Source organism: Chenopodium quinoa, unplaced genomic scaffold, assembly GCF_001683475.1.
Source record: "Chenopodium quinoa cultivar QQ74 unplaced genomic scaffold, ASM168347v1, whole genome shotgun sequence".
Taxonomy (NCBI): Eukaryota; Viridiplantae; Streptophyta; class Magnoliopsida; order Caryophyllales; family Amaranthaceae; genus Chenopodium; species Chenopodium quinoa.
Genome location: NW_018742684.1, coordinates 3472505 through 3616683, shown reverse-complemented (window position 1 = coordinate 3616683; position 144179 = coordinate 3472505). Strand labels below are relative to the sequence as shown.

At 37.9% G+C, this 144179-nt stretch overlaps 11 protein-coding genes across 14 annotated transcripts; 4 read left to right on the top strand and 7 right to left on the bottom strand.

Moving 5' to 3' along the window:
- Window positions 1-20019: 20019 nt before the first annotated feature.
- On the top strand, window positions 20020-21499 carry LOC110722859 (triphosphate tunel metalloenzyme 3-like). Its single transcript, XM_021902162.1, has one exon. It carries the CDS (start codon window positions 20673-20675, stop codon window positions 21291-21293), a length of 621 nt encoding a protein of 206 aa, XP_021757854.1. The 5' UTR covers window positions 20020-20672; the 3' UTR covers window positions 21294-21499.
- Window positions 21500-37972: 16473 nt separating this feature from the next.
- Window positions 37973-40415, bottom strand: LOC110722858 (glutamic acid-rich protein-like). Its single transcript, XM_021902161.1, has 4 exons — window positions 40272-40415; window positions 40054-40186; window positions 38680-38738; window positions 37973-38595 (listed from the first exon to the last, which is right to left on the bottom strand). Exons 1-4 carry the CDS (start codon window positions 40394-40396, stop codon window positions 38250-38252), a joined length of 663 nt encoding a protein of 220 aa, XP_021757853.1. The 5' UTR covers window positions 40397-40415; the 3' UTR covers window positions 37973-38249.
- An 8330-nt stretch (window positions 40416-48745) lies between these two features.
- Window positions 48746-54187, bottom strand: LOC110722857 (protein OS-9 homolog). Its single transcript, XM_021902160.1, has 8 exons — window positions 53910-54187; window positions 52649-52725; window positions 51213-51416; window positions 50437-50508; window positions 49671-49786; window positions 49513-49579; window positions 49322-49428; window positions 48746-49069 (listed from the first exon to the last, which is right to left on the bottom strand). Exons 1-8 carry the CDS (start codon window positions 53998-54000, stop codon window positions 48901-48903), a joined length of 903 nt encoding a protein of 300 aa, XP_021757852.1. The 5' UTR covers window positions 54001-54187; the 3' UTR covers window positions 48746-48900.
- Window positions 54188-89386: 35199 nt separating this feature from the next.
- On the bottom strand, window positions 89387-92434 carry LOC110722855. Its single transcript, XM_021902157.1, has 4 exons — window positions 91188-92434; window positions 90954-91097; window positions 89901-90782; window positions 89387-89809 (listed from the first exon to the last, which is right to left on the bottom strand). The coding sequence occupies exons 1-4, from the start codon at window positions 91884-91886 to the stop codon at window positions 89582-89584; spliced, it is 1953 nt and encodes a 650-aa protein (XP_021757849.1). The 5' UTR covers window positions 91887-92434; the 3' UTR covers window positions 89387-89581.
- On the bottom strand, window positions 92434-93532 carry LOC110722856. The gene is made up of 2 exons (XM_021902158.1): window positions 93481-93532; window positions 92434-93139 (listed from the first exon to the last, which is right to left on the bottom strand). The coding sequence occupies exon 2, from the start codon at window positions 93129-93131 to the stop codon at window positions 92439-92441; it is 693 nt and encodes a 230-aa protein (XP_021757850.1). The 5' UTR covers window positions 93132-93139; window positions 93481-93532; the 3' UTR covers window positions 92434-92438.
- Window positions 93533-95619: 2087 nt separating this feature from the next.
- Window positions 95620-97637, top strand: LOC110722554. The gene is made up of 6 exons (XM_021901819.1): window positions 95620-95724; window positions 95802-95867; window positions 96440-96715; window positions 96840-97025; window positions 97160-97285; window positions 97583-97637. The coding sequence occupies exons 1-6, from the start codon at window positions 95654-95656 to the stop codon at window positions 97635-97637; spliced, it is 780 nt and encodes a 259-aa protein (XP_021757511.1). The 5' UTR covers window positions 95620-95653.
- Window positions 97402-100845, top strand: LOC110722583. Of its 3 annotated transcripts, none has more exons than XM_021901847.1 (4): window positions 97402-98244; window positions 98412-98477; window positions 99494-99970; window positions 100064-100845. In XM_021901847.1, the coding sequence occupies exons 3-4, from the start codon at window positions 99835-99837 to the stop codon at window positions 100450-100452; spliced, it is 525 nt and encodes a 174-aa protein (XP_021757539.1). In that variant the 5' UTR covers window positions 97402-98244; window positions 98412-98477; window positions 99494-99834; the 3' UTR covers window positions 100453-100845. The 3 variants fall into 2 exon arrangements, with proteins under 3 accessions (XP_021757539.1, XP_021757541.1, XP_021757540.1); XM_021901848.1 differs by having other exon boundaries at window positions 97402-98477.
- A 3346-nt stretch (window positions 100846-104191) lies between these two features.
- Window positions 104192-109477, top strand: LOC110722852 (protein PHOX1-like). Of its 2 annotated transcripts, none has more exons than XM_021902154.1 (4): window positions 104192-104914; window positions 105379-107471; window positions 107555-107807; window positions 108810-109477. In XM_021902154.1, the coding sequence occupies exons 2-3, from the start codon at window positions 105386-105388 to the stop codon at window positions 107701-107703; spliced, it is 2235 nt and encodes a 744-aa protein (XP_021757846.1). In that variant the 5' UTR covers window positions 104192-104914; window positions 105379-105385; the 3' UTR covers window positions 107704-107807; window positions 108810-109477. The 2 variants fall into 2 exon arrangements, with proteins under 2 accessions (XP_021757846.1, XP_021757847.1); XM_021902155.1 differs by having other exon boundaries at window positions 104192-104930.
- An 876-nt stretch (window positions 109478-110353) lies between these two features.
- On the bottom strand, window positions 110354-120894 carry LOC110722854 (F-box/LRR-repeat protein 14-like). Its single transcript, XM_021902156.1, has 16 exons — window positions 120745-120894; window positions 119007-119301; window positions 118786-118914; window positions 118496-118703; window positions 117350-117496; window positions 116112-116186; window positions 115726-115797; window positions 115512-115583; window positions 114642-114713; window positions 114456-114527; window positions 113797-113868; window positions 112791-112862; window positions 112546-112689; window positions 112274-112345; window positions 111345-111491; window positions 110354-110823 (listed from the first exon to the last, which is right to left on the bottom strand). The coding sequence occupies exons 2-16, from the start codon at window positions 119205-119207 to the stop codon at window positions 110639-110641; spliced, it is 1740 nt and encodes a 579-aa protein (XP_021757848.1). The 5' UTR covers window positions 119208-119301; window positions 120745-120894; the 3' UTR covers window positions 110354-110638.
- A 2556-nt stretch (window positions 120895-123450) lies between these two features.
- On the bottom strand, window positions 123451-133983 carry LOC110722850 (protein S-acyltransferase 24-like). The gene is made up of 13 exons (XM_021902152.1): window positions 133319-133983; window positions 130285-130425; window positions 128734-128846; window positions 127864-127943; window positions 127582-127745; window positions 126558-126696; window positions 126377-126476; window positions 126154-126211; window positions 126011-126088; window positions 125824-125922; window positions 125395-125473; window positions 125145-125293; window positions 123451-124017 (listed from the first exon to the last, which is right to left on the bottom strand). The coding sequence occupies exons 1-13, from the start codon at window positions 133601-133603 to the stop codon at window positions 123601-123603; spliced, it is 1902 nt and encodes a 633-aa protein (XP_021757844.1). The 5' UTR covers window positions 133604-133983; the 3' UTR covers window positions 123451-123600.
- A 725-nt stretch (window positions 133984-134708) lies between these two features.
- LOC110722851 (NEDD8 ultimate buster 1-like) lies at window positions 134709-140116 on the bottom strand. The gene is made up of 11 exons (XM_021902153.1): window positions 139710-140116; window positions 138782-138904; window positions 138556-138652; window positions 138390-138425; window positions 138044-138231; window positions 137855-137957; window positions 137043-137224; window positions 136894-136971; window positions 136304-136406; window positions 136102-136195; window positions 134709-135484 (listed from the first exon to the last, which is right to left on the bottom strand). Exons 1-11 carry the CDS (start codon window positions 140021-140023, stop codon window positions 135132-135134), a joined length of 1671 nt encoding a protein of 556 aa, XP_021757845.1. The 5' UTR covers window positions 140024-140116; the 3' UTR covers window positions 134709-135131.
- Window positions 140117-144179: the final 4063 nt, after the last annotated feature.

Sequence of the window (144179 nt, the reverse complement as noted above, 5' to 3'; positions counted from 1 at the left end):
AAGCTCCATCGGCTAGTGCCAAATATTCAAAGAGGGCACGAAAATCACGGTTCTGGGTGGTACCGGATTGAGTCGCGGCCCCAGTACCTAACCATGTGGCCGAACGACTCTTCAGACAAGGACTGGAGAGGTCAATGGATTTGGGTTAGGGCGCCCACGGACCCGGACCACCCTTGCGTCTTCAGCGCTCCCGGGTATCTTGCTGAGCCTGATCCCGACATGGGAAGCTTAGGTCCCCCCGAAGATAACGGCCCAGATCCGAACCTTAATCAACAGAACATCTTCGGCAAGCTGCCGAACCGGGGGGGCAGCGGTCGAATGCAACATATCCCGGAGACTTGGCTCCCCGATACGCATTATGTCTTCCAAGAGAACATGCTAGCAGCTGTCGGCCTCAGCCGAAAGTTTAGGGATGGTAAGCTTCTTCGGCTGGGGTCGAGGCCTTTTAATTATCTCTTTTTCTCCGCTTTCACTTCGCACTTCTTTGCTGTGCCAACCCAGCTGAACTGATCTTTTTCCTCTTCTTTTTCAGAGCGGGACGAGACCAATGTCGGCATTAACTACGCTCGTCTCGGCGTCAACCGAGAACGAGTTGTAACTGATCGGGCCCCTTCTATCACTGAATCGAAGCATAGGGAAGTTCATCTAGACTCTTCCCATTTCCAAATTGAGGCTGTTGCTCTATATCAGAGGCAGAAGCCTTGGTGGAAGAAGAGGGATCCCTGGTTTCAGCTGTTAGACGAAGAAGCTGAAGCTGCCCGTACAGCCGAAGAGGTTGCACGGGTTATTGAAGCCTGTGAAGGAGGAGAAGGGTCCTCCAGGGCTGCTGAAGAAGAAGCTGCAGCTAAGGCAGCTGAAGAAGACGAGGCTTTGCTGAAGACCTCGGTGAGCTTTTTAGACTTAGCTTTTCAGCTTTGTTGTTGTTGTTTTTTTTTTTTTTTTTTTTTTAACTCACATTCTTCATCCCCCCCTGTCTTTTACAGTCCGAAGAGAATAATAGACAGAGGGAAGGGAAAGCCCCTGCTCGTCCCGAAGATCAGGTACAAGAAGATTCTGAAGACTCAGACATGGATGAGCAACCGCTTCAAAAAAGGCGACGAAGGATGGCCATCATCGGCCCGCATGACTTTCAGAGGAGGTCGATGACCATCGGCATCGAGATAAGAGAACCCGAGGAGGGCGGTGGATCGCCGAGGGTTCCCCGGCCGCCACCTCAATCACCTCCGGAGACCCCTCTACCACCTCCCGAGATGGAGGTGGATCAGAAAACTCCCGATCCTAAGGGAGGGGTCCAAGAGGAAGTTCAAGAGAGTGCTGTTGAGCACAAAGATGAGGATGCTGTGATGCCCAATGCTGAGGGTTTCACAGCTGACATTGCAAGAGAGGTTGAGGCTTTCGTCCTCACACCTGGAGAAGAAGCAGAGGTCATAATAATTGACTCTGCTGAGAAGAAGGAGGATGCCGAGCCATCCAAGACTCAAGAAGCTCCATCGTCATCCTTCCCTTCCTTCCAGACGCTGCAGTCTGGAGAAATGGGTTTCTCGGCCCCCCGAATGCCAATCCCAGATCACATCTGGGACCTCAAATGGGGTCAGAACCGAGAAGGTGCTGCAGCCTACTTCGGCAATTTTGCTGGCATGTCCGAAGTAGATAGGGCAAGGATCTGGTCGCTGAAGGCCACTGCTGGGATGGGCGAATCTAGCAGATCAGTTCCAGACCCAGCCAAGTCTAACCAACTGCTGATGATGCAGGTGATTCTCCTTCCTTGCCTTTATCTCTTTTTCAATTCAGCTCTTCAGTTCAGTTTTTTTTTTTTTTTTGGCTGACTTGTGCTCCTGTTTCCAGTTCGTGCACAATCAAACTCTTACTGTAGAGCTGATAGATACCCTACAAGATAGGGTAAACGTTGTTGAGTATGACAAGAAGGTAGCTGAGGAGGAGCTAAAGCTTGCTAAGCTGAAGCAAGCAGCGACTGAAGAGAAGCAGCAGAAGGGTGAAGAGTATGAAAAGAAAGCTGTTGAAGCCCTTCAGACCTTCTGCGATGCTATGGAGAAGGAAGTTTTTCCCCCACTGATGGAAGGGGAAAAATTCCTTCAGGAGCACATAGGAGTGAACATCTCCAAGTTCAAGGCTGCCATTGGGAGCCGAATCCAAGAAGGAGCTGCTGCACAAGCTGAAGTGCAGCAAAAGCTGGAAGCTCTTGAAGCCAGCAGAATGGCTGCTGAAGAGGTGCTCCAGGCTCGGAATGTCCAACTCTCAGAGCCTGCTACTGCCGCTAAAGCTCAACTAGCTAAGCTCCAAGAGGATGAGGATCAGCTGAAGGCCAAAGAAGATAAGCTGACCCAAACTCAGACCGAGGCTTCCCAAGTTCAGCAAGAGCTGAACGAGCAGAAAGAGTCTTCCTCCAAGCTCGCTGATGAGCTAAAGAAATCCAAGGAAGACTTGGAGGAGACGAAGAAGAAACTGGCTGACGCCGAGGCTCTACTCAAGGTTCGCATCTACACCCAAGAAGAGTATGAAATGGGTTTCAGAAACGGGTTTAGAGTGTGTCGGAGAGTCTGTCTACATGCTGAGCCGAAGCTCGACTGGTCCAAATGTGCTGAATGGGTCCAGGATCCTGAAGACCCTCACATGAAGTATGCAACTCTAATCGAAGCTGAAATCCTTGAGGCTGAGGAAGCCGAAGAGGAAGCTGAGAGAAAGGAGTTGGAGGCTGAACAGAGGGAAAGGGAGGCTCAGCAGAGTGCAAAGCCTGCTTCTTCTACTGTTGGGGCTGAGGCCACCATGGGGCCCAATAATGCTGATCAGTCTGATCCTCGGGCTGAAGCATAGGAACTCGGGCAGTCGTCTTCAGAATCTTGCGGTTCATCGTGCGCTCAACTTTAGACTTGCCGCTTTCTGAATTTTTTGCCTTGTTTTTTGCTTCAGCTTGCCTTGTCGTACAAACAGTTTATTTTTGTTTCTGTACGTATTTCGGCAGCTGTTATTTTCCGCTTGTGGGCGGCTGCCGATATAATCTTTTAGTTTATTTGAACTTGTAGCTCACTTTCTGAGCATGAATCATTAATCTGATGTTCCTTTCTTCAACTGCTTTGTCTTATTTTGAATGCTTTACTGTTTCTGAGCTTGAGAAATTCTCGCAAAAATTTGCTAAGTACGAAGCTTTCCGCTTGAAGAATTCTGCTGAACATAAACTTGCACTGGTAGTGCCTTTTGCCCCCGCAGAAATCTGAAGATTCAAGTCTTTGGATTACTGAGCTGGGTTTTGTTTCTCTATCTTTTAAAAATGGATATCCGAAACACAGGGCCAACTGAAGGCAATGCTTCGGATAATGGCTTTCTGGGATACAAGGCTCAGTTAAGGCAATATCTTAGACTCGCCCATGGACTCATGTCTTTGGAGAACAAGTCTTACTGAAGTCTGACTTCAGCTGAAAAACCAGTGTTCTTTAAAAAGACGAGTTTGTCAGCAATCTGAAACCCAGTTACCCGGAGGCGAAGGTTTCAGACGAGGCTGAATAAAAAATTTCTAACAGTTGCTGTTATCGTTGATTTTCTGTCTATCTTTTAAAAATGGATATCCGAAACACAGGGCCAACTGAAGGCAATGCTTCGGATAATGGCTCTCTGGTAGGGGTGGGACTTTTCAAACCGAACCGTGAAACCGCCCGTTACCGAACCGAACCATCACGGACCGATCCGTTTATAAACCGATAAATGTAAACCGAAAACCGAACTGAACCGTTCAATATCAAACCGAAACCGAATTGAACCGCTCAATGTCAACCCGTTACGGACCGTAAACCGATAACAAACCAAACTGCGCAAATCCGAACCGAAACGAAACCGAACCGAATGGTTTATAAACCCGTTAATGACCCGAACCGTTTATAAACCGAAACCGTTTAAACCGAAAAAAAAAACCGTTTAAACCGAACCATTTGTAACCCGCTAACCGTTTAAACCGACCCGTTTATGAACCGAAACCGTTTAAACCGCACGTATAAACCGAACTGTTATAATCCGCTAACCGTCTAAACAGAACTGCCATAACCCGTTAAACCGTTAAAATCGAACTGTTTTCGAATCGCAACCTGTTTAAACTTATCCAATTACAAACTGCTTAATTCAAATTGAATTATTTACAACCTAAATGGCTAAATAGTAAATACAATTAAATAATTAATGTTAATAAATGTAGATCTAATCAAACGGCTTAGGTTTATACAAAGGTTTATATCACCTAGATCTAGGCCAACGACATTATTAATATCGTTTTAGATTACTTATTTATTTTAATTACAAGATATATCATTTGTATCTTTTCATTCCAGTAATAAAGTCCACCCAAATTATCTTCATTGTTCCTTGATATTCATGATCATCCAATAAGATAACATAAGATTGGAGATAAATAACATTAAAATTAGAGTAATATCAACAAGCAATTAAAAAAAGTCACCATTTTCATTGATTAAAATTCACAATACATATACCAATACATAATGAAACTACTATCACTACTACCCAGATTAGATTTCAGATTTATCAACTGAAACATCATCAAGTTTAGGGTTGCAAAAAATGATACATGATAAGATGAAGGGAGGAGTGAGAATGTGAGTGATTTGGGAGCAGAATCTTGAAGCAGAATCTTGAAGCAGCAGCCCAGCACCCAAGAGCAGAGGAAATAGCAGCAACAAGCAGGAACCAGCACACGCAATAACAGATCAGCAACTTATCCGAAGCAAGGAATAATATAAGCAGAAGGGACTCAACAGGAACTTATTTTTGTTTTTCAAAATTGCTCTCAGATTTACGTTTATCGTATCATCACTGAGCAATGGCTGTTTTAACTTAAAACTTGAAAAATGCTGCCAGCAAGTACATATACATTGAAGTCTCAACATAAATGACAAGGGCAACGATGATTCAAGAAAAATTAAAACAGCAAGCATAAGAAACAGCAGCAACAAAACAGCAGCAAGCATAAGAAACAGCAGCAACAAAATAGCAGCAGCAACAACTCAGCAGAGACATCAACCAAAAGGCAAAAGCACTACCAGCAGGCAGCAGCTCATAACAAGTTCAAGCAACTTCAAAATTATAGCTTTTGTTTTTTAAAATTGCTCTCAGAGAGCAATGGTTGTTTTAACAAAAACTTGAGAAATGCTGCCAGCAAGTACCAAAATACATTTAACTATTTAAGTCTCAACATAAATGACAAGGGCAACGATTTTAAAATTCGTGAAAAATGCTGCCAGCAAGTCTGAAAATAAATGACAAGGGCAACGATTTTAAAAGTCTTGAAAAATGCTGCCAGCAAGTCTGAAAATAAAAGACAAGGGCAACGATTTTTCAAGATAAAATAAACCACAATGAGACACAAATACCAGTTATGCAGATGAAGCACTTTCGGCTTCAATCTCTTTACCAATAAGGAGGACGTCTTCCTCAACATCCGCTTGATAACCACGACACCAATTTTGGGTGGTAACCAATGCCTCAACATTCTTTGGCAAAAGTTTACCCCTATATTTGTTCAAAATACGACCACCCAAACTAAAAGAAGATTCAGAGGCCACCGATGTAATAGGAATGGCCAAAACATCCCTTGCCATATTAGCTAAAATAGGAAGAGAAGAAGCTTGAGATTCCCAATACTTGAGAACATCAAAATGTTCCCCTTGAATTAATCGCGAACGAGGTCCATTCAAATATGCCTCAAGATCAGCCAGAGGGCATGTAGTTGAATCATCACATTCGTCATCAACCTCACGCAACTGCAACAGATTTTTTATTATAAAAGTTAAATTATGACATTACAAATAAAAATAGAAGACTACCATTAATATTGAATATATTGTATAACATAAATACCGTGAAAATATTTTGAGATCTCAACGTACGATTAGAATTTTCAGATTCAGCTGTGTTTGAAGAGGCAGGATTTCTGCAGCTTGTATTAGATGCAGTAGAATAAAATTTATAGAGGTCATAAAAAGCTTCCTTAATCATCATAATCTTTTCGTCGCATGCCTCATCATTATACAACGAGTTCAACATATGTCTCACTCGAAACAACTTATAACGAGGATCAAGAGCAATAGCAACTGAAAGTATCAAACTATAATCCTCCCAATAACTCTCAAACTTCTCAAGCATAACTGCTGCCATGGGTGCAAGTTTAGGGTCTTTAAAGGCTTGAGTAATAGCGTACTCAATTTTTAAAACACTAACAAAATACAAATTAGAAGTGGGATATTCGGTACCAGAAAATAACACAGTTATATCATTAAATGGCTGAAGGAAATCACAAATTTTTTGAATGGTATCCCATTCATCAGCACCAAGTCTATAAGAAATACCCAAAAACCTACTAGTATATAGAATCAAGGCATCCTTAGCTTCTAAGGCTTTTCGGAGCATTGTATAAGTGGCATTCCAACGAGTCACAACATCAAGACATAACTTACCATTAAAAGCAGAATCTAACTCAGACAAAGCATTCTCAAATTGAGTTAATCTAGAATCAGAAGCATCAATATATTTAACAACCTCACGCAATTTTTCAACACTTTCATGAACTTCTTTTAAACCTCTTTGAACAATAAGATTTAAAACATGAGCTGAACATCGAACATGAAAGAATTTCCCATTACAAGGAAGAGGAGAGCATTGCATTAATTCTTTTTTCAAATATTCAACCATAACATCCATAGAACGAGCATTATCAACAGTCATTGAAAAAGCCTTACCTTGAAGGTTCCACTCTTTAATCAGTTTAAACACAAACTTTCCAACCTCAACACCAGTATGGGGAGGGCCACAATATCTAAAATTTAAAATTTTAGACCTAAGAGACCAACTGTTATCAACATAATGAGCAGTCAAAGTGAGATAGCCTCGGTTAGTACATGCAGTCCACAAGTCACATGTAAAGCTAACTCTACCAGAAACATTAGCCAAAGACTCAAGCAACAAGGATTTATATTTATCATGCTCAGCAATAACATACTTTAACATAGTTTTTCTACAAACATGCTGCACCTTAGGATTCAAATATGCATGAAGTTCCCTAAGATATTCATGCTCTACAATATTTAAAGGATATGCATGGCAGATTATAGCTTTAGAAAACTTTTGTAAATAAGTTTTTTGATCAAATTGTGATTCGTTACCGGACTGGAGACCATGCTTTTCCAAACATGCATTAATATGAGCTCTACAAGTTGAAGTACCCGCTTTACCAGGTGCTTTATATTCTTTGCCACACAAATTACAACGAGCATAATCTACATTTTCATTACCTATCGTCTTTACAAAAAAAGTGTAATGCTTCCATATACCTGCGGTTCTTTGACGTTTATTAACAGAAGGATTGATAGTGCCGGTATTACTAGCATCATCAACCGAGACAGAGGCAGCTTGAGAGCTAACAGTATCAAAATTTGATTGCCTCTCATAGTCAAATTCATCATACTCGCGAGACATGACTGAAACAAAAAAAAACAGCATTTATAACTTATAAGTACCAAATTAAGTGACAGATTCTACTAATAGTGAGCAATTAAGCATGCATTGTCTCATGTGACTGACACTGAAGTCACGACAGTGAATCCTATTCACTCAATACCAAAATTCAACTAAATAGATAGTTCATATTTCAGAATTTTATTTGCACTAGTCAATGTTTCAAAATTCAGAATTATACAACAAACGTGATTACAACATATATCCTAACAGAATATAGAAAGTTATATACGATACAGTCACATATGTGTACATTTTAAGTACTAACTTTAAGCCAATCATATACAATGCTTGTATTCCAACAATATGGGTTAAAAATATAAAGCTAAAATCCCAATAAATAAACAATGCATGTATTCCAACAATAATAATCACATAATCTGAACAACCCATCATCATTACTTTTAAATCGAGCATAATAAACAACAAAACAGCACAAATCTACCATTTTCCCGTAAAAAACAAAAATACAATCAACAACAGATTTTACTCATTTTAGGCATATTTCGACTATATTCAAGCAAGAACAACAACAATAATCAAATACAAAAACAGAAAAACTGTATTAAAAAAAAAACAAAAAGGAAAAAGTAATTACCTTTGACGGCTTGAAGGAGATTTGAAGATGGAGAACTACCTGAACTGGAGATCAAAAGAAAAAATCAAGAATGTAGATTATCAGAACTTGAAATAAAAAAAAAAACGAAACGAAAACGAAAAAAATCGAATAAATTAACAAAAAAATTACCTTAGGGTTTGACGGCTTGAAGGAGAGGAAGATTTGAAATCAGAAATCAGAAATCAGAACTTAGATCCAAAACAAAAATGAAACGAAAACAAAAACCCTAAATAAACAAACCGAAACAAAAACGAGAAAAATCAAAACGAAAACAACAAAAATTAACAAAAAAACGAGAATGTAAAGCGAGAAATCAGAAATGTAGATCCAAAACACAAATGAAACGAAAACAAAAACCCTAAATAAACAAACCGGAACAAAAACGAAAAAAATCAAAACGAAAACAACAAAAATTAACAAAAAAACGAGAATGTAAAGCTAGAAATCAGAAATGTAGATCCAAAACACAAATGAAACGAAATTGAGCTTGAGATTCTTGAGAATTTCAGAACGAAAGAGTGAGAAACTGAGAAGTTAGAGAGAGAAACTATGACAGATTGTGAGATTGAGAGAGAAACGGCTGAATGAGTGAATGAGAATGACTGAGAGAGTGAGAGTGGGTTTTTTTTCTAGGTTTAGGTTTTACTTCAGTTGATCTAACCGTCCATATTCAATCTCAACATCTAAGTTAGATCTAACCGTTCATTTTTTTTTTTGTAGATTCTAGAATATTCATCTAGATCTAACGGTCTAGATTTTCTTTGTGCTTTTCTAGGTCTTTTTGACCGTTTTTTTAATTATTTATTATTATTATTATTATTATTATTATTATTATTATTGTTAGTATAATTATTTGTTAATATTATTATAATATTATTATAATAATTATTATTATTATTACTATTATTATTATTATTATTATTATTATTAGTTTATTACTTATAAGTTATAAATTGTAAGAAACGCAAATGTTTCAAAATTGAAATTGATTCAATACGACATAGTTAATGACTTAATGAGTTAATGGCTTAATGCTCATCAATATGACAATATCTGACATCTGTGAGTCTGTGATTGTATATCAGTATATATAATAAACTATAAACCTAATAATAACTTAATAAGTAATAATACTAATAACTAATAAAGTAATGAAAATCTAACCATTGTTTTTCATGGGCATTCAATCTAACCGTTGTATATTTGACTATTCGTACATTAGTATTGCATAATGCTTTCATCACCACTTTAATTAGTGATTTCGTGATTTCGTCCATTTAACTTATTAAGTTGTTTGAGTTAGTAATCTAAATAAAGTAACAAACTAAATAACGAATCCATTTAATCTCGTGTAAGTTATAATTTATAAGAAATGCAATGTTTGGAAATGGAAATTGATTCAATACGATATTGTTAATGTATATGTAATTATAGATTAATTATTATGTATATCATATCGTACGAATGTATGGTTGGTATCATTATCATACTATCATAAGTATCATTGCCTCATTGAATTATTGGTATGTACTACAAATCTACAATCGATAAACATATTTACATATCTGATTATTAAAACTTAAAAGTTTAAAACACTTGTTGATCAATCTAATTGAATATTTGTACATTCTTAATTATCGATTTATCGTATTATAAGTATCAACTCATTAAATCATGGTCATGACGCGATCTTTAAAACAATCATGAATTCAATTCATGACCCAAACCGCTTATAAACCGAACCGACATGATCCAAACCGTTCATAAACCGAACCAATTGAACTGTGTAAACCCTCTACTAAACCGGCCCATTTCAAACTGAACCGACATGATTCGCACCGTTTATAAACCGAACCGATATTGACCCGGGTAAATCCGCCCCTAAACCGACCCATTTCAAACCAAACCGGCTTGATCCAAACTGTTTGTAAACCGAACTGACATTGACCCGGGTAAACCCGCCCCTTAAACCGACCCGTATCAAACCGAACCGACATAATCCGAATCGTTTATAAACCGACCCGCTTATGACCCAAACCGAATTTAAACCGCAAAGAAATAAACCGAAACCAAACCGAGCCGTGACTAACCCAAACCGAACCAAACCGACCCGCCAGCTAAACTAAACCGTTTCAATCCGAACCGCTCCAAACCGAAACCGACTCAAACCGAGGTCAAACCGAACTGCCAGACCGAAGTCCCACCCCTACTCTCTGGGATACAAGGCTCAGTTAAGGCAATATCCCAGACTTGTCCATGGACTCATGTCTTTGGAGAACAAGTCTTACTGAAGTTTGACTTCAGCTGAAAGACCAGTGTTCTTTAAAAAGACGAGTTTGTCAGCAATCTGAAACCCAGTTACCCGGAGGCGAAGGTTTCAGACGAGGCTGAATAAAAACCCTTCAAGAGTATATAGAATAAAGAAAACTTTGAAAGAATAAAAAGTTGCAAATATTTATATAAATGGTGGCTCCAAGGCCTTTCATTAATTCAAAATGTACTTACAAAGATTGTTCTTCCCCGAAGGGTTTACACATGATATTTCTTCAGTACATCAGCGTTCCAGTGATTTTTCAACTCAGTTCCATCCAACTACCGAAGTCGGTATGTCCCTGGCTGAAGCTCATCACAGATTTCGTAGGGCCCCTCCCATGCAGCTGAGAATTTCCCATGGATTCGACCCTTCTGAACCGCAACAGCATTCCGAAGGACAAGGTCTCCAATTTTGAGAGGCCTTGCATGGACCCTTCGGTTGTAAAATTTGCTGATTCTCTGCTTATAAGCAGCCATTCTGTCTCGGGCTGAGTCTCTTACTTCGTCGAGGAAATAGAGAGATTCCTTCATCAGTTGCTCATTCTCAGCCGAGAAGTGGTGTACTCGCAGACTCTCAAAGCCGATTTCCACTGGAAGAACGGCTTCGGCACCATACACCAGCTCAAAAGGTGAATAGCCCGTTGCCTCTTTTTCAGTTGTCCGAAGGGACCAAAGGGTTCCTGGGAGCACCTCCAGCCACTTGGACTTTTGATCTTCCACCCTCTTTTTGAGGGCGTTCAGGATCTGTTTATTTGCAGCTTCGGCTTGTCCGTTACTTTGCGGGTGGCATACCGCTGAATATGCCAGTTTGATACCGAACTGATCGGTATACCGCTTCAGCGGCAAGTTATCGAACTGCCTCCCATGATCGAAGACAAATACTTTCGGGATGCCGAAACGAGTGATGATATTCTGCCAGATAAACTTTCTGACAGTTGGCTCTGTAATGTTTGTGGCTGCTTCGGCCTCGATCCATTTACTGAAATAGTCGACACCGACTATCAGCCATTTTTTCTGGTATGTAGCATCTGGAAATGGTCCCAATATATCCAGTCCCCATTGGGCAAACGGGAGTGGATTGAGGATCGACTGAAGATCCCTAGCTGGCTGATGGATAACTGGTGCGAATTTTTGACATTTTTCGCATTTCCGAACCAGCTCCTTAGCATCTGAGATCATGGTGGGCCAGTAGTATCCGGCCCTCAATGCCTTGTGGGCTAAGGTCCTTCCCCCGATGTGGTTCCCGCAGATTCCGAGGTGAATCTCCCGAAGGATATAATCTGCATCTGTTGGTCCCACGCATTTCAGCAATGGGGCTGAGAAGGACTTTTTCAGAAGCTCCCCTCTGAAGACAATGAACCTTGAGCTGGTTCTCTTCAGCTTGGAGGCCAAAATTCTATCTTCGGGAATTTCTCCCCGAAGCTTGAAAGCTAGGATGGGGTCCATCCAGCTGGGCTCTAGGTCAGCGCAGCACACTTCAGGTGCTTCGTCGACACTTCTTTCTCGACGCACTTCCACATATACAGATCTGTTCAACTCAGTGAGAGTTGAACTGGCAAGTTTGGAAAGTGCATCGGCTTGAGTATTCTGACCCCTTGGGATCAGCTGAACCTCAAAAGTTCTCAGCTTTGCAATGACTGATTTGATCTTGGCAAGATAGGCTATCATGGAGGGTTTTTTGGCCTCGTAGCTACCACTGATCTGATATGCAACTAGCTGAGAGTCTACTTTCAGGCAGACATGCTCGGCTTCCAGAGAGATGCACAATTCTAGTCCAGCGATTGCTGCCTCATATTCAGCTTCTTTGTTCGAAGCCTTAAAAGCAAATTTTAGTGCATACTCAAAGGATTTGCCTTCGGGAGAGGTTATCACTACCCCTGCCCCCGAACCATTTATGGTGGAGGATCCATCCATAAACACGGTCCAGACTTTCCTTTCATTGTCTAGCGTCTCTTGGTACGAGCATTCGACCAAGAAATTCGCTAGAGCTTGGGCCTTGATGGCAGCCCTCAGCTGGTAGCTGATGCTGAATTTGTTGAGCTCAAAAGCCCACTTGGCCAGCCTACCAGATTTTTCAACTTTGCCGAGAGCTTTTTCCAGCGGTTGATCGGTTAAGACCACTATCTGATGGCAATCAAAATAGGGCCTCAGCTTCCGAGCAGCTACCACTACCGCAAAAGCAACTTTCTCGAGTAGAGGGTAGCGAGTCTCGGCATCCGTCAGCGTGTGGCTGACGAAGTAGATCGGTTGCTGAATTTTGTTTTCTTCCCTCAGCAGCACTGCACTGATGGTGGCTGGGCTGACAGCCACGTACAGATACAAAGTTTCTCCCTCTGCTGGGCTAGCCAGCGTTGGGAGTTGAGCCAGATGCTCCCGAAGCTGCTTGAAGGCCTCGTTTTGCTCTTCCTCCCAAACGAGCTCTTTTGTTTTCGGGAGTTTCAGGGCTTTGAAGAAAGGTAACCCCTTATCCGAAGCTCTGGAAATGAACCTCGAGAGGGCTTCCATTCTTCCGGTGAGCCGCTGAACATCCCGCTTTGTTTTCGGCTCAGGAAGGTCGAGCGCTGCTTTGACTTTGGAGGGATTGGCATCAATCCCCCTCTTGCTGACCATGAACCCAAGGAATTTCCCTGACTTCACGCCGAAGACACACTTCTTCGGATTCAACTTCATTTGGTGCTTTCTTAAGGTGGCGAAGGTTTCAGCCAGGTCCTTAACATGGTCCTCAGATTTTTTGCTTTTGACGATTGAATCGTCAACATAGACTTCCATGTTTCGGCCCTTTTGATCGGCGAAAACTTGATCCACCAGCCTTTGATAGGTTGCCCCCGCATTTTTCAATCCGAAAGGCATCATTTTATAATTGTACACCCCGGCGTTCGTGACGAATGCCGTCTTTGCTCGATCGTCGGGGTGCATGAAGATCTGATGATACCCCGAGAATGCGTCCATGAAACTAAGCAAGGCATGGCCACTTGTCAAATCGACTAGCTGATCGATCCTCGGTAAGGGATAGAAATCCTTCGGACAAGCCTTATTTAGGTCCGTGAAGTCAACGCACATCCTCCAGGTACCATTGGCCTTCTGAACCATCACCACATTTGCCAGCCATTCTGGATATTGACAAGGCTCGATGAAGCCTGCCTCCAGCAACTTTTTGACCTCGGCTGCGATGTCTCGGTTCTTATTAGCGGAGTAATTCCGCTTCTTTTTCTTAATTGGTCGACACGTTGGGTCAACATTAAGCTTATGGGAGATGAGGTCTGGACTTATCCCGGGCATATCAGTTGCCGAGAAGCAAACACATCTCTGTTGTCCCGAAGGAGCTGAATAAGTTCACAACGGGTGTTCGGATCAAGGTCCATCCCGATTGTTACACATTTCTCAGCGTCTCCTTCGGCCAACTCGACCGTTTCAGTCTGCTGGTCCATGTCCATTGCTGATGGACTGGACTCTTCACAATCTGGCCTGCTGTCTATGTCAGCAGGTGTCCCAAACATTTTGTTCTTCGGCTGGCTCTCTGAGTCTTTCGGCTCAGATGAAGAGCTAGCCTTTTCCCTTTCTAGCCCTTTCTCTCTGGGCACAGAACCTTGGGCCGAAGCACTTAGGCCTTTCGGCTTTTTTGTGCTTGGCTCTCTTTCTTTCTCCTTCTCATCCTTGTCGTCGTCGTCTGGGCGACTAGTGGATGGTTTGAGGTAGTTACACCTTCGGGCGTCCTTTTGGTTGCCCTGGATCCTTTCGAGGAAGCCGGCGTCTGAGACGTAAATCATCAGCTGATGATAGGTTGAGACGACCCCTTGGATCTCGTGAATTATGGGTCTCCCCAAAATCACGTTGTACACTGAAGGAGTGTCAATGACCAAAAATTCAGTCATGACATTCCTGGCTGTCTCATCGCAGCCGATGGTGACAGGAAGTGTCACCTTCCCATCTGGGTAAGTTGAAGCCCCGTTGAATCCGGATACCGGGTAGGGTACCGGCGTAAGGTGCTTGGGCTTCAGCTTGATTTGATTGTAGGCCTTTCGGAACAGAATGCTCCGCTGCCGCCGTCAACAAGAACTTTGCTGACGTCGTGGTTGGCCACCGTGGCGATGATCACCAACGGCTCCTCGTGAGGGAACGTTACCCCCCGGCAGTCGGCGGCTGTGAACGTCATGTTCGGCACCGGCAACTGGGGAGGCTGAATGTCAGTGTTGTTCACCTGGTGGGTCAGAGCCCTAAGGTGCCGCTTGTGTTCCCTCCGAGAACATATTCCTCCCGAGATGACATTGATTGGAGAGAATTTTCCCTCCGCACTTTTGCTGTTCTTCCGGGGGAAGTCGAGGTCCTGCCGAGAGTCCTTTACTGACTTCTCGGCCTCCTTTTTCTCACGGTGATCCGCGATGTATTTTTTCAAGTATCCCTTCCGGACCATGTCCTCGATCTGGTCCTTCAGCTGGATACACTCCTCAGTGTTATGTCCCGGAGATTCGTGGAACTCGCACCACTGATTTTTATTTTTTCGCTGATACCACTCTGGGAGTGGTCTCGGCTTTCGGTAACTCTGTTCTTCCTTCGTCACGCTGTAAATTTTGGCGCGTGGAAGAGAGAGCGGAGTGTAGGACTCGTATCTACCTGTGTATGAGGCAGATTTTTCCTTCTTCGGCTCGTTGGCCGAAGATTGTTCCGAGGCCTTGGCCTTTCCCTTTGTCCTCTAGCCTTGGCCTTCAGACAAGGGTGTTTGTTTTTGCTTCCTTCCCTCAGATTGAGGTTGGGTTTTTGTTTTGTTCCACTCTTCAGCTCGGATGAACTTATCCGAAGCATTCAACGCCTCCTCCAAGGTCTTGGGTGAATTCATGACCATGAAGTCGAAGAACTACCCTGCTCTGAGGCCGTGCTGAAGGGCGAAAACTGCTAGCCCTTGGTCCAGCTGAGAAATGCTGGATGACTCGTTGCTGAAACGGGTCAGATAATCTCGGAGGCTTTCAGCCTCCCCTTGCTGCAGACCCATGAGTTCTGCAGTGGTCTTCTCTCGGCGATTTGCCGTGGAGAACTTGCTCCTAAATTTGGAGAACAGATCGTCCCACCCTGTTATAGAGCCTTGCTTCACTCCCTTGGAGATCCACGCTTGCGCGACCCCCTTGAGAGTGGTTGGAAAATATTTGCACCAAGTCGCTTCGGACCTGGGGCAAAGATGCATATGAGCCTCATACGAGGCAATGTGATCCTTCGGATCCGAAGTCCCATCATATGTGATGTGCGACGGTATTTTATGGGAACGTGCTCTTCCAGTATCCATTGCTCGAATGGGGAACTGGTGGGTAGCATAACGGCCTTGCCTTTGTTCCTGGCCGAAGGGACCGCGCTCCGCCCTCTTAGAGAGGTAGGAGTGGTTTTCGTCCCTGGCTGGGAAGTCTGGGCCTCGGCTACAGGGAACGAGAGGCGGCTGTGCACGCTCGGCTCCCTGCCGCCGAGTCGGTCGAGTACGCTTCGGCGAACAGTCTCAGGTTGCTCTCGGCGAGCAGATTCTGGCCGAGAAGCTGAGCTGCTGCTCTTATGCGTTTTTGGTTGAGAGGTTGAGGATCCTCTGAAAAATTGAGGGTTCTTTTTCCTCTCTCTTTCAGTTCTCCAGGTATCCTCTTCCCACTTTTCCAGTTCCCGGAAGGAGGGAGGTTTCCCACCATCATGGTCTAGCTTCCTCCGCTGATGCCGGGTATGCGGAGGAGTTCGATCGCGAGGTGGAGATATATTTTGTGCCCTCATTGCCTCCATGAGCACTGCCAGCGCTCTCGCCACCTCCTCCGAGCTGGGCCTCGTCAAAGGGGTCCTCGGCTGAGTGTGGGAATGAGAGCGGATGGTCGATGGTTGGCTTTGGGGCACTGAATGAGTCCTATGATCGGACTGGCCTCTGTTAGACCGAGAGGGACTCGGCCTATGATGAGAGTTGTGAATTACGGGAGAAAGGGAATCCTCCCTGTATGATCCTCCCCCCGAACTAGCACGCTTGGGAGAGTTCCGGTCCGGTGAGGGTGATGGTGTAGGAGTTTTAGGCCTTTCGCCCGCTCCTTGACGGAGGCTTTTGCTCTTGCGGTTCTTAGCCATTGCTACTAAGATGATTGCAAGATGATTTTGATTAAAGATTTGGCTTAAAGATTTTTGAAAGTCTTCCCCACAGACGGCGCCAAATTGTTTCGGATGAAAACAATGGGACCTTGCCGAAGGTCCGATGAAGTGGTGAAGACTGGATTCGGTCCAAGTGATGTTGGGCCGAAGGTTTCCTGCACAGCAAACACACGTAAACTAGCCTCGGGGGTGTTGCCGAGGAAGGTCCCTCCGATGCTAAAGTCAGTACAGTGTGTAGAGAGAGAAAACTATGCAAGAGAATTAATTGCTTGAGGCTTTGTGTATTCCATGTACAAATGTAATATTGATGGCTTTTATACCTTTGCATATATGGAGAATGTGGGCCTTGGCCCAATTGACTTGCCTTGTGGACTGATCTTGACTTTAGCACAATTGGAGAGTTGAACATTGACCTTGGGCTTTTAATTGGATCATTTAATGACTAGGCCCAATTGGACTAAATTGGACCCAAACAATTATCATCCATTATAGGGTTGGGGATATGGTTGGCTAATTAACAACTTATCTTTTTAACAACGCTAGTTAATTCACCCCATTATTGAGTATTGACCTTGCTTAAACTTGGTAAAAACGATTGAGATTGTTAACATGTAATCAAAACTTTAAGCTAAGCCTTCATCAGATTTTGAATTAAACATAATTAGTCTTTAAAACAACAAGCTTGCTCGAATGCTCGGTTTCACAGTATATCTATAACATTGTAAAGGTCAAAAGTCTATAAACTTTAAATTTGACAATTAATCGAATCATAATATACTCGTTTACATGTAGATTTAAAAAATAGTTATGAATACTAACAATATTGAATGAGTGTAACAATATCTTGTAATTATTGATAGATCTCTTTTCCATAGATTGATAGATATATAGATAATAGATAATTTACAATAATTATCACATAATCTACTTGATATATGATGGAACAATTGAACAAATAACAAGATCATACCACAATCACAAGAAAAACACTAATGTACTGTTTTATAATCCATATATATTAAATTATTTCGTAGTTCATACAATTAAATATCATGATGAATTAATTGGTAGTTAATCTACAATAGTCTATTAGTCTTTATTTGATATTTTACTCACTCCATAGAAAATATTACTCCATACAAATGAAAAATATTTTAGATCATTGGACGATTATTCTTCCTTAGAAGGTGTGGGAGGATTAGCACCTCCTCCGAATCCAGGGTTAGGCAACAAAGGTGGCAATGGAACACCCCCTCCACCACCACCACCAATAGGTGGTAAAGGCAACAAAGGCGGTAGTGTAATACCTCCTCCACCACCACCAATAGGTGGTATTGGCAACAAAGGTGGTAATGGAACACCCCCTCCACCACCTCCAATAGGCGGTATAGGCAACAAAGGCGGTAATGGAACACCACCTTCGTCTTTGCCACCACCTCCAGCAATAGTAGATTCCTTTGGAATGGATCTGCCACCATATCCAATCCCAAATGAGAGTGTCATGCATAGAATTAGGGTTATATATTTGAATCCTAAGATCTTTGAAGAATAACTTTTTGCCATGGTTGGTTTAAGTTGTGTTGTGTTTGTTTTGGTTGATTTGTGTTATATGTTAAAAAGAGTAAAATTGTAAGGCATTATATAGTGGTATGTACGTACTAGTTGTTGGAGGAGGGCGTTATATATGCTTATAACTCCTTAGGAGTAATGTAAGTATATGTTTTGAACGGTGGATACAAAATTTAATAGCACTTAATTTGTTTTTGAAAGTCAATATATAGCTTAATAATGCTAATTAATTTGCCATAAGTTATTTTTATGGTGTAATTTACTCCGTAACATAAAGTGCACCATCAAATCATCAATTTTTATGTTGAATTTGCTTAGCAAGCCATACTCACTCATTATACGACGTTTAATGAAGGAGAATGTTATAAGCAAGAATAATCAAGCTACGCACAAGTAGTAATTCTTAACGGGAAAGATCATAGTTCATACTCCGTACAAACTAATTTAGAGTTACCATTAATATCCCAACTAGCTACTAAAAGAGCTACGGTATTTCTTGCACGTTAAACATGAGATAACATAAAACTATCAAACAAAGGGATCATTCACTAATGTAGTAAAAATTAGACAAATACAAGTAACAATTTATAGATATTATCATTCACTAACATGCCATATTAAAAACCAACTTAGTAACCAACTAACCAAGCACACATACATAAAATAAACTACTACTCCGTCGTAGTTGATCAATTAATTAATCTCACGAATTCTCTGTTATCCTACGCCTCGTAACCTCCTCAATCCACTTCCTCGCGAGTTCCAGTAACCAGGGTGCTACGACCCTCCCAGCAGCTGCAATAGCTGGGCCGACAATCGGTATTTGCTGCACTAACTCTGTTACCAGAGTAAGTCCAGATGATCCGAGTATAAACCACCAGAAACTCATTTTTCGAACTATTTATCAGTATTTTCTACTACTTGAAACTTTTTGGATTATATTTTGGTAAGACGTAGAAAATGCATGCATATATATAGAGTGAAAATGTGCAGGTTTTTATTTTTTTACTTTTTTTATGCATGGTAAACTCTTGAGTTTCTAAAGATAACACAGTACAATTAATAATGGACCAACTACCACTGTTCCTAGGAAGTTGATTTTTTTTTTATTGCTGCTCGACGTTTACTCTAATCTAAACCCGAAAAATAAAATTGGAGCTTTTGAATAATTAATAAAATTAAATTAGTGTAATTCCTAACAAGGTTTGGATTAGTACAATTGTACAAATACAACTAATTATACTATTACCGAGTGTACGAATAATACAAATGGACTTATTGATTAGTTGATTGTGTTTTTGAAAATACAAAGTTTAAGTTTTGAGTAGCTTATTATATGTGCTTAGTTGTTTGGTTATTTAGGATGAAAAATGAAATATTGGTACGAAATGCTTGGGTCATTTGTTGTTTCATTTGTTTGGTTAACTAGAAAATTTTAGAAGGAATAATGATTTGTAGCGTTCCAAGGAAATTGAAATTCTCACATAACAACTTATAAGTGATGTTATTTATCGGACCCTTAATTATTCACCATCTAGATCCAATGAAATGTAAATTCTCTAACATCAACTAGCTAGATACGTAAAACTTTTTTTGTTAAAAATTAAGTATCTAACCAAAAAAAAATGCTTCTTATTGAAATTAAAATTTTAGCTTGTTGAAATATGTACAATTAATTCTCAATGCAACTTAAAAAAGCAATGTCGTGAACTCGTGATGGTCGAAAAAAATCAATAATACTCACTCTATCCAATTTCCACCCACTTCCATTTTTGGAATCCTAAACCGAAACTAGAGTCACAAACTCTAAGGTCCAAATTTGTGCATAATCTGTTTCCAATTACCCTCTCCATTCCTATTTAATTGACACAATTCTATTTTATTGAATACGTACTTAAATTCATACACCATCCGTCTCATATATAACTGACACTAGTTTACTTACAACTATTATGAAGTTACGCAAGATTCTAATCCATAAAATCTTTTTATTATGAAGTTATGAGATATTCTAATCCAATAGAATCTTTCTCCTTTTTAAAAAAAAAAAAATCATACTACGTCATCGTAGCTATTCTAATTTCTAAATCATGACACGGTTTATATATCACGACCCAAAGCCAAAATAATTTATTCCCTCATAAAAATTTCCAAATAACCCAACCCGAATCTAATTAAACACAACCCAACCCAAACCGAACTATATTGTGATCCAACCCGAATTGACGCTTCTTCTTGCGTGCCTTTCGGTTAGATTTGATTTATGCTTTACAAACACAAAATCAAACCCAGAAAACAAAATCATTTTCAGAAGAAAACGAGAGAGAATAATGCTGAGAAGAAAACCAACAAAAATCGAAGTAAAATTAGAAGATAAAGAAGAACTCCAACAACTCCAATCACGCTTCACCACGCCTTCTTCCACCTCCGACACCACCTCCTCCGCCGCCGCAACAACCACCACCACCACCACTCTTCTGCAACACTTCGATCGATCTTCCTCCAAACCACAACGAATCGGCCTCTCTTCCCCTTAACAATGGAGGTCGAAGTCAAGCTCAGACTCCCTCATTCCGCCGCACACCAATCTCTCTCCTCCGTCCTTTCGCCGTTTCTCCGGCGAACCCACTTTCAGCACAACGTCTTCTTCGACGGCGCCAATTCCGAGCTTTCTGCGCTTCGTGCTGTTCTTCGATTGAGGTTTTATGGCGAAGATCCCCAAACAGCAGAACGCTGCGTTTCGAGTCTTAAAGCGAAAGCTATTCTTGTTAATGGGGTTAGTAGAGTTGAGGAAGATGAGGAAGATGTTGATCCGTTTGTGGGTCGGGAGATTTGGGCTAACCCGAATCTAATTGGGTTGTCGGATTCTAGGGTTTTGAAGAGGGTGAAGGAGGAATTTGGGGTTAAGGATGAATCTGGGTATGTTTGTTTAGGAGGATTTAAGAATGTAAGAGGGGTTTATGAATGGAAAGGGTTGACATTAGAGTTGGATGAGACACTGTTTGATTTTGGGACTTTGTATGAGATTGAATGTGAGAGTTCTGAGCCTGATAAAGCTAAGGAGATGATTGAAGAGCTCTTGAAGGATAATGGGATTCCTTATTCTTGCTCTAAGATGTCGAAATTCGCCATCTTTCGATCCGGGGAACTTCCATTGTGAGTGGTGTTGGATTTCATTGCTCTGCTGATACTTTGTTTAATGCTATTTGTATGCTTGGCTTTATGATATGGTCTTTTGTTAAGTGTAATTCTACTTTGATATTGATTATATGATTGAGATATTTCATGAATTGAACTTGAACCGCTTATGTATTGTATTTGCTTTGGTCTAATGGTATGTTAATTACATTGTTTGATGATTGCTCAGCTCTGTTTTCGCAAATGATAATTGATAATTGTTAAGTGCTTGGTAATTTGGTTGATTCTTCTAGTTCTTTACATATGATGAACCTCATCTTATCGGCTGCTAGAGGCTATGCTCTTTATTGCATTTATGCCTTTAGAAATAGTAGTGTCTGAATGATGAAAGACGATATAAAAAATGTACAAATATTTTGTGCTATCACAATTTAGATCTTGGAATGGCAGTTTTAAGTTGAGTGGAATCTTTTTCAATGCTTAATTATTGGGATTGATGGTGTAATATTGTTGCTAGATGCTGTTGAGGCATGATTGTATGCCTTGGATGCACAAGAATGCTATCACGTTCTAACGATTATTATACATATTTTGTGATGTTGTGTGCTTGCTCAGAGATTGTTTTGTCTATTGGTAGATACAATTCTGATTATGTTTTGGTAGCCATAGAGTAAAGTGTTCATATATTAGCCTTTTTTTTTTTCTTCAATCTAGGATTGGAAAGATGAGTTTAGGGAATAGCAAGTTAGCAACAAAGACTAGGTCTTTTTTTGGTAGAAATATTAGTGGCTAATGGGTTAAAGATTGGCCTGAATTGCCTTTACAACTCTTCACGACCAATGGAACATAACTTCGTATATATATGACACACCATAGCTAAAACAAACTCATTCTTAGTCTCTTAGAATTTTATAGATTTATTAATAATTAGTAGACTTAATATAGTTCCAAATAACCGGCCTTACGTGAGTAGTGTGACATCCCTCCTCGTTCACTTTTTAAGTGATCCTTTAAAATTAGGAAAAAATACCTTCATTAATATGAAGTTTATCTCGTCCGTCAAAAATAATCTTTAATTTGAATTATTCTCCATCACTCCCAACTTTAGGGTATTAATTAATAATTGAAAATGAGTACAAATTAATAATTGAAAGATTTCCCTTTAGAATAGGAATAATAGACAAATTATATACTTCCTCCGTTCTTTTTTACTTGATCCGCTTTGACTTTTACACTATTCATCACATCTCCTTTGACTGTTTTTTGTGAATGATATGTAAGAAAAAATATATTCATATGATATCTTTTTTAATTTGTCTCAATAAGTACTATCGTAATATACAACTTTTATAATTTTTACTTATGAAAAATTAAAGTTATTGATCACTAAAGTTTTGCATTGGCAAGCGTGATAAAAGAAACAGGTCAAGTAAAAAAAAACAGAGGAAGTATAGATTTTTTTTTTATTATTTTATTTTATTTTTTATTTTTTGACAACAAACTAAGGAACAACACTAAGTAGTAAAACTAATTAAATCTACCCTACATCTATTAGCAATGTCATTGAAAGGAATGGTGTCCTTCGAACAAGTGTATTATTTTGATAGCGGGTTCAGAATTATTAGAAAGCTAATATATTCAGTAAGGTCAAGTGATCAGAATGTCTGGGTGGAGGCCGCTTCCGATCAGTAATATTAATATAATTAGTATTACAGCTTAATCTTGACTGAACCCTTCGGGTCACACACAAGCAAAATATACGAACCGACTCGACGAATTAATTCGGAAGAAATTAATTCGTCGCCCGAGTGTTAAATATTTAGACGTCGGTAATTCGAGCTTGGAGCGTCGAAACCGAGCGTCGGAAGTCGAGTCAAAAATAATAAAAAGACGAGACGCGCAAAATAATAATAAATCGACCATATTCCCAAAATACCCCTAGCATCGGAGTGCCCCGAGCATCCGAATGCTAGGGGCAAAAATGTCCAAGCATAGGTGGCTAGCAAGCGCTCCAAGCCGAGCCTAGCATGGCTGGCTAGGTGCGTGCTAGCGCACCATGCTAGGAGCCACAAGCTAGCAGCAGCTAGGCATGCTAGCAGCGCATGCTAGCATCGCAAGCCTAGCAGCGCACGCACAAGCAGCAGCCCGCACCAAGCGTGCGAGGTTTGCGCGCACAGCAGCAGCCCGCATCTTGGTGCGGGGCTGGGCCTCGTGGCTGGGCCATAGGGCCGATCATATAGGGGAAGCTTTAGGAATATGGAAGTAAGTGGGTGAGGGACATGTGGCACAAGGAGAGTATTGAGTGGGGAGCAAGTATGGTCCCCTACTCTCCATGTGGTCCTCACCAAACCATTTCACATGGTAATGTCACTTGTAGATTTATTATTAGTTTGCAATTTTAATTTAATTTAGCTTTAAATTAATTTGTGGAATTTCATGATCCCACATTGATGGGATAGAAATTCCCACTCATACTTTCCTCTATAAATACCAACCTTGGGATTTGGAGTAAAGTGCTTGAGTGGGAGTTAGAAAGAGCATTCCTTATTTTGGGAAAAACTCTTAAACTCCATTAACTCCAAGGTAGCGGACCTAAAAAGTCGTGTTCGTCCTTTGTGGGTGGATACCGTTGGAGGCACGGCATTTGCGGTGCTCAAGGCTTTCAAGTAAGAGCCCGTTTTGAGAGGGCGAAGCTCGCTTCAAGGGTATGATTCGTTCTTCCTTTTCTTGTATTTATTTATTTACTTTATGGTTTTATTAATTACGAGTGGTTCCTTGGGTCGGGGTTGTTTCCCCGGTGAGTCGGACTCACCAAACCCCAACAGTCATGTGCTTTAGCAACTTGGTCTCGGCCAACTTTCCACATGATGCATGTGATAAACAACCCTCCTTCTTGTAACAAATCTTGTATTGTCCATAACAACCGTATTTCCCTCCTTTTTGGATGTTGGATTAATTGAACAATGGCAAGTGAGTCAGTGAACAAGACAATTCGTTCGTGACCTTTCAGTTTTGCCCACTTTAGAGCAGCTACACAAGCTAAAAGTTCTGCATGAAGAGAAGAGACTGTTTTTCCATAATTACCACCACCTTCCATATATGTTTGATTGTCCACTGAGTATGCCCATCCCGTGCCTGCATTTCCACTTCTCTTGTTTCAAGAGCCATCCACCATAATGGTCACCTCTAATCTAGCGTCTATTGAATGATTAATATCCTCCCTCTCGCAGCCAATGTTTACTCTCTCAAAATCAAGTGGTGCACCATTTGACATTGTTTCCTTTACCCTAAGAGCATCACTGCCATCCACCCTGTGCTAGACAGATAAGCTTCGCATTGCCATATTGTAATTTCTGAACAGATCCGCAAGGTACCCTCCTTCATTACTAAAGACCCTTCCATTCCTAGTTAGCCAAAGACTCCAAAGAACCCCAATGAACGTCCCTATTCGTTCACTCTTCTTTCCATCCTCGCTATGAAAAAGCAGGATATGATTCTGAATCCAGTGTCTCAAAGGAGTAGATTCATCAATTTCAGAGGAAATACGCAAAGGGCAATTATGCCAAGCATACATCACAAAAGAACACATCCTAAAGATGTTGAAGATCCTCTTGTTCCATACCACAAGAGTCACAGTAATCCTCTATATTTATACCCTATTGGGCTAAGTTTGACTTAACCGCCAAGCCATTCATCACTAGCTTCCACAAGAACAAACTCCATTTTGGCGGTATATTAAGCTTCCACATGAGGCTATAAAAGGTATAGTCGGAACAATCATCCTGCTGCAAGGAAAAATCACTTAGTAGAAAAGCATAACCTGTCTTAACAGTGTACATCCCGGAGGCATGGTGCCTCCAATAAAGCACATCCTTCTCCTCGGTAGAAGGCAGCTCCATCTCCAATATCTTCTGTGTCGTACTCCATTTAAACCTGTCCCTAATAATTGCCACATTCCAAGATCTAGTTTTCTGGGAGATCAAATCTTTCACTCTCCCCGAACCAACCCCCCTAAGAAGTTGGTTAGACTTGAACACCGGAGTCGAACCTTGGACCCATCTCATATTTGCAACCTTCACCCTCTCACCATTCCCTATCTTCCATTGATAACCTTTAACCATTTTATTCGCCACATTAAACAAACCACGCCTGCCCAAGAAGCATTACCACGGAGACTTGTCCTTGCATTCCCCGTACAGAGAGCAAGTGTGAATTGGCTCTAGGGACCTAGCCACTAACAACTAGGGGGTTACAATGCATGCAAGTCACCTGTTTGAACAAAAGAGCATCGTTTAAGCAGATTATGGACCTAATACCTAGGCCTCCCATACCCTTTGGCCTCTGAATAATCTTCCGTTTTACCCAGTGCATACGCTTTTCTCCCCTATTCCCCCACCAAAAACGAGCAATTAGGGAATCAATCCTGTTGGTAATCGATGTCGGCAACTTGAAACATTTCGTCACATGTGAAGAAATACTGATGAGAACAATGTTTATCAAAATTAGTTTTGCCGATTGTGACAAGTTCAGAGCTGCTCAATAAAGGATTCTAGGGCAAATAATATATAGATTTGTAGATAAAATAATGATTTTTCAAAAAAAAAAATGTAGAGTTTGTTAGAAGGGAAAAAAATCTCACTTTAGAATAGAATATAGATAGATCATTGGTATAGATTTGTAGATAATTAATGATTTTCTGAAGAAAAAAAAAATGGCAGACTCATCTTCATTAAACACTGAAATTCCCCCAACATACTAAGAGATATTAAGTTTATGGGTTGTTCATCCATACCCATTTTTTATTTTTGTTTGTAACTGTATGAATGTAATTATTCAAGAACGTGCGCGTACTACTCTTATTGTACATGTATTGAATCTCGTTCCCAAATTGTATGGCATGATAATGGTGTTTTTGAAGAGCGTAAGAATTATACCGTTAATATTGAGTTGTTAATACTTAATTCACTCATGACATTAAATTCTTTGCGGATTTCACAAATGCTAAAACAAAAATGTGCTTCTTGAATACATGTACAAATGCTAAAACAAAAATGTGCTTCTTGAATACATTAAATTCTTTGCGGATTTCACAAATGCTAAACCAAATATTTATTTAATGTCTAGAATATAATTTTTTTTAGTGAAGGATTTTATTTTTATTTTAATGTTATTAATTTTATTTTACTATGCAAATGTGCAACCACTTCATGTATTTAATTGTGAAAAAATCAACTTGAATACGAAGATAACTAATTGGAAAGATAACATTACCCAGAACGTGAAGGTAAATAAATCAGAGTTTTCTTACACCCCACCCTTAAAATTTTTTTTTTAATGAGATGTCTATATATATATTTATATATTTCATGTAATTTATTAATACATAAATAATTTTAATATAATTTATTTCATGTTAATTGAACCTAGTGTCTGAATGATGAAAGAGGATATAAAAAATGAACAAATGTTTCGTGCAATCACATTTAAGAGTGAAGTTACGATTTTCTATATAACAGCATAAAAAATTTGTAGATGTAGCTTCTTGTTTTTAAGGATATCATTCTTTGATAAGAACTACATAATTTTGCTACGCAACCATACAACAATAATGCTAATTTGGGTGTTCTTTAATGATTGTGTAAAGAATTTTGGGGTTGTAAGAAAATGCTATTCATCTTTACTAGTTGTATGAGGTTGGATAAAAGAACTTAAACAAGATTAAAGCTGGAATGATTGTCGAAATTCGCCATCTTTCAATCCGGGAAACTTCCTTTGTGAGTGGTGTTGGATTCCATTGCTTTAATGATACTTGTTTTAATGCTATTTGTATGCTTGGCTTTATAATATGGTCTTTTGTTAAATGTAATGTTACTTTGGCATTGATTATATAATTGAGATATTTCATGAATTTGACTGCTTATGTATTGTATTTGCTCTGGTATAATGGTGTGTTAGATAGATTGTTTGATGATTGCTCAGTTGTATTTTCGCAAATGATAATTGATAATTGTAAAGTGTTTGGTAATCCCGTTGATTCTTCTAGTTATGTACATTTGATGAACCGCATCCCATTTATGGCTTATAATAGTGTCTGAATGATGAAAGTCGATATAAAAATTGTACAAATGTTTCGTGCAATCACAAATAATAGTGTCTGAATGGTGAAAGACGATATAAAAAAATGTACAAATATTTCTTGCAATCACAATTTAGATATTGCAATGGCAGTTTTAAGTTGAGTGGAATCTTTTTCAATGCTTAGTATTGGGATTGATGGTATAACATTGTTGCTAGATGCTGTTGAGGCATGATTGTATGCCTTGGATGCACAAGCAATTAAGCAAATGCTATCACATTCTAACAATTATTATACATTATTGAGATGTTGTGTGCTTGCTAAGAGATAGCTTTGTCCATTGGAAGATAAAATTCTGATTATGTTTTGGTAGCCATAGAGTAAAGTGTTCTGTGATTTTCCTTTTCCAGTAACTATATATCAGCCTTTTTTTTCTTCAATCTAGGATTGGAAAGATGAGTTTAGGGAATAGCAAATTAGCAACACTCCTGTCAAGACATAGAAATATTAGTGGCTAATGGGTTAAAGATTGGCCTGAATTGCCTTTACAGGTAGTCTTATGGTAGAGGTCATAGGGAAGTAACGATATTCTATGTGATAGCATAAAAAATTGTAGATGTAGCTTCTTGTTTTTTAAGGATTTCATTCATTGATGAAGAGCTACATACTTTTGCTACGCAACCATACAACAAAAATGTTAATTTGGGTGGTCTTCAATGATTGTGTAAAGAATTTTGGGGTTTCAAGAAAATGCTATTCAGCTTTACAAGTTGTATGAGATTGGATAAAAGAACTTTGACGAGATTAAAGCTGGAATGATTGTGGAGTTGTACTATAAGATATGATAATGGGAAGTGTTTTATAGTTTATACCAATAGCTTCTTGTTTTTAGCCATGGAATGATTTGTCTCTCTTTCTTATTTTATTCTCGTAAGTTTTGAGAGTGATACCTTAGCTCACTACATTTGGTGATGTGAAGGTGAACTCAGGAACTTGGCGCCACAGATTTTTAGCCTTTTAGGTACGACCTAAGGCAGTCTGAATTTGACAATTAGAACATATATTGATGGGGAATGTCAATCGAATGCCATGCTGAAAGCCATGATGTTTATAGTGTGTATATATTAGTCAAATGATGTACTTTGGGGGGTTTTACATGTTTGTAGATATATATTGAAGAGATGGAACAAACGTGGCCTTGGACATTTAGGGGGATGTACGTTTCATCTTAGATAGCTTATTCCTGGAAATTAAGCTAAAATAAGTTCCAACAAGTTCTCTTAAGTTCGGAAATACTCAAATGAGTCAATTTCAGCTTTTCAGGTGTAAAGTCTACACCCAGACTAGCTTTAACTTATTGGAACTGTACTTTAAGGAATTGGGGGGAAATGCAAGATTAATAACCAACCGTTACCCACTGGCAAAGTAATATGATAAGCTTGAAGACGCAGCCAGCTGGAGAACCGCGACTACAGATGAAAGATGAAGGGGAGTCCCATAACTTGTACAGACTTGACAATTAATGTTCAAATCCATAATAGAGCCTCACGACAGCATTGTGGTAAACTAGTAATGACATCAGGTTAGGGAAGTACCTAGCAAGTAGCAACTGTGTGAAATATTTTAGGACAGCACTCACTGACTAATGCAGACGTGGGCTCAGGCTCGCACACCTCCCCAATCCCCATTGAATTATGTAGTAAAACATTTTTTTTGGCTTTCCAGATTGCACACAATGCAACCCCCACAAGTCGTGATATAGTTTCACAAGATCAATAATATCAGATATCTTTTCCATGAACTCAGCAATCATCATTTGTCATCGTCCTCTCAAAACAAAATGGATAACTCCTTAGGTCATGTTTGGATTGGGGGTAATTAGGGGTGGGACTTTTCAAACCGAACCGTGAAACCGCCCGTTACCGAACCGAACCATCACGGACCGATCCGTTTATAAACCGATAAATATAAACCGAAAACCGAACTGAACCGTTCAATATCAAACCGAAACCGAATTGAACCGCTCAATGTCAACCCGTTACGGACCGTAAACCGATCACAAACCAAACTGCGCAAATCCGAACCGAAACGAAACTGAACCGAATGGTTTATAAACCCGTTAATGACCCGAACCGTTTATAAACCGAAACCGTTTAAACCGAAAAAAACCGTTTAAACCGAACCATTTGTAACCCGCTAACCGTTTAAACCGACCCGTTTATGAACCGAAACCGTTTAAACCGCGCGTATAAACCGAACCGTTATAATCCGCTAACCGTCTAAACTGAACTGGCATAACCCGTTAAACCGTTAAAATCGAACTGTTTTCGAATCGCAACCTGTTTAAACTAATCCGATTACAAACTGCTTAACTCAAATTGAATTATTTACAACCTAAATGGCTAAATAGTAAATACAATTAATGTTAATAAATGTAGATCTAATCAAACGGCTTAGGTTTATACAAAGGTTTATATCACCTAGATCTAGGTCAACGACATTATTAATATCGTTTTAGATTACTTATTTATTTTAATTACAAGATATATCATTTGTATCATTTTCATTCCAGTAATAATGCTAGTCCACCCAAATTATCTTCGTTGTTCCTTGATATTCATGATCATCCAATAACACTCAAAGCCTCAAAGGTAACATAAGATTGGAGATGTATGAGATTGCGTTACACAAGTGGCATAAGCATTAGAATATTACTGTACTAGTCAATAAGGCGTACAATCATTCACATTATCACTTTATAAAACTTTCTTATACAAGTATTTTGTAAAGGGGAGGACTAAAATGTTTATAAAACACATTTTTTTAGCTTTTCTTATATTAAACCAGATATTAAGTAAAAGAATTTTAATAAATACGGAGGCATCCCAAATCTGTAGCCACAATTATTTCATAACATTACCACAAATCCAGCAGATAAATAGCATTGAAATTAGAGTAATATCAACAAGCAATTAAAAAAAGTCACCATTTTCATTGATTAAAATTCACAATACATATACCAATACATAATGAAACTACTATCACTACTACCCAGATTAGATTTCAGATTTATCAACTGAAACATCATCAAGTTTAGGGTTGCAAAAAATGATACATTATAAGATGAAGGGAGGAGTGAGAATGTGAGTGATTTGGGAGCAGAATCTTGAATCAGAATCTTGAAGCAGCAGCACAGCACCCAAGAGCAGAGGAAATAGCAGCAACAAGCAGGAACCAGCACACGGAATAACATATCAGCAACTTATCAGAAGCAAGGAATAATATAAGCAGAAGGGACTCAGCAGGAACTTATTTTTGTTTTTCAAAATTGCTCTCAGATTTACGTTTATCGTATCATCATTGAGCAATGGCTGTTTTAACTTAAAACTTGAAAAATGCTGCCAACAAGTACATATACATTGAAGTCTCAACATAAATGACAAGGGCAACGATGATTCAAGAAAAATTAAAACAGCAAGCATAAGAAACAGCAGCAACAAAACTTATCATAAATTCATAACACAAAAGGCAGCAACACAACACCTCAAGCTGGCAGGAGGCAGGAACCAGCTCATGCAGGCAACAATATAGGCAATAACAACTCAGCAGAGACAACAACCAAAAGGCAAAAGCACTACCAGCAGGCAGCAGCTCATAACAAGTTCAAGCAACTTCAAAATTATAGCTTTTGTTTTTTTAAAATTGCTCTCAGATTTACATCACTGAGCAATGGTTGTTTTAACAAAAACTTAAGAAATGCTGCCAGCAAGTACCAAAATACATTTAACTATTTAAGTCTCAACATAAATGACAAGGGCAACGATTTTAAAAGTCTTGAAAAATGCTGCCAGCAAGTCTGAAAATAAATGACAAGGGCAACGATTTTTCAAGATAAAATAAACCACAATGAGACACAAATACCAGTTATGCAGATGAAGCACTTTCGGCTTCAATCTCTTTACCAATAAGGAGGACGTCTTCCTCAACATCCGCTTGATAACCACGGCACCAATTTTGGGTGGTAACCAATGCCTCAACATTCTTTGGCAAAAGTTTACCCCTATATCCTCAAAAAGAAAAAAGCATACATAAGAAAAGCTTAAACTTTTTCAAAAGTTTCCAATGAAATTATGAACCTATAAATAAACATGAGATGTTTATTTTACTAGCCCTAAACTAGCATTTATTTTATGCACATAACTGTAGAAAGTGACACAATTTGGTCTTTTGTTAGGTAAAAAAGCCAATAACCACATAATCTGAACAACCCATCATCATTACTTTTAAATCGAGCATAATAAACAACAAAACAGCACAAATCTACCATTTTCCCGTAAAAAACAAAAATACAATCAACAACAGATTTTAGGCATATTTCAACTATATTCAAGCAAGAACAACAACAATAATCAAATACAAAAACAGAAAAACTGTATTAAAAAAAAAAACGAAAAGGAAAAAGTAATTACCTTTGACGGCTTGAAGGAGATTTGAAGATGGAGAACTGCCTGAACTGGAGATCAAAAGAAAAAAATCAAGAATGTAGATTATTAGAACTTGAAATAAAAAAAAAACAGAAACGAAAACGAAAAAAATCGAAAAAATTAACAAAAAAATTACCTTGAGGTTTGACGGCTTGAAGGAGAGGAAGATTTGAAAAAAAAAAAAAAACGAGAATGGAAAAGTTAGAAATCAGAACTTTGGATCCAAAACAAAAATGAAACGAAAACAAAAACCCTAAATAAAAAAAGTAAAAAACCAAAACGAAAACGAAAAAAATCAAAACGAAAACAACAAAAATTAACAAATAATTACCTTGAGGTTTGACGGCTTGAAGGAGAGGAAGATTTGGAAAAAAAACGAGAATGGAAAAGTCAGAAATCAGAACTTAGATCCAAAACAAAAATGAAACGAAAACAAAAACCCTAAATAAACAAACCGAAACAAAAACGAAAAAAATCAAAACGAAAACAACAAAAATTAACAAAAAATTACCTTGAGTTTTGAATTTTTGACGGCTTGAAGCCTTCAAATTGAAGGAGAGGAAGATTTGAAAAAACAAAAAAAACGAGAATGTAAAGTGAGAAATCAGAAATGTAGATCCAAAACACAAATGAAACGAAAACAAAAACCCTAATTAGGATTTTTAGAAGTTGAGAAGTTGAGCTTGAGATTCTTGAGAATTTCAGAACGAAAGAGTGAGAAACTGAGAAGTTAGAGAGAGAAACTATGAGTGAGTAAAACGGCTGAATGGCTGATAGAGTGGGTTTTTTTTTTCTAGGTTTAGGTTTTACTTGTTCAGTTGATCTAACCGTCCATATTCAATCTCAACATCTAACCGTTCATTTTTTTTTTTTTTGTAGATTCCAGAATATTCATCTAGATCTAACGGTCTAGATTTTTCTTTGTGCTTTTCTAGGTCTTTTTGACCGTTTTTTTAATTATTTATTATTATTATTATTTTGAGGGATTATTATTATTATTATTATTATTATTATTATTATTATTATTATTGTTAGTATAATTATTTGTTAATATTATTATTATTACTAGTTTACTACTACTATTATTATAATATTATTATAATTATTATTATTATTACTATTATTATTATTATTATTTATTATTATTATTATTATTATTATTATTATTATTACTATTATTATTATTATTAGTTTATTACTTATAAGTTATAAATTGTAAGAAACGCAAATGTTTCAAAATTGAAATTGATTCAATACGACATAGTTAATGACTTAATGAGTTAATGCACATCAATATCTGACATCTCTATATGTATATTATATATATCTGTGAGTCTGTGACTGTATATCAGTATATATATATAATAAACTAATAATAACTTAATAAGTAATACTAATAACTAATAAAGTAATGAAAATCTAACCATTGTTTTTCATGGGCATTCAATCTAACCGTTGTATATTTGACTATTCGTACATTAGTATTGCATAATGATTTCATCACCACTTTAATTAGTGATTTCGTGATTTCGTCCATTTAACTTATTAAGTTGTTTGAGTTAGTAATCTAAATAAAGTAACAAACTAAATAACGAATCCATTTAATCTCGTGTAAGTTATAATTTATAAGAAATGCAATGTTTGGAAATGGAAATTGATTCAATACGATATTGTTAATGTATATGTGATTATAGATTAATTATTATGTATATCATATCGTACGAATGTACGGTTGGTATCATTATCATACTATCATAAGTATCATTGCCTCATTGAATTATTGGTATGTACTACAATCGATAAACATATTTACATATCTGATCATTAAAACTTAAAAGTTTAAAACACTTGTTGATCAATCTAATTGAATACTTGTACATTCTTAATTATCGATTTATCGTATTATAAGTATCAACTCATTAAATCATGGTCATGACGCGATCTTTAAAACAATCATGAATTCATGACCTAAACCGCTTATAAACCGAACCGACATGATCCAGACCGTTCATAAACCGAACCAATTGAACTGTGTAAACCCTCCACTAAACCGGCCCATTTCAAACTGAACCGACATGATTCGCACCGTTTATAAACCGAACCGATATTGACCCGGGTAAACCCGCCCCTAAACCGACCCATTTCAAACCAAACCGGCTTGATCCAAACCGTTTGTAAACCAAACTGACATTGACCCGGGTAAACCCGCCCCCTTAACCGACCCGTATCAAACCGAACCGACATAATCCGAATCGTTTATAAACCGACCCGCTTATGACCCAAACCGAATTTAAACCGCAAAGAAATAAACCGAAACCAAACCGATCCGTGACTAACCCAAACCGAACCAAACCGACCCGCCAGCTAAACTAAACCGTTTCAATCCGAACCGCTTCAAACCGAAACCGACTCAAACCGAGGTCAAACCGAACCGCCAGACCGAAGTCCCACCCCTAGGGGTAATACATTAAGGGGTTATAAAAGTCAAACTTGAAAAAACAAAAGTAATTAGAGGTGTTGTGGTAGAAGACATGGTGTTTACAAATGAAATAAGGTAGTTGTGCCATGAGGAAAAGAGAGAGATGGAGGAATTATTACTTTCATAATGAGGGTAATAGTTACCCATTCTCCCCTTAGTGTAACTATTACTCCCAAAATGAGGGTATTGATTCCTCTTCTTTCACCTCACACCACTATCACTACATAATTTTTTTACAATCACACCATCACTATCTCCTTCTTCCCTATTTTCACATTCATTTTGCTTAGTTTGACTTTTATTATCCCCTTAAAGTATTACCCCCAATCCAAGCATGCCCTTAGTGTACCCTTTTGCTCGTTTATAGTTGCCTAAGGTTGTCCCTAAGGGATAATTCTCCTTGATGTACCCTTTTGCTCCTTGGAGTTATGGAAGATAAATTATTAATTGATGTTTGATAAAGTTGATATTACAAAGGCTTGATAATGTTCATCTTCCATAACTCTAAAATTAGAAGATATGGAAGATGAACATTTTTTTTTTTTGAATAAATGGAAGATAAATGAACATTAAAAGTAAATGATGTAAATAAATAGTTCATTTATAATTGATGTGAGATAATTCTCTTTTCTTCTCCCTTCCTCTCATAATAGTACGAGTACACGTTAGACTTTGAAAGTAAGTGATGTGAATGAATTTTTCTCTTCTTTTCTCACACCGTTATTACTTCTAGCACCAATAGCAGATAAGGATTACAACCATTAGGAAAACTATAGTAATCATAACTCCTTTTCTTGCTTGGACGACTGAAACATTATGGCAATGAAATGGATGGATCTTTTCTTTTGTCTCCGAACGATACGTGCACATAAATTCAGGGCAAGTATGGGCATTGAAAGAGCTTCTTCCCATAGTTGATGGTTTCCAGGACGGGCATTCTGATTGTAGTTGGGCCATTTTCTTCCTTGCCTTTGCTGCTCGAGATTAAGAGCCAATGAGAAGTAATCATTGCTTGATCTGTATAGAAATACATTATGATGATGCTCATTTGCTACATTGTTTAGAGCTTCTCCGCCATTGTTCCCTCGCATTCATGGAGGACATCGCTCCTCTCTTGATCCTCATTTTCTCTCATTCCTGGTTCTCGGAGATGACATTGGCCTCAACTTTGAGGCCGCTATTGATCAATGATGATTGGGGACGGGGTATTGAATAGCATATTCTCTTGACTTCTTTATTAAAAGGTTTAATGTGTCGACTAGTTTTTGACTTTTCATAATCTCATCGTATTGCTAAAAATACAATGAATTGTTCGGGTTGCTTATTGCTTTAGTATGGGTAAAGTCGAATATCGGATCACAAACTTTGTTCAAAAGTCGAAACCAACACTTTTTTTTTAACCAAGTCAGTTTTGACAAGTAAATTACACCGCTATATATCAACAGTGGCGGACCCAGGATTTTCCGACTGGTGAGTCACAATCGATAATCAAATATGTTAAAATCTTACATGAAAACAGTGAACATAGGAAAGAGAGGTGGAAGGAAATACCAAAGTAAGGCACCAAATGTATATATAGAATCTATGTTATTAAGTTGAGAATATAAAAACTTGTTGAGTAATTTGTATACATTCTCTAACCGTAAACAATCAAGCATTAGACATGAAGAGCAAATCAATCCATAGAGTAGCATAGGCCAAGAATAACACCACTTAAGCAATGGTAAAAAGAAAACTTACCAACTTTCTTCTGCGTTTCTTCATTGATTGAATCTAGATGAGCCTGCAAAGACATAATGGTAGAACCGTAAAAACCAATTTGTGACTTGGCCACAAAACATAAAAAAAAAAATTAAAAAAATAAAAAGTCAAATCTTATTTATATAGGTTTCTCAAAACAAGCATATTGGATGTGCAAAATGAAAGAAGTAACATATTCGATCATACACATCATAGAATTTGACATAATTAACAAAAAGCTTCACATCAAAAGCCCCAAATATAACCAAAGAAATGAAAGCCTAGCAAAATTGGTCGTGAAGATCATCCAATTACAGTCCCAACCAAAGGGGTTAGACGAAAACATAAGCATTGATACTCGATATTCAGTATCTGACAATATACTACTCATAAGATTCTCTCCTCAAATTAATCCAAAATTATCGAGCCACAACCATTTCGACATCCATCAACAAAATACACCCAGATGCTCCCCACTAATCATCCAAAATCCAAACTGGAACCTAACACACCATAGATAACAGTTCCATCATCACTAATCAATTAAGTATCAATGAATACTAATCTATAAAACCATATCAACATATCATACATTCATACCATTATTTAAAAATCCTGTTAATCGACAATATCACATTCAAAGAAGCTGCAATTGCAAACAACAATGATACCAATAACCAATTTACTGAGCTGCATACATACCAAAAATATATATTGACCCATTAATCCATTTCGACAGTCAAAACCAAATAACAGGGATTAATAACCCCCCTCAGTCAATAAACAAAAACACAATAAATTACCAAACAATCAACAAAATTAAAGGGCATTGTATTATAAAATGAGCCAATCGACCAAATAAAGTCAAAAAATCGAAAACAAATCGATCAAATAAACCCCAAAATAATCGAAAACCAATCGACCAAATAAAGCCAAAAAATCGAAAACAAATAATGATCAAATAAACCCCAATAAAAACGAAGCGATTTTGCTGAAATACACCCACAAAGATTGAACCAAAAAAATTCGAATACACATTGAACATGTCGAAAACAACAGGAACATATATGCAAAAATCCACGACAATCAAACCCAAAAATTTGAAACTAAATCAAGACAGAGAAACAAGATCGAACCTGATAAATGTGACGATGGGAAAGTCAATTAGTCATCTTCCACAACCTCGGACGCGAAGTCACGAACAGAAGAATGGAGATGAGGCGATTAACAATGGAGGCGATTAGGCGGAGAAGGCGAAGTCACGACTCACGATTCACGAAGAGAAGAATGGAGGCGATTAGGCGGAGAAGGACTGAAGGAGAAGTCACGATTCACGAAGAGAAGAATGGAGGCGATTAGGCGGAGAAGGAGAAGCCAGAGCACGAAGAGGCTAGGGCTTGAAAGCCTTGAACTCTCCGTCTCTCCTGTAACTGATTTTAATTTTTTTTTTTTTTTTTTTTTTTTTTTTTTTTTTTTAAATAACTTAAAAAAAAATTTTGGGCCTGGTGAGTCACTTGACCCACCAGGTCTAAGCCCAAGTCCGCCACTGTATATCAAAATTGGAACTCTTGCTATCTTCACAACCACAGTTCCACCTATTTCCCTCAAAGACTTTTTCTTCATTCACATGAACTGATGAACCTGTATGTCCTGCAAGCTGCAGCTGGTCCATCCCATGACCAAATATCACAAATTTATAGATAGTACAATATAGCTTGCCCAAACTAACATTGCCAAATTGTGGCAGGAAGATGTAACAATATTTTAGTAGACTTCTTTTCCCTTGATATATCGCCATATCACTTGACAATTTGACATACGGAGTAAATGGTTTTAGTATTAAGACGTACCTTAATGGTTCTTGGAATGATCAGAAATTCCCGTGAAGCAAAAACATATGAAAAGAATATTAACAAAAGAAATTGTCTACCACTCTACCCAGCAAAGGACCTGCTTGTACTTCATAATTCGATAAAGGTAACATTCATAGTAGAATAATAGACAATTCTGCAAACTTTTATCACAACAATGAGTGCACAATAGAGCTACGAATGTCAACCAATGTGTAAACCACCATACGAAATAACTAAGCTGATCCAACTAGACATAGTCCTAAAGGCCCTCCACCCTCTAATGAACTCCTGCATAGGAAGCTTAAGTAAAACAAATCTAAAACTCTACTGAACCCTAAACGCATTCTCACTTCCTCTTCTTTGCAGGGGGCTGGTCATCTTCTTCCTCCTCATCTTCCTCTTCCTCCTCACCATCTTCAGCATCGTCATCATCATCATCCCCGTCATCATCGTCGTCGTCATCGTCATCACTTCCTCCTTCCCCATTAGCATTAGCTCCTGGCTCATCATCCTCAGGGTCACCCTCATCATCATCGTCTCCCCCAGCTTCTCCTCCAGAGAAATCCTCATCATCATCATCATCCTGATCCTCTACAGCATCTTCATCTTCTTCATCGTCATCCTCTGTGTCACTACCATCTTTGTTCTCAGGACCAGGTCGTTCAGTTTTTCGGAGTTCCTCTATAGGAAACCTGTACAATCATTGTTGAACAATCAAACGCTAAGGATTTTGCATACCAATTACAATTTTTGTAAACTGAAGCAAGAATATATACCTGTCCTCAATAGCAGTCAAACCAGGCAGCTTGCTAACACCCCCCAAGAGAGCTCCAGTCTGAAACCATTTCATGTAACATCAATTTTAACATAGTATAATCGTATTCTTGCATCATCAAAATTGTTGTTCAGCAAACTTTTCAAGGAGTATGGAATTTAGAGAAAACACAAGTGTCACAGATCATTTATGATGAAACCATTTTCCTATGAAGACAAAAAAAAATGCAAGGCTTCTATCATACACAAACTAACCCCAAAGACCTCCATTACACTCATTAGTCATTAAAATCTTGAGAATCTAAGAAAAAGACAGTGAATTCAGAGCTGAGCACTTGATAGTGTAGCTCTTACAAGTTTTGATACAGTCTGAAAATCGACTTTACAGTACATCACTTCTCAAGATAAAACAGTATCCATCCTATTAGCCTCATGATGGCCAACCGAAGAAAGAATGTGTAGCCGCTTACCAGATAATCTTACTAAGTTTACCCTCCACACCCCAAACAAGACTTACTCTAGAACAGTCAATCATTCTCTAGTCAGGCCATCCACACAAAATCTACAAAGTTCGGTCACTTATCTGATTCCCAAAGTTTAAAGATTAGCAATCAGTTCCATACAGAAATTGTGTCTGTCAAAAGAAGTCCAACCCTGGGAAGGCAATCCCGGAGTTTTGTCAGAAGCTTTTCTCGTGCTTAAAGATAAAGACTAGCAAACAAGAAGCCCTTTTTTTTCCCAAGAAGAAACAACTGGAATAAATATAGAATCTATATCCTATCATCTCAGTCCATAAATTCGAAAGCCTAGTTGATCTACTTCTCTGTCCCAAAATCCGAAAACATTAATTCAAAAGCTAGTTGTAATCTACTTATAAAAGGAAATACTCCATAGCAACCAAATCTAACAAAGGAAGACAACTGCCCATTAAATTGCAGAAGTAAAACAACTCATAGTGAAACAAACCATAGAAATGCAAAACGAACCCGAAAGTTTGCTCATTCGACTAGCAATTTGATTCAAATACAGCTACACAAACAACCACAATTCACAACACATGCTAACTTTTTCAGACCAGTTCATCCCAAAATCTTGCTGAAATGTGACATAATTGAAATCATATTAACCAGAACAAACTGCAATTATTCTTCTTGAACCAAAAAATGGAATGTATGTTCAGTATAATTAAGAGGTAAAGAATACTAAATTACAAGACCTGACAAAATTAAGCTAAATAGTATTCAAATCAAAACAGCCAATTTCAAACATTTATAGAGATTGAGCAAAAATATAGTGCATCAAAATTAGAGAAAAAATTCAGAGAATTAAGACAGGAAAATACACAAATTTAACAAGAATTTTAAGAGAAATTATACCAGAAGAAGAAGGCAAGCAAGAGAATTTCCAGCGAGCAAAAGGGTTTCCAACATGACGAATTCCAAGTTGGAGGAGCCATTAATTTGACCCAATTGAGAGCTGTAAAACCCTAATTCCATGGTTTCCAAAACCCTGCAAATTTCAGGAGAAAATTAAAGGAAGAAATTGAAATTAGAAGATAAAACAAAGAAAAGAAAAAGTAGAAAGTTGGAGATACCGAGAGGAGAGAGAAAGTGGACAGTGGATGAGCAAAGGACCGAAAGAGAGAGAAAGTGTGTGTGTTTGTTTGGGTGTTGGGGATTGGGGGTTTGGCCAACTATGGTCTAGGGTTCGTTTTGTCATAACCAGAATTGGTATTTTATCCCTTCTTTTTTAATTGTAACCTATACGTATAGTCTCATTATTAAGACTAGAATAGACCCGATCTACAAGACTCAACCTTCTAGTGTACCATACGAATGTGATTATATCATATGAAATGTGATTATATTATTACAAAAGTGATTATATCATCTTGAAACTATTATGTAAATGTATCACTCAAAAAGTGAATTTATCATTATAAAAAGTATCAAATAGTAAATTACATCATTCAAAAGATGATTTTTAAATTTTATCAGATAATTATATAATGATAATTATATAATCTCATTAAATGGTTTAATATGAGATCAAAATATGACTCACAAAAAGATAATTATATCATCTAAAAAAGTGATTATATCATCCAGAATGTGATTATATTATTTGAAAGTGTCAAATTTTGGGTCTACAATAATTTATTGTAGACCGGGTCCATACAAGACCAATTATAGTCTCATTTACTCGTGTTTTTGTCCTGAATTTCTAATATACGGAGTATAATTTTTAAGAGTATATTTAATGCTAGGTAGCCTTAAGGATTATGTATAACATTTTACCTTTTTTTTTTTAATAATTACTTTGTACGTTTTAAGGAATAATTATTTCCTATATCTCACATTACATGTTTTAAAGTAAATACGGAGTAACTCCCTTTATCAAAATATTTGCATATTACCAATGCAAATATTTCTATTCATAGTGCGTGTTCGGCAAAATGTAGCTGTAGAGCTAGTTGTTAGCTGTGATAGTGGCTGTTAGTTGTATGTGTAGTTGTTAGCTGTCAACTACGGAGTAGCTGTTAGCTGTGAAAATAAATAATTAAGTATGAGTGTTTGGTAAACTAGTTGTTAGCTGTAAAATTCTAAAAAAAATAGAAGAAAATTTCAACCGCTACTTAGCTTTTCACAAAAGTTAATAATACTCCGAATTAACTTTTCACAAAAACTACTTCAACCACTAAACTTTACCCCCACCGCTCATTCCCAAACACTCATAATTTTTTTTTTTTAAGTAGTGGTTTGAATAAGTCAAACCATTAAAAGCTACCTAAAAGCTACTCAAAAGCTAATGCCAAACACGCCTATAATACTCCGTAATATTTACTTACTTCAAAGGCAATTAAAGTTAATTTAATGTTTTAATATTGAGTATTTGATATATGTAACATCTACTGTAATACGAGTAATTAATTTTCACTAGTATCTTACTCCGTATTTTTAAGGGATTAGTAACAGAAGATGTATAATATTATGGAAATAGTCCAAATTATAAATTTTGTGTAAGAATGAATAATAATTAATTGTATAAATATAATATACTCCCTACTACTCCGTATTTATTACCCATTATAAAAGATTATATCCAAAATAGTAGGATATTATATTATTATGTACTCTTACATAGGATGATAGGAATAGACTCAAGCCAAGATATTGGAAACTCAAGATGATGATAGAGAATCAAGAGAGAGAAAATGAAGAACTCTCCAGAGAAGAGACCGACTTGATAAATAGATCTAATAAAAAATTCAAGCGCAAGGAATTTGAAGGATCAAGAGGATTAGGACCTGAGGCTGCCTATGGCTCAGTAGGATCTCATGTGTCACAGACTGTCTTATCTCAGCAGTATGGACAAGCAAAGACTGGAGGCTCATATAGCCATGCTGCGGATGGTTATGGGGATCAGTTGGTTCGTTCCATGAATCAACAACTGGATTCTAATGGAGAGTTTGAGGAAGCCTCAGATGATGAGTCGGATGAGCAGGAGGATGATGATCCTAACTGTCCTGTGATTAAACTGTCTAAGGAGGAGAAAATTCAATTGAGGCAACCATGGAGAAATGCCTTAATTATAAAGTTATTTGATAGAAGAATGAGGTATGAGGACCTCATTAAGCGTTTGAGATCTAGGTGGAGTTTGAAAGGAGACATCTCCTTGACTGATGTTGGATGCTCATATTATATTGTGAGATTCACTAACTATGAAGACTATTCCTTTGTCATGACTCAAGGACCATGGATGATTGGAGACAGTTATCTAACCATCCGTAAATGGATCCCAAATTTCATACCAGATGAAGAACCAATCAAGGTGCTAACAGCTTGGGTGAGAATACCAAATCTGTCTGTCGAGTATTTTGATATGAGCTTCCTGCAAAGGATAGGAGAGAAAATTGGAAGAGTTATAAAAATTGACAAGCACACCGAAGCAATGAGCCGTGGACAATACATTCGTCTATGTGTTGAAGTGGATATTTCTAAGCCATTACTATCAAAATTCAAGCTCAATGGAAGGGTTTGGTTAATCCAATATGAAGGCCTTAGACAAATATGCTTTAAGTGTGGAACCCTTGGTCATAAGGAAGATGATTGCCCTCTATTTGCATCAAAGCAAAACAGGGGGGAAGGTGAACAGACTATTAGTGACAGAGTCCATAAGAAATCAGAGCCAACTGAACAATACGGAGCCTGGATGCTGGTTCAAAAGCCGAATAGAAAAAACACTAAGAACAAGGAAGCTCCGGCTAGGAAACCACCGTTTAGTGGTGAAGCTAACAGTACAGAGGCTAATAAAGGAAACCAAATTCAAGGAAGGAAGAAACAAATTAGTCAAGGTGTAATTCAGGAAAAATCTAATTTTGGGTCTAGGTTCGATGTATTGCAAAGAGTTTCCCAAGTGGAAAAGAAGATTGATTCTGATGAATATGGTAATTCAGAAAAGATGGATTCTCAAGGCTCTGTTTTGGAAAGAAATTACACGAAAAAAGGAGAAGAAGTTGAGGCTAGCAATTTAAAAGGAAAAGAGGGGTTCTCCAAGGAATTTGCTACGGCTGATTTAGGTAATGAAGATATGGATTTGGAAATAATTAAGGATGGGAATCAAATGATCTTGGGTGAGACTTTATTTAGTCAAGATATTGTTCGATTGGATTCCCAAAGGATACCTTCAATTAAGGTTAGGAAAAATTCAAAAAGTGGGGGACCTCTGAGAAGATCTTCTTCTCTGGACAATTTAGGAAAAAAGAATTTGAGTCCTAGAGAAGTCCCTTTGAAAGATTTTAATAAGCAATTAAAGAAGAAATCCCAGGATTTTAGGAAATTACCTTTCCCTCATGCGAATGCCTTAATTGAAGTGGGAAAAGAGAATTTTCTATCTCCTCAGAGAGAGAATTATGATCCCCTCAATATTGTTCCTCCGGATCGGGTGGTAACTTTAGCGAGCCATGAATCCTCTCCATCCCCCAATTACGCTGGAAGTGAGAATGCCTCCGGACTATACAACATTCCTCGATTATCTTATGGAAGGTCCGACAATGGTGTCAGTTCACCCGTTGATTCACAAGGTGGAACTCAATGTAAGTTCATTCCTGCCTCCGGTTCATGTTCCGAAGGAATTATTGGCAACGATCAAAATTCCTATGGAATTGATTCACCCTCTGAAGGACCTGTCAAGGGATTTCATGAGAATCCTGCCTAGAGTTCCTTTGAACTTATATGACCGTGTTCCTTTATTTCCGATGTTTAATATGTCGCTCAAAATAATGATGTGGAATGTTCAAGGAGCAGGGAAACAAGCCTTCCTTCCTACTCTTAGGGAGATTATTAGAATTAATACTCCTAATGTGCTGGCTCTTGTGGAAACTCATATTAGTGGTGAGAGAGCTCAAAAGATTTGTGACAAAATAGGATTTTCTGGCCAAACTCGTGTTGAAGCTCAGGGCTTTAGCGGAGGGATTTGGTTGTTTTGGAAACAAGATGAAGTGAGTGTTGTTCCTATTGAACACCATGGTCAACATATCACTGTGAAAATTGCAAGGATAGGTGATGATCCTTGGATTTTTTCGGCTATTTATGCCAGTCCAGACTCAACTATTCATAGAGATTTGTGGAATGCAATGGAAAATATTAAGAACAACTTTTCTGGCCCGTGGCTCTTGGCGGGAGATTTTAATGAAACAAGAAGTATGTCTGAAAGACAAGGTGTAGGGGGTTCAGAAATGCAAAGAAGATGTCTGCAATTTAGCAATTGGATGGAGAATAATGATCTCATAGATCTCGGATACTCGGGTCCTGCGCATACCTGGGCTAGGGGAGAGTCTGCCCAGACCTATAAATCTGCAAGATTGGACCGATTTATCTCTAATCAAGACTGGAGGTTAAAGTTCGAAGAGGGTGCGGTTCGACACCTGCCAAAAGCTTGCTCAGATCACTGTCCAATTTTATTGAGTACTTGTGGTTTTGCTCCGATTCCTATGTCTCTTAAGCCTTTCCGGTTCCAAGCGGCTTGGCTAACTTATGAGAAGTTTGAAGAATTTATGGTTCAAAATTGGAATAATGATATCCCACTAATTTCCTTTCTGAATTTTTTCTCGGATAAGCTGAATGATTGGAATAGGGATATCTTTCGCAATATATTTCGTAGGAAATCTCGATTATGGGCACGGTTAGAGGGCATTCAGAAAGTGTTGGCTGAAAAAAGAGTAGACAGGTTGATTGATCTTGAAAAGTCCTTAAAGCTTGAGATGGTGCAAGTTCTACAGCAAAAAGAGCTTCTGTGGTTTCAAAAATCGAGATTAGAAGCTATTAGAGATGGAGACCGAAATACAAAGTTTTTTCATCTTTCCACTGTAATTCGAAGAAGGAGAAATAAGATAGATATGCTGCAAAATTCTAGTGGGGAATGGATTACTGACCCTGCGCAGGTGAAAAATTTGGTGGTTGATTATTGGGAAAGGCTGTTTCAAGAGGAAAATCCCCAGGAAAATGTGCATGATTTTATGCCCAATTGCTTTCCTCCCATTCCTGAGGATGAATGGCAGAACTTAACCAAGCCTTATGCGCCTTGTGAGATTTACAGAGCTCTAATGTCGATGAGACCGTATAAAGCTCCAGGTCCGGATGGATTCCAACCGGTGTTCTATCAACACTTTTGGCAGTTGGTGCAGCCCTCGGTTACTCGAACAGTCATAGATGTTCTAGAGGGGAAATCTTTTCCAGAGGATTTGAATAAAGCATTTTTGGTTCTTATCCCCAAAGACTCGAATCCCCAATTGGTGACACAATTTAGGCCGATAGGACTTTGTAATATTATCTATAAATTGGTCACGAAGGTAGTTGTGAATCGGCTTAAAGGTATGCTCCCATCGGTGATATCTCCTACACAGTGCAGTTTTGTACCTAGGAGACAAATCACAGATAACATAATAATCGTCCAAGAAATGCTTCATACGATGAGGAAAAAACAGGGGAAAGTGGGGTACATGGCTATCAAGATAGATTTTGAGAAGGCTTATGACCGGTTGAGATGGAGCTTTATTAGACAAGCTCTAATGGATATTAGCTTACCTCAAGGTTTGGTTGAGCTAATCATGAACTGCGTAACTTCAACTTCCCTCCAGATTTTGTGGAACGGGGAACCTACTGATAGTTTCAAACCCACGAGAGGGATACGTCAAGGGGACCCTCTTTCGCCTTATCTCTATGTGATTTGTATGGAAAGGCTAGCGCATATCATTGACAGGGCTATTCAATTGGGTGCGTGGAAACCTGTTAAAGCTTGTAGAGCTGGGCCGGAAATATCAAATCTTGCATTTGCTGACGATCTGATTTTATTTTCGGAAGCCACTCCGGATCAAGCCCAAATAGTTGCAGCGTGTTTAGAACAATTTTGTGAGAAGCCAGGAAGCAAAGTGAGCTGCTCCAAGTCTCGTGTTTTCTTCTCCAGAAATACAGATTTGGAAGAAAGGCATACCATTAGTGAGAATTTAAGGATTGAGGAAACAGATGATCTAGGTTCTTACTTGGGAGTTCCTACTATTAATGGTCGAACTTCGAAAAAAGAGTATCAATTTTTGGTTGATCGCATCAATGGAAAGTTGGCAGGGTGGAAATCGAAGCTAATTTCAATGGCTGGAAGGGCAACCCTTGTTCAATCATGTATTAGATCTATGCCGTATTATGCTATGCAAACTACAAAGCTCCCTCGGTCAACTTGTGATGAGATTGATCGTATTTCTAGGAGATTTCTTTGGGGTGGATCGGAGGAAAAAAAGAGGTGTCATCTGGTTGCATGGGAAGTTGTTAATAAACCTAAGAATGCGGGAGGACTTGGAATTAGGTCTATGAGGCAAGCGAATGCAGCCTTCTTGTCTAAACTAGGCTGGAGAGTACTTGCGGAACCGGATGCCTTGTGGTCTAGAGTGCTTAGAAATAAATATTGTGAAGGGAGATGTGATGTTGACATGTTCAAGGTTAAGAATGATGCATCGAATGCTTGGCGAGGTATAGTTGATAATATTGATGTTTTGCGAAAAGGGATTAGTAAGGCAGTAGGTAATGGCTTGAATACTTCCTTTTGGCACCACTCGTGGGCTACCCCTAAGCCACTGATTGAGTATACATCTGTGGAACCTCCTGGTGAGTCAATTAATCTCTTGGTAAAGGATGTTTGGGATCAAAATACTGGCTGGAAGCTGGAATATTTTGCGGATTACCTTCCCCCTGCTATCCTGAGAATTATTGAATCATTCGAATTGCAAGAGGATGATGAGGCTATTGACCAAATATTCTGGAATGGTGAAGCGTCAGGCAAGTTCTCTATAAAATCAGCTTTACAACTGATTCGAGGGGATGAGGTGGATGAACCGTGGGGATTTTGGGATCAACTGTGGAAGCTGAAAATCCCTCAAAGAATCAGATTCTTTTTATGGTTGCTACTTCGAGATCGATTGATGTCTAATGCTAATAGATTTTTGAGGCACTTGTCTGAAAATCCGAGGTGTTTTGTTTGTGGAGCAATAGAGGAGAATGTGGAGCATATATTTCAAAGCTGCCCTGCTGCAATTTTGATTTGGAAGAAATTTCCTTGGTTAGAGGATAATGAGATTTTTGGGAGACCTTTTAATGATTGGGTGGAATATAATCTTCGGCCGAGTAATGTGTCTTGGGTGGAAGATTGGCATATTGTTTTTGCTGTCACTCTTTGGTGGATATGGAGGTGGAGAAATAACAAGTGTTTTGGGAGAGAGGTGGATATGCCGTTTGATCCAGTGAGTTTCATTATGGCAAGGGTAGATTTTATTCAGAGAGTTATGAAACACGATGACCTTATGCTGGGCAAGAGAAAGAGGAGTAGAGAAGTGAGATATATAAGGTGGGAAGCTCCAAGGATGGGGTGGGTGAGACTTAATACGGATGGAGCTTCAAGGGGGAACCCAGGTGCTGCTGGGTGCAGGGGTATAATTAGAGGCCATAGGGGAGAACTCTTTGAAGTTTTCTCTGCTAAGTGTGGGGTATGCTCTTCTACTAAGGCTGAACTTCTAGCTGTTGTTCGTGGTCTCGCAGTGGCTTGGAATGCTGGGCATAAGCAAGTGCAACTCTCCCTGGATTCGGAAATAGTAGTCAACCTATTAACGAAACCATCTGTTCCTAATTCTCCCTACTTCCATCTTATTCGGAGATGTAAATGCATGATTCGAAGAGAAGGTTGGAAGGTGACTATTCAACATTGTTATCGTGAGGCCAACCGGGCTGCGGATTGGCTGGCTAATGCGGGGGTGGAGTTGAACTCCCGGTTCATGCTGTATGAGGCGGTCCCTTTGGACCTTCGTGCTATTTTATTGGAGGATTTGGGAGGTGTGACTATAGCAAGGATGGTTCCGGCTAGAGCGGCTTAGTACTTGTTGTAGTCTTTTTTCTTGTTCTGTTTGTTTCTTGTGCTTTTCTGTTTTCTGTTTTTGCTCTTTTATGTTTCTAGTTTTCTAGCTTTCTCTTTGTCTTTTAGGGGCTTGCCCTTCCTCTTCACCAAAAAAAAAAAAAAAAAAAAAAAAAAAAAAAAAAAAAAAAAACATAGGATGATAGGACAGAGGATATTGTTCTACGGAATATGTACAAGGTAAACTAAGGATATCATATCTTGAAAATTATATCAAGGGATAGTCTTGATATTTATCATACTACCTCATTCACGAAAGTAGTAATTTTTTTTTTTTTTTTTTTTTTTTTTTGGTTTGAGGACATTACCAAAAGGAGGGAGGATTAATTCCTGCCATATGATATGAAATACCCTGGACCTTTGCCACTAGGCCAAATTGTCATTGATTTTATAATTATAATTTACGGAGTATTAATATATTAGCGTATTGAGTTTTACTTATATGTAATTAATGTGTTGAAACCTATGCGATGGAGGAGATGAAAAATGAAAACTCCAAGCAGGAATGGAAGACCTACATCCACGCCCAACCTGCTCCATTGACAGTTTGACACCCCCACGAGGCCACGAGCACGCTCATCTAATAGCAGGGGAGGGATTAAAAATAAAATAAAATAGAAGGCAGAAGCTAAGGAATTTGGAGAAAGGGAGCAATCTACAAAATTACAATAATCTACATTTTAGCATTATCAGTAATAATTTCTTTTACTTCGCTCAATTTTCCTTCCTACACGTTGAACAAAAATAAATACTCCGTATATAAAATTAAATTATGCAGCAGAATCGTCAGCACCATTGCCAAATGGATATTCGACATCCAAAACCAATTTGATTTCATTATCAAGCTTAGTATCTTCTTCTGCTTTCGTATCTTTGGCATCCTTGGAAAGCAAGTTGCAATGGATGAAATGCCAAACTGGCCGCTCTTCTTGGAAAAGACTGCAAAGAGGACATTAGGTTATGTAACAAGCAAGATTTTTTTTCCAATTCAAATGATTTATCACAACGATTCATCCCCTCATCATTAAGAATATAACATTATTTTGCAAAAAGATCTCTCCATCATCATATTATTTAGAAAGGTGAAAACATTGTTAAAATAACTTGAAACAATGTGACATATGATTCCAGACAAACGGGGATGAATAATTAGTAATGAAAACAGAACACGAACAAGAGAGAGACACTCACGGGTGTGAACAAAGCATCGGAGATTGAACTGTAAGTGCATATTTACAGGTGGATAACTCTGTAATAGAGGTAATCATTGCTTTGCCCTCTGAACACACAAATCGTACCTGAGATGAATACAAGGAAGGACTTAATAATGAGCACAGGCAAAGTGTGAGCAGTTTGACAGGTGAAGTGTAAAAGGTTTATACCTCTGTCTCTCGATGCTGATTTGTAAGGTCACATACTGTTCCATTGGTATATTGATGAGCATGATACCTGCATAGCTCACACCATCAATAGCATATGTCAGCAGTAGGAACAACATATATCTGCATCAATCTAGTTATATAATTAAATGTTATCATACCTCTGAGAAGCATCTTTAGAATGTGGATCTTTCAATATAGATATGTCGGAGAGATTCTGGTTAAAAGCAGCTGTAGCTTCAGGATCATATTCTCCTAACACAAACTCCTGAGCTATCTGAATCATCATGGTTTATGTTAGAGCACATAATTTCATGCAAAATTTGAATGCAATATTGAATAACTTTCCAACTGACCGCTAAAAAAAAGGCTCTGTTGTCCCATACTCTCATATAAGGTGTTGGAAGGAAATGGGAAACATCTGATGATGTAAGGCAAACAGCAGATGGTTGATTTGGAAAATTTTACAAGATATAAATTAAAATTTAATTGAAATTTGGCACCGCACAACATCAGTCTAAGGCAGTTAGAAAAGCAGGGGAAAAGGCAAGGCATAAAATACATAAATTAATTCCCCCCCCCCCCTCCCCCTCTCTCCCCACCCACCCACCCACACACACACACACACACAAAGACATCTGCATCAAGAAATAGGATATCAAAAGCATTTGCCACCAATGAATAAATCAGAAAACAAGCCAACTCCGGCTTTATTTCTTCAGTAATGAGAGGTCGTCTATAAGGGAATTGAACTCAGCCTTTTCATTTAAGATTTGATTTGCTATGCAACAAAAACTAAAGCATTAATCATACTAAAAAATGATCAAACTATCACCTTGTAATACACCAGGATTCAATCAGTAACATGGTTGGCATTTTAGCAAGATAAGTAGAAAGGGCAACAGACCAAAAGACTCATGAATTTACCTTATCATCTTCCAAATGGACCTGCCGCAGTTTCTTCTTGTAGCAGAATTCATACGTCCACCAACCCTCTTGCTGCAATAAAAGGGAAAAGAACAAGTTAATATCAATTGCATATAATACAGGAAAATTAAAAATTTGCAGCCTCCCCCTCTCCTCACCCATGAACCTGTTATTCAAGTCATTTTGCAGAAGCAGGAAATTAAGATTCTTTCTGCAAGAACAAAGGCTTGAACTCCCCCCCCCCCCCCCCACACACACACACAATATATATATATATATATATATATATATATATATATATATATATATATATATATATATATTATATATATATATATATATATATATATATATATATATATATATATATATATATATATATATATATATATATATATATATACCACTTTCTCTCTTTCAGCTGTTGAATTGATGCCAATCATGCCATTAAGACCCTACATTTCTACCTGTAACCCAGTTATGACATGCATGATATATATTTTTCTTAATTGTTAACATTTTTTGCAAACACAAATACAAACACAGATATTCAGCTTCAGGTTGATTTGTTTTTTAGTTATTGTTGAAATCCATATAATTCTCACTTCTTATATTAATCTCTACCAATAAATGATTCAATCATTCAAGATTATATAGGCATAAAGGTGAATATCAAGCCTCAGGGATTTCATATGCAAGATGAAGCATAAAGGTATCTAAAACAGAGAGGAGTCAATGTAACAAAAAAATTCACGTAAAAGGGGATTGATACTGACCCTGAGAAGACACTGCTCCTCCAGTACTTCAAGTAGCTCATCTGGTGTCTTGACTTTCATTCGTTTCTCACTTTCCATAATCATGCCACTGGTATTATATTGGCTGACTGGCTTCCCACTCTTAGGTTTCTCAATCTTGGGTAGGAAGCACAAATAATTCTTCCCATCTTCATTTGGCATGAAGACAGATTCCTGGTCATCACCCTGTAGATCAATGTCAAGCAACAATATCACCAATATGTGGATTAAAAGTAAGACAACCACAGAAAATGATATTTAATCAAAACAGAAGAGAAAGTGTATGCCGAAGTGTTTGGCCAACATATAAAGGGGATGCTGCTATTAAATTTATTCCATTTGCCTACCTCAGACAATGTGAATGGATGAAAAACTAGGTTGGCCTAACTGTAAGGCATCAAGACAAGCTTTTGAAGTTTTGAGTGCTACCAAATTAAGGAATCTACCCAATATAGCTGAACCATATCTAACACTCATCTACCAGTCGGATTGGAGTTGTTTGACCCTTTTCTCTTCCAATCCTTCTATTTCTAGATATGGTCTGTGTAGCTACTTAAACAATTTCAATCCTGAGAGGCTTAAAAATGAGAATAACCTATGTCTGAGATCAAGGCATAAGCTGGATCAGATGCATTAAGTTTATTTAAGAGCACTAGATTGCAGAAGAGAGCAAGATAACTTAACTTTAGTCTCAGAAAATTTAACACTTTGTTTGGATAGAAAGAAATGGAAGGAAAAGAAAAGAAGAGAAAGGGAGGGAGGCAAATTCTCTTGTTTGGGTAAAGAATTGGGGGAAGGAGAGGGAGGGATCTATTTTCCCTCTCTTTTTAATAAGCATAATCTCTCCAAAGTCGGAGAGATTTGGAGGGAAAATGGAGCTCACCGCCCCCTCCCTTTCTCTTCCCTTCCCTTACTCCTTTTTCCCTCCCCTTCCTTTCCTTCCTTCTTTGCTATCCAAACAAAGCATAAAAAGCTAATTTCAAGACAAAAGGTAACAAACTATCTATGAATAACAGAATAAGAAGAGAACTTTACAGATCCAACGACTGAGTTGTGGAAAACTATAGGTTAAGTCTAAATAGCTACATACCTAGCACTCCCGTACCAACAACCACCTCAGCTTCTCACAAGTTAGAGAACAAGCCAAGGAGATATTATGTCCTCAACATTAATAATGGAACACATGCTAGGTGGAATAAAATCAATTCCTAGCTTTAATTTCAGAGTAAAAGTTCTTGCAAACAATCTCAATGTAGAATATATTGAAACTTAATTGATCCATTAGTCAAGAAAGATAAAGAATGAACCAAACCAAAATGATAGCTAAAAGCTCAGCAGTATCATAAGCAACCCAAAGATGATATAAGGTTCGTGATAGATACAAAGAAAAAAATACACACTTATATCAGCTAGCTTACAGGAATATATGGCACGTCTTCGGAGTGGAATTCAATCTTGTATTTTGGTTCACGTGACCTGTCAGAATTTGTGCCACCTGCATTTTGAGCAATAAGCACGAGTAAGTTTCCATTTCCAAATAAATGGCCAGGAATGTCACTGCAATAAAACTAATAAATTAACAGGAAATAGCAAAATGTTTAAATTTGCAGCTAATAACATTAGAATGCAGATGAAGCAGGTCATAGGTCTTCAAAGTTTGCAGATCATCGAGTAAACAAACCAGGCTATCCCTTATAAACTCCAAGAAGATATGGTAAGGATGTGAAACTATATCATTTTAGGTGTCTACATCAAAATCAATATCATATGATTCATAACTTTTGAACTAAAGCAGTTTCCAGTCTGTCCACTAATTTGCTAATGCTCGTATGAACCAGAATCCATAAATACAGCATAGGTTGTGTAATATGGTACATGGTGCAATGGATTTCTGAGCAAGAACAACAGTATGAAGCAAATTACATACCCGTTCCACATAACAAAACATACTACATTACCGGTAGCACAGGTCTAAAAGGAAGCTCTTAAGTCAAGAGGGACTAGATGTGAGGATATCATGCAAGTAACCTTAACCTATTGATAACATGGAGATCACCCTTGATCCGCCTATTCGATTAAGCTTTGGCATGCAACAATACCCATTCTCTGGATACCATCTTTAATCAGATTATGTTCGACACTACCACGAATCAATCAAATTGGTCACAATCATTCAACCAAGAGATTAACAGCTTAAAAACCACTAAACAAGTCACCATCACATAGAAATAACTTGCTCAAGCGAATCGATTTTTCCATAACAATCTCAACCAACAAAAAGCAAATTACTCTTCGATTAACATCAAGTTATCAGCCATTATTAACTCAAAATCAAAATATAGTCCAGATTTCCTCTCATGGAAATTCATACTTACTCAAAATTCAAAGGATTTTAAACTAAAACCTAATAAGACCCAGAAGCTCCAGCTACAGAATAAGCAAATCTCTGTTTTCACATCAATAAAATAACAACAGAAATTAAACCCAGAAAACACTCACAATTAGGGTTCTAAATTACCCAACTGTTTAGAAGAAAAAACCGAATCATAATAACTTTATATTTGAACTATATATTAATATCATAATTTGAGCAAGAACAATATTAACTAGACAATTTGATTAAAAAAAAAAAAACAAAAACTTGAAATTTTAGAAAGGGATTAGTATGATATGATTTACCTAATCGAGCTGTGATTACTTGATCAGCTAAAATTTTCTGGGTTAAGAAAAAAAGGAAAATCTGGGCAACAATCAACCAAGAAAATCTCATCTTTGATAAAATCAAATTAATCAAAAACCCAGGATTAATTCTTGAAATTGTTCCTGGTAGGAGAGAGAAGAAGAAAGAATGATGATGAAGAAGAAAGAAGTTGGTTGGGTCGTTAATTTTTGCAAACGGGTACGGGTGTGAGACCCGTGATAGTTAAAATGATATTGGAATTTGAAATTGCCACTTATTTGGACCAATCAAAATAATCCTTTTTAAGAAGAAAATTAAGGGTTAGTTTAGAATGGATCAAAGTGTGATGGATTTGGAATTGGGATTCGGATTCGGATTTGAGAGGTAGATAGTGCATGGGCTTTAAGAGAAGTACAACTAAATTTGGGTCTTACCTTCTTTCTTTTTTTTTTTTTTTTTTTTTTTTTTTTTTTTTTTTTTTTTTTGAAAAATAGTAAATCTATGTTATGGAGTAGTTTTTTTTTAAAAAAAAAACAAAAGAATTGGTTGAGCAAACAAATTGAATGATTCCGTTCAAAAAAAAAAAAAAAAGAAATTGAATGATTCTAACTGTAGAGAATATTTATGGATGATGATACAAATAAAGTATGTAGTGATTATTTTGAAAATTTAGGTCAGTATAGTCAAAAAGAACATACTTAGAAAATTAATTAATGTAACATTAAAATATGTTACCGTATAAATTTTTTATAGTAGAGATTTTCTTAAATTTTTTCACGCTATCTCAAGAGTCTAACTTACAATTTTGCAAAGATGATTTAAATTGGTTTGAGGGGATTTTCCTAAAATATAAAAAATAAAAAAAAATTTAAAAAAAATCCCTTTCTATTAAAAGCAAGAGTAAACTATTCGCCACAATAATCAATAAATAGGGGAGAAAAGGGTATGCACTGGGTAAAGAGGGAGATTGTTCAAAGACCGAAGGGTATGGGAGGCCTAGGTATTAGATCTATGGCATGCTTGAATGATGCTCTATTGTTCAAGCAGGTTACGCGTATGCATTGCAACCCCCAGTTATTAGTGGCTAGATCTTTGGAGCCTAGTCACAATTGTTCCCTATATAGGGGAGTTGTAAGAACGGATCTCAGAGGTAACGCTTCGTGGGGCAGACGTGGTTTGTTTAATGTGGCAAATAAAATGGTGAAAGACTATAATTGGAAGATCGGAACTGGAGATAGAGTGAGAGTTGCAAATATGAGATGGGTACATGGTTCAGCTCCATTTTTCAAGTCTGACCAACCCCTTAGGGGGGTGGGATCGGGGAGAGTGAGAGATTTGATTTCTCAAGAAACTAGATCTTGAAATGTAAGCATTAATCAGAGAGAAGTTTGAATGGAGCACAGCGCAGAAGATTTTGGAGATGGAGCTACCATCAACTGAGGAAACGGATAGATATATACTGGGGCTACCATGTAATACCCCGTATTTTTATAAAGTATTTAAGTAATAATAAAATGTATTGTCAAGGGTTTAATTAAATATTTTAAAGGGTTAAAGTATTTTAAATATAAAGTTTTATAAAAGTAAAATAAGTTTTGGGCCAAACGTTTATTAATTATTGGGCAATGTAAATTATTCCTACATACTCTTATTGGAATAATCCATTCCAAAACCCATAACTTAAGCCCTATCCCATAACTTAAGCCCACATTTTTATAAGCCCAAATTTAACCCTACACTTTCTACTCTATAAATATCCCATGAATCCCCAAAAATTTCCCACATAAAAAGATTAGTCTTATTTTCGCTCTCCTTTGTTTTATTAATTTGTGTAATTATAATTATTGATTTATGGGTTTTAATTTTATTGTTTGAAATTAATTTAATTAGTATCAAATTGTATTTTTATGATTAAGCTTTATAATTTTCAGATTTTGTAAATTTTATAACCTAGGGTTTTTAATTATTGAAAATCATGATTTTAGGGTTTTATGAATAATTGATTTAGGGCTTTTATAGTAATGATGTTTTAAAATTTTGGTGATTATAACTACTTATTAGTTTAACTTAATTCCAGATTATTTTGAACACGTAAATTCATGTTTTAATTATTAGATTTCCGTTCGTTAATATTAATCCCGTTTTAATCCCGATCAGGTTCTAAACTCCTCCAATTTTGATAAAAAAAAGTAGTGTTTTTCGAGTGGAAACAACGTTTTAAAAAAAGACTCACTACCTTTGGTAGTGAACACCACCCTCTCATGGCCAAATTAAGCCTCTAAATACGATTTTTGAGCAGTTTTTGATTTTTGACGAAGTTTTTTTTTTATGCTTTAAATTTTATCTTTGAGTTTAAAATGGGTAAGAGATAATTTAATGTTTATATGGATAATTTAAGTATAAAGATGTATTTTGATAAAGTTTTACAGGATTTTTGATTAGTTTAAAATGTTGGAATTTTATTTAAAGTAGTATAATTGTGATTTTTAATAAAAGGGTGTGATTATCCATTAAAAAAGAGTTTAATTAGGGGTTTTAAAATAATTTTCAGATTATTATAAGTTATTTAAAGTGAGTTTAGGTTGCTGGAAATTGTGTATACAAGGATAATTAATATAGTATTATTGTCCCTTTATGTAGGAGACTTGGTTTGAGAATTGTTGTAGAGTACTCGGTTATTTTAAGAGCTTATTTGAGGTACGTACGCGTACTTAGCATATTTTGATGATGTAGAATCATGCTAGGTTGGATTTCAATCAATTACAAGTAGTATCACGCTAAGGTTTATGTATGGAATTGTGAATTTATGGTGTTTGTGATTGAATTGTGAAGCATGAATTATTTGTGATGGTTATGGATTGGAAAATTATATTTTGGGCATGTTGTGTTTGAACCACATTTTTATTTATGGCATGTTAGAAGGCATGATTAATTAAACTACATGTTTAATTATGTTTGGAATATTGAAAAGGAATTTTATTATGGTTCAAATAATTTTTATTGATGCTTTAAGCATGAGGAAGGAGCTATATAAGTGTCTATGTACACAAGAAATAAATTGTATGTTGGTGCCTTTGTGCACTTAAGGTGTTTTTAACACCGAGGGATAGGATTTTTGGCGCATTATGCGTTTAAGGTGTCTTTGACACTGAGGTAGAATTAAAAAAAAGGGTTCAACATTAAATAATATGTGGTCACTAAGTGTTCAGAATTAATTTGGTATGTTTGGTTGATTGAATAATTATTGTTGATTGTTTTCTGATGCTTTGAGAGTCAACACCAAGTCCAATAAAAGGTAAATAACGTAAAGTGAAAGAGATTACGCACCAAAACTCTTGAAACGTATATACCTTGAGTATGAACAATGGGGGGAGTTATTGGGTTTTATATTTAACCATAACTTCTAATGGAGTACAGGACGCTGTACATTCCTTTTTATTTATTATTATGCGCAGGAATTCCGCCACCTTTGAGTGGTTTTGTCGCTGGCACGGTTAGCTCCCATGTCAGTTAACCTCAATTTATTTGGGGGAGGTTAGGAGGAGGAAACCCGTTCTATGTGTAATCAAAGCTAAATGAATTAATTAGTGTCTAGTCATTGTGTCTTGTTTATTGGTGTGTGTGCTTGTGAACAGGTGCAATGAGGTAAGTGTGTATTGATAGGTGAAAGCATGTTAGTGTGTTTAATTACGCTTATGTACTCAGCTTTGCTGATTGTGTGTGTTTGTGTGTTTGGCCATGTCTTTAATTTGGCCCTACGACGACCCATTTTCTAATGGCGAGTAGTGGGGACAAGTAGAGAGGAGGTTTTCAGGTGATGAAGCATATTCATGAATGGGCAAGGGTGAAAAGCGAATCATGCTAGTTTCTATAAGAATATGATGGGTTTAACGCTTTAATTATTTATGATATTATTATCATGCATGACTAACGCAAAAGTTTTAAAGTCGGTTTGGTTTTAATAAGGGCCTACAATGGTTCCAAGTTGTAGGATGGTTTTATTTTACTTCGTTTGACTTTGGTTTTGACTTTACTTTCGTTGGTTGACTTTTCAAGTTAACTTGTTTTGAACGGTTTTGAAGTTAGTCTTCCGCTGTGTGTCTTTGATGGTTGCCTTAGCCGTTTCCACGGTGGCGGTAATATCTTAGATATTCCTATTTAAACTTTTAAACAGGGTAAAAACATGTATTTTGAAAGAAAGGGATTTCTAAGGTGTTATATACCATGCCTCAGGGATGTATACGGTTAAGACAGGATATGCTTTTCTAATGAATGATTTATCTGTGTAACAAGATGATCGTTTGGAGTATACCTTCTACAGTCTAATATGGAAACTTAACATCCCGCCGAAATGGAGTTTGTTCCTATGGAAGCTCGTGATGAATGGCTTGGCGGTAAAGTCAAATTTAGCCCGGCAGGGAATTGATATAGATGATTATTGTGATTCATGTGGAATGGAAAATAAGGACCTTCAACATCTGTTTAGGATGTGCTCTTTTGCGAAGTACGCTTGGCATAATTGCCCTTTGCGTATTTCCTCTGAAATTGATGAATCTACTCCTCTGAGATACTGGATTCAGCACTATATCCTGCTTTTTCATAGCAAGGATAGAAAGAAGAGTGACCGTATAACTACGTTTATTGGAGTACTCCGGAGCCTTTGGTTAACAAGAAATGGTAGAGTTTTTAGTAATGTGGGAGGGTATCTGGTGGATTTGTTTAGGTATTATAACCAGGCAATGACAGATTTAGCTGTATGACGCAAGGTGGATGGGGGAGATGTCCTTCGAGAGAAGGGCACTATGGTACACGGACCTCCTCCAGGGTTTGAGATAGTCAATATAGGAAACGACAGGGATGATATTATTGATCCAATTGACTCCAGGATAGAGATGATTATCAAGGTGGATGGGTCTTGGAGCAAGAGGGATGGGAATGCAGGTGCGGGATGGGTTTATTCAATGGATAACCAAAATTTTGTTGCAGGTGGTGGGAATTACGGTAAGGCACTTTCTCCTCTTCATGCCGAACTATTGGCTTGTGTGGCGGCTATTAGGTGGGCCCGAATGAACGGAAACCGAAGAATTGTCTTGTTCACTGACTCACTAGCCATTGTCCAATTATTCCAACAGCCGGAAAGAAGGGAAGCGCGTTTGCTATGGACAATACAAGACTTATTACAGGAAGGAAAACTGTTTCAAACATGTCTAGTCTGGAAAGTTAGCAGGGACCAGGTTGTTCAGGCTCATGACATTGCTACTAGATGTAGGGTAGATTTATTTAGTTTTGCTAGTTAGTGTGTTTTTCTTTAGTTGTTGGTTGTCAAAAAAAAAAAATATATATATATATTTAGGACGTATGTATAATGTATATAATTTCTCTACATAATATTGTTGAATTGTCACCTTCAAAAATCAAATTATGTTGTTCTAGCGTTAGCTTTTTGGATATTCATTATTATAAGAAATGGGTAATTCAATACTTTTTCATCCAAAATCTTTGATCTTTATCCCTACATAAAATTTCAATTCTCATTTTTCTATTTTGTATTCGATCTATTTTAATCAATAAAACTACACAATACTTTTTCACAAATTTTTTTGTGCGGCCTGTTGTATCGTGCGGCAGGTTTTACTTGAGTTTCTTGGTCAGAGATTACTTGAATTTTTCGGGGTTACTTGAGTTTCTCGGTCAGAAATTACTTGAATTTTTTGGGGTTACTTGAGTTTCTCGGTCGGGGGTTACTCGAGTTCCCGGAGTTACTTGAGTTTCTCAGTCAGGAGTAACTCGAGTTTTTCGGTCAGGAGTTACTTGAGTTGCCGAGGTTACTCGAGTTTTTCAGTCAGGGTTATTTGAGTTGTCGGGGTTACTCGAGTTTTTTGGACAGGTGTTACTCAACTCGAGTTGTCAGGGTTACTCGAGTTTCTCGATCAGGGATTACTCGATTCACAATTTTTTGTATGTGGCTTGACCGAGAAACTCGAGTGACCCCTAAATGAGAAATTTGAGTAACCCCTGACCGAGTAACCCCTCGAGTAATCCTTGACTGAGTAAATCTTAATTGAGTGAACCCCTTTCCAAACCTCAAGTAACCCCTGACTGAAAAACTCAAATAACCCCTGACTGAAAAACTCATGTAACCCCTAACAAAAAAACTCGAGTAACCCCTGCCCCCAAAAAGTTGTTGATACTTTATTTATAAAAAAAAAATAATAAATAAAAATAAAAATAAAAATTGTGTTTAACCAACCCAATTATATTATCTTTTACTCCGTATTAAACAAGCGAATATGAGTTTAGTATTAAAGGGACACCGACTCAATGTCATTCTCATTTGCTAATCAGTACTCTCTTCGTCTCTTTTTTTTTGCCCCATTGTCAATATTTGGGTTAAAATTTAAACCATAAACTCTTATTAATATATAAGATATTATATAGCTATGTGAATTCCTATTAGATTAGTTTGATATAAATAAAATATATAATGAGATTTATTTTATCATAAAAAAAATTTTCTTTATATATTTTATTAATATCAATTTTTTATTCATATAAAAATATTGATGTATACTCGTACGTTTAGCGTATTAAACATTGTGTGTATATTTATTTCTCTCTCTAGAAGCTTAGTCATCGGAGGTTAACCCTGTCACCCTGGTAATTGGGGCTCCAGGAGCTTCCTTCTGGTCGAGAGTAAGTGTTTTACTTTCCTTTTCAGCTTCTCCATCCTAATGCTTTTGCATTAGCTGGGTTCTTAGTCGTTTGTCAAGGTCAAGTTTAAGTCATCCGATAGTGTTTACACTGTGTTCATTAGCTTCAATTAGGTACAATTAGCCATTTCAATGAATTCTTCATCGGACATGGAGATAGAGTCGACTGAAGAACTAGATTTAGTTCGGAGGTCAGTTAAGAAATTAGATGATCAGCAAGACGATTCATCCCAAATGAGTCCAATTGAGAAGAGTACCAGCCTGTTAGAAGAGACAATACAAAGGGTAGGAGATACTGTTATGCAGTGGTGGACTTGGGCTTAGACCTGGTGGGTCAAGTGACTCACCAGGCCCAAATTTTTTTTTTAAGTTATTTAAAAAAAAAAAAAAAAAAAAAAAAATTAAAATCAGTTACAGGAGAGACGGAGAGTTCAAGGCTTTCAAGCCCTAGCCTCTTCGTGCTCTGGCTTCTCCTTCTCCGCCTAATCGCCTCCATTCTTCTCTTCGTGAATCGTGACTTCTCCTTCAGTCCTTCTCCGCCTAATCGCCTCCATTCTTCTCTTCGTGAATCGTGAGTCGTGACTTCGCCTTCTCCGCCTAATCGCCTCCATTGTTAATCGCCTCATCTCCATTCTTCTGTTCGTGACTTCGCGTCCGAGGTTGTGGAAGATGACTAATTGACTTTCCCATCGTCACATTTATCAGGTTCGATCTTGTTTCTCTGTCTTGATTTAGTTTCAAATTTTTGGGTTTGATTGTCGTGGATTTTTGCATATATGTTCCTGTTGTTTTCGACATGTTCAATGTGTATTCGAATTTTTTTGGTTCAATCTTTGTGGGTGTATTTCAGCAAAATCGCTTCGTTTTTATTGGGGTTTATTTGATCATTATTTGTTTTCGATTTTTTGGCTTTATTTGGTCGATTAGTTTTCGATTATTTTGGGGTTTATTTGATCGATTTGTTTTCGATTTTTTGACTTTATTTGGTCGATTGGCTCATTTTATAATACAATGCCCTTTAATTTTGTTGATTGTTTGGTAATTTATTGTGTTTTTGTTTATTGACTGAGGGGGGTTATTAATCCCTGTTATTTGGTTTTGACTGTCGAAATGGATTAATGGGTCAATATATATTTTTGGTATGTATGCAGCTCAGTAAATTGGTTATTGGTATCATTGTTGTTTGCAATTGCAGCTTCTTTGAATGTGATATTGTCGATTAACAGGATTTTTAAATAATGGTATGAATGTATGATATGTTGATATGGTTTTATAGATTAGTATTCATTGATACTTAATTGATTAGTGATGATGGAACTGTTATCTATGGTGTGTTAGGTTCCAGTTTGGATTTTGGATGATTAGTGGGGAGCATCTGGGTGTATTTTGTTGATGGATGTCGAAATGGTTGTGGCTCGATAATTTTGGATTAATTTGAGGAGAGAATCTTATGAGTAGTATATTGTCAGATACTGAATATCGAGTATCAATGCTTATGTTTTCGTCTAACCCCTTTGGTTGGGACTGTAATTGGATGATCTTCACGACCAATTTTGCTAGGCTTTCATTTCTTTGGTTATATTTGGGGCTTTTGATGTGAAGCTTTTTGTTAATTATGTCAAATTCTATGATGTGTATGATCGAATATGTTACTTCTTTCATTTTGCACATCCAATATGCTTGTTTTGAGAAACCTATATAAATAAGATTTGACTTTTTATTTTTTTAATTTTTTTTTTATGTTTTGTGGCCAAGTCACAAATTGGTTTTTACGGTTCTACCATTATGTCTTTGCAGGCTCATCTAGATTCAATCAATGAAGAAACGCAGAAGAAAGTTGGTAAGTTTTCTTTTTACCATTGCTTAAGTGGTGTTATTCTTGGCCTATGCTACTCTATGGATTGATTTGCTCTTCATGTCTAATGCTTGATTGTTTACGGTTAGAGAATGTATACAAATTACTCAACAAGTTTTTATATTCTCAACTTAATAACATAGATTCTATATATACATTTGGTGCCTTACTTTGGTATTTCCTTCCACCTCTCTTTCCTATGTTCACTGTTTTCATGTAAGATTTTAACATATTTGATTATCGATTGTGACTCACCAGTCGGAAAATCCTGGGTCCGCCACTGCTGTTATGGGGGAGGAGGAAAAAGTAGAAGGTTCCGAACAGAATATCAACTTACTCCAGGTAAAGGAAGGAGCAAGAGTCAGCTTGAAACAGGGGAGTGAGCATCAGAACAAGATGCAAACACAAGCAAAAGTTAATAGCTTTAGGGAAGCGGTTGTTAATTCATCGCAATGGTTTACAGAGGCCAGGAAGATTATGATTAACTCTCTAGAATGGGATGAAGAGGAGGATGATAATACTAATCATGAAAATGCAGTGAAGTTTCCAAAGGAGAAGATTAGAGAGCTTCGCAAGCCGTGGGAACTAACTCTAATTGGAAAATGTCTTGGAATTCATGTTCGTGCAGAGTTCATGTCACAAAGAGTTCAACGAATGTGGAATCCGAAAGGAGGTCTGGAAACAATAGAAATGGAGAAAGGAGTATATCTCTTTAGATTCAGCTTACAAGATGATCTGGAGAAAGCATTACTTGGGGGTCCATGGTTCATTTTTTATCATTATCTAATTTTGTCCAAATGGAGGCCAAATTTCAGACCATCAACAGAGAGTTTCCACAGTATGTCAGTTTGGATTCGATTTCCAGAGCTTTCGGTTGAATACTATGAGAAAGATGCCTTGTATAAAATTGCAGGGGTAGTTGGGAAACCAATTCGAGTAGATTACTCGACCGACAAAATCAGCAAATGCAGATATGCTCGAGTGTGTATAGAAATCGAGTTGAATAGACCTTTGATTACAAAGGTTTGGGTAGGCAAAGCTTGGCAAAGAATTGAATATGAAAAAATTCATCTTCTTTGTTTCGAATGTGGAAGAATAGGGCATGCTAAGGAACAATGTAGGGATAAAAAGGAAATAGGCTTGTCTCCAAGTGGAATGGGTGAAGCAACAGAACAAACCACGCTGAGCCTAGGTGCTATGGAAGCAGCCGCAACTTCTCCAGATGGACTAAGTAAGGGGGCAAGCAAAGATAATATATCAACAGAGTATAATATTTTACAGCAAGGATTGGGTGAGCAAAAAAAGTCAGAAGAGTATGGCCCATGGATATTGGCAGCTCCAAGAAAAAAATTCATTAAAAAGGATGAAAAGAGTAAAGCTAGTAGAGGAGAGGGAAGTCAGAGGATCTTAAAAGAAAACAAAGGAAAGAAGCATGGGGAACAACCAAGCCGCCAACAACAACATAAAAAAAAAATCAATTGAATGTCCTTCCCATAGAAGAAGAAATAAATATGGAGAATAGCCTTGTTATCGGGAAGGAAAAATCAGTCGCTCTTTATACCCAGAAATTAAATGCTACAGAGAAAACATTTGCTTTGAAAAATAGGAATAATGAAAGTGGTAATTTCCCAAAGAGCATCACACCTACTCACCTATATGATAAGCCTATTTCTTAATCCCCCCATCTTCCTATTTTCAAACCTAGCACAAATCACATAGAATTTTAGTCTGCAAACAAACATTCTACCACTGAACCTGCCAGTATCCATGGAAAACTTCCTGAGAATTCAGAAGGAACGAAGGAATGTTCAAGGATCCAACAACAACCACAACTCATACCCGCACTCAATTCTGTCACGAATACCGACCCAACTAACCGAAAACATACCCATAGCACCAACCATATTACCGCAGACACCTCTGCCAGCCCACATTCGAATATTACCGCAGTCCTCACTCTGTCGGGTCTCACCACCGTTACTAACACAACATCTCTTCCCAACCCTACCAACACCCACTCTTTGGCCAGTACTAGCGGCTCGACCCCTTCAATTGGAGAGACTAGCTGTTGAGGGTAAAAATACTTCGTGTATGTGGACCAATCCCATAGTGACACGTGGCCCAGTTATAGGGTGACACGTGTCACCACGGGAAGATGCCACGCAATCCAGAGTCCTTAAGGTCTTAGGCCAATCCCATAGTGACACGTGGCCTAGTTATAGGGTGACACGTGTCACCACGGGAAGATGCCATGTGTTTAGGCAATATGATCCTTCTTTAAAATCAACACGCCAAAAAGCCCTAACAACGTCAGGGCCCAAATCCCGAGAGATGACAATGAAAGCCGTAAAACGGCGCCCCCAGAGTGGCACGTGGCATTCGCTGATTGCGTAGCCAATCACGTCACACAAATCTAGGGTATAAACCCTAGAGAGGGGCACGAGTCCCACCCCTATAAATACCCCAATCATTTATGATGGGGAGAGATTCAGACAATTGAAAACAACAGAGCATTAAATAGCTCCAACTTCTCTCTACTTTCTCTCTCTAGCCTTTTCCGTTCTGATCACTGACTTGATCATCGGAGGCGAATATTCCGTTGATTGGAATATTCGTTGTTTTGCAGGTGGAACCGACTCATTGCCAGAAGAGCGTGACCAGTATCCCAAGAAATCCAAAAAACACCCGAAACATTTGGCGTCGTCTGTGGGGATACTCGTACGTTATGGCGATAGACGGTCAGACACCTAATCCAGGCGAGGATGGACATGTAGAGGATTTAATCCCTACGATCCGTACTAGCGATCCTCTAATAGCCACATTTGAAGAAGCTGATGATCCTCCTGTTACCGCAACCTCTCTTAAGGCCGCGCTTAACAAACTCAGAAAAGAAATTGAAAATGGAGCCTCTACCTCTAGGCAGCCGCCCAGGAGAGAGGAACAGAGGGCTCCAAAGAAGACACAGCAAAACAGTTCATGCAACGGACGTTGGAAACACTCCATTTCGAAGGCCGACTGGAAGGTCCTCCAGAGTACCGCGGACTAACTTTTCTGACTTGCTAGCGAAAACGCAGTCGGCTGGGGGAGGGGTAGGCAGCCTCGAAGAGAGGAGCCTGAACCATCCAGACGATGGGAGGACGCAAGAGATTACCTTCGGCATAAGCAGCGGGAACGTGTCGCCTACTCGGACACGGCTTCAACCCCAACTATGCCGGATGATTTTTCACATCATTCTCTCTCCCAACATACCAACACGGCCACCTCCAGTGGAAGTCAGGCAGTTCGCACCCCAACTCCTATTCCAGTCTTCCATGCTCCAACTCCTATTCCGACCCAATCACTGCAATATCAACCTCAGGGGTTCAATGGCTTAATGCAGCCGAACCCCCAGGCATACGGACAATATGGCCCATATGGGCAGGTGTACGGAAAAACTCCCTATCTGGCTGGACCGTCCGTGCAACCGCAACCCATCGATTAGCAGATGCGCCTACTTACTCTGGGAGATAAGCCGCCCCCATTTTCGCAAGATATAATGCCCCTCAGCCACCAAAGGTGAAGAGTGTACTTGTGGGAGCTTATGATGGCACGGGCAACCCAGAAGAGCACATCACCTCGTACAGGAACCTGATGTACTTGCAAAGCGTAGATGATGCTACTTGGTGCAAATGTTTCCCAGCCACTCTGAAAGGTGTGGCACAGGACTGGTTCAACAATTTTCCGGCCGGTTGTATCAATTGTTTCACTACTCTTAGTTTGCTGTTTGTGGGAAATTTTTCATACAACATACCGCCTCGAAATACTAGCCTTAACTTGGCGACAATCGTCCAAGAAAAAAATGAGGGCTTACGCTCGTACGTCCAGCGATTTAACCAAGAAAAAGCCCAAATTCATAATCTACTGGACGAAATGGCTTACTCTGAATTTCTCCGGGGATTAAGGCACAATGGTTTTAAATTTGACTTGGTAAGGAAAAAGATTCGGACATACGCAGGTGTTCTGCGGGAAGCCGAAGCTTATATTGAGGCGGCGAACTTTTGTTCGCTCACAAAAGCAGAAGCGCCGGCTAAGGGGGCTGAGAAGAAATCTTCTCAGCAAGACTCGGCCGGCCAAAAGAAAGAAGGAAAAAAGAGAAAGGAAGTCTGGGTGGCTGATGGCCAGCCATAGAAATCCAAGAAGGTCAAGGCGTACGAGCCTCAGTTTGAATTCAACAAGGACTGTTATTCTATCTTGATGGAAATCAAGGATAAGTTTGAATTTGAGAAGCCACAGCCGCTGAGAGGCCCGACTCAGTATAGGAACAAGAACAAGTATTGTCATTACCACAAGGACGTGGGACATGACACAAATGATTGTATCAACTTGAAGAGACTGCTGGACAAATTAGTCGAGAAGGGCATGCTGAATTCATATGTGATGAAGTCCAAATTCACTTACACGCGGACAAACAACACGTCCGAGCAAAGACAGAAGAATGATAAGAACAAAGATAAAGAGGATGATGGCAACAACACTGATTCAGGCTTTGTGGCCATGATATCAGGAGGATTTGCCTCAGGCGGTCCCACTATGAGAGGGATCAAGCAGGACGCCCGGAACCTGGGAAAGGTGATGCAGATGGATTCAGTGAAGGCTGAACCCTTCCCCGAAGTAATCATCAGTAAGGCCGATCGGGGGGAGGTCAAAGCCTTGCACAATGATCCCATGGTATTCATTATGAAGATAGCCAATTTGAAGGTCGGACGAATATTGATAGATACGGGTAGGGCGGCTGATATCATCAGCCTGGCCGCCTTGAAGAATCTAAGCTTCCCAGAGGATGCACTCTAGGACATCACTCACCCGCTGGTCGGATTTGGGGGGAATGTCATCCACCCTGTTATTTAGATGAAATACTACAAGAGGGGGGTGAATTGTAGTATGGAGATTGCTAGTTACTTTTTGCGGAATTAAAAGAAACTTAACGCAATAGAGAAATAGTGCAAGAGAGATTTTACGAGGAAAACTTCTTAGGCCAAATAGGAAGTGAAAAACCTCGACCCAAAGGTATTTTGACTCAAAACATTCCACTAAAATAGGCCAACGACTCTGTTACAACCTATGAGGAACTTAAGCCTCTACCGAGTTCCTCAACGAACTCATATCCCAAACAACTATTCCCTCTAATAGTTGCAGCTCGAAATCTTCCCTCAAAGACCTCTCTTCTCAATCAAGACTTCACTCAAAACCTTACTCTTTCTCTTTCTCTCAAGCTTCACTCAAAGCCTTCTCTACATACAAAGAACTCACTCAAGTTCTCACCCCAATACAAGAGTTCACTCAAACCCTTATTAATTCCCCATTACAGGAGTTCACTCAAACCCTTAAACAACTCTCAAATACATATAAAAGATATAATGTATAAAACTAATATGTTGGACACTTTGAGATATGTAAGGAACTTGGAACCTGGAGGAACTGGCTTACCAACGTGGAGAGAAAATATATTTCTTTTCTACTGCTCTACCACTTTGGATAAACTCCATTATGGAATGACTCAATTAAGCCAGACAGTTTGGAATGAATGAAAACTTCTCTTTTTATAGTGCTTCAAAGACAAACCCATTCACCCCATGATCTTCAACCGTAATAGTAGTGCTTCCTAAATTCTAGGCATTATCTCCATTAACTCCATGAACATAAGAAGTAATAGAAGACATGGATTGGAGTTAAAAACATGTTCTCCATGATCTCCTTATTTTTCTCCAGTAAAAAGTTGTTTCAAATTAAACGTGAAAAGTAATTTTTATTTTTCAAAAACTTAATAAATAAAAATAGAAAATATAAAACAATTAAATCCTAACCGAATCAGATTTTTATCAATTAAAAACTGATTCGGATTTTATTCATTAAAAATAAAATATTTTATAAAAACTATTTTATCCTAAAACAACTAACCCATTTAATTTAAAATTTTAAACCAATTAGAGATTAGATAGAAAGCAACCTATAATAAATCCCTAAAATATAGGAGAAGATAAGGAGAATAAAATATCTCTTTGACTAACAAGAAAATCAGATTTTATTTTAAAAACTTATCTTTTATAAAATAAATTCTATTTAAAAATAAACAATACTTAGTCAAAACTAACTACCTAAAAAGTAGGCAAAGATAATGCAATGACTATTAACGTTGAAAACTATCTTTTAGAGCTGTGCAAACTCGTGTTTCTCCTATACACGAATTTTAGACTAACCCGTAAGGAACTGGCTGGTCAGCAACACCCAGTTCCTTCCAGACTGTCAGTTCCTTCGAGACTGAAGTTCCAATTTAGTTCCATAGGCATGTTTCAAACAATTTCTCGTGTCCAACATACTTACATGATTCCTAGAAAAATATACTCCTATTTTTCTGTCTTGAAGCTTCTACTCCAAAGCTTCTGTTCCTTCAAAGGAACTTCTCTTCTCTTGTTCTCACATATGAATTGCTGCTTATTCCTTGCAAAGAACTACTTCTTAGGAACTGCATACAAAGTCTAACAATACGTTTGTATGTTTAGACTTCTTCTCTTTGTGTTCCCCCTTGGAAACTCTTCTTCTCTTTGTGTTCCCCCTGAGGAACTTAAGCACGATCCATACATTGTATGTTGGAACCATCTTTAATAATGATCTAACCTGTACTCAATCTTCTTCTTGCTTCATGACTTGTTCATGCACATCTCAATACACATGTTAGTTAGATAATCATCATTTGTTCACAATCATCAAAACCTTCTTCGATTTCCTTCGATTTCCTTCTCCTCGCTCTCAGCCTCACCGTCTTTGCCGGTCGCCGCTTCTTCGATTTCCTCCTCCTCTGAGGTAGTTGGCGTGACGTCCAGCTCAGGTGAAGGCTGCCCGGCCTTCTTAGCCCCTTCTCTGAGGCAGACAAAGTTAAGACGCTTGGTGAAGCGTTCCTGATAATAGGCCGCCTCTCCCTCGTCCACCATAAGCTCAAAAGCCTCAAAGAAGTGGCTCTTCAGCCTGTCCTCAGCATTCTGCTCAATGAGGACCACTTCGTCCGCACTGGGGGCCCGAGGTGTTCGCAATTGGAGAGTTAAGTCCTCAATGGACTTCTTCAAACTTTCCACCTCGGCCCTCAGCGCGTCCGACTCGTCCAAGGCCTCCTTTAAGTGTTTTTGGGACAAGGCCACATCACTCTGAAGCTTCTTGGAGGCCTCGAACCCTGCCCTCCAACGTTCGCCGTCCAGCAGGGCTTGGTCCCTCTCCTGTCTCATGGCATCCCTGGCCACGGACTCTTGCTGAAGGGCCTCGCCCAGCTTCACCAAATCTTCCGCCTGCCGCGCCGCCTTGTCGGACAGCGCGTTGATCTGGGTCTCAAAATAGCGGCGCTGGACGGCCACCTCCCTAGTAACGGCATCCTAGGTCTTCTGAATCTGGGCCCAGGCATGCTTCAGCCGCTCATTCTCCTTGTCCTTCCATTCCAGGAAGGCATTCAGCCGCAGGAAGAGCTGCGTACAAGGTAAATGCGTTAGCAAAGTGAGCGAAAAATTGGCTAAGTGCATTTGAGGGTAAAAGTTACCTCAGCGCTGCAATTGATCATGGGGTCGAGGAAGCCCTCATGTATTCCCCGCAGCTTGTCTCGCTGCTCAGCAGGGACGGCCCGGGCCATGGCCTCCCGCATAGCCTTCCTGTCCGCCCCAGTAAGGGACTGGCCGGGCAGCTTCATTTGTAGCTCCTCTGCAATGTCTGTAGGCGGACGCAAAGAGTTTAATGTAAGCTTAATAAAAAAAAAGAGAAGGAACAAAATAAAAAATCCAAAGTTATTGGCACTGACCGTCAGAGAAGCTTGGAGGAGTAGGAAGGTTGAAAGTGAATGGCGGGGGCGGCTCAGGCTCGTTACCCTCTTCCCCCGTCCGGCCAGGCTGATCGCCGGCCGAGTGATTGGCATCAAGCCAATCAGGTTCATTGACTCTTTGGACGGGCGGAGTCACTTCTGGCCCGGTCGGTTTTGCCGGGGTCGACTTACCCCTATCGTCCGATTTCTCGGACCTAACATGACCCGACATGGCGTCCGGATCTATTGACTTGGAGGCCCCGCTATCGCTCAGCCGGGGTTGTTCTCCTTTGGACTGTTTAGAGACAGTCCGCGACGTCGTCTTGGCCGCAGAAGTGGAAGTGGTCTTGGACGCGACCATCTTCCTTTGTTTGGACGCCTTACCGTCCTGATCCGTCTTGGACGCAGGAGACGACTGCTTCCGTTTGGACCTGGGGGTTGGAGTGGCCAGCTGTAGAGACAAAAGTTAGTAAAAGAAAGCAAGATAATATAATAGGCCGAGCCTAGTTAGGAAGAAGATCTCTTCCGTAATGCATACACGGACGAAAGGAAGAAAGCTAGATGGGTTTACTTACTCCTTTAGTTTGCTCGTACAGCTTCTGGAGAGCCTTGTACCGAGCCAAGTCAATCTCGGACATGTTGACCTCCCCTTTTTGCTCTTTGTCCAGCATCTTGTACGCCTCAGCTGAAAGAGAAGAGGAAAAAGAGTTAGAAAATTCTTCAATATCAAATAATATGTGTAAGTGTAAGAATATGTGTCCGTGCATCCACCTTGGGGCAGGTTCTTATACAGGCCATAGGCAGACATAAAGGTGGGATCCCGCAACCAGTTGGATAAAGGGACCCATTTACTTGGAACGCGCTCAGTTTTGCCGTTCCTTTTCACCCGCTTGACTTTGAAATATTCAACCTGGTACTCCTGGCTGGGGTGGACGGGTGGCTTATCGGGCTTGAGGTCCCCACGTCCAAGTTGAATTAGCTCAGCATTGAACCGATTCATCCGCAAGTTAAATTTGACGTCCTTAGTTTTGATGCGGTAGAATCGGTGCTTCCAGTCACGCCACTTGGAGACGCGGTCCATCACACCATGTAATCTCTAGTGGTGCTCAAGATGATCCAGCCGTCCGTATCCGCGTCCAGCTTAGTCAGTGAGTGCATCTCACAGAAAATTGCAAAGTCTGGCTCGAAGCCTTTGCAGATGCACGTCACCAGGTATCCAAAAATGTTCAACCAGCTGTTTTGCATCAGCTGGAAGAGAGCTATGTCATACTCGTCCAAGATTGTGCGGACGAAAGGATGGAGGGGGAAGCGCAGTCCAACGTCTAAGGCCGCCCTGTAGACGCTGAAGGATCTTTGGTGCGGCCTCTCTTCTTCCCAGACGGCCAAAGCGCGGGACTTCCTTGGAGGCTGGATCTCAAATCCTTCCCCAAGGAGGAGGAATGCCTTGTATTCCTCAAATTTGTGGTTCAGGTAGCCCTAGGCCGTGCTACCCACTGTACAGGCGTACGGATCCTTGAAGTTGTCAATGTTGGCAACATCCTCCTCGGCCGCCTCTTCGCCCTCTGCGGCCGCCGCTCCACCCTTGGCCGCATTCTCAGCTTCGTCCTCTTCTCGTTGAGGAGTGCTCCCAAACTCGGAAGACAACACTCTGTCAAGGTCGGCTGCCTCCGCCGAGCTGCGGCTCCTAGAACTATGGCCGCCTCGGGGGGAGATAATGTCTTCAAGTGGCCGTTTGCCCTTATCTTTGGCACCGGCCGCCTGACTCCCAGTAGGAGGAGCTCTGCGAGGGGGCAGGTCGGACGGTTCATTAAGAGAAACCCCCGTTCTTGGTCTGTCCGACCTGCCATATCGGAGATAGAGTTCTGAGGGAGTGGGGACGGACGCATCAGCGTCCGCTCGAGAAGAGGAAGGAGGCCCCTCACAGAGTAGAAACTCGGCCCCATCCATGACCGAGCTGGCATATTGGGGAACCTCAACCCCGGAATTTGCCCGAACGTTCCCCTCATTATAGAAGCGCCTTGAGTTCTTTGACGCTCCTCAAATGAGGAAGTTACTTCCACGGCCGAGCAGTGAATGCCCGTGGAAGCGGTCGTAGGAGTGGTGGAAGGGGTCTCTACGTTAACATTGTTTGGGTCATAAGGAGGCCTTTACCAGACTTCCGTCTGGATTTCTGGCCGCATGACGATCGTATGTTTGCATCGTCCGTGCCATGTTCGACTGCAAGGACAGAGAAGAATGAGTGGATGTGAGTTGGTACGCACTAGAAATGGACCCACTCCATGAAGGAGACAACTCGTCTCCGTCCACTCTAGACTCCTCAGTCCCAGGCGAACGGCCGGCCTCATGAGGAGAAACGGACGAAGCCGAGTGTTGAGCTAGCTTTTAAATAAACAAAGAAATAAAAAGACAAGGAAAAGAAAAAGAAAAACAGGCGGCCTACCTCTGTACGTGTTGAAAACTTGGAAACCTTGAAGATTGATCGGAAACTTAACCAATGTCACCGGAAAACTCAAACGCGCGGCGGAGCTCTTGAAGATTCAAAGGAAAACACACTTTCTCTCTCTAGAAGCTCTGACTTCTCTCTAGAAAATGTAAAGTTTCAAAGTGCCAAAATGAAGTCAAACCCCTTGTATATATAGGAAAAATTTATGGGGGTAAGATAGTAAATTCATCTTTCCCGCCTAACTTAGCTGAACGGTTACAATTTGAAAAAGTGACCTAGAATTTGGAAGGACAAGGAGCAACTCCGTTAAATTAGGCGGAAAGGATGACCTAATAAACGGCGCGTCCAAAGGAAAGTTGGCAGAACTAAAGCTCTCTCCAAAATGGCAAGACGGTCGCAATAATCGACGGCCTAGTCTCGTCCGTGCCGCTTGAATAGACAGGCGTTCGCCCTAAAATTGTCAGGCGGACAGAAAGTTGACAAAACTCTAAAACATCTGTACGCGCCAAGGCTATTAGAGGTCAGTGGAGCCGGCCTGTATGCGTACGAGCCATCCCCCTATGAGGGGCAAATGTTGAGGGTAAAAATACTTCGTGTTTGTGGACCAATCCCATAGTGACACGTGGCCCAGTTATAGGGTGACACGTGTCACCACGGGAAGATGCCACGCAATCCAGAGTCCTTAAGGTCTCGGACCAATCCCATAGTGACACGTGGCCCAGTTATAGGGTGACACGTGTCACCACGGGAAGATGCCATGTGTTTAGGCAATATGATCCTTCTTTAAAATCAGCACGCCAAAAAGCCCTAACAACGTCAGGGCCCAAATCCCGAGAGATGACAATGAAAGCCGTAAAACGGCGCCCCCATAGTGGCACGTGGCATTCGCTGATTGCGCAGCCAATCACGTCACGTAAATCTAGGGTATAAACTCTAGAGAGGGGCACGAGTCCCACCCCTATAAATACCCCAATCATTTATGATGGGGAGAGATTCAGACAATTGAAAACAACAGAGCATTAAATAGCTCCAACTTCTCTCTACTTTCTCTCTCTAGCCTTTTCCGTTCTGATCACTGACTTGATCATCGAAGGCGAATATTCCGTTGATTGGAATATTCGTTGTTTTGCAGGTGGAACCGACTCATTGCCAGAAGAGCGTGACCAGTATCCCAGGAAATCCAAAAAACACCCGAAACACTAGCGATTATGAAGGAGGGGTTGAAACTGATTTTATCCCAACAAATAGTTCCATCTCCTTCAGATTACGGAACAGCCTTCCTCCCTCTAGAACCTCCACCAAAAATCCCCTCGACCTACCTCATGCAATTCGCAAACATCCATATAAACTTAATGGAAACTTCAAGTCTATTGGTAGCATTAATACCGCAAAAGGAAGTAGTTGGAGCAGCCCTAGACTTCAATTATGTCCCAACGGGGAATCTAGTGCCGAAAATCAAGTTGAATGCCTTACCTCTTTCGATGGAGGATGTGTGGGCAATGGAGAAGCTACACCTATGGAAGGATTGGGTGGACATGTTTCCTTAGATGAACAAGAGAGCACGTAAGTTGGGAATTTCCCAGCCAATACAATTCCATCGGTTGATATGAAATAATCTTATGGAATGTAAGAGGTGCAGCAAGCAAGGATTTTATCCCCCATGCTAGGGAGGTGATTAATACTCATCATCCTGAAGTATTAATCTTGCTTGAAACGAAGGCCAATAATAAGTGTGCTAGTGATACTTTTAAAAGACTAGGGTTTGATGATCATCGAACAATTCAAGCAGACGGGCTTAAAGGAGGAATTTGGATTATGTGGAAAAACCCGGCTGTCTTGATTGATTTTTTCACCGAGCCTCCACACGTGGTCCATGCTCTCTTTAAGTTCTCCCCCTCCTCGGAGGAAACTCTAGTTACTGGGATTCACGCCCCCTCGACCACTAAAGAAAAAAACAAATTATGGAATGATCTACAAGACAACGCTCCCCCTCAGGATACTCCTCGTCTGGTTATTGGTGACATGAATGAAATAACCCAACAATCTGAAAAGGTTGGAGGACGTCCTATAGCTAACAATCAGGGGCGTGCCTATGGTGAATGGGTGGAAAGTGATCGACTCATTGATCTTAACTTCAACGGGCCAATGTTCACTTGGAATAATGGGCAGGATGGCTTAAACTTGATAAGGGAACGACTTGACAAAGCTCTTGCAAACGCAAAATGGATGGAGAGCTACCCAAACACTCATGTATTTCATCTTCCTAGAACATATTCAGATCATTGCCCTATTTTAGTTGATTCTAATCCTTTGAAAGGTAGGGGTAATTACCCGTTTAGGTGCAAAGAAGCTTGGTTATAAAACCCTAATTTTAATGATTTTTTTAAATCTGCATGGGAAAGGGGAAATAACGACTTCATTATATCTAAAAACAACTTCATCAGGGAGATTAAATGCTGGCATGATAACGTCTTTAACAATTCCCTAAGACATAAAAAAAGACTAATTGCTCGTATTGAAGGAATTCAAAAAGCTTTTTGCATTAGATATTCGAGGTTCTTGATAGACTTAGAAAAAGATCTGCTCACACAGCTTAATAATATTCTTAAAATCGAGAGAATTACTTGGGCTCAAAAAGCGGGTGTTGATTGGCGTAGGTATGGGGATTGGAACACCAAATACTTTCATATTCTAGCCAAAGTTAGAAATAGCAGGGGAAAAATTTTGTGTCTAAAAAATGAAGAGGGGTCGTGGATTTATGATCAAAAAGACCTAGAAAAAATTTGTGTCAATTATTTCAAAAATATTTTCTCTTCTAATCAGAATGCTCAGCCTAGATGTGTTAATTTCCAACCGAACTCGACTATTAGTAATACTGACCATGGGTTTCTTTGTAGCAAAGTGTCAGAAGCAGAAATTTTAGCAGTTCTTAAGTCCATGGCCTCTATGAAGAGCCCGGGTCCTGATGGTATACAACCAATATTTTTAAAAAAATATTGGGATACCGTTAAAAGCTTCATTACCTCTCTTATCGTGTTTTCTTTGAGTCGGGTAGTATTCCTCAAGAGATTAATGAGTCATATATTTCTTTAATTCCCAAAAACTCGCATCCTACCAACATGAGTGAGTTTAGACCTATTGGCCTTTGTAACTCGATTTACAAGTTAATCACTAAAATTATTGCCAATAGAATTAAACCAATGCTAGGGGATTTAGTTAACCCTGTCCAATCTAGTTTTGTGGAGGGTAGAACTATTGATGAAAATGTCTTAGTTATCAAAGAAGTAGCCCACCTTTTTAAAAAGGCTAGTAAAAGAAAACTAATGGCTTTCAAAATTGATATCTCTAAAGCTTATGATAGCCTAGAATGGGGTTTTATTAGGGAAACTTTGTTGGGAATGAATTTTCCTACTAAGCTTGTAAAACTTGATTAGGGGATTTTGCTCCCACCAATCAGAATGCGCCACGTGGGCCAATCAGGTCCTGCCAAGTGTCCCCCAGTTGGACCTCTCAGGGCTTGCCACGTGGCACACGCTTATTCGTCCACCCTGGACCTATTATGTCATGACACGTGGCATACTTCATGCCTAATGGAGAAGTCGGCCACCTAGGCCCAACTTCCGAGGGAAGCCCAATCAGCCCAAGGTTAACCTAAACCTAGATTGGCACGTTTCCCGAGGTTATAAATACCTCCCTTAATCCTCATTAAGGGGGGATTACGCAGATTACACACATAAAACACTCTCACCTAGAGAGACCCAACCACTTTAATTTCCGCATTAATTACTCCTTAATCAAGTACTAACTTGACCGTCGAAGGCGGATCTCCAATCATCCGGAGCATCCGTTTGTTTTGCAGGTACAGGCGTCCGGTTCCAGTCTCGGAATTGTAACTCTCCCGCAGGACATCAGAAAACCCCGAAACATATTGGCGCTGTCTGTGGGGAGAGTACTTCTGAGATGGCATCCACGTTTGTACCGGCTCCTGAAGAGAGACGTCCCCTGGACGATCCTCTACTTCAGTCGGACCACGATACTGAGAATGAATTTGAAGTTGAAGCTCACACAGCTTCATACGGGACCCTAAGGGCCCGACGTACCCGTCAGACCGAAAGGAGGGAACGGGAACATCTTCAAACTGGAAGCGAGCCAGCAGGCGCACCGCCTGTTCGGCAGCAGCCGACTGATGAGTCTGCTCCCATCACAAGGAGCGAACTCATGACCTTCATGAGGGACTTCAAGGGAGAAATTCAAGAGTTGATCAACAAGAAGCCGCCTGCTCTGGATAAGGAGCAGTCGGCTAAGAAACCCTCCACTTCACGGAAGAGGAAGCCAGTTCAAGGGCGAGAGGCGACCCCTCATCCTAAATCTAGGAAGTGGGAGCCACCTGCCCTTGATTTCACAAAATACCGTTTTCCTACTCCAGGAAATAGGAAACCTGTTCGTCATATTCAGGCGGACGGGTCGAGGAAAACATACACAGACGCTCGGCTACTGCTAGAGCAGAAGAAGAGCGACCGATTGTCATAGTCGGCCTCTACTTCAAACTTCCAAGACAGCCTGCGAAATACCTCGATGAGGCAAAATCAGTCGTATCATGAGAGTCAGTCAGGCGGCACCTCCTGTCAGTCTGGCTTTCATAGCGACCAGGCGGTACCAAACTTACCGTTTGTACCGCAATAACAGTATTTTTTACAGCCACCTCCGTTTGGTGGACATGCAGCAAAAAATGTCCAACCTATGGACTGGCAGCTACGGTTGCTTAGACTTGGTGAACAGCCGTCGGCCTTTTCCAAGGAAATTACTGAAGCCGCTCAGCCGGCCAAAGTGAAAAATGTATTAGTAGGCGCCTATGACGGCACTACTAACCCAGAAGACCATCTGATGGCATTCACCAACCTGATGTACCTTCAAGGGTTGGATGATCCCACTTGATGCAAGTGTTTCCCAGCGACTCTCAAAGGAATCGCACAACAATGGTTCGGCAACCTGCCGACTGGTTGTGTAAATAACTTCAAGACGCTTGCTTACTTATTCACCTCCAACTTCGCCATGAACATTCCTGCGAAGAAGACGACCCTTGATTTAGGAACAATTCAGCAGGGCGAGAAGGAGGGGACATCAGGCGGTTTAACCTAATGAGAATACAAATTCAAGGGTTACCGGATGAAGTAGCCTATACTGACTTTTTCAGAGGTCTCAAAGACGGCTCGACCTTCAAATTTGATTTGGTCCGAAAGAGGGTGGCGACTCTTCAAGAGGCCTTGATTGAAGCGGAAGCCTATATACAGGCGACTGATCTTTGTAGTACGGTAAAACAGTCAGACGGGAAAAGGTCCGACAAAAGAGAAGGACGACAGAAGCAGTCGTCAAACAAAGATGAGAAAAGAAAAGAGGTCTGGGCAACTGATTCCTCTAAACAGCTGTCCTAGAAGAAGAAAAACGAATTCAAACCATACTCCCCAAAGTATGTGTTTAACAAGGATAGCCAATTTATCCTAAAGGAAATCAAGGGGCGGATCTCAATTGAGAAGCCGGTCCCCATGAAGGGTTCTGCAAACAACCGGAACCAAGAAAAATTCTGTGATTATCATGAAGATGTTGGTCATCACACCAATGAATGCATCAGTCTCATGTGGTATCTGGACCGCCTGGCTGAGAAAGGTGATCTTGACACTTATGTCAAGAAATCTACGGGGAACACTTCCTCGAAAAAGCAGTCGACCAAAAAGAATCAACAGGCCGACAGCTCCGATACAGATGATGCAGTCGTCTACACCATTGCAGGCGGCTTCTCAGGAGGCGGCCCCACTATTAGGGGCAACAAAGACAATATCAGACGGTTAGATGTAAATTCCGTTCATCAAGAACGACCCTCCAAATATTCATTTCCTGAGATTGTCATCACTGAAGAAGATCTAGGAGGGGTAAGAGGGTCGCATGACGACCCTATCGTTATTAAATGTAAAGTGGCCAATCAGAGAGTTGGCCGAATCCTCATAGATACCGGAAGCTCCTCAGATCTCATCAGTAGCAAATGTCTGTCGAAACTAAAATATCAGACTGATTGCATACATCTGGCCTCCCACCCTTTAGTAGGGTTTGGAGGGGGAGTCGTCCACCCAGTGGGACGAGTGGATTTACCCATCCGCCTGGGCGAAAAAGGGGAAGGACGACACATGGTAGTCCGATTCCTGGTAGTAGAAGAACTCTCGGCCTACAACATGATTCTGGGACGACCAATCCTGAATAGTTCCAAGGCTGTTATAATCCCATCTCTTATGTTGCTCAAGTTTGAGAGGGATAATGGAACAGTCGGGTCCCTAAGGGGAGATCAGAGGATGGCCCGAGAGTGCTATCTCTCGGATGTCAAGCCCACCGTTATGACCGCTGGGTCGAGTGGTGGAAAAATAGACCTTGACAATGTCAAGGAGAGTGCGCGTGTTCAAGAAGCAGGCGGCAAGAAGAAAAAGGCATCCCAGACAGGGGCCGCAAGAAAAGACAGAAAATAGCAATCATTGGCAGAAGAGCGGTCGGATGAATTTCACCCTCAGCCGGCTGGTGAGCATACGGACCTGATCTTAGATGACTCGCGTCCTGACAGAACAGTTAAAGTTGGGACGACTGCTCTAAAGGTCCTGGGTGACGACTTTCACAAACTATTGAAAGAATACAAGGACATCTTTGCATTCGAAGTCCATGAAATGCCAGGCATCAGTCCTGATCTGGCGGTACATAAACTGGCCGTGGATCCGAAAAAGAAGTCGGTACGGCAGAAGAAACGGAACCATGGCGAAGAAAGAAGTCAGGCGGCAGCCGCCGAAGTTAAAAAATTACTTGATGCAGGATTCATTCGGCAATGTTACTTCCCAGACTGAGTTGCAAATGTTGTGCTTGTTAAAAAGCCGAATGGCACCTGGCGAATGTGTGTAGACTACACAGACTTAAACAAGGCGTGCCCAAAAGACAGTTACCCTCTGCCTAAAATTGATAACCTGGTCGACTCAACAGCCGGCCATGCTTTGATGAGTTTTATGGACGCCTACTCTGGTTTCCATCAAATTCCTTTATGGAGGAAAGATCAGGAGAAGACGGCCTTCGTCACTGATCAGGGGTTATACTGTTACACGGTCATGCCGTTTGGTCTTAAGAATGCCCCGGCCACTTTCCAGCGAATGATAAATACTGTGTTCTTTGATCAGATTGGGAGAAATGTCGAGGCATATATTGATGATATGATTGTCAAGTCTAAACTTCAGAAAGATCATCTGTCGGACCTCCGAGAAACTTTCGCCACACTCAGGCGGCACCATGTCATGCTCAATCCCAAGAAATGTGTCTTTGGAGTTGAGTCTGGGAAATTTCTCGGGTTCCTTATCAATCAGAGAGGAATAGAGGCGAACCCTGAGAAGGTGCAGGCGGTCATCGACATGCAGTCGCCCCGTACCATCCGAGAGGTTCAGAAGTTAACAGGTTGTCTGGCGGCCTTGGGAAGATTTCTAAGCCGATCAGGCGACAAATGCCTATACTTTTTCCAGGTAATTAAGAAAAAGGCAAGGTTTGAATGGGGGCCAGATGCTGAGGCGGCCTTCCAGAAATTGAAAGTTCACTTGCATTCCTTGCCGAGGCTGGTCAGCCCTTTGCCCAAAGAAGTACTCTACATGTACCTGGCCGTCTCTGATCATGCGTTAAGCGCTGTTCTCCTTGCTGAAAGAGACGGCTGTCAGCTCCCGGTCTACTTTGTCAGTCATGTACTGAAAAATGCCGAGTTGAGGTATCCCTTAGTGGAGAAATTTGGTCTTGCACTCTTCATGGCTGTTAAAAAATTGAAGCCCTACTTTTTGGCACATGCAGTCGTCGTGTATACAGACCAACCTATCAAGCGGCCACTGACCATCATGGAGTTGTCAGGCCGAATGATCAAATGGGCCATAGAAATACAGAGCCTCGAAGTTACCTTCGAGCCTAGAAAAGCAGTGAAGGGGCAAGCCTTTGCTGACTTTATTGTTGAGATGACTCGTCCTCCTGACTCTCAAGTTCCAGAACAAGTCTGGAAGGTATATGTGGATGGAAGCTCTACTTCAAATGGTTGTGGAGCAGGCGCATATGTCAGTTGCCAGAGGGCGACAGGTACGAGTATGCTCTACGCTTCAGTTTTCAGGCCTCAAACAATGAGGCAGAATATGAAGCTTTACTAGCCGGAATCCGCATGTGCAAGGCGGCAGGGGCAAGAAAAATAGACGCCTGTTCCGATTCACAATTGATAGTGAGTCAGTACAATGGCGAATACGAAGCAACCCATCCGGCCATGATCAAGTATTTACAGGCGGTCCGACAAGCAGTCGGCTCCCTTGAAGATTTCCATCTGACCCAAGTGCCGAGATCAGAAAATAACCAGGCGGATGCACTTTCAAAATTAGCATCATCCGCCTCCTGTGATACTCCTCGAACTGTTTTTTGGGAAGTAATGGAGAGGAGAAGCATTGAGGAAGACCCTATTGGAATCTTAGACAGAAGCTCAACCTGGATGGATCCAATCAGGGCATATCTGAAAAATGGTACCCTGCCGGATGATCATCACCAGGCGGCAGCACTGAAAAAACGAGCAACCAGTTTTGAAATAATAAAGGGAGAACTTCACAAAAGGGGGTACCTTCAACCCTTCTTAAAGTGTGTTATTCCAGAAAAGGGGCGAGAGATACTAGACGATCTTCACTCTGGTTACTGTGCTTCCCATATAGGCGGTAGGACGCTTGCTAAACGGGCAAGGCGGCAGGGCTACTTTTGGCCTACTTTAGAAGCAGATGCGATGGAGATGGTGAAAAAATGTGACAAGTGCCAAAGGTTTGGCAAACTAATTCACCGACCGGCTACTGACCTCACTACCATTCATAGCCCACTACCGTTTGCTAAGTGGGGCATGGATATTCTGGGTCCATATACGCCTGCTACAGGCGGAAGGAGGTACATACTTGTTGCCGTCGACTACTTCACTAAATGGGTAGAGGCGGAGGCTGTAAAGGGAATCAAGACGAAGGATGTAATTTCATTCATTTGGAAAAATGTCATCACTCGGTTCGGGGTTCCCATGTCTATGGTTTTTGATAATGGTCCCCAATTTGAGACGCCTTTTCTCAAAAGCTGGTTGGGTGACCAAGGAATTGCACACTACTTTGCATCTGTCGGCCGTCCACAAGCAAACGGCCAGGTAGAAGCCTTTAATAAAATCATCTCAGACGGTCTCAAGAAAAAGATTGAACGAGCAGGCGGCCTATGGGCGGATGAATTATCACATGTTCTCTGGGCCATTAGGACGACTGAAAAAGGGGCGACTGGAGAAACTCCATTCCTCCTAACTTATGGTGCGGAAGCTGTTCTTCCAATAGAACACTATGAGCCGACTCTTCGAGTAATGCTATATGACGAAGAGGCAAACTGGGAAGCCATGCGCCTGGCCTTAGATTCACTTCCTGAAAGAAGGGGCAATGCTGTCTTGCGCCATGAAATTTACCGCCTGAGAATGACTAGATCATACAACAAAAAAGTACACAGGCGTCCACTCAAAGTGGGGGACTTTGTACTTAGAAAAATGGAAGCAGTTGGTAGGGCTAATGAGTCTGGCAAACTAACTCCCAACTGGGAAGGTCCCTACCGAATCTGTGAAGAGGTTAGAGACGGTACCTACCGTCTGGAAACACCAGACGGCCAACCGTTGCCTCGAACTTGGAATGTAGATAATCTTAAGAAATATTTCTTTTGAATGATGTAAATAGTCAAGGGCTACTTGAATAAAGTTTGCATAATATTCAATTTTATACTTAAGAGGGGCATGCCAACTAACAAACAGTCGGCTACTCTCCATGTTTAATTTTCATTTTTACTTAGAGGGGCATGCCAACTAACAAACAGTCGGCTACTCTCCATGTTTAATTTTCATTTTTACTTAAGAGGGGCATGCCAACTGACAAACAGTCGGCTACTCTCCATGCTTAATTTTTATACTTAAGAGGGGCACGCCGCTTGTTTCACTCAACCGGCTACTCTCCCATAACCGTTCACCAAGAACTGTCTAAAACACATGGCTAAAATGATCAGACCAGGCGTCAAGCCAACTGATCAAAATATAAAAATTCAATTCGACCTGTCCCAACGTTATAGCAGGCGTCCGACGGCATCCATCCGGATGAAATTCGTCGCAGAGAGCAGCTCCCTTTTGGGTGGAACATTGTTCTATAAAATCATTACACGACACCTATACGACCGTCTAACCAAGACAACCACGTAGCCGTTCCTCGGACAAGGATATCTCACTTAACTGACTAATCACGTCAAGCAAGTGTTCGCAGTAACCATCCGGGTCAACCGACCGACTGAACTACTTGGGATAAGAAAAGTTGGTATTTTATGAGTTAATAGCCAACAAACATTGGCAAATAAAGGGGAACAAACGGTACCCCCCGCTTGATACCTCTACTACTCAGTTACTTGGCGACTAGGTAACAATCATGTTTACTTGGTCACTCCTTAAAAATTTAGTATGAAACTAAAAAGGTGTTCATACAGCACCTGTTCACACTAGATTAAATATGGCGGGGAACAGTCAGCCTAGACGGTCTAAAGTCTCTAGCATAAAAACATGACAAGTAGGAAACCACTTTCCTACTTGGTTAATTTTACAAATGATAGGACCTCCTGCCTAAAGGGGATCCAGTCTTTAAAATGGTTCGAATACCGATTGGATAAATGGCCGACTGATCGTCTAGCCTGGAAACAGACAACCAGTCGTCCAGGGGCATAGGCGGTATAGGCGGCGTGACTAACTATCCGTACCTGTCTGCAACTATCGGCCATGTAAAACAGTCGGTATAGTGTACAATTGGATATCAGAATGTTCAATACTTAAACAAATTTGAAGCAAAACAAAAATATTCATTAAAAGGAAGCCGGTCATTAAAGACCGGCAAAATATTCAGAGCCCCGGCCCCCTGGCCGGGTAAATACAAACAAACGGCACGCAGGCCGTGGAAAAAAGACCCAAAGCTTAAGAAGGGGCAGATCTTCAATATTAGCAGCTGCCGCCTGGTCAGCACTCTTTTTGCTGGACTCGGCTTCAGCTGCATCCTTCTTCGATGCATTACCCCCAAGCGGCACAAGCGCCACTACCGGCTTCTCCTCCACCTCCAACGCTTCCTCCAACGCCTCGTCCTCAGCAGCCGCCAGGATCTCTTGATTATATCTATCAGAACACTGGCGGTACGTTTTTTCCCATGAGGCAAAGTCGGCATTGGGGAAGAGGCGGCCCCAGGTCATGCGCTGGATTTGAGCAGAGTCTTCCATCATCTCCCGGACCAGCTCTTTCTTCTCTTGCTCGGCCTTTTCCGAGAGATCCTGAGTGAGACTCTTCTCCTGGGTCACCAGGCGTTCCTTTACGTTCGCCAAGGATTTCTCCAAGGTTTCATATGAGGAAATCTTTTGGCGAAGAGGTCTCAGCTCGGCCTTGAGGTTGTTGATGGTCGCCTCCAGCTCGCTATTCCTCTTCTAGGCCGCCTCTAACTGAGCCCGGACAGCGGCGGTAGCCTGCGCCTGATAATAAAGAATATCAATGGTCAGAACCTCATTTTGGGCAATTTGAAACATTGCCTTATCACAGTCAGAGGCGGCCATAGCTTTCGCAGCCTTTACCTCTTTGTTCTTCCGGTCAAGTGGCTTGCGAAGGCCGTTCACTCGGAGCAGGGCCTAAGTAAAAAGGGGAACAGGCGTCAGTTTCCAAACAAAAAATAAAACATGCATCCTGGAATTCAAATACTCAAAAATATGCTAAGTATACCTCAGCAAGGACCCCTGCAATCCCGTCTAGGTCAAGGGTGCCGACACCCCTGACCGCTTCCCTTTCAGCTGGAGGTACGGCTTTGATCATAGACTTGGCCACTTCGACCAAGTCAGGCTCCTGAGGGCCGGCTGCATCAAGAGGAAACAAACAAGTTAGCCCTAGTAAAGAAAGGAGCAAGTCTAAATTCACAAAGACAGCTTCATACTTCTAGGCGGCCCAGCTGGAGTTTTAGAAGGAGCGGTCGGCTGCTTCTCAGCCGCCGCCTATTTCCTGGCAGAACCAGGAGAGCTCGCAACAGTCGTCCTCCGGGCCTTGGAGTCCGGCTGTTGTGAAGAAAAAGCTCTTGGAGTGCCCGTCTAAAAAAAGAAGAAAAGAGTCAGTATATGCATAAAACACAACTCCAAAAAGAGTGAAAAGTTTCGAAGCTGACCAAGGGTGCCCCCTTGTTGGGGGAGTCGGTTGAAGACTGCTGCATGATGGAGGCCCGCAACATGGCCGCCGCAGTCTTGGAGGCGGTAATTTTGCTCATGGCGTCCGCTGCAACAACAAATAGCAAAGTTAATAAAAAGTCAAAATAATAATGCATGGAAAAACAGAGTATTTGACAGGCCGGCTACCTCTTGAGCACCGACTGCTGAGGCCACAGGCGGCCAAAAAGTACTCGTCATAGAGCCATTTGAAGCTCAGGACGCAGTGCAGGGGTACTTGCTCTCGTACCCCTGAAGTAGAGTTCACCCTAGACTCTACTCTGAAGAGTCCTTTGTCTAGGATCTCTTTTTTAGCCTTGGGGGAACAGGCGGCATGCTGCGGCCGCCTGCAAGAAGAGGCGGATTCCTATTCCACTTGTAGAAGTGCTTGTTCAGCTCTGTGTCTGAACTCTCAATAATAAGGAAGGTGTTCCGCCAATCCTTCCACTTGTTTGCTTTGCCTCTCGTCATGAGGTAGCCCCTGTGGCTCGTCAATTGATACCAGCCGGTACCGCCTGACTTAGGGGTCCGGCTGAGATAGTTCATGTGGGCGAAAGCCTCGAAGTTTGGCTCCACCCCGTGCAGTTCGCACCCGGCCACATAGCCGAGTACGTTGACCCAGGAGTTTGGGGCTAACTGCCATAACCCCAACCCATACCCATCCAATAACCGCTGAACAGCCGGATGTAGTGGGAAGCGCAGCCCAGCCTTGATGGCTGCCTCGTAGCAGCCAAAGCAGGCGCCATCATAGCTAGTACCAGCCGGCCAGACGACTGTGTCTTCTGGATCCGGCACGAACACTAAAAAGCCGGGGCCCATTGTGTGGTTTGCGATAAAGCTCCCCACTTTCTCTTGCATGGCCGTGATCCGGCCCCGGGGTACCGTGAAGTAGTAGGGGGTATTTTGCTCTCGGTGAGAGGCGGATGGCTCCGCCCAATTGTCCCCTTCTCAACTGCATGAGAAAGCCTCGCCTCTTGTAGGCGACTGTTTTTCTCTTCTGTGTCCAGACAGGCATGGCCAGAAGAGCTAGACTCGGATTCGTCCTCTGACGAGTCCGAAGAGGACGACTCCTCCCCTCTCCCAGAGGGGCCCGCCTCCTCTCCTTTAAAAGGAGCAGGAGAGAATGTAGAATTGTCAACTGTAAAATGGGAAGGGGTCACTTTGACTCCTCCCTCAGAGCTGCCGGCCTTCAAGCCGCTTTGTTTCACTTCCACATCTGGCGCCTGGTCAGATGTTTCACTAATCGGCACCCTGTGGGAGGAGCCGTCTGAGTTTGAGATCCTGGCAGTCTTTTTTGTTCTGGCCATCATGCTCTGCATAGACACAGATACAGTCGGACTTTGTATAAAGGGCAAAGACGGGTCCAGAAAAGGGCAGGCGGCACTCCTAGTCCTAGATTCAGCCGTCCCCGGTGACCGGCTGATCACTAACCTAGGTCGTGTCGTGTGCTTCCGTGGTGCCATTTCAAAAAATAAAGTAAAAGGGAAAATTAAGAGTAAGAGAACCGACGGTTACCTGAACGAGTGACGATTGATGAAGTTCTGAAAATCCTGTGCAGACGGCTTGTCAGAGCAGGCGGTAGGCAGAGAGGGTCCAAAATGTCAGAGCAAGTTCAGGGGTCCGAATGTTCTCTCACAAAGTTCTCAAGTGTGAAAATGACCGAAGTCAACACTCCTTTATATAGGCGAAGTGAGAAGGCGAAGAGTCACCGAGTGACACCTGTAGCAGGCCGACGCCTGTTACAGGGAAACACCTGTCACAGGTAACACGTGACCAGTCACGTGCCACCTGTGAGGGGCAAATGATTAGGGGATTTTGCTCCCACCAATCAGAATGCGCCACTTGGGCCAATCAGGTCCTGCCAAGTGTCCCCCAGTTGGACCTCTCAGGGCTTGCCACGTGGCACACGCTTATTCGTCCACCCTGGACCTATTATGTCATGACACGTGGCATACTTCATGCCTAATGGAGAAGTCGGCCACCTAGGCCCAACTTCCGAGGGAAGCCCAATCAGCCCAAGGTTAACCTAAACCTAGATTGGCACGTTTCCCGAGGTTATAAATACCTCCCTTAATCCTCATTAAGGGGGGATTACGCAGATTACACACATAAAACACTCTCACCTAGAGAGACCCAACCACTTTAATTTCCGCATTAATTACTCCTTAATCAAGTACTAACTTGACCGTCGGAGGCGGATCTCCAATCATCCAGAGCATCCGTTTGTTTTGCAGGTACAGGCGTCCGGTTCCAGTCTCGGAATTGTAACTCTCCCGCAGGACATCAGAAAACCCCGAAACAAAACTCATTCTAAGTTGTATCACGACTCCTCCTATTTCTATTCTTTGGAATGGAAATATTACGGAAAGCTTTACTCCTTCTAGTGGAATTAGACAAGGAGATCCCCTATCTTCTTATATCTTTGTTCTTTGTCTTGAAAGGCTTTCCATTATGATAGAGAAGAAAGTGAGTCAAGGGCTTTGGAATCCTATTAAAATAGGCGATGAAGTTAACCTTTCACACCTATTTTATGCGGATGATGTTTTCCTTTTTGGCAAAGCTTCTATGAAAAATGTAGAAGTCATTAAGGATACTCTTTTGGAGTTTGGTAACAATTCGGGGCTCTTTATAAGTCAAGCCAAGTCTAAAGTTATCTTCCCTCCTAAAATGTGCTTAACTCTCAAGTTAGCATTCTTAAGACTTCTAACATCAAAGGGTCTCCTTCTTTTTGAAGGTATTTGGGTGTCAATATTAGTCCTAATAGACTTAGGAAAGCTGATTATATGGACCTTCTTTCTAAAACTAAGGATAGAATAAAAGGGTGGCAAGCAAAATTTTTAAATATGGCGGGTAGGAATACCTTAATCAAATCGGTGCTCAATTCCTATCCTTTATATGCTATGCAAACTACCCTTATTCCTTGTGCTATCCTTGATGATCTTGAAAGAAGTTGTAGAAGATTCTTTTGGAACAAAGTGGATAGGTCTCACTATTTAGCTAGAACTAGTTGGGATAAAATTTGTTTGCCTTTGAGTATGGGAGGGCAAGGAATTCGTAAGCTAAGACATTGGAACATTGCATTTATGGCCGGCTAAATTAGGTTGGAGAATTTTAAACGATCCTAACAAACTTTGGGTAAAAATCCTTAAGGCTAGATATTTTAAAAACTAAACCTTTTTAAATAGATTCCTAAGTCAAACCGACTCACCTCTTTTGAAGGATATTTTAAAAGGAAAGGAGCTCCTTCTTCAAGACTATCCTATAGAGTGGGCAATGGGGATTATATTAGCCTTTGGTATCAACATTGGGTTGGGGAAAGACCTATTTATCTTTTGATTGATAAACCCATTCCGGACTCTATGGCTCATTGGAGAGTTAGTCACATTATCAGGGAAGGAAAATGGGATTTAACTAGGGTTAAACATATTATTCCAGATTTCATTAATACCCTTATAAAGGCTATTCCTTTACCTACTATTGCTTCTGTCAAGGACACTATCTGCTGGGGAAAAGAAACAAATGGTCAGTTCACTATTAAGAGTGCCTATAGACTCATTTCAAACTTCACTACTAATCAATCCTTTATCCCTATTAAATGGAATTCCATTTGGAGAATTAATTCTCCTTACAAGTACAAAATGCTTGCTTGGAATGCATGCCATCAAATAATTCCTGCTGCCTCGATTCTAAGCCAAAGAATTCTTGATTTTGATCCTTTGTGCACCAGATGTGAGATAGATAATGAAACCCACCTACACATTTTTAGATATTGTATTAACTCAAAGGTTATGTGGTCTCGAATTCTTAAAGGAAATAGGCTGGATAAAATTTTTTGTTTCTATACTTTCTATAATACTAATTGGACTTAATGGATTCAATATAATCTACTACTAAGTGATAATTGGAAAACAATCTTTGTTGTTGCTCTTTGGCATATGTGGAGAGTGAGAAATCAGGTTGTTTTTCAATTTGCCATGGTGCATCCCATTACTATGTATAACAGGTTCATGGTAGACTTGGTGGCTATTTCTAATGTGTTCCAGGGAAAGGGCAAGAAACAGAAAGAAAGTACTCAGAACATTCACTGGGATAGGCCTGCTAGTGGTTCTGCAAAGCTCAATGTTGATGGAGCTTGGAGAAGCGAGGATTCTGCAGGTGCAGGGGCTGTGATTAGGGATCTATATGGATGTTGGATGACTGGTGGGTCATGGAAAATCAAAGCTAGAAACCCAGCAGAAGCGGAGCTCTTAGCAATAAAGGGAGGAATATTGCAACTGATTGTTCAGAAAATACAAAATTGGAAAATCAAAGCTAGAAACCCAGCAGAAGCGGAGCTCTTAGCAATAAAGGTAGTTGATATTGCATTTAAGTTGTTGATCAAATTTGTTGTTGCAGTGCCTAACAAAATTGGCTGGTAAAGCCTTAAAGCAAAGTATTAATTTAACAAAACAGGATCCTTGTCCTATACCCAAAAGTAAAGCTACAAATATTGCAACTGATTGTTCAGAAAATACAACCAACAACTAAAGTTCAGAAAAACAATTCAAACATCATTGTGTCAGCCCTCCTTGTCTGGAAGTCAGCAGCTTAGCCCTCCTTGTCTGCACTCTAGTAGCATTGGGTTCAGGTTGGCTGGAAGAGGGGGTGGTGTGATGCTTGGCTTGTGGCTGCCCTTGTTGACTGTGTGAACCTTTCCTCTTACTCAATGGTTCACAGCCAGGTTGCTCTTGGGGAAAAGTCCTATTCCCAATGTTGTTTGGACCAGCCCTTATTGCACTCTGTTTATTAAACACAAATACCAATAAACAAGTATCAACATCCAATTTCATCACAAATTTTAAAAGAAAAGTTACAAATCCAACAGCATACCTTCTTAGCAGCTTTGATCTCCCTCTTCTTCCTTTGCTCAACTACCCAAGGTGAATTTAAAGGAGGCCTTCCTGCAGTTCTCTGCTCAGTTGGTTCAGGTTCATGTGGGCCCTTGCAAGTCTTGGGATAGTGGCCAAATCCACCACAAATCCTACACTGACTTTTCCTCCTCTTTCTTCCCTGCTCCCCTCCTGTTGCAGATGTTCCCTCCCCAGGTTCCAGCTTCCTCTTCTTCTGTTTAGGTCTTCCAGGCTGCTGTTTGAATGCTGGTGGATGAGGCTCTCTCATGTTCACTCTCTCCCAATGCTTTGGGCCTGGCATAGGTTGAATTGCAGGCTCATATGCTGCTCTGTAAGTGTCCATAGTGTAATAGGGGTGGACAAACTGCTCAGCATCAACCCTCTGATCCATTATGCATGCAAATGCATGAATACATGGGATGCCTGTTAATTGCCAGTGATTGCAGGAACAAGACCAATTTGGCAAGTCAACTAGAAACTGGTCATCATTCAGCTGCACTTCATAAGTGTCATCCCTGGCAGCTTCAATTATGCAATTCCTAGCCACATAGCTCATCCTCTGAAATAGCTTATGCACATATGGAGTGATGTTGGTTGTGATTTCCTTGGAGTCCTCCCACTTCTCATTATTTCTCCTCATCATGTACCTCCTCATCCATTCCATTTGGGTGAGGATAGGTTTGTCTCTTGCATCTCTGATAACAGAGTTGAAAGTCTCACACATGTTGTTTAGTAACATGTTGGACCTGCAACTGTCACTGAATGCATGTCTGCACCAGTGATGAGTGGGGATGTTCTCCAAATAATTGTAAGCATCCTCATCAAGCTCCCTAATCTGTTGCATGGCTATCTGAAACTCAACCTACAACCACAACAGGAACATTATCATGAAAGAATAACATACACAACTGTTGTTGCTCTTATTTTGCTTTTATACACAACAGGAACATTATTACATGAAGTAGGTACATGAACAGGAACAATATCATGCATTTACTTATTCAAAATAATTTAAGGTCACCTAGAGACTTACAAATGTTGTTGCTCTTGCAGCACTCCAAAAGAGCTCTTTGAAAACTGATCCAGTGAACTTCAACTTGAAATTTGCCCAAATGTGCCTAACACAGAACCTAGTCTCTGCATTAGGCACAACTTCAGACAGAGCTTCAACCAGTCCCTGTTTAACATCATCAACAATTACTTGTCACACTTCAAACAATAAAGAACAGGACAGAAAATAAGACTACAATAATCAAAACAATATTACCTTCTGCCTGTCTGACATGAAGGTGAAGCCTGCCCCATCTGCACTTCCAATGCATTGCATCAAGGATTCCAGAAACCAGACCCAAGTCTCCCTGTTTTCAACCTCACAAGTTGCCCAAGCAATGGGGTAAATGCTGTTGTTCCCATCCTTGGAGACTGCAACTAAAATCTGGCCTGGATAACCTCCTTTCAAGTGGCAGCCATCCACCCCTATAATTGGCCTACAACCCTTCAAGAACCCATCCTTCAAAGGCCTTAAACAAATAAACATCCTCATAAACAAGGGAGGCTCAGGCTTTTCAATGCCATCAATCACAACATTACAACCAGACCCAGGGTTGTATTTCAGTACAACCTTCCCATAATCCCATACCCTAGCATATTGCTCTCTTGTTGAACCAAAAATGATCAACTTAGCTCTACATCTTGCCATCCAAGCCCTGTAGTAGGTCACTTCTACCCCCAAGTCATGAAGCACCCTATCCTTGATTTGCTTAACCTTCCATGATGGGTTAGTTCTGAAATCCTCAAGATACCTCTCAGCAATGAACTCTGCTGTGACCTTCTTGTTCTCCCTGCTTCTCACACATTTATGCTCCAACTTCATGGTTTTTATTTGCCAAGTCTGTTGTCTTTTTAACTTAGTAGCATGGATCTTGAAACTACACTTCACTCCACCCCTGCATATACACAAAGGCATCCTACTTGTCTTTGTGTCAAACTTGCACCCACACCTATTCCTACACTGAATAGTAATCCTAGTAATATCATTGTGTAAAAAATAGTACTCATACCTATTCTGTATGGCCTGCACTCTTAAAGCTTTCCTCAACACTGTAGCATTGCTAAACCTAAGCCTATGAACAAGTACAACAGGCTTTGAGAAGTCAGATTTGTCATTAAACCATGGACTTTTGTCCTCTTCATCAGATGAACCATCCAAGCTCCTTAGGTCATCTGATTCTCCCTCAATTTCTTCTTGTAGTTGTACCTCATTCACATCCAAGTTATCTGTCAACCTTGCCTTTGGATCCTTGGAAACCCCCTCATCATGTACATCAAACTGCTTCCCAAGACTTCTTGTTACCTTAGCTAAAATTTCTTCAGAATTCTGCACAAACCACCTCTCATCCCCACTGTCATACTCCTCCTCTCCAGGCTCCCAAGTTATGTCAATCTCACTCCCATCACTTGAAGAAAAATCATCTTCCCTCCCAGTCTCACTGCCCTCACTACTATCCTCAAAAATCAATCATTTGCCTACAGATTTTTTTTTTCCCTTTCCCTTATCCAACACCTTCACACTGCCAGAACCCCTTTCAAGCTTAGCTTTACCCTTTTGTTTCCCCTTACTCAACAACTTCCCTTTACCAGGAACCCCCTTAATCTCAACAGAAACCCCTTCAACCCTTTCTATCCCCTGTCTAGATCTAGGTTTAGGAGATTCTTCACCCTCCCTCACCTTAGGCTCATTTTTGTTAATTCTTGGGCTCTTCCTAACTACAGCAGGCTTACCTGAACTTTTCTTCCCCTTTCTCTCAGCCTTTACTGGAGTGGACTGGGCCTGGATCTCATGTATGGGCCTTAATGTTTCATTAGCAGTCACAAATACTTCAACATACCCTTCCCCATTCACTGTCTCCAGCAGCCCCTTCACTTCCTCTTCATTTACTAACTCCCTTCTCCCTGTGTTAAAGGTCCTACCTCTTTCTTTATACCAAAGTCTGTAGTTAGGTGGGACATGGACATTAAAGTTCACAAACCCATGCACAGCAGCTACCCTCAAATAATGCAAATCTATCTTATCCACTACCACATCCCTCCTCCAATAACATAACCCACCACACCAACAAAGCAAATGCTTTGATTTTGACACTTGTTTAGTAACAAAAGCACCCCCTACTCTAAATACTATATCAATTAATCCATCTTCGTTGTCGGCCATTTTTCTACCTAATAAACAAATGCAAAGCAAATCAATAAAACCCAACATAGCTAACCCCATTACACAGTCAACCGCAATACTTTAATCAACAAAATCAAACATATTTAAACCAACACAATGACAAACCAGTCAACAGTCAATAAAATCAATGATTTAAACTAAATAATTCACACATTACACTAAATCATACTTAATTTAATCAAATTCAACTTTAATTACAAATTAACCCATTTTACTGTTCTTAGGGTTCCTAATTTTTTTTCCCAAATTACCCTACTACACCCACACAAATGGCATAATGCAGCACACAGTACTTGTTGAAAACTACCTTAAAGGGTTCGAAAGGTACCTGTATTGGAATCTTACTCCTGTTGCTGTCAAAATCCACGAAAAAGTCCAAGCTTTTTGGATGTTGGAAATGGCTGACGGAATCTCGCTGACTTGTTTCGCTCCAATATTGACACCTCCTCTTCCAACTCAATTTCTCAATCACAATAATCAGTATAGGGTTTGAATGTTCGCAGTAATTTTGGTTGTTCAAGATTTGCAGACGAAATTCAATGAAGCAAAATTAGTTGGGTGGTAATAAATGACAGAGAAGATAAATTCGAATTGAAGGGGATGGAATTTGGAGGGTAAACGACTATGTGGGCCCCACCAAAAAATTCCGTCACAGTTTCTGTTATCTGGTGGTGAAAGCAAAATTTTTATTTTTTAACAGGTGTTATAATTAAACTTCGAAATCTTAAGGTGTTAAAAACAAAATTAGGTCTTTTAACAGGTGTTATTTTCTAATTTAGCCCAAAGGCATTAAATTATACAACAAAGTTAACAATGGTATAGAGTATAGTAGTATTTTCTAATTTAGCCCAAAGGCATTAATAAAGTTCAAATAATTAGCCCAGAGGCATTAAATTATACAACAAAGTTTTAATAAAAATAACAACCAACTAATCAAGTGCTAAGTGCTAACACAATAACACATAATAAAAATAATACTACGTACATAACAAATTAACAATGGTATAGAGTATAGTAGTATACTGACCGTATAGTCTTCTAATGATTTTTCATGTTTTTTTGTTTTATTATTTTTTTTTATAATATATAGTAACTATTTTAATTTATTTAAAAATTATATAAATATTAAAATGCTGTTTACTGTGTTTACAGTTTGGTTTGGTTTATAATTTTGAAAAACCAAACCAAATCGCAAACCGTAATTCCCAAAAAATTGAAACCAAACCGTAAACCAAACCAAACCGCTAAAATACGGTTTGGTCTGATTTGGTTACGGTCCAGACCAGCCCTAGTTAGGGATTTGCCCACTAAACAAACGGGCGCGCCCCCATTGATCAGCCTAATTTACATAAATTTGTAAATCAGTCCTGAATTTGGGCCATCTTCTTATTTTTATATTGTTTGGGACGTTAGTTGACTTGGCATAGTAGACGGACGTTATTAATGGGGTTAGTAACGTCCTATTTAACCTTGACGTTATTAAAAAAAAAAGGCAAAAGCTAATGAGCGCCCCGGGGGCGTTAGATAAGAGAATTAAAGTGCATATATTAAAGTAAAATTAACATTAATTACACCGAACGACGCGTGATTTTGTCATGAATTCCTAACTTAATACCATTTCAACCAATATAATTTATCCTTATCTAACGCCCCGGGACGCTCGTTAGCAAGATCGAAAAAAAAAAAAAACAGAAAACACGAAATAAAATTTTTAATTACTCCTTGGATCTACATCATCTCTCTTCATTTGCATACCTCTGGTAGTCAATTTGGCCATTGAAAGAGATGACAGAGCTCGCAATAGAGAATATGTTGAAGATCGGTCACCATACAAGTTCGCCATTAGTTACACTACGATACATACAAATTCGTCATTGTTGTACAAGCTTGCTCTGAAAAACCTCCAAAAATTCTTCGAATTAGATTTGAAATTGATTTGGTTTTAATTGAATTGAATTTGATTGGACTGAATTAGGTTTAGAAAGAAATAAATTGAGTTGATTTGATAAAATTGATTAATCCAGAGAATTTGATAGTTTCTCTCTCCTCAGGAAACATGTGTTTTGATGATATGCAATAACAATAAGGGCATCGAAGTTTTCTTAATGGATCATCTTCGTCTCTATCATACTCCAATTTCTGCTACAAGGTTCAATTTCATGCGTTTTCGAACATGGTTTTAGATTAAGGTTACAAATTTGGGAAAGTGACGATTGTGGCTAACTGCGAAAATTCAAGTAATGGAGGTTAAGGACATTGACTTGGCAGAGTTAGTTTGACTAACCCCAACGTTTGCATGGTAATGTGCCGTCTTCAATGATATTTACTGTGCTGACAACACTACCCTCCATTAAATGCAAGAAAAGACGATTTTACCCCTAGATTTACAAGGTTTGTAACTCAGCCTGATGAACATGAATTTCCTCCTAAACAAACACCCCGATTGAAAATTGCGTTTTCTGCCAAAATCATCAAGAGAAGAGGAGAGAAGAGAATTGTTTATGGCAATGGCTGACGAAAGCCGCGAGAGTAGTAGTGAGGTTAAGTTAAATTTCATTGAGATTATTTTGAGGTGAAGCTTTGTATCCCTAATTGTTTTTCGATTATTCATATGAATATGATTATGATTTTCTCCCTTTTCCTTTTCAGCGACCTATACGAAGCATTGATGGAAATTCCTGAAAGCGAAAAACACCTAATTGCGACTCTCAAGAGGTTCTTCTTTTCCTTTTAATCTCTGCTTTTACTTCCTGTTGTTCCATGTTACCCAAAAAAATCATAAATTTCGATTTGATGACGATGAATTTGTATGCCAAATTAAATTGTGATGATTGATTAAGGTATTATACATCTGGGATTTGCACTACTTATTTCAAAATTCTTTTGTTTTCTATCAACAATAATTCTTATACTATTACAAGTTCATGGTGTTGGTGTGGCCAACCCACTTGAATAGAGGGGTTGTTATTACAATAGAAAACTGGGTTACTTAGTTTGATTATAGCCGAAACAAAATCTCTTTGGATCAATCGATTTTACTCGTGTATTATGAATTTTATGGACAATATAAGGTTATTTTTATAGGTGAATGAATGTAGCTACATATACTTGTTTGCCGATTGTTATGTATCTGGTTTACGAATCTCCAATTACTGCTGTACAATTAAATTAATTTCTTTCTTTCTCAACTTTGGTTCATACAATTTTGGTATCAATTATTTATATTTATTCATAGTTACAAGACCATGTATGTCTCTGACCATTTGTTTGGGTGCATTGCATTCCAGTTTGAGCCCTGAGGCAAAGAAGGAGTACCTGAACATAAAAAAGGATTTTATTAAGAAACCCTCCAAGGCTCCATCATCTCACCATCACTCCTCTCCTTCTCCATCTTCCAGAAAGTCCTTGGTTTCGCGTCTTTTACTACTAGCCAAAAACATCACGTCTCAGTATAACAATACCATCAACGACTTTAAACTCATTCACCTTGTTGTAACCACTATCTTGGAAGCACTATTGGCTACACACTATGGGCAAACATCCTTTCAACGTTGTCTCCAAGGGTGAGCCCTTCTTTTAATTCTATTCTATTCTATTTAAATTCAATCTAAAATCTTTTTTTTTTTAATTTCATTATTAATTAATTGGTACAGCCTCAATCATTTGATTTTTTATGCTCCCCTCTAGTTTTTGCCAGACAGGCTACCTTGACCTCGAAGGAGCAACCAATACCAATACCAATACCGATACCAGAGCAGCAAAGATTCCTTCTACAGATCAATCTTATGACTGTGGTATCACTAAAGATTTACCTCCAATAGGGGATCACCTATTTCTGCCAATGAAAATTACTAAGGCCCAGATTATCAACAGGTGGGACAACAGCACCATGTTTTTCCCCCTGATAAGCTTTTACTTATGTGCATTGGTCTATTATACTCATATGAAGTTATGTGTTTATATACTAATTGATTTTCTTTGTTTTGGTTTTTCATATACCTATGAAGAATCGTCGACCTTAACTTGATGAACCAACGACAAGGCAAAGAATGCTTTTTGCCAATACAAAATATTGTGGCTGAGCTTGTCAACAGCTGGGGCAACATCATTAATGTCGCCGATCTAGTTCAGAGGTTTTTTGTTTTTTTATAATTTTATTGAGCTTATACCTATATGTTCTATTATTATTATTATTATTATTATTATTATATACATACACTTATACTACCTCCGTAGCATTAGTTGCAATAATTTGACTTTTGAACTATTTATTCAACTTGCTTTGAACATATGAAATATTGCATAAGAAAAAAATATAGTCAATACGGATCTATTTTGGTTCATCTTGGTGTGTAATTTTTTTTGGGTGTGTAATTTATTCATAATTTGCATAAATGTATAATTTGAACACAATTATACACATTTTATAGAGGCCCAGTTTACCAACAATTGAGACAACAACATCAACGTCATCAATCTAGTTGACAGTTTTTTTTTTTTTTTTTTTTTTTGCTAAGCTTTTATCAATCTGCATTAGTCTATCACTTTTGGTCTATGTTACTTGGTCTCGAATAAAGTGTCAAATTAGACACGGGTGTCCAAGCCTCGGACTCGCCCATTTTCTTGAAAAAGTTGTGTAGTTAAAAATGAAGTGTCCAAGTGTCGGTGTCGGTGTCCGACACAAGTTGTGTCGACACGGACATGTGAGGTAAATGAAAGAGTCCGAGTAACATAGCTTTTGGTTCATGTAAACGACCCCATTTATAGGACTAAGTCTTTGATTGATATAATTAAAGTACTACATGGATGAAAATGTGTCTTGGTAGGCGTGAAGAATGAATTGTTGGAGCTAAAATGTTACGGGGGTAGTATATTGATTTTCTCTATGCTGGTTTATCATTCTCCAATGAAGTTACGTGTACATATAATTGGTTTTCTTTGTTTTGAATATAATACGCCTATGAAGTTTGATCTGGGAAGACTTGATGAATAAACGACAAGGCAAAGAACTCTTTATGCCAAGGAAAACTATTGTGGCTGAGTTTATCAACAGCCGGGGCAACAACATCAATGTTGCCGATCTCGTTCGCTGGTAATTTAGTTATTTTGGTTTGCTGAGCTTTTGTTTATGTTCTATTATTATATACATACACATGTATATTGATTTTCTTTGTATTGGTGTGTCATACTCCAATGAAGCTATGTGTATATTTAATAATTGTTTTTTTTTTTGTTTTGACTTTTAATACACCTATGAAGCTACATCTGGCAAGATTTGATGGATAAACCACAAGGCGAAGAACGCTTTCTTTCTCGTCTCAAAAGGTTAGTTTTTATTTCAGAGCTTTTGTATACTTTCAGTCCTATTGGCTTGTATAGCTTAGGGTTTTCACTTTTCTTTTGATTGTTCTAGTCTCTGACATGGTATGCGATTGAACACTGTTTGCTTTTTGAGTGGTACTTTAAGCCTTTTTGATAAAACTTCCTTTTACTAGCTTTTAAATTGTTGTGTTTATTTGATGTTATCATGAAGTATTTTGTAGAAATGATTGTTGCTTGCACAGTCATATACTTGCACAAAAAATTTAGACTGGTGATGGTTGGCCTTGGTTCTTTCTTTAATTCAAAGTACCCATTAATATTTGATCCTTCTCTTTTTTTACCATTGATTTCTTTTTGGCCTTCCAATTGCTCTAGGACCTATGTAACTTTGCAGTTTGAGCTCTGTTGCTCTACTGTAATGTTTAGTGTTTAATTACTTTAATATGGTCATTTTTACATATATGATGTCAGCTTATGCTTAGTTATATTTTTCAATGTCTATTGATAGTATTTATGGCGTCCACTATGTACTTCTACGTTATAGTTGATGCTGCTGGTCACTATTGACATTCCTAGTTTTGAGTTATTGATCCTAGTAAAGTCCACATCACCCTGTATGTGATTCGATCATATTATATGAATTTAAGTTTTTTCATCACTTTCCTTCTGCTTCATTATTTTTCCAATGATTTTTCTTAGTGTGGTTATCTAGTTACATGATTTTTTTTTTAAAAATATATAATGGAGGTTGTTTTTTTTTTTTTTTTTGGAGTAAAAAGAGTGGGTAGCTCATGCATTTTATAAAACCTCAAAGGCTCCAAGTGACATAACCGTTTTTTTTTTAGTTTTTATTTTTATTTTTATTTTTTATTTTTTATTATTATATATTTTCCCCTATTCTGATCAAATTTTCACGCCAAGATTATATTTGGAAATTATTAGTACTTGTGGATGTGTTATAAATTGATACACATTTCACAGAACTGACTCTTTTCAATGTTTTACTTGGTGGACTTCAGAATCAGTAGTGAGGCAATAAAAGAGTACCTGAATCTTACAAAAGTTTACACCTCAGAAACTGAAGTTAATACTCAAGAGTGTGACCCCACGGCTTCACGTCAGAAGGCTTCAACTCAGGCTGCATCTAAATCTTTATCTTCAACTGCTAAAAAATCTAACAAAACTAAGGCTACCTTTGGTGATATATGTGAATATTTCATCTCTTGTCCTGTGCTCCCAGGAGGGCTTGTTTTGGCTCAAAGTATGTACTGTGCTAAAGTTGCTTTGTCATTTTTCAATTGCGAATTGCGAACATGGTACAAATTATAAGGTCATTGAACCACTGGCAAGTGCTCAGTACATGTTTTCTGGAGTCCGCTTTCACAGCAACTTCATTGCTGCCAAGCCTGAGAAGAATGCCAGACCAAAGCTGTTCTATGCCAACTTTTGGTGTAGGAATAAGAGAGTCCGTGATGTGCATTGCTGCATTGTTAATTGTAAGCTCTTTGATTACATCAGATGAATTTAACATGCCATTGTTACCTGCTTTCTGCACATCTTACTTATGATTGGGTTTGATGGTTTTTCAGTTAAGAAAGCGACATTTGCATGCTGTGGAGAATGCCCTCCAGTACTTGCTCACTGTGAGAAGCGTTATACTGAAGGTCGGTCAGTTAACAGATGCATTTATTTGTCAAAGGAATCGAAAGCTAGAAAAAATGAATTTTGTGCAAAAGCTGCACTGAATTTTTTTAACGAGAAGCATGGCACAAAGTATGGGCTAGTGGAATCTTTGGACAGTTTTATTGTCCCCATAAACCTTGGTACATATCGATTAGGCTGTAGGTTCAAGGCCAAGCTTGAGGAACCTGGTGCTGCTGATGCTTCTTCTCCAAAGCTTTTTGCGGCTGATTTGGTGATGTCTACTGGCTGGAAGGATGGACAATGTTACATGATCAATAGTAAGATTATTTACTGATTGTCTTTGGTCCCTTCCTCGGATATCTAGTAATGGTGCATTGCATGCTTCTTATCTTCTGTATGCTTCTTATCTTCTGCATGCTTCTTATTTATATACGAAGTACGTGTTGAAATTAGGTAGGTGGGCATTGCAACAGTCTACCATGGTGATAGTTTGCCAGGAATTCTTATGCTTGCTGCAATTAAGAGTTTGCTACGTGGCTACCAGAAGATTGCATTAGTTTTCTTAACATGCTAATCATGATAGTTAGTATGACTAATTATACTTATTTCCCTTGCTTTTTTCCTTAAACATACATGATTTTACCTGATCCCTTTACATATTGTGTAGACTAGTATTTGTTGTTAGAGTGTCTCAATGTAAACAGTTGTAAAGTTTAATACATGAATACCTAATATATATTTAATTACAACCCATTTGATGATACATGACATGTATGGCCTGGAATGATTAATTTAAAGCGATAATGGTCATGAAATTTTATTCTTTGTAACTAATCTTATTAAAATTAAACATGGGAGTAAGATCTAATACATTTTTATATGTCAATGTTCAAAGTTATGATAACGTGGGGGGAAGGAGTTGACGACAGTGGTGGTTGTCGTAATAGGAAAGTGGATGGCATCAAGAAGTGAATGTAACTCCCATTCCTTAAACATAAAGAAAGCTCGAATAGAATTACAATGAATATTAGCAAAAGAGTTCTTAAAAATAACTGCATTACGATGTTTCCAAATACTCCAAAATAAGATAGCTATATTAGAAAGGAGTGTAGGAGAAGTACTTTAAGAAAGCGAAGGGATGCGGCCAAGCCACTTAAAGACAGACGAAGAAGATCAAAGTCCCATAAAAAAGGGCAAAAAAGGAAAAGAGATCCTAAGATTCAGAATGTTTAAAAGATACAATTAGATTTGGGCTAAATCTTAATTTTTATTATTATTATTATTTTTTTTGAAAAGTAGTAATTCTATGAAGTAATTTTTTTTAAAACGAAACAAAACTAAAAATTGGTTGAGCAAACAAATTGATTGATTCTGATTTAGAGGATATTTATCGATGATGATACAAATAAAGTACGTATGTAGTAATTATTTTAAAAATTTAGGTCAATGTAAATAAAAGAGCATACTTAGGTAATTAATGTAATGCTGATTTTAAAATATGCTATATTGCTATCATATCGTCTTTTTGGAGTAGAGATTTTCTTATTTCACACCCTCCCAAGAGTCTAACTTGCAATTTTGAAAGGATGGTCAGAATTGGTTTGTGAGGATTTCACAAAAAAAAAATTAAAAAAAAATGATTCCTTATCAATTAAAAACAAGAGTAATTATATATTCCATACAATAATAATCAATAAATTTTAGAGTGTATGAATATAATTTCTCTAAACAATACTGTATTATTGAATTGTCACCTTCAACAACTTATAATGTTATAGCTTTAGCTTTTTGGATATTCATTATTATCAGAGTGGGGTATTTAATATTATCAATCTAATTTCATCTAAAATCTTTAATCTTTTTCCCTACAAAAAAATTCAATTCTCATTTGTATTTTGTATTCTCTTTGATAGAGTTTAAAACATATTCTTGACCCTCAACCATAAGCTTAGGAATATGTTTCATATTCTATCACTCTTTTAATCAACAAAACTACATAGTACTTTTTTTTTTTTTTTTTTTAAATTATGTTAAATCAACCAAATTATATTATCTTTTAATTTATTAAACAAGCAAATATGGGTTTATTGTTAAAAGGACAATGACTCGATGCCATTCATATTTACTAATCAATTATTGTCTTCGTCTCTATTTTTTTTTTCCATTTTTAATACTTGGGTTAAAATTTAAACCATAAACTCTTATTAATCTATAAGAGATTATATAGTTATGTGAAATTCTGTTACATTAATTTCATTGTATAATTTATGAATATCAAGTTTTTATAGTTTTTATCCGTATAAAAATAAAGATGTACACTTGTACGTTTTTAAGACGCGTGTTAAACATTGTAAAAATTCAAAATTTTTTTTTTAAAAAATATAATAATAAAATAATATTACAGAAATATGATAGTGGAATAGTGGGGTATCAGGTATGGTGTGACATTAAGGACATGTTTGGCTTGGTGTCCACTAAAAGGCAAATTGGGTAGACGAAAGACGATAGTCCCACACTTTTTGGTGGAGACTTTACAAACAATCCAAACAACTTTTGTCAGCCTTTTTTTTTACAGTTGAAAATTCCCGCGAGAATTCGTTACCCTTTACTCCTTTAGGGCTTTAGTCTTTACAACAGAAGATAGCATTGTTAGAGTGACGTGAACACCACCCTAACATTTTTAAATACATTGTTAGAATTCGTTACCCTTTACTCCTTTAGTCTTCGTATTTCTTCTCTAAATTAGTAAATTATCATCATTATAAATTAAGATTAACAATCACTCGTATATAAATTATTATATAATTTATCCCTTTATTTTACATTCATCACGTCTTAAGAGATGAATTTGAAGTAAAGAGAAATGAAGAAGATTGAGAATTATTTTTCTCCGAGCATAAACATAAATTTTTGTGATGAAGACAAATAAAGGGGTAATTAACTAATCACAATAATACTCCTTACATTTATGACATGTTAAGTTGATAGTTAACGTCCATGACGATATATTTTCTTTACATGGAAAATATAAAACTCTACCAATAAAATGAGCTCTTTCCCAAAATAATGTCAAGAAAAACCTCAATTCCCAAATTACAGCCACTTCTTTACATTTTCCCAATCTACCGTCCACGTAAGCATTGGGTAAAAAAACCGGGTTTTTTTTTTCCGGTCCAGGGAAAACCGCTACTTCAAGTAGCGGTTTCTAAAAACAAAACCGCTACTTCAAGTAGCGGTTTTTGTTGTGAATTGTTTTCACTTAATAAACCGCCACTTGAAGTAGCGGTTTTTATTGAGTATACCGCTACTTGAAGTAGCGGTTTTGTAAAAAAACTGGTCAAAAAAAATTCCAACTGAACCGGTGACGTGGACGGTAAAGTGGGAATATATAAAAGAGTGGCTGCATTTAGGGAATTACGCGAATTCCTAACCTTGTTTAGGTAAAGCGCTCCAATAAAATCTAAGTGATTGTACAATTTAATAATATGTCATTAAAATCAATTGGTTTGCCAACTTGGTGATATTATTAATGTCGATGTATTGCAATTTATGTACCTAATTTCCGATAATATACTTCTTATGCATTAGAAATGAATGTGTACTATTGTACATGTTTTAATTGTAGTTGATTTTATCATGATTTTTGCTAATGTGGAATATTCTTACTAACATTTTGTACTTGTTATTACTTCACTTTAACAATCTCCACATATCCTCAAATCTACAATTGTACTCATGTTACTATTTGTAGAACCTTCCAAGTTTATGATAAGAGTATCCAAAGCTTACATATACCATTTAAAAATAAAAAATAAAAAAAATAATTTTCACCAATTCATATGAATCTTAATATTTTGCACAAATTCTTATATGTGACCGGTCACATCGTGTAATAAACCATTTTATGAATCACTTCGCTAGTGTTATAGGGGTTAGGTCAATGTTACTGCCTTACAGGGGTTCCTTCGTTATTGTTACTCGATCAGTGTTATAAGCGTTACTCGATCAGTGATATGGGGGATAGACAAGTTGTCATATGTTCACAAGTTGGAAGATAAGACACATTTGTGTTATAGAGGTTACTTTGTTTTTTACAAGTTGTCATATGTTCACAAGACATATTTTGTATGGAATATTTTTTTAAAAAAATAAATTACTTAACTTTATTTTTTATAATAATATAAAAAAGAAAGAGTAATTTGAAGGAGGAGGGAATCCGATAGCGTGTAGAGAGAGAAAGAGGGAAAGGAAAAATAAAGAGTGCGTGTTGGCAAGCAACTAAGCATAGCTCAGATCTCTTTCCTACCATACTCTGTTATTTTATATTCTTCCTTTTTTTCCTCCCAAAAAAAAAACATTTTCATATCAAAATACAGAAATTCTATATTTCCATTTATACATATATCATACACATAAATTTATTAAACTTCTCCCATCCCAAAGAAGATTTATACAAATTTATGTCATTTGGGAGAAAATGGCAAATACCCAATTTGTATTTATTTGAAAATTTCAAAATTCTGGGATTATTTCTCTTTATTTCTGGAAAAAGAAACAAATTTTGCAGCTCATTTCTTATCTTTTTCATGTGGTTTTGATGCTAAGCTGTAAAAAAAGTGATTCAAGATAATAAAAAGAAAGGAGGACCCATTTGTATTTGGGGGGTCTTCTTTTACAATTCTTCCAAGTTTATCATTTTCTCTCTCCAATTTTTTGTGGTTGGTGTAATTTTACAGGAATTTTGTTGCCCAGATTACTCTTTTTCTGTCAGCTGAAGATAGGTGTTTTGCCTCCTTGTAAGTTATTAACTTTGTAAGTATTATGTTCAATTAATTGATTTTGTGAGCTCATTTTAGTTTATTGTATTTATGCAATTGAATATGCTTGATTATGATTCTGATGATGTGATGGTATAATAATTTCTAAATATTGACAGTTGGAAACACAAAATTTGTGGGATTTTAAATGGGTTTTCTAGCTTGTAAGAGATAATGCTGATACAAATTCTTCCTGCATTTTTGAATTAGTTGATGCTCTCTCCATTCCTAAACTGTGATTACTCCTATTATAATCTAGAACTTTCGGATTTTCAAGATCGAACTTTGACCAATAATTTCTCTCAAAATATATAGAGTAAAACTGCTAAGAATATGTAATTTGTTAGATAAGTATGAAGTATATCTAAGAAAGGTGTAGTATATCTAAGAAAGGAATGATCTAGTGTTGTGGAACTGAAACTTTTGTGAATTTGGGTTGGTAGGTCTGCAATGGGGAAGTCAAGTGGGAAGAAGAAAAAACAAATTGGGGAGAAATCAGGAGATTTGACCCAAAAGCAAACTAGATCAGTAGATAACAGCCCGAGGGCGTATGATAAGGATACAGAAGTTTTCATTGCCATGGCTCAGGAGTTGAAGGATGAGGGTAACAGATTGTTTCAAGGGAGGGACTCTGAAGGAGCCCTGTTGAAGTATGAAAAGGCGGTCAAGTTGCTACCGAGGAATCACATTGATGTAGCTTATCTTCGCAGCAACATGGCTGCTTGTTATATGCAAATGGGTATTAGTGATTATCCTCGAGCTGTTCATGAATGTAATTTAGCTCTAGAAGTTACTCCAAAGTACAGCAAGGCTCTTATAAAAAGGGCTAGGTGTTATGAGGGGCTCAACAGGTTGGAGTTGGCTTTAAGGGATTTGAATGCAGTTCTATCCATGGAGCCGAACAATTTAACAGCCTTGGAGATAGCGGAGAGGGTGAAGCAGACTTTAGAAAGTAGAGGTGATAGGGTATTTGACCATCCTCTTCCTGAGTATATTGAATCTCCTAGTGTTCCAGCTTCACAGCCTCTATCCAAAGCAGTAAAAGAGAAATCTAAGAAGAAAAATAACTCGAAATATGAGGAGGAGAAGGTAGAAGATGACGGAAAATGCTTGGAGGACATATTGGAAAAGAAAACAGAAAACAAGAAGACAGTTGCTGTTAAAGAAGATAAAAAAGCCAGATCCCAAGAAAAGAAGAAGGCATTGAAGACCAATGTACAAACAAAAGCAGAAGATAGTCAGCAGAGAGAAGTTGAGGATCTGTTAGAGAAGAAAACTGAGGATAAGGTGGTGGTTGAGGAGAAGATGTCTTATGCAAATGAAGACGAGCCAAAGAATAATGTGAAATTGGTTTTTGGAGAGGATATCAGGTGGGCACAACTGCCTGTGAATTGTAGTCTCTTGAAATTGAGGGAGGTCATACAGGATAGGTTTCCAACATCAAAGGCAGTTCTTGTCAAATACAAAGATCATGAGGGTGACATGATAACTATTACCACCAGTGATGAGCTAAGATTGGCTGAAGCATCTGCCGGCCCCCAAGGTTCTGTGAAGATTTACATAGTAGAAGTTAGTCCAGAGCATGATCCTTTCTATGAGAAAATAAGAGTTAACGATTTGTCAGAGAACGGAAGTTGTAGAGGGAAAAAAGTAAATGAACATGGGACATTGTGCATTGAAGAATGGATTGTCCCATTTGCTCAATTGTTCAAGAATTATGTTGGATTCAGCTCTGATGCATACTTGGATCTTCATGAGCTAGGGGTGAAGCTTTATTCTGAGGCCATGGAAGAGACAATTAGTTGTGAAGAAGCTCAGGTCCTGTTTGATATAGCAGCTGAAAAGTTTCAGGAAATGGCAGCATTGGCACTGTTTAATTGGGGAAACGTCCACATGGCACGGGCAAGGAAGCGAGTACATTTTGAAGAAGATTCGACCCAACAAATTATGCTTGATCAGGTAAACATTGCCTATGATTGGGCCCAACAGGAGTATGAGAAAGCAGGGCAGAAATATGAAGCAGCACTTAAGATAAAGCCAAATTTCTATGAAGGTCATCTAGCGTTAGCACTACAACAGTTTGAGCAGGCAAAACTTGCTTGGTACTATGCAGTTGCAAACAATGATGATTTAGACACATGGTCACCAAATGGTGTCCTTGACCTGTATAATAAAGCTGAGGAAAACATAGAAAAAGGCGTGCAAATGTGGGAGGATTCAGAGCTGCAGCGTCAAAGTGCAATCTCCAGCCTTAAAAACAGCCATGCTCAGATGCAGAAAATGGGGTTTGATCGTCTATTTAAAGATATATCAACTATTGATAGTGAAGAGATGGCCATGACTATCAGTTCCCAGGTTAATGTTCTATGGGGTACCATGCTTTATGAAAGATCTATCATGGAGTTTAAGCTAGACCTGCCGGTTTGGCATGAATGTCTGGAGGTCGCTCTTGGAAAGTTTGAACTTGCAGGAGCTTCTCCGACTGATATAGCTGTTATGGTGAAGAATCACTGTTCTAATGATTCCAGGGTAGAAGGTAGATTTCTAAATCTTTTACAGAACTAATTAATTTCAACCCTTTTGCCATTTGGAGTGCTTAACTATGTGTCATGATTTTAGGTGTAGGTTTCAGGATTGACGAGATTGTACAAGCATGGAACGAGATGGATGATGCAAAAAGGTGGTACACTGGAGTACCGTCATTCCGCCTTGAACCATTACTGCGGAGACGGGTGTCAAAAATATATTATGCACTTGATCAGGCATGATTAAGATATTTCCAATTCAGATGCCATGAAGTATGTCCCAGAACTTAGGTTACTCCTGAAGTACCAAGCACCAATATTTCCAGATGTGTAATTTCTTAATTGAGGTGAGTTAGTGAATATGCCTAGCTTGTTTCATAGTTTCTGCATTCTTCATATGCATTGTTTTGTCCTATCTGATTAATTGTTTGTTTCTCTCAACTATTTGAAATTTATGAAGGTGAGGTTGCCTGGATTTGTATTGGATGAATTTATGGTTGGCTGTTGTTGTACTATGTTAGAAACAGTAGGTTGTCTTACCTGCTTATAGACATTATCATTTTTTTCATCCCCTAGCAGCTAGCTATTAACATGACTGTCCCAACAGGTAGCTTGACTAGAGTTATCAAATTGAATTCAAGGGCTATATGCTGTGATATTTAAATTCACAAATCACAACCCTATTGAACAGTTTTTAAATCACAACCCTGTCGAAACTTATTACTGAATGAATGTGATTAAATTTCGATTCAAACCTATCAAACAAGTCCAATGTTCAGAGACTTTCTGTCATCTTATAGAGAAATTGTCTTCAATGATGTTGATCCTGGTGTATATATGTGTACTGCTCCCATTAATAGGGACAGTGATTTGGGAAGATATCCACAAAATAATTCCCACTACCTCGGTGGAGATGAGCTTCCTTGAAAGTCTCAAGTCTCTTTGATGCTAGAGAAGGACACTACCTCATTAGATACCATGTTTAGGTCAACAAGAAAATGTGGGGCTGCTATAATAGGCTAGTTGTTAGTTTGTTGAGTCCGGATATAAGTTTGATATCAGTAGAGATATTGTTTTGCATAGGACAAATATATAGTTGTATTTAAATTTGTTGCTGAACAGATGAATTACTTGGGCTTATGTTGATTTCCATTGATAAATTAGTAGATGATTTTCAAGTATAGGGTATGCCTTGTGGTGTAACATGAAAGAATAGAACATACCTTTAAAGCATAATTTATAGCTGTATCAAATCCTTCTATGCTTCTAAGTTCTAAACTTCTAATCCTATATATTAGAGTAACTTGCCTTTATCTTATATAGCTGATTTCTCTGCTTTTCTTATGCAGGTCAGGCAATATTTTTTTCCGTGTGCATCAACTCACAGGGCCTTCATTTGGAAAAAGGAACTAAGTTGCAATTTTACATTTTACACACCATATTGGGCAGAGATGAAATAGTTGAAGTCCACTTATGGCGGCGTTTTGCTTTATTATTCATCACATTCCCAATGCAAGAATTGAAAGGCAATATATAATTCCTTACAGAAAGTACTTATCATATTCTTTCTCAGCTAGTATAGCTTTTGTATTTGTATTTTGAGCTATGAGGTGTGGCGAAGTGGTACTGCACACACACTCCCGATTCTGCAGTCCAAGCATCGAGCAGTCATAGTGACACATGAAGGAGGGCCAGCAGTATCTCTGGGCAGTAACTGAGCTACAACAAGGTTTTGCGAGAAGCTACTAATTTTGTGGCCAACAACATACCACCCCTGCCCCTCCCAAAAAAAAAAAAAAAAAAAATGGATTGGCTTGTAATTATTGTATACAAAATAGTGTCTGATGTCTTTGTTTAGTTTTATTTTGTGATAGTTTTGCCCCCTTGTTGTAGGAATGGAACTTGGCGCGCAAGATTAATGGTATGGTTATAGTTTGAAAGGTTTGTATTAGACAATTTTTTACTTAATTTTTTTGGTGGTTGTAATCTTATATCAATGTTAAATTGCCAATGTTGCTATTTAATGATTATTAACACGCTTATTTCCATAAAATTTAGAAAAAAGAATGAATAATTAAGACATGCTTCTTCTTTCTTCATGGTTCTTCCATCAAAGTAGGTATCACATAATGAAAATGTTTAAAAATCGAACAATCTTATAACTTATCACAACTTTACTTGTTATTAACTGAAGATTATAAAAAACATAGTTTTGTGCCATAATCTTAAAGATACAGCTTTTATTAACTGAAGATTGAATCTTTATCTTGTGGTGTACAAATACACACATCCATGATTCTATATTGAAAAATTTGACATCAGCATTATTTTGGATTTCATAACATTATGGAATGAATCTGGTTATATTACAATTGGATCCTGCCTTCTGTTTCTACCTCAAATTGATTTAAAAATGGAAGAATAGCACATCTGCGATTTGAATTTGTTGTGATAATGTATGCCCAATGGGAAGTGATACGAGGACAATTGATTTGGTAATAAAAGGCGATTGAGCTTACAATTTACGTATTAAATTAGTTGACAGAGTTTAGTCATTTTTAAAATAAAGTGGCCAGTAACTCAAGTAAAAAAAAAAAAAAAAAAAAACCCTTAATGTAAGGATTGATTAGGTTTTTCATTGATTGAGTTGAATTATATTTAAAAACTTTACATTCAAGAATAAAAAATTGTCTTTAAAGTATAATCATTATTTCAAGTGGTTAAAAATGTAAGTAAATTCATTATTACTCATTAAATTATTTTATCTTAAAATTTTGTGAAATGAATATAAGTAATAAGATTTGTAGGCCGTGCATCACACGGGCATTATGCTTGTTAGTATATAAAAAAGTACAGGGGTGATTGTACTATCTTAAAAATTATCAATTGAAGATTGAAACATAAACTTCAATAAATTCATAGTTTTGTACCATAATTAAAAAGATACAACTTCCATTTGTGTAGTGAAAGCATTATATACAGAGTTTAGATTGCATGGCTGTAATCACTAGTTCAGAAAAATCAAAGCTATTTACAATGATCCATCAAAGTTACTTTTCAAGATCTCACTCCATTTCTTAATTTTAATCTTAACTTAAAAGAGTATTTATTTCCCCCCATTATATGTACAATGCCAGAAAAGACGACAGAAATGGACTATTTACAGTTGCAGCTGATCTTATTCGGGGCGAAAGCTGACCAGATTAGGAAGGGCGGAGGACTGCAGCTTCCTTATCTCAGATGCAGTTACCTTGCACGACTCTAGTGTCAATGAACGCAAGTTCTTCAACAGCTTCAAGTGTTGCAGGCCATCATTAGTTATACGAGAATTTGAGACGTTCAAAGATACCAATGCTGTTAATCCTACACCAATGAACAGGAAGATATGAGAGATTCAGGGAAATGATTACAGCACAGTTTTATACAAAATTTAATATCCTACAAAATACGCGGGTAGATTTTCGTTTTAAGATATCCCCTCCATATGCAGTCAGTAGTCACGCACATAGCCATATACAGTATGGTGTCTAAAAAAAGTGTTGCATTGATTTATGATTGAATTACTCACTATGCCATCCCAACATAAATTAATTAATGGGAAGCACATAGATATGATGGAGCAATGGAGGCTTTGGTGAAAAGTTGGCTGAGATAAGTGGATGGCTCACCCCTTTAACTAGCATAAGAAAGTCAAAACAAGGGCACACAAACCAACCATTATGAATGCTTTAAAATTATACAAGTATTACGATCACATTTGGATTTAATTTTAATTTAAGTCGAACCTAAAGTGCAATTACCATCAAACCTATGTAGAAAAGTTGAATCACTTTAAATTAATTGAAACAAAAAAATTATATCCACTGAGTAACAATAAGACGTACCAGAAACCATTTCCAGGGCCTTGTCAGTGAGGTTGCCGTTTTGAGACAAATTCAGCAGCGTAAGAGAAGTAAGATCTTTAATGTTCTTCATACCAGCATCCGTCAAGCCTCCACCGCATATTTCAAGTGACAGGAGGTTCTTGAAGTCTGCAACAGCAACAAAAATTTAAGGTATTTCAACAGGATTTTATCTATACCAAAAGGTTTTTTTTTTTGACAGTAATTAGTTAATTACTCCTTTCCCCCAACACACACACACACACACACACACACACACACACAGAGAGAGAATCCCCTCTCAATAGGCCATCATGCTAGCACACACCTTTTTTCTTCTAACACACACTATTAGATTGAGGCCAAGGATTAGGGTAGCTGGGTAGGAGGAGGAAAACAGGCAAACTCCCCATTATCTCCACTCGGGCCAGTCCCAGTAAGTTGGGTCAGCTTTCACTTCTCCAAGTATTGGGGAGTGAGCAAGGGTGGGAGTGAAGTCAACAGATTTTTATACCAATGTATGTACAGAACACAATACAAGAGATCGAATATAATTGATACTGCCAATTATACAGCATGAATTCACAAGCACTGGAAAACTCGTAAAATCAGTTCAGCATGAGTGAGAGCTTAGATGAGATGTTAAAACATCAGAAACCCACATGCAGAGCAAGATGTGAGTTGCTATTCATGACAAGGGGGTGGATTTTTTCTAGTATACAAGAATAGTGTAATTAATGACAAGTGGATTAGTGGACGGAAAGGATTAAATTAATAAGGTGTGGTAATACATTAGTGTTATTTCCCAAAAAGAAAGAACAATCCTGTAATGGACAGAACCTTCTTTAAAGATCAGGATTCAGGATAATATTAATGTTGCTGTCATAAATCAGTACAAAACAGTATAACAAAAGCAAGTTGGCATGACTTACAGCGCAAATATTGAGTCCCTGAGTCTGTAATTCGTGCCCCAAAAAGATCTAAATGAGTCAAGCCTTCCAGACCTGCAACATTATATACAAGACTCCACATATAACTTTTGATACAGAATAAAACTTTTTGACATACAATTCTACATATAAATATATGCAGTAACTTCTAATATGCCAAGTGGCTCACAGTTGAAGCAAGCTGAGTAATAAAATACTACTCCGTATCATATTTCTTGAAGCAATACATTTGTTAATGCACACAAATTGCTTACTTGTCAGAGCAGCTAACCCAACATCAGTGATTTGGCGAGCATCAAGGTTTAGTGATTTCAGAGAACTTAAACCCGAGAGCTTCTTCAGACCAGCATCAGTAACCAAGGTAAATGACAAATTTATGCTCTCAAGATTCACCAGGCCTACAAGTTTGAAAAAGATTTAAGTCGGTTCTTATCAATAGAAGTCTAGAAAAAACATTCCCAAAAAAGCTGCCAATAATGACACAAGAATGATGTCTTACCACTCAGATACCGCAGCCCATTGCTTCCAACTTCAGTATCTGATAACTCCAAATGTTTCAGCAGCAAAAGTCCTATTCAGAAGAATCACAATGTTTAGCATACAAATGCTCCCAAATGCAACATACAAGATCTAAAGATCATTAATATAAGCCCTAACTTTAGCCATAGCCACTGGCGATCTTCAAGCATTCCAAGTTAATAAAATCAATTAGTTGCAACAAACAGAAAGAAAGAAAGAAAGAAAGAGAAGATATTGGACTTCATAGTAAGCAGCCAATTATCAGAAACCAAAGAAGCAAAACATTTGCACATGAAAAATGGGCCTCATTGGCATAGACATAACACTATAAAGGACACAAAGAGCATAATCCTAAAACAAAATGTAATTGAATCTCAACCCATTAATTTGCCATCAGCTATAAAATGAGTCATGAATCCAAAATTACAAGCCACAAAGGGTGGGTTTAAAAGGAGATTCACTAAAAATTTCATATGCAAGCTAAGATATTAACATGCAAGAATACAATACTCACTTAAACAGACAAGCTTGTTCAAGAGCGAAATTCTGCTATGAATTGATATTAGGGCAGGGGAAATTTAAGTAGTTGTATTATGTCATTTGGGTAATAACCTATCTAGTTCGAGGAAGAGCTCAATAAATAATTAGAGAGATTTCTTATGGTAAATATAGATGAGTATTTTGGGTTAGCTTAGAAAACAAAATTGGGAGGTTATCCACCTCTTGAAAGTAGAATTATCCTATACAAATGCTGTATTTCAGTTTATTAATAAAGGGAACCATCTTCTTCCTACTTTCAGCTATTAATGATAACTAAGATAAGTTAAATATAGCAAATTCCCCACAAGCATTAGTACAGCAACTTTAAATAAATTGATATTTAAATAACCATTTTAAAAATAACCAAGTGAACATCAAGAAACCAAGTGAACATCAAGACAGATTATAGGTGAAAGAACAAGGGAGAGTTAGGTCAAAGAACAAACCTGTCAGGTTAGCAAGTCCTTCATCACCAATCCTACAGGAGTCTAAGTTCAAGGTTTCCAAATTTGATAAACCTGAAATCATGCAATAAAGGAAGAAAGAAACAACCTGAGCATTCATGCAAGTCGCTAACCCTTCAAATTAACAAGAATAATGCTTTATAATTGGCCATATATGAAAACCTTACTGCATAAGTGCTAAGATTTATTCAAGAAAGTATGCAAAATCTGATAAAGAAGTGAGGATGCAGAAGTCTGAGATGTTAATTTAGCAACAAGTTTAACAAAATTGGAATTCTGCTTTTTTTAGAACCAAACTGAAGGTCTAAAGGTATTTTCAAGTTAACTAAGAAAATTTATCATGTTTATAGACAATCTTTTCCTTGAAGGAGAGCGAGAAACTAGCGTATTTTTATTAGTATTGGTTACAGGGTAATTCATGACCATTAATCGTTTAAATACATGTCCTCTCAGAAGTTTACATAGGGTAGAACCAAGGGTTTTTTTTTTTTTTTGGTGAAACAAACTAATTTAAGTAAGGGCCAGACACAGCCTCCACTCATTCACTGGCAGAAATTAAAAAGAACCTATTACACTCATTAGTGCAAGTACACACATAGAGAATGACACAAAAGGGGGAGAAAGTGAAGAAGCAATTACACCTTTGAGATGAACCAAACATGCATCTGTTATATTGTTGAAGGCCAGATTGAACACCTTCAAGTTCTTAAGTCCTGTAAAATGGGTAATCAAGGATCCAAATTTAGAGGTAGCATAAAAAAGGCAAATTTTAGAGGAAATTACATAGCATTGGTATTATCAATTAATAAAACCTCAATAGAACTAACCTGAGAGCTTGTCAAAACCATGATCAGACAGGCCGCACCTGCTAAGGTTCAGGTATGACAAAGCTACAAGAGCTGCATCAGCAAAAATAAATTGAGGGATGAGGACCTTCAATGAACAATTCAATCTAAAATGTTTTTCGCTCATACGATTTGCCATACAATCAAGTTAAAAACATTAATTAACAAAAAAAGGGACAGCAAAAAATTTTCCTTTCTAAAATTCAAATATTTAGTGATACACAATTTTATAAGAGGAAGGTAGAACTTATTTCTTTTCCCTTTCTCATTTCATCATTGATTCACTGCTGAAATTTAACAAGTAATAAGCTTCTAGGGTTTGCAGACCAGATCCTGCCAAGCCCACAATACAATTTAAAAGCCTCGGAGATGGGAATTCTTGTTAGATACTACTTCCAATCCTTTCTGTTGTTCTCGTTCAAATCTATATAGATTATAGTGCAAATGGGATCTAATCTAATACTTTCATGATAAATATATAAGAAAAAATTACACTATTGGGATCTTGTTTAATTTGTCTTTGTATGAAGTTATACAGAATTAACTTTCAATAATTCTGCAAAATAATCATTACATAGCCGCCGCTTGAAACACCAGTGTAAAATAATCAGCAATTACTGCCACTGCTCCATAATTACTGTTAGTTGGTACATAAAGAACAAATTTAGCACCAAATCCATGAAAACTACCTAGTACTTCAAGTATTTTTTGTATTACATGTTTAAAGATGTTTATGCTTAAAGGTCTACAATGAAAACTGTGCAAACAGTAAAACAAGAACAACATAATGATGCGGATGGAGCATTGAGTTTCAGAATATGAAAATAAAAATGGTGGGTACTAATAAATAACCTGAAATGGAGTCCAAACATGCAGCACTAAGCTGGCAACCTTCCAAGTTCAACAATATAAGATTTTGCAATCCTGACACCAAAAGAAGTTGGCTCCATCAGCACATTAAAGGGAGAAAAAAATATATATAAACTTGAAATTATAACTCACGTGAAAGAATCTAGAAAATTAGCTGACAGACTCAGAAATTTAAATTGGTTAGGAAGGTGCCTACCTTTCAAATAAGAAACACCAGCATCAGTGATACTGCTGCAAGAAACTTGCAGCTCCCTCAAGTTTGTAAATTCTGGAGTACCATAAGAAAGAACGCAGGAGAAAAAAAAGTAAATCAATCTAGCTTAAACCAAAGTGCAAACATGTGCAATCATTTTGACTAAAAAATAGTCACAACTTAACAATCAGCTGAACCAAATATACACATTTTTGTTACATCATTGACTAAGATGTGTTAAATTGGTCCAAGAGAGGTACTGGACAATAATATGGGTTTAGAAGCAGCTATTATTGAGAATGTTTTCACAAATGTTGATTGCAAGAGTACATACATGACAAGTTGATGCCTATAGAGCCAATGAACATGAAAAAAAGGAAATAACTCACCTGAAATTGCCTCCATATCTGAGTCTGTGACACATTTACAATACCTAATGTTAAGAGACTTGAGCTTCTTGAGACCTACAAGTATATTATAGATAAAAGTTCAGAGGTATTGTAGAAGAGTACAGAGTAAAATATAGCTTGCATGAAGAAAAAAAATATTTCTTAAGAATCACAACCAAGATTATTATCCCAGCCCCAATAAGAGCCTAAGTCCCACTGCTTTACACACACACACACACACACACACACGAAGTACACACACAAAGTATAAAGGACAGAATAACACTGCTCATCATGTGCGCACCAATTTAATGAAAAAAATCTTGACCTGATTGGTGTCAAGTCAGAAACAAAATGTAAAATAACTCAGAGCTTCCAAGTATAAATCTCAGTATAACATGACAAAGCAGGCCGCCAAAGTAAGAACTATATTACATTTATAGTAATGTAATAAATCAAGTTTTAAAAGGCAAAGAAGCATGCCAAGGAGATGGCCGCCTTGGAGCCTAGGTCATGACGTTAAGCAAAGGCATACCACAGCAGAGCAAGCGCCAAGCTAGAAAGAAATGCATTTTCACAATTTAAAAGTATACTCTGTCAGGCAAAAAAGACTTATCCAGAATATGTATCTTGTAAATAAGCAATAATTACTGTTTATACTTGATGGCTTGATGCAGCATCTATAGAGCACCATACTTCCTAAGTTCATCAATAATCGCAATATTTTGACTTTTGTTGTTAAAAAAATTAATTTTGACCAATGCTATTATGCAAAAGGTTGTTGGATTTAGTCTCAGCATAAAAATTCAAAATACCATCTTGTTTGTGATTTTAACTATATATATTCTTGCATATATTAATGGTTGAAGTATTGTATTGGCAAGCGTAGAAGTCAAAACATTGCAAGTGATTAAGTACAAAAGAAGCATAAAACGAACTTAAATTCATGATCACATTTGCCATAAAGGCTACTGTATCTAGGCATGCCTCTTAATCCTCAAACGTCTTAGTGTTGGTTCAGCAATATTGCACGGACAATAGCCATAGAGTCGATTACCTAGAGACCTAGAGTGCTATGCATCTTGGCGTTTCAAGTCAACAAAAGCTACCCAAATGAAGTCAAGACACATTCTCCTCCATGAAAAAGACAAACTCTGAAATTTGATGGATCTTCTATAATATGATGAACAAAACATCATGAAAATTTGACAAAGGTAAGGATATACCAGGAAACTAACCTTTAAGATAAACAAACCCGCCATGAATCCCAGAACATCTCTCAAAATCCAATTCAAGCAAGTTGACTAAGCTTGAGAAGGCACGCATTCCTTCAATGGTCACAGCATAACTCCTCCTTAAACTCAAAGAAGAAAGGTTTGAAAGCCCTGAAAAACAATAAGTTCATCAGTTTCCGGTCAAAAAGCAAAAGATAGCATATAAACCATGCTGACGCAACTCAAAAATTCTGTAAACCATACCCTTTACCATTCACCCTCAACTCCCCCCCCCCCTCCCCTCTCTTACCCCCAACCTCTCTATTTGTAAAAGGACCACCAAAGAAAGGGATTTTTAGTGTCATGTAGGGAAAAATTTAGCCAACAAAAAGATGACCTGTAAATAAGTACACAAAATCAAGGAAGACTGTTTTTGAGGGACTAAAAATAACCATAAATGAACCGATCCCTAGTTTGAAAAACCTTACAAGCAGAAAATCAATATTTGCCTATAGAGAACACACATGAAAATCATTTCCGCTCTCTTCATGAAGTTGATACTTATACCATCCCGAGTTCTTGACCTATCCGGATACATGTCTTTATTTTACATCATCCAGAAAATATCTAGAAAATGCAAATAACAAATTTGCAAAAATACTGATACTTCAAAACATAACTCATACTACCATATTATAACTTCCATTTTTAAGCCACATTACCTAGTTATGTTGATGTACCACAAAAATGATACAGCCTGATGAAGATGGGAAAACAGTATGTTTTGTCTATTCACACAAAAAATTTGAACTTTACCATTTTACTCTCACAAATTTCTACTCCCTCAGTCCCTTTTTGTTTGCACCATGGGCCCACTTTCTCTGGGGAGCTTTTTGGGTCAAATGGTGCAAACAATAAGGGGATTTGGGGGGGAGGGGGGGTTGGTATCAGGCGGCAGCAACCATTTATTCTCCACCCCTCACCCAGATAAGAGAGTGAAAAGTCAGAAAATAACTGAGACCATACAGAATGTGACCTAAAAAATAAGATAGCAGCAATGTTATGGATACTGGAAGATAAACTGATGATACGTAGAGATCATAAATGAGCACAACCTAGAAGTAAACTATCAGAAAGTTCATAATTACCACAAGCAACTTAAAAATTTACCACTGAAATGCCTCAGGCCATTTGCTGAAATATGATCACAGTAATTGAAAGCCAAAGCTTCAAGATTAGAGCAACTTTTCAGGAGAGCCAACCCAGAATCTGTCACATCGGAACCAGAAAGATCAACAGAGAGTAAAGAGGAGCCTTGAGAAGAGACAACATCAACCCAACTGTCGTCAACTCCAGGATAGTCTCCCAAGCAAATATCCTATCAATAATAAAACACAGTCAGTAAAAGTAACTATAGGGATCCATACAACCAAATCACGGTAATGTCAGTTGAGCCAGACCTCGAGAGCACAGTCACGGAAAGCTTCAAGTGAAACATCAGTTAAGCGATGTGAGCGGACTAATTCATCAAATATTTGCTGACTTATATCTCTTGGAAGCACTGAAAATGACTTGTATTTATCGATATCCTGTACATATACATATTATAATCTATATAGCTTTGACAGATAACATACAAAAAGTAGAAGACAGACATGCATTAAACAAAAACCACAGCTACCTGACAGGCTTTATGAACGCATAGCTCCATCAAAGATGGGCAACTGGCACCCTCTGGCTGACATCCTGATGTTGTCCTAAAGAATGGGGTGCCCAGTAACCATTTTGAACTCCCATTTTTACTGTATCTTCTATTGACCCCTATGCGCACACCGTCTTCATTGACCTGGTTACCCCTCTTCCTCGAACAAACCCCACCCATTGCAGCAACAATATTTCTAAAAAGCTTCAAATGGAGCTAAGAATTTTTGGAGAAAATATGAAAACCCCATGTACACCTAAATATCTTGTTGACCCTGTCACCAAAGTAACCAACAGAAAATCAGAAACTTCCATCAGCCATAGTAAAACAATCAAATAGCATGCAGAATGAAACAAAATAAATAAATAAATAAATAAAATCGTCAAGACTTGATTGCCAAGGAATTTTCTCAAGCACCATATCTCTTCACTAAAATTGACAAACTATAAGTTTAAATAATTCATATAGATCATATTAGCAGACACTATGGACCTAATCACTTCTAAAAGTCTCAATATAACAAATACAAGCATCATAAATTCTTGGACTCGAACAAAAAAGGGGAAAATATTTAGGCCATGTATAAGAAGCTTAAGAGTAGAAATATCAAACATTAATAACATAAAGATACACACAATTTGTAAGGAAAAATGCTTAGGGACATGTATAAGAAGCTCAGAGTAGAAATATTAAACATTAAGAATATCAATCTACACATAATGCTTAGGGTCATGTATAAGAAGCTCAGAGTAGAACTATTAAACATTAATAAAAATTGATCCACACGTATTTTGTCAGTAATTCCAAAAACATAACTACTTTAGAAAATACTTCAAAGCTTATACATAACCCTTTAAGTTACTCATAGCAACACCCAAAAAAATGCTAATAGATACAAAAAACATTTAAAGTAGGAAGCTAAACAAGAAAAAGAACAAAGAAACCATGGACTGATCCCTTTAATCTTCTTTCTACAAAGTCGAATCAACTATGTGAACCACCTAATGTAACAGTCAATCAGTCATTGAAGACGATCACAAAAAAATACCTTAACTACCCAATTTGGCAATTTAAAAAGAGATAACATTTCATCTTAAAAAGTTTTTGATTTTATACTATGTCTTTATATTAACACAATGTACCTAGAATTAGAAACTTCCACAGATAATATCATACTGAAAGATATATAATGAAAGCTTGAGCTCCCATTGTTCATTCAAAAAACCACATTCACAAAATAAACCAACTTACAAGTTTACTTAACTTTACTTGCACATAGTTAATTTTTTTTATATAACAATATAACATAGACTAAATTTGATCCGGTCTTAGGTACCAATTTTCAAGTCCGTACCCAACTAAGCTAGTTGATATCGACTATAGATGACATACATATTCAAACAAATACAACAAAACAAGCACATATAAATTAATAAAGATCATCACTTTACCGATATATTTGATTATCGCAGAAATTATAATCCCTAAACTGTCAAATATTGATGATTAACACCAAATTATATATTTTTTTTTCCATAATTTTGAAAAATATAAATGATTGACAAAAAAAACTTAATTATAATAATCTTCATAATCATCCCAAAATAAACCCAACAAAAAAAAAAAAAAAAAAAACCCTAAATGATCAGCTAATTAAAACATAATTCAATGCCAAAATTAAGAAATTCAATACAAAAAAAGAAATTAAAAAGAATACCTTGCAAAATTGAAAATTGATGATAAAAAATTGTTGATAATGATCAAGTAAAAGAGTGAAGAAAAAAAGAGGAGAGAGAAAATTGATGATGATGAAGATGGAGATGGTGATGACACGAAGATGGAAGAACAAGAAGAAGTAACAAGTTACGACTGTGAAATGTTGTGGAAGAAAGCTGGTGAGTCCGAGCCTAGTTTCCGAACCTACGGATGTATGACACGTGGACGGTTGTAGTCGTTCGGTGGGAAGTCGTAATGGATAAGGAAGATAAATAGCTAAGGGGCTGATGTGGGTCCTACTTTGCTTCCACTTTATCTGGTAAATAAGTGTATTAAATATTTGTATTTATCTGTAATCTTGTCAGTGATTTTTTTCTTTTGATTGAAATTATTAATGAGATTATTCTTAATTAATTTATTTAGGGGTGATAATATTAATAATACGATATTGTAATTTGTAAGATTGTTTTTTGAGATTAACGTTTTGGAAAACGGTTTGTGGAATCATAGGTTGCATACTTGCACGCAAGTGCAAAAGTAGTACTCGTAGCAATCAATATTTATTCCATAGAAGAAATTTTTCCGTACATGATAGATGGTGTAGTCGAGACTATTTTATACTTCGTAGAAGCATTTATATGAAGTAGGAAGATTTTAAATGGATAATGATTATACGACTACTTAACATATGATCTACGAAGTATTTTGTAGTGAGTTGTATGAATACTAATTTATAAACATTTTGTGAATAACGTCCCTTTATATCTATTTAAAATTTTTAAGGACATCATTTTTTAGCTTATGGGCCTGTTCACTTCAGCTTAATTTCAATTTAGTTCAGTTCATTTCATCTCCAAATTTCCTTCTCTCATAAAAGTTCAATTCAGCTCCAATCAGTTCAATTTAGTTCAGCTTATTTCAATTCAGTAAATGTTAACAGACCCTAGTATTGCATTAGTATGAACTTACGGAGTACAAATGTATAGGGCATAGTATTTTAGACTCCACAACACAAGGAAATATTTAGGTAATTTGAATAGTTCACTTTGTCTTTTAAACTGTCAAGTTGTCATTTATAGGTATAACTTTTTTTTTTCAATTTAACTGCCATAAGCCTTTATGTGAATAACTATTATTGGTCTATGTGTTTCCATACAACGTCATATGGGACTGGGATACATCCCCTACAATCCAAAGAATTCTCAGGTCCCAAAACATTTGGAATTGGTCCGATTTTGTGTATTATATAGCCTTCAATGTTTGCTTATGGAGAACACATTCTTGCACCCGACAAGATTAAGCATCGATGTTATTTCTGAGGTTCCAAGAGCATCCCGAGAGACAAACTTGGTGCTTAGAATCATCTCATTCATGCTTTGGCCTACCATATGTTATCACGTCTCATGATGCTTTCATATGCCTTATGTTGCCCTTGGCTTGGCCTTGCGTTGTCTTAATTGCCTTTCGAGGCTTTGCATTACCTTGTTTTAGCCCTAAGGCAAAACTAAGAAGATACTAACCTAAATTGCCAAAAATTATCTTATTTGTTCTTAGTTGGACTTTGTTTAACACATAAAGATCGTAAATGGGAAGACCAAACAGGATCAAAGGGAATTATTGACATTATGCTTTGAAAATATCGAAATTAAGATGATGAAGAAAATACTAGATAATACTGTTGACTATTATACCTAAATATGATGTATCTAGCTATTACCCTTTTATTATTGTTACTCCAAATTACCTTTCAAAGAGGTACCCAAATAGTTCTAATTAGGTTCATAGCAACGTACCAGTGGTCAAATATCATAAATATCCAATTGCAATTGGCTTTGTAATACTCTTAATTCAAGTGGACCATCATGTAATTCATGTAGAACATTGTCAACATCACATCTTCAAGGAAATTTCCAATATCTAATCAAGATATATTCAAATTATCATCATAAAAGATTAAACATATTTGTACTGTATTAAGGTTTTGTACTATTTGTCTATTTGACTAATTCTGTGTGAACTATATCCATTGTAGAAGAACTGTTATGAAGCACTTTAGCATAACTTTTGTATTCTTTTACACTACATCACAACTTATTTTGTCCAATCTAAGTCAAAATAATTACCAAAATGAGGGCTAAGACATCATCTCATTCTCATTGATCATGAAAGACTAATTTTAATTCTTGTACGTATTTGAATTAAAACCGTGTTTGTTGTATTATTTATCAGTTAAGTTAATTGACATTCACGACATACGGAATATTAAACAACTTGAATGTGACAAGTCTCTTTCTGTGGGTTGAAGAGGACAACGACTACAACCAGAGTTTACAACTTACAAGACACACCAATGACTTTTATGTCAGTTATTCACTATACGAAAGCACTAACATTATAAAAAGTAATAACCACCAAACCAACTAACGCAAATGCAATTGAGTGCAAAATTGTTCCTTGGTGTAAAATGTGTGAAAATTTCATTATTTATCCCGTGGAAATATAATTGATCCTTGGAGGATTTTACAAGCCAAAGAAAACCTCATTTTTCTTCAACCTCTTTTTTCCATGTCCATGAAGTTCACACCGAAAAACTTCATGTAATAATATCCTGGTCTCACCAAAAAAAAAAAAAAAAAAAAAAAAAAAACAGCAACTACACAACATTAAATGGCTGCAACAACTTTAAATATTCTTAAAAGGCGAAATGTGGAAAATTGAAACGAATGAGAACTACCAGTGCCTGAATCAAAAGGATAAATGAGGATGTGATAATACTCAATTGTGAATAATAAATTTTGCTGTAATGTTTACAGACATATACACACAAGTAAACAATAGGCTTTGAACTAGCCAAGTGTTACAATGCAGTTATGGATCGAGAACTGCTTTTACCGAGACCCAAACCCAAGCCTAGGGGAGCACCATTTGTTCTTCCATGACTATGATGATGATTACATTGAGAATGACCATGCCCAGTATCTGAATTCTTAGGATCGACATTAATAGCAACATGGCCATTGCCATTGGTTTGATGAGGATGAACTACCCCATTTGGCATGTTTGGGTTGCATCCCATTTGCACCATCCCGATTTCTCCTTCATGACCTGATTCTTCAATACGCTCCACATCTTCATTGTAACCATTAATCAAAAAATCTGAACAATTTTTCCTAGCCCCATGATCAAAGGGATTTCTAAATCGACCACCCGGACCTTTCAGATAGCTGTAACGCATTACATTTGCCATTTCATTTGTTGTTATATTACGAGATATCTGCAGGAGAAAAGAAGAGGAAGTCATGCATAGATAGGAGGATAATACCATCTTGAGACCAACTAAATGTAGGCTAGTGGATATTGTTAGAAGATCAACAAAGCGAAGGTGTGGAGTAGCACAATTGCCAAAGAAGCCATATGAAATGAAATGGATTTAGCTGCAGATACTGAAGAGATGTAACAATCCAACTATGGCAATTTTCGATTAGATTAGATTAAGGTTGAAAGGAGGACCAAGAAACAACAGAACACAGCCACAGATAATGGCTTTATAGTCATTCAAAATCAAACATTTGATAATCTGAAGAAAAAAAATCTCATGTAAGATCTAAGACACGAAAAGTGAAAACCACACAGGCAAGTACCATATTCTAAGAACTGTTAAACAAGCCAAGTGACACCCGAATTGTTGTATGTTGTGCACTAGTGTGATTGTGTTTAGTGCTCAATATCTAGTACTAGTTTGCTTAAGAATGTTGTGAACACAGGCTATAACGATTCCACCTTGTTTTAGCCTTTTAGGGATGTCATGCAACAATCCTGGAGAAAATATCAAAATATCTACTACAAGCTCCTTAAAATCTTCAATGTCTTTCTAAGTATGAAGAATTCTCGACCAATGATTTTGCTGACCTCACAATGAAATGCCTCTCCACAAGCTGAATTCTATCCATAATGATAGATAGTAAAATTTATAGAGTAAAATTATGAATATGACTCTCTATACTACTCAAAAGCATTAATGTGCCTCACCAGACAACTATTTTGGAATTAAATGTGGTGAAGCAAAATCAATTTTACAATATACATTCAAAGGTCACCATATAAAAATGAGTAATGAACCTCACAGCCAGCAGCAATTTTGTCAAATAATCCTACTGATATTTAGACAGAAAGCACAAATCAAGAAACAGTTAATTAATTATTATGCACCCTCCCCCACCCACCCAACCCTGTCTTTTTGTTCAGCACCCCAACACAAGATATAAATAGCATCCACTTACTAGACATGTACTTGCAGAGCACAAGCAGCAAAAATAAAAATTAAAATTAAAAGAACATTTTGGCGAAATCAATGAATACAGACCAATAGATATTCATTATGAACAGAATTCGAAAACACACCTGAGAAGCTTGGACAACAGTTAAGACAGCCACCCCAAAAAAGAGGAAAAAATCAGCTAGTAAAAATGATATGGCACCAATATGATGAGTACCAGCATGATTTAGCCATGCTCCAAAAGAAGACGGAGCCAATGGGTCGCTGACAACCCCTGTATTGTGAATTAACAAATAAGATTATAAGCCAGCAAAGAGAAATTTTCAAGTGTCAATACAACTCCGTAAAAGTAACAGAACAAAGCAAGTCACCTACTTATAAGAGTGACTAGGCCAGTAACTATCATAGCAGAAACTTCCAGTGCAAGAAACATGAAGAACTCCCATTTGTTTTTCTGCATCAACAAAACAGAGATTAAGTTTTCAAATATATATCAGCTGATTCAAGACATGCAGCACCAGAGCAATTTGTCAAGAAATGCATAAAACAAAGCAGATTTATATAAACACAAGTAAACCAAATTATCCGTGTTAAATGCACAACCATCTAAATCAATAATCCATCCTGAATGGTCAGCATTAACATAATAGCGTGTGATACTAGTAACTTCCTCAGACAGAAATCATATTTACGCAGTTATACACATTTAAGTTGAACACAGATTCATAGTTAGCTTCACAAAAATCCTCAACAGAACACAAGACTTGTACAATGATAGAAGAAACGGATACAGAGCTCGCGTACCTTGCCAATACAATTTGACACCCAAGGGCAGTGGTGATCAAATTGTTCAACACAACGATCACATGTTGAGCAGTGTTTTGCACGAAGAGGTCTGACTATCTATCAACACAGCAAAGAGACAATATTAGAAATTACTACACAGTAATACAAGGACCAGCAGCATCCAAAATACAAAAATTCACTATACCTTGCATGTTGTGCACAGCTGGGACCAGTTTCCAGCCACCAGTGCAGGATTGTCTATCTCAATTTTCAACAATGGTTCCTGCAGAGAAATACAATTTTTTGATATAACATCAGCAGAAACTCCAATACGACATTTCAACTTACATCATCCTTCATATTTTGAGCATCATGCACATTCATTCTGATATAACCTGGATCCTTTCTGAAACAAGCACAAGATGAGCTAAGTGAGAAAGTGATTTCATCGACAAAAATATCTCAGGGGAAAAAACCTCAATCATAAATTGTAAAACTTGGTATACAAGTGACAGGATCAACTTCATGAAGCACTCAAGTAAAATGGAGCCATGGAGATAACTAAGCTTACCTGCTACATCTATAGAACATGACTAATCCAGCAGTAGCTAGGAAAAAACCTAGCCATGCAAGAAGGCCAAAGCCCATTGTTAACCTTGGAAGCTTCGCATCTATAAGTATCATTAAAATTTGTCAAATTCATATAATCAAACACAGAGTTACATTTTAGTTGAATGATCAGAAGTAGTTACCCAAGATCACTGAATGTGCATACAATACAAGTAGCAGCAAAATAATAAACCACAACATGGGAGCAAGTCCTAATTTTGAGAGTTTCCCAAGCCGGCTGTTTGGATCCCAACGTCTGTCGAGTAACCTTCGAGCATTTCCCTGAGGACCAAATGTACCAGGCAACATGAAACCGATGATTAGCATACAGCAATGAAAACGGGGCAAAATCATTGCACACAGTAAGAGAGGCAATAAAAGGATCTTAAGTACAAGCATGCCCTCTTTGATCCTATATATACTTCAGTGAACATGAATTGAGGGTCAGTAAACCATGGAGAGATGTGAAAGTGGCAGGACCTTAAGATTTAAATGACCTTAAGTTCTCCTAGTGTAATTTCTTCCATTGTTCAGATACTTTCTTAACAACTATATTATTTTATACCTAGGTTGTCAGCCACTTCTAACGAAAAACAGGTAGTGGATGATGTCAAAAATATGAATTTACATTTTAACTTTTTATTCCTGCACAAAATTTATATATTCAGAAGCAAAACATGCCAGATACAATTATTTTGAAAGAGTTACAGCACAAAAGGTGACACAAACAGATTGCAAAAGCTACGATATCTTATTGGAAGTGTTTCGAGTGAGTTGAAGGATATCATAAACACCTTAACTATGTTCAAGCTTCAAATGTCAAGGTTACAATATCTAAAAGCTACATTAAACTTAATTTAAGCAGATTCAGGATTCTTCAATAGTACAAGAAACAAACAGACAACTGAGTTGAGTTCACCAAATATGACACATCGTTGAGTAGCCTACTAGCCTGAGCTAAAAATGATATCAGAAGATAATATGATCATTAAAAAGTGTCAATGATCTATAGGTAATTAATACAGACAGGAAAGGATAAAGAAGGCTCATCTGCAATCAATAGCTACTATAAGTCTAAAAACAGAATATCAAATGTACAAAAAGATCTGTACCCATACGTAAACACACTTTATAAATAAGCAAACCAGTTTAGAATGCAAGACCTACAAGGAAAAAGGCAACTTGTCTGTGATTCTTTTCAGCAGCCAATTGTGCCGGAGTGAGTCCAGTGTTATCAGCCACAATTAAATCTTCTTTCTTTCCAGCTTGTACCAAAACTGTGCACGCCTCCAAGTTCCCTCGAATGGCAGCCCAATGGAGAGGGGTACAACCTAAATGCAAGGAAGAGAGGACAAAAATAACATGTAAATTAAATTTTAAACATAGATTCAGCTTCTATAATGTACTCATATCAGACTGCACAGAAATAATCAGAAATTAGCATTATACCTTCCTTATCTTGCCGCCCTCGATAAGCATCTAAAAAGAGAAGAAGACGTATAGAATCAGCAAATCCTTTGTATGCTGCCCTATGGTTGTCAGATTTCAAAAAAACAAACACCAAAAATATTATAGTACATTTGCATAAGAGAAAAGAACAACTACATTGCTAAGATACCAAGTCAACCACATGAAAACGCACATCTACATTCAAAATCATACACCATAGAATCTCCTTTTATTCAATACAAATATGCAACTACAAATTGTTACTTGTTTCACTCATTTATTGTTAATGAAAATACAGCAACATTCACAAAATTCAAATGTAGACATCATGTATTGACAGCTATCATGTGAGTATTCCAACCCCCCCCCCTCCCCCCTCCCCCTCCCCTTAAAATGAATACATTTATTATTTTTTATAACTTAGCCTCTTCTAGCAAGATTAAACAAATGTTAAATCAGGGATGAATGGGTACTAGAGCCATACATGAAATATTAAGAGCAATAACTTGAGTTTATCCACTATGTTAAAAGGGGAAAGGAAACAGAAACAGAAAATGTGGAAATGCAATAAGTAGAGTAAAATTCAATAATCTTCCTTCGAAATCTAGTGTAGCTTTGCTTATTGTTAACCAAAAAAAAAAAGTTAATTAGAGAGAGCGCCAAAGTTAGTTAGGTTTACTTTATTCTCAATGTACTAAAAAAGAAAAGGTCAATTTGTGACTCTAAACTCTAAAGGTGCTTGAGGAAATGAAGTTTGCTGGCCTTTCAAATAGACGTAATAAGCAATGAAAAATTGACAGCAAAAGAATTAATGCAACCAAGCCTTGGACAAGCAGCAATTCTAATTCAAGCACAAGTTTCTGTTCATACCAGTGCAAAGGACTTCTTCCATCATTATCTGGAACATCTGGATCAGCATTCCATTTCATAACAATATGATAAAGGAAAGCTGTCTGGCCATACTGGGCTGCAACATGAGTTGTCTGCAAATAGCTCACCAGTTATTACTGTTGCAACATTGAAGCATGAAGCAGAAAAACTCTATCCTATCTACTGATTGTGAAACACATATACTTGTATAAATTTAATTAAAAATACAATTCATAATACAATGTTATAACCAGCTAGAACAAAATACAAACTTGTAGTACCACCGAATTTCCATAGCTAATCACCAGAAAACTGAGTTATCAGTTATCTAGCCAAAATCATAAAATTACCACTGCAAAAGTAAAGAAAACAGAAAGAGAAACAAACATTCCCTTGCAGCAACACAATAACCTACATGGTGCAGTCAGACTCATAGTAGAACAATCAAGCAAAAACTACTCACGTGAAACAGATCCAGTATACTAGGGGGGTAATAACATCACAGAATGAATCACCATTGAATTTGAATAAAAGAATTTGAACACCAAAGTGGAAAAAGGATTCCAATTTAATCTCCAGTCCACAAATTTAAGTTTAAAGTCTCCAACCCAATTACAGACCATTGAACATCCTAGCTACACTACGGTCAACGTATTCAGCTTAGTCCTTCAATGTACATGAAAAATATATCATGCACTGAGCTAACATAACCTTTGCACTAAACAAATCATATGTCAGAAACCCACAAAAGTTTTATGCAAAAATCATTCAAAAAATTCCCGAACAAATAACCTTTGCACTAAACATAACATATCAGCCTCTTCACACATAAGTTTTGTGCAAAAATCATTCTAAATTCCCAGCATGTACCTTGTGCTTCATTGCTTCAACAAAAATGCTACAAAAGATTTCTATCAATAAATCAAATAAACTAGGATGGTTATCCATGTAATGCTACTCAACCTGAACATGAGAAATACTACTTGTATGGTATACTAACAGATATATTTCCTGGGATGTAGAAATATATCTATGTGTTAGGTCGACAATCACACAGCTTTTTCCTAGAAAATTCATGGAGGACGTTACTTGCCAAATCCCCCCAAAAAAGCAGAACTTCTCATGGGCAAAAAAATTTCTTATATTAAACCAAACATATTTTGGCACTCCCATCATTTAATCAAACAGAAACTATCCACTTATCCAGTACACGAGTTCATTTAACATATCCTTCAAGCCTTATAAATCATGGTACAAAAATGATAATGCCTATAAACTAATTTGCCTGTCTTCCAGATACATTAACTACAAAAGTACATTTACAGGTCAAAGTAATCTCATGTAAGCATAAAGTATAGAATGTGTTTATGTGTGTCATACTTTGAAAGGAAACTATAGAAAATTAAACTAAGAATATGGAACAGATGACGAAGACCCCTCCATATAAAAGGAATATGATTTGGATAACTGCACCAATTGCTAGACAGCTTCACTTGCAAATTAATAAATGACCTCCCATAATTCTATAAAAATACAGATAAAGGGGGCAACCTGATAACCGTACATATCAGCAGCATTAACTCGAGCACCCTCTTGCAAGAGAAGCTCAGCAACCTGGACTGCTCCCCGTACAGCACTCCAATGCAATGCTGTCTGCCCAGTGTGATCAGCTGCATTTACATCTCCACCATGCTATAGATGAAAAATGAAACAACAAAAACCATGCAATTAGTTAAGAGTTTAATTTTGACCAAAGTTTGAAAAGAAAACTTCTTATACAGATATAATCAGCAAACAAACAAATGTTTACACCATGCCTAAAAGCAGATTAAAAGTGTCTCCAATGGCCCTATCTTATAAGTAATATATCAGCATCTAACCAACACAACTCTGCAAGTGCTGGGATAAATTGTGAAAAACAACATTAAGCCATGTGACAAGTAACACTGAAGGAGCAAAATTAGCCAAAAAAAAAAACCTGTAAATATTCCAATACAGGAAAACAAGAAAATCCACACTTTCAAGCATTTAATCCAATTTATACTGCAAATACTAGTCGACACAGCTCCACAAAGGCTCTCACGAATGAGAACACAATAAAGTCACAAAAACTCATCTCACCAAACAGAAACAACTCCCTGATGTTTCACATAGGATACCCAACCGCTTACCAGCATGAACAATTGAGCATATAAATTAAACCCAGAAAAGGAAATGCAATAGAGCCTCCTAAGCTATATAAGCTGATAGTATCTAAAACATGCCCAAATTTCTAAACAAACACCAATACACCAAATAAAAAATCATAAAGAATAAGGACGTTCACTGAGATATCATGAATTTTGGGTATTTTGAAACAATGAAACATTGCCTAAACAATGACTGTATACTATAATAGGTGTTGTAATTTAGATTTCCATACAATTTATCAATAGCCATTTACCTATAATATGATACAGTACTAATCTCTTTTTACTTATTACCCAAAATGGCCCATGATGAATATATCTCCTACTCCCTAGTGTAATTGACAATTGAAAATTATATCCTAAAAGGAACTTTTATGTTATCTTCCAACAATGGGGAACCCCTTAGTTTTAAAAGGCGCAAGGTGCACCAAGGAGCAAGTGGAAGACGCACGCCTTTTGTATGCAAGGCGCGTATATTTATATATTTATTTCAAATTATTTTTTACTTTGATTGTACTTCATACCAATTAAAAGATTCATAATATATTAAATAATGATATATGTAAAGCTAAGGTAGTCCGAATTTGAAAAAAATGTCCATCCTTCTTCAATTTATAACTTAAATCTTAGTTATTTTCCTTAGAGGCGCAAAGGCGCACCTTATTAAAGGCGCTTTGAGGCGCACGCCTTCCGTAGGTGACGGAGTCTCGCCTAGCTAAAGCCCATTTCCCAGAGCCAGGGAGCAAGGTGAGGCGCGCCTGCCGAGGCTCGCTTTTTAAAACCGAGTGGGGAACAATCCCTTATCTCAATAATAACAAAATTTCAAGATACCACCAAATTCCCCCCAAGCTTGAAGCATCTTAGTTATAATATGACAAGGTGAAAAGGAACAGGAACAAAAAAAAAAAAAAAGGGAAAACAGACTTAATCTTATCCTTGATACCCAAACCCTTTATTGCATCACAAGTACTTATACGCTTGAAAATGTGTATGGGCGCTTGTTTACTTCATTTTGGACCAAAAACATGCAAAGTTATTATAAATAACACATACCTTGATAGTGTCACTAACAGCAGCATGATTGTTAATAATCAGGTAACACACCCTCAAGGCCCTAACTCCCTAATTATATGTAATAAATGAACAATTAGCTACTCAGCTCAACCAACGCCGTGAAGACCCCATCCTATATATTGATTTAATAGCATTTACCCTTGAGATGACATAGGATATCTCACTAGCACAAACCCAATGTAAAGTCCAAATATAGCAAGAAGAAGCCCCTTTTGGTCAGTCAAATGTATGGTCACATATCACAAGCGAAACTTGCAACGGGCAGGTAGATTTTTCCTCCCTCTCAGAAGATATTTAATGCCAGAAATACCCCACTATTAGCCAAAAATATTCCCAAACAACCTTATAGTCAGAGTACTCACAGAATACCCCCAAGGATTTCAATGAACCTATGATTATGGAAATGGAAGGAGTAGTTTGTTAGCTAAATTCCAAATATAGTAATTTAATAATTTCAGCAGTAGCCTTAATGATATTCTTATAAGAATCTAGAAAATAGGCAACATTGGTAAAGAGATTTATACAAATGATAAAAGTAGAGGATAGCTGTAATATTTCAGCTAAATTCCTTGAATTTGACTCCAATATCAAATGTTCCTAGGAGTGCCTATAATTTCGGGACAGACAGAGGGTGTCTTTATCCAACAGGTGCAATCAGCCAATCACTTAAACTAGCTCGTTTCATAGCCCTCCAAAAAGTGCAATGACATAAACAATCAAAGTTCAATCGCATTGACCACTATCCCCTTCCATATTATTGAGCAATCGAAGCCTAATCATGCGTTCTTCTCCCAAAGATGGACCCCTATGTGATAAGCAAGCCCCTAAAATACCCCTTAATACACCACAAATGGTAGATATAGCACCCGAAATTGGACCTAATCTTAAAGGTGAATTCATCCTGCCTAGGACTAGGAGTATGTTATTCAATGCAAAAACATACTATACAATCTTCACCATAACACCCCATACATGTCGAAATAAACTAAATAAAGGACCAGTTCAAAAATTCCTTAATATCTTCCCACTCATCCAAAAAAAGAAACAGTCTTGAAGTTCAACTGATTCACAAAAATGCAGCAACTAATCTTGCACAAAAACTAAAACTTAACCAACATTCAAAATCAAGCTCAAGCTAAGTAGCTAACAATATCTTCAAATCAACATTTCTAAACACAAACAACCTTCAACCACATTGCTTCCAACATTATCACAATCATAAAACTAATTCAATTCAATACATAAAAGAAAAAATCAACATACTAGTACAAAATCAACAAAAAAAACTGAAAAAAATGGCAGAAAATTTTGAATTTAAGAACCTCAAGAATGAAGCGAGCAGCAGCAGTACGATTGTTAAGAGCAGCCCACTGCAACGCAAAGTAACCAAGAGCATCAGGTTCACAAACAGAGCAATTTTCTCTCTCCACTAATCTCTGAAGCTTCTCCATATCACCATACGCCGCAGCAGTATAAACATCGTTTTTCAAACTCTCCTCATTTTCTCTCTCCTCCGCCATTGAAGTCGACGATGAAGCTTCCGCCGCCATTGATCGATCTCTCGATTGAACGACTTCTTCTTCAACTATTTCGATTTCCGACGACATTTGAGCTAATTTTTGTAACAAAATCAGCTGGGAAACCAATGAATCTGGAACAATATAATTGAATTCAATTGAAATGAAAAGGAATTGAATTGAATGTATAATCGAAGATTGAGGAGGTTTCTAGGGTTTTTCGAGGAGTTGTCCGTGTTGACTGGGGAAACGGTAAATGAAGAGAGAGAGGACAGAGAGTATGTATGGAGATGGCGATTCCAAGGTGGCCTGTTGAAAATGATTTTTAATATTTTTTTTCTTTTTTCTTTTAATTAATTATTAAAGAGTATTTAATCAAGCTACTACTAGACTACTACTCATTTTTTTTGTTATCATTAATCTCTCCTTCTATAAATAAAATTCGACCTCATGTTTTGGTTATCATTCTGCGGCTTGTTCATAAAAAATTGCATGAGACGAGTGAGGAAATACCAATAAATAATTATGAGTGTAATATGTAATTGAAAACATAATTAAAGAAATAAAAATTTTGGGACTTTAATTTGAAATGAGACTTAATAGAAAGAAGATGGAGGAACTAAAATCAAAAAGAGAAAATAAAAAGGTTGAATTAAAGAGGGAAGATGAAGATGAAGTATTTGATGAAAGAGTTAAAGAAAAATTGTATAATAAAAAATAAAAAAAAGGTAAAACGACTAGAATGATGACATATGTCTTTTTTGGTTTGCTTTTTTAAATACTAAGTATAGATATAGATATAAATATGGATTTTGTTTAACTTTCTATTATCGGTTTTAAATAAGTTGTAATTCATAAAAAATAATAATAAATAAAACACCGTCGAATGAGATTGATTGTGAAACCAAGATATAATAAGTGATTTAGATTGTTTTTGGGTCAAACCAGGTAGGGATCAAGGCAAACTAGACCAAGGTGTTGCACTTTGTGCAATTTAGACCCTTAACTAAGACTTCTTGAAAAAGACAACATGCTTGAGAATTTAGCCTATCAAAGTTGAATGTTCCAAATCAAATAAATATAATTCGGGCTTGTTCGAATATTTGCTCCAAATAAAACAAGCAGATGAGGTAAATAGACTTCTGTCATAGTCGAAAATTAAGCCAAGCCTAGCCCTAAACTGCAAGTCAAGAAGAGAACCTCAAAAACACCCTTTGTAAATGATTCAAAAGCTGTAATTCTATACGGAGTATAAGTTTATCATTGGTATTTGATCTACTAATATGCTAGCCACTTCAAACTAAAAATAAAAAGCTTCCTAAAGAAACTTTAATGGTAAAACTTTACAAAACCGAAATCCGATCAAAACCAATGAACCTGACCACTGAGCAATGCAATCCCTACCATTTCTGTACACCATCAGCATATTCTAAAGTACCTCTTGATTTCTTCACATCTATGCAACTTATTGATTGTAAATTTGAAACTAATTAACTATGACTATCGAGAAGCCAATAAATAGTTGACCTGCTGGTTTTTGCTAGATGCATCAGCATCGCCATGATAAGAGCTCATTCTAATCCAGTATTTACAGCATCAACAGGTCAGACCTCTCCTCTCAGTTACTTTTAACCATGGCAGAATCCACCAAGGCCAGATATTCATTAAGAGCTTCGGCTTCTTTGGTCACATCAATGTCATAATCTGAAAATGCGTCACCTCTATGTAATTCCTCTACGAGTTCATCTTCCATCTCAAGGTCCCGTTCTTCCCCTTCACGAGAACTTGATGGACTCTCTCTCTCTTCACCACTGGAACTTGGCAAGTTTTCTCTTTCTCCGGCAGTTGAACTGGTAGCAGGGTCGAAATTTGGTATAGAGCCATCAACAGAAGCAGAGGACATCGGACCTTGTGCAAGCAGCTCATTTAATGCCGCAGTTCTTGTTCCGTGGGAATTAACCACAGCAATCACTGCACACCAAAATTCAACCAGATAAGTTGTTTGCAGAGGGATATGGCAGAAGAGGCATACAAGTATAAATACATCTTATGGCAAAGAGGGCAAACATATAATACAGGCTCATTAGAAACACAAGCATTCATGTCAGTCTAAAGGATACGAGATTATCATATACTTCATACACCAGAGAAAGACTGAAAGAGGTTGCACAAATTAACCTCAAAAGAAAATTTCAAACACTCAATAATAAATGACCAATTAAAAATCCCCAATACTTTTAATCTCCCACAATCCAGGTTCCAAAGGACATAAGGCTTGCAATAGTGTTTAAGAACTAGGAATACACTTATATGGTGATATTTAAACAATTTGAAAGTATGTTATCCTAGGGCTAAAGACATGAAAATATCATAAATGAATTTCCTTTGTCAATAGTGCATTGGTGCACTAAGGTATTAAAGTATCCCTTCAAAACAAATAAAAGAAAATTCAAAGTGGTTAGGACTTACTAAATACTTTTTGGAACAAAATAATTCAAACCAGAGGTCATCAAAATATGAGAAGGATTAAAAAAATAATAAATAAATAAATAAAACAAAAACTTGCATTTAATACCAGGTAAATCTACCTTGTGATCTATCAAAACCCATGGATACAAGTTCGTCAGTTATTGAATCCACATGTTTCTGTTGTCTTTTCCTCTTCTTACATTCAATATCAAGCTGCAAACAAAATGAAGGCAGATGAAGAATTTGGAAATATAAATGAAGGTTGTATGTACTCAGAATATCAATAAAAGGGTTGTATTGTACGAAGGGCATAATAGTTACCTGTATCTTAGAGTTAAGCTCTGGGTTAGTCAGATCATCCAAAGCCTTTTGTGTGTCATTCTCATGCCTTCGGAGGACTTCTGCAGCAAGCTCCCTCTCAAACCTGAAAAAAAGAGCAACTTATAGCTTTGATGACAGAATATTTTGGTTTTGCTTCACATACAAGTGTATTGATCATAAAAATTTTATAAATTTTTTAATATTAAAATCCCTTGAGTCTACTGTTTATTTTGGGTGAGGGTCAACCTGACAGGTAAATGATATAGCAAAATATTTGATGAACAGCAAGTTGCCTTTTCCTGGATTTAACGTCATATAGTATTAAAGAATATTTTTAGATGCAGTCATTTACAGGTCAACAATAATTAACTGAAGTGACAGATGTGCTTGAAATAGATCGCATCCCTCTTGCATTTTTACACCTTTTGTATGATGTTAGGTCATAAGGATGTGAGAATGACGAACACAAAATATCAATCTAAGTAGAAAACTTCCTACAAATAATCACCTTTGGCCTTAACAATTATAAGTAGGAAATAGCGTTGGGAGCAAAGTGAATTTTTTTTTACTTGAAGAACAAGTGAGCTTACCCAATGGTCTCTAACACTTGCACCATTTGAAGATCGACAGCTTTGCCAAGGGGAGTTTTTCCAAACTTCTTCTGCTCCCTGCAAGAAGTTAAGCATGATAAGAGTATAGAAGCAACTAAATGGAACAATTAGAGTTAATGAACAAATACCTAATTTCTTGTTGACGCTTGATATCATCTTCCCGCTTCTTTGCCTTCTTTTCTTTCTCCTCCTCTAGAAAATTGATAGCACTTTCAGCATCCTGCTCATTCATCTTCAGAGCTCTCTTAGCTTCATATTCATGATAGCCCATGCCCATTAGCAGTGATAAGGCTTCATCCGATACTTGAAGCTGAATAAAAAAATATATACACATCATCATTTACAGCAGTAATGTGAAGCCTGTCTGATAATTGGCAAAAGGTATAGGATGAATATGAATAGTAAATAGAGATACAGCAATAGAGACAGCAAACAAGGATCATGAAATCTTTTATAGTCTCAAAAACCAGAAAACAAATCAATCCATCCACTTCAAAATCAAGTACTACCAGAGAATAGCTCATTATTCTTAGCCTGAATCCTCAAACTGTTTACAACGCTAAACAGCCCTCAATCTCATAATCTCTTGGCCAAAATCATTCTACCACAAAGGCAGATAGCCAGATACATCATACATGCTACAACACCTAGAACTCTATAAGACAAACCTGTACTGTGCAAAAGCAATGTGGAAATTTCCAAAACAGCAACATAATGGCACAGAGGAAAAGCAGAAAAGAATCTACATAGAAAGGGTGCCCCTGATTTTAGGAGAGGGGGGGGGGGGGAGTTTAACAGACTTCTTCATTATTCCATAAAGAAACATCTACTTCTTGAAAATCAAACAGGTTAAAAGACAATCAATTAAGGAGGTGATCAAAGGAGGTAAACCGCTCATAATAATCTTAAAGAACACAAGATAGAACTAACTGTTCCATACCTTAGAGTATCTTGCTTTGGCAGATGTCAAAGCTTCTCTAGATTTATCCAATTTGCCACAGTGAAAAGCTGCAACACCTTCCAAGAGCTCTAACCTCAAATATCTAGAAGGAACCAAACAAAAATAGAATTAAGCAGCAGTCTTCCTTCCCAGACAAACTACAGAATAGGAAAGAAGGAGGTAACCTACAATGCAATCTCTGGGCTACGACTACTCTGGAGCTCTCTTGCACGAGAGGCATTCTTTCCATGAGAGCGCTCAATACCTACTCTAGCTTTTGCAAGACGCTCACCAGCCAACGCGAGCAAGTTGATGTCACGAAGCATAAAATAGCACCACACCATGTCAATTTGAAGGATTGGAACATTGTCAATACACTGCGAACATGAACCATTGAATAAGCACACACGTGTTTATATGCAAGAAAAAACATGAAGAAAGCCAATAACCAGATACACTCAGATATGCAGAATAAATACAGTAACTTGCAATTCCTTCAGAAACTCGGGGTAAAAACGAATGACTAATGTAGTACCTCTATAAGTTTTGAGTCGCAGAGAGAAAACGCCTCCTGAAAAACATAATGCATCACAAGTTAACAACTTTAAAATTTAGAGAAGAGTTACGCAAAAAGGTCGAATTTGTATGACAATAATTTCTTATTCACAATAAACTCTCCGCATAGACAAGCTGCCACTAACCTCTCCCATTTCAAGAACCTCTAATGCGTCTTTGTATTGCTGTGTTCTCATTAGCTGCTTTCCTTTTGTATGCAGCATAAGGCCCATCATTATTGCCCTGTCATATACAAAATATAAGGCAAATCCGCACATGTGGTTGCTTCTAATTTTCTCAACATCTGAAACTAAAGAGAGATTCAAGATTCCAGATGGTGCATACAGTAGCTTGCAATAAACAAAGACATACCTTTGATCAGTCTCAGAACCCATATTAACCTTCTGCCCTCTTTGATCCTCAAGCTCAATGTTGTAGTCATCAATAGGTAGCGATCCATCAGCATGTCTCTTAGCAAGCATAGCAACAGCCGCCCTGGTAAATTTAGAGAAAGATAACTTTCAGGCATTAAGCATTAGGGGGCAGAAATCATGCTAAGATTTCTGTTAAAGCAAGCAACAACCAACCTCGTTCTCTTCTAAATTTAAATCAAGCAAGTTAATATACGTTCAAACAAACGATTGTAAGCAATAATTCAAAAGCCCAGCGTCCCAACTCCCAAGTGACAATATACAAGTTCAAATGATTCAAGAATAAGTCGAAGATACCACAGGTGCACAACAATATGATCCACAGACAGCATGCCTTTCTAAAGCAATTCAGTTCAGAATACCAAACCCCCTTATAATCAGATAGAACAGCATAAACATTATTAGGCCCAAAGCTTTCAATTCTCACTAACATTACTATAGAATGGCACTTCTTCCCAGCTTCCCTAGTTCCAATATTTTACATACAAGGAGATTAATGAATATGCTTTGATGATTAAAGATGTGAAACCTTGCATAAAGATATAAAATCACCATATTACAGCCCAATTCCTTTTATGTCACTTTAACTTGGTGAAGAAGAAAATACTACTTAAAGTGAGAACATGAAATTCAATCCCCTAATTCATCAAAACAAAAACCCTTTACAATAATTCATGCTATCAAAACATAAATCAACATAATTTCCCCAACTTACTTACATGATCAACAACCCAAAACCCTTATCTCAAACCCAAAAAAAAAAAAAAAAAAAAAACCAAAACTTTCACAATTAAATCCAACCAAAACAATTAAAACATACGACAAATTAATAGCACAAACAAACAAACAAAAAAAGATTAAGAATTTACTTAAGACGAGTGAGTCTAGAAGAGCGCTGTTCTTCAGCCATCAATTCCTGCTGAAAAGACTTGCCCTCATCAACATTAACACGAGTAACCAAAATCTTGGCATTGTTTTTGAGACCCAAATCACTTAATTTAAGGTTGTTTTGATCATCAGTTTGGTCTTTAAGTAATCGACCGCCAAAAATAAGATTGATTGAAGAAGGGGTACAATTTGATCGGTTAGCAACCTCTTGACGCAACATGGGTACAGTCCAATTCTCTAATTCAACCTCTAAAATACCTGACCATGTTCCTGCTATCTTCAATTTCGCCGCCATTGTTAGGGTGATTGCAGAGAAAAGAGAGAGGATTTGAGAGTTCGGAGACAAGAGTCCTTGGTATGGTATCTTTCGGTGATACGGAGTAAATGACTATTTATATTGACTTAAAAAGGAGAAAATTCAAGGCTAACATATGGGAATTAAATACCCTTTGAGGGTGTTTGGTACGTAGAAATTTAGCTTGGGAAATAGCATAGTGCCCGTGCAATGCGCGGTTTATAAATCAAATTATTAAACCCGTAGAAAAAATAAAAATAAAAACAAAGGTAATTCATTTACTATTAAAGGACTTGTACTAATGGTCAATAAAAAAAAAATTAAAGGAACGTTATTTGAATAGTATTTTATGTTATTTAAATTTCTTTTAATTTTTTATAATGTTATTTATTAATTGAATAATACTCCACATAGCTATATAAGAAATGGACTAATTTATTTATATCTACCGTTGAGAAAAAACTAAAATTTTCTTATCATACTGTAGACACAAAAATTTTATATAAGTGCCACATCGGATATTATATGGGTCAAAATTCAATTTGTTGACTTAATGGTTTGACTATTTATTTAAAATTAATTATTTTGGGTGAAATAATATAAATTTGCCCATTTTAATTATTTTGATTAAATTGTTCATTTAATAGTAAAAGCCTACTTAAATGGGTTAAGCTACATAAATGAGTCAAGATTACCAAGCAAGCCCAACCCCAATGTACACATCAAACCCTAACCCTAGGGTGTCTCACTCTATAAATAGAGCTTTCTCTATTTCATTGGGGAGGAGGAAAAATTCAGAGGAAAACCTAGAGAGAGAGAAAACTAGAGAGAATGAAAAATACAGAGAAAACCACTCAAATACTCTAAACCTTTTCAGAGAAAACCTCTCATAAAATACTCTAAACTTCTCCGAATAAATCCTCTCAAAACCTAGAAGAAGAACAACAAGCATTCGACTTGTCGTTCTACTCTAGAAGATCACTCGTGGAAGAGATTAAGCCTCGACGGCCCTCAACACGAAGGAAAGAAGAATATCAAATCATCAAGAACTCCAGTTCAACCTCTACATCAAATCTTCATTGATCGAGATCAAGCCTCGTCGGCCCTCAATCAACAACCCAAGTCAAAGGTCTACAACAGATATCTTCGATAGAGATCAAGCCTCGTCGGCCCTCAATCAAGAGTCAACTCAGCCCTTGAAACAAGTCAAAGATAAAGTGGAGATCTAATCAGAGGATCAAATTAGAGATTGTACCCATAAACTATCAAATTAATAAAATTAACACTTTGTTACATTTATTTTGAATCTATATTTTGCAGATTTAAAATTTGTGTTTACACATACCATCCGCATCAGTAGCTACAATCAATCTAATATATACATGTTTTATTTACCCGTCGCACTCATTAAATCTATAGACACAATAATAACTCTATATTTGACCTACCAGAACATATATTTTCCTAAGTTAAGCATTGTGCCAAAAACTATATATTATATAATAGTCATATATATAACCAACAACTGATTAAATATAGTATACGACACAAATACTTCGTATATAGGTATGGATACTGATAATTTTATATAAATAAAATATACAGATTATACATTACTAAGATTTATCCCTACATTAATTATAAAAAGGTTAACAAAACTCCTATAATAGTGCATGGACATTTATATATCTAAAATTGTTCCTTTTACATATATTTTCCCCCATTTAATTTTAAATGCCTTAAAATTGTCTCTTGAATTCGCTAAATTGATTTAAAAGGTTATGTTTATTTCAATATTTAAACCCATTTACTTATTTTATTTCCTTTTGTTTTAATTTTTCTATTTAGAATTTATTAGACTATTAGGTTTCAAGATCGAAGTCAATATCTTTTTACCGTACAATCACTAAATCAAAGTCGCTCAACTAAAGTTTTGGACATTGCACAGCTACACAACATCCAACACATTTAATGATTACATGCAAATAATTTTAATAAAACTACGCATTCGATATAAGTTATTAAACAATTTAACTATATATACATTTTGATAGGTTTATATCTTTCATATTAACAAAAATTTACAAATGTTATTATCATATTTTGAAAAAAAAAAATTAGACTTTGGAGTTTTGTATAAGATAGATAAAGGATAAGTTAATTCCCGTCATATATGCATTGAGTTTTGGGTGTTCTATCCGGTTCACCCTTTGGGGTAATCCAAATTTGAGGATCAGTTCTAGGTTATTAGGTTTCACTCCCCTTCCGCTGGTTATTGCAGGGGAACACACAGGTCCTCCCTACCAAGTGTAACCTCAATCACCACTATACCAACTAGGGGTGTTCAAAAATATCCGGTCCGAAATATCCGATGATCCAATCCGAAATTTCGGATATCCGATCCGATTTTTAAGGTTTTGGATATTTCGGATCGGATATCCGAAAAAAAATTCGGATTTTCGGATCGGATACGGATCGGATTTTTTCCAAAAATTTTAACTACTCGATCCGAAAACCCGATTATCCGATCCGAATATCCGACTATCCGATCCGAAAATCCGGATATCCGAAAATTTCGGATCGCAATTTCCCCGATCCGAAAATTTCGGATATCCGAATTTTCGGATCGGATCGGATCGGATATCCGAAATTGAACATCCCTAATACAAACATGGAGGACACGTGTTATAAAATATTATATTATATACATATACTTTTTTATATTATAAAAAATATTATATTATATACACATACTATTATAGTTAAAAGTATTATTATGTATAAAACAACATAAATTATTGCACATGATTGTTGTATATCTAGTATAGTACATGAGCAATGCACGACTTTTAAATCAAAATGTTAGTTTTTCTAAAAAAATTCATAAGTAATAGCATTGTTAATACGAATATTACAATTTAAAACATGAGTAATAGTTATAATACATTTTATATCTATCCCTTTTCCGTCAAAGTTCTAATTCAATTTAACTTTTATTCTTCTTGTTTAGATTGATTATTGGTTCAATTTTTTTTTTTTTTTTTATGCAAGAAAAACAAAAGGTCTTTATAAAAGACATTGTATAGAAAATGAAAGGCCGATTAAAATTAAATTTATGTTCAAGATTATGTATTTTTTTTCAAGACAACATTTCGGCTCGGCATTCAGTATTTATCAAGGAGTATAACAAACGATAAAAGTAATTTTTACACTATTTTGTATCTTTATCAAAAACTTTTGTATTCATTCGATTACTTGAATTGAATTTAGGATAATTTGTAGGCTATTTTGGGTAACTTTTATCAATAAAGCATAAATAACTTTCATTCATTATAGGGTATCTTTTATAATAGGTGCACAATATTTTATTGTACATCTGATTTTTTTTTTAATGTTTGTATTGATTTCATAATTGACGTCAAACTAAATATTATCGATTTTATTTAATTTTCATAAAAAAAAAAAACTATTTTAGCCTTTCAAAATACGAAATATTTGTTTCCTGAATTATGCCACTTTAATCATATTGCTTCAAATTAGTTATTATTCTTTAACTTAACTATAAATAAAGATTGGAAAGATTTTATGGATTATTTGTAGTATTGGAAAGTATATATTTATTATAAAAAAATTAAATCAATATTTATGTTAGGAAATCATGGAAATCTTATGCATGTATAGAAACTTAATTTTATTGTTTGAAGTTTAACAAAAATAACTATGCTTGAATATGTAAACAATAATTATATAGATATATTTTATACATAAGATAAGCCAATGAGAGAGTGACATTTGTCATCCTCACATTGAGGCGCTTGTCTTTTAGTATAATATATAGATAGATAGATAGATATATAGATAGATTATACTTCCTTTAGGAGTATTAAGTTGGAAATTTATCGACAATTCACGAGTACGTACATTAGTATAATAAATACTTATTTCATTGTTTTTTATTTGACCTGCTTTGATTTTTACACTATTCATCGCTTCTCCTTTGACCGTCTTTTGTGAATAATATGTAAGGAAAAACAAATTCATGTTGGGTCTTTTTGAATATGTCTCAATAAATACTATCATATCATATAACTAATATATAAAGCTAAACTTTTAGCCAGGTCATGAAATAGTGACACTTGTCATTCTAACTTTTCGC

Coding starts and splice junctions, on each gene's coding strand:
- LOC110722859 (XM_021902162.1), top strand. CDS start 20,673: ATGGAGGTCGAAGTCAAGCTCAGACTCCCTCATTCCGCCGCACACCAA.
- LOC110722858 (XM_021902161.1), bottom strand. CDS start 40,396: ATGACAAAACGAACCCTAGACCATAGTTGGCCAAACCCCCAATCCCCA. Junction 38,739..40,053: donor TTGCTTGCCTTCTTCTTCTG/GTATAATTTCTC, acceptor AAATGGTTTCAG/ACTGGAGCTCTCTTGGGGGG. Junction 38,596..38,679: donor TTGACTGCTATTGAGGACAG/GTATATATTCTT, acceptor ATGATTGTACAG/GTTTCCTATAGAGGAACTCC.
- LOC110722857 (XM_021902160.1), bottom strand. CDS start 54,000: ATGAGATTTTCTTGGTTGATTGTTGCCCAGATTTTCCTTTTTTTCTTA. Junction 49,429..49,512: donor ATCAGCATCGAGAGACAGAG/GTATAAACCTTT, acceptor TATTCATCTCAG/GTACGATTTGTGTGTTCAGA. Junction 49,070..49,321: donor CCGATGCTTTGTTCACACCC/GTGAGTGTCTCT, acceptor TCCTCTTTGCAG/TCTTTTCCAAGAAGAGCGGC.
- LOC110722855 (XM_021902157.1), bottom strand. CDS start 91,886: ATGCCTTTGTGTATATGCAGGGGTGGAGTGAAGTGTAGTTTCAAGATC. Junction 91,098..91,187: donor TCATGTCAGACAGGCAGAAG/GTAATATTGTTT, acceptor GATGTTAAACAG/GGACTGGTTGAAGCTCTGTC. Junction 89,810..89,900: donor AGATCAAAGCTGCTAAGAAG/GTATGCTGTTGG, acceptor TTTAATAAACAG/AGTGCAATAAGGGCTGGTCC.
- LOC110722856 (XM_021902158.1), bottom strand. CDS start 93,131: ATGGCCGACAACGAAGATGGATTAATTGATATAGTATTTAGAGTAGGG.
- LOC110722554 (XM_021901819.1), top strand. CDS start 95,654: ATGGCAATGGCTGACGAAAGCCGCGAGAGTAGTAGTGAGGTTAAGTTA. Junction 95,868..96,439: donor CTAATTGCGACTCTCAAGAG/GTTCTTCTTTTC, acceptor ATTGCATTCCAG/TTTGAGCCCTGAGGCAAAGA. Junction 97,286..97,582: donor GTCGCCGATCTAGTTCAGAG/GTTTTTTGTTTT, acceptor CACATTTTATAG/AGGCCCAGTTTACCAACAAT.
- LOC110722583 (XM_021901847.1), top strand. CDS start 99,835: ATGTTTTCTGGAGTCCGCTTTCACAGCAACTTCATTGCTGCCAAGCCT. Junction 99,971..100,063: donor GCATTGCTGCATTGTTAATT/GTAAGCTCTTTG, acceptor ATGGTTTTTCAG/TTAAGAAAGCGACATTTGCA.
- LOC110722852 (XM_021902154.1), top strand. CDS start 105,386: ATGGGGAAGTCAAGTGGGAAGAAGAAAAAACAAATTGGGGAGAAATCA. Junction 107,472..107,554: donor TAATGATTCCAGGGTAGAAG/GTAGATTTCTAA, acceptor TCATGATTTTAG/GTGTAGGTTTCAGGATTGAC.
- LOC110722854 (XM_021902156.1), bottom strand. CDS start 119,207: ATGGGTGGGGTTTGTTCGAGGAAGAGGGGTAACCAGGTCAATGAAGAC. Junction 118,915..119,006: donor GCGTTCATAAAGCCTGTCAG/GTAGCTGTGGTT, acceptor GTATATGTACAG/GATATCGATAAATACAAGTC. Junction 114,528..114,641: donor TGGTTTTGACAAGCTCTCAG/GTTAGTTCTATT, acceptor CCCATTTTACAG/GACTTAAGAACTTGAAGGTG.
- LOC110722850 (XM_021902152.1), bottom strand. CDS start 133,603: ATGTCGTCGGAAATCGAAATAGTTGAAGAAGAAGTCGTTCAATCGAGA. Junction 128,847..130,284: donor CTGATATGTACGGTTATCAG/GTTGCCCCCTTT, acceptor AGCTATTTGCAG/ACAACTCATGTTGCAGCCCA. Junction 125,294..125,394: donor TGGCCTAGTCACTCTTATAA/GTAGGTGACTTG, acceptor TTCACAATACAG/GGGTTGTCAGCGACCCATTG.
- LOC110722851 (XM_021902153.1), bottom strand. CDS start 140,023: ATGGCGGCGAAATTGAAGATAGCAGGAACATGGTCAGGTATTTTAGAG. Junction 138,232..138,389: donor GCGACTCAAAACTTATAGAG/GTACTACATTAG, acceptor TCATGTTCGCAG/TGTATTGACAATGTTCCAAT. Junction 137,225..137,854: donor CCAAAGCAAGATACTCTAAG/GTATGGAACAGT, acceptor TTTTTTATTCAG/CTTCAAGTATCGGATGAAGC.